This window comes from Misgurnus anguillicaudatus, chromosome 22 (assembly GCF_027580225.2).
Source record: "Misgurnus anguillicaudatus chromosome 22, ASM2758022v2, whole genome shotgun sequence".
In the NCBI taxonomy this organism is placed as follows: Eukaryota; Metazoa; Chordata; class Actinopteri; order Cypriniformes; family Cobitidae; genus Misgurnus; species Misgurnus anguillicaudatus.
In genome coordinates, this window is record NC_073358.2 from 46,040,085 (window position 1) to 46,162,574 (window position 122,490).

At 38.8% G+C, this 122,490-nt stretch overlaps 1 protein-coding gene across 2 annotated transcripts; it reads left to right on the top strand.

Annotated features, from left to right (window-relative positions):
- Positions 1-27,315: 27,315 nt before the first annotated feature.
- Positions 27,316-115,647, top strand: sema4c (sema domain, immunoglobulin domain (Ig), transmembrane domain (TM) and short cytoplasmic domain, (semaphorin) 4C). Of its 2 annotated transcripts, XR_008642908.2 has the most exons (16): positions 27,316-27,791; positions 74,525-74,709; positions 91,295-91,449; positions 91,707-91,769; positions 91,872-91,970; positions 92,271-92,367; positions 92,747-92,866; positions 94,955-95,106; positions 95,379-95,554; positions 95,799-95,943; positions 104,847-105,060; positions 109,682-109,797; positions 111,932-112,089; positions 112,342-112,433; positions 112,522-114,513; positions 114,636-115,647. XR_008642908.2 is itself a non-coding variant. In XM_055198535.2 (15 exons), the coding sequence occupies exons 2-15, from the start codon at positions 74,607-74,609 to the stop codon at positions 113,421-113,423; spliced, it is 2,592 nt and encodes an 863-aa protein (XP_055054510.2). In that variant the 5' UTR covers positions 27,316-27,791; positions 74,525-74,606; the 3' UTR covers positions 113,424-115,647. The 2 variants fall into 2 exon arrangements, 1 of the variants encoding a protein (XP_055054510.2); XM_055198535.2 differs by having other exon boundaries at positions 112,522-115,647.
- The last annotated feature ends 6,843 nt before the right edge of the window (positions 115,648-122,490 follow it).

Genomic DNA, 122,490 nt, shown 5'->3' on the forward strand with positions numbered 1-122,490 from the left:
CTAAACAGTAAAGTTACGGGATGCACTGCCTTCAAGTCCAAAAAATTTGCATATATCCTTCCCCAAAGAAATCCTCCCCAAAGAAATCCTTCAACGGCTTCAGGATGTTAAACAAAGGTCTTCTGAGGCTAATCCGCGTGGTGGTGTTGTAGAAATATTTAAAACTTTATAAACAAAAATAACTAGCTTCCGATAACGCCGCCATCTTAGACTCCTCTGTGTTCGACATACGAATTTTTACATATTTCTACTGAAAACAAGAAAGTATTTTTTTTGCAGTATATATGGCTCAGTGTTGTACAAAAATAACCACAGAGTGTATACGCACTTTTCTTAGTGTCGTATGACAAATGCGGAGGGCGGGGGCACAGAGCAGCAACAGAGAAACCTTCGTAAATTGCATACGCTCTCATCTTGAATGCGGACGCGACTAAGATGGCGGCGTTACCGGAAGCTAGTTATTTTCATTTATAAAGTTATGTACTAACTAACTCTTAGCTGTGGAACACAAAATGAAAATTGAGAAGTATCAATACACAACTTTTTTTCCACACAGCTTGGATATAAATAACATTAAAGGGGACAGAGAATGAAAAACCATTTTTACATTGTCTTTGTTGAGTAATGGTAGTCTACCCACATTCACAAACATACAAAAAGTGTTAAACATGCTAAACATCTCAGTCTCATAGAAATTCGTCTTTTAGAAATGTCAGCCAGAAAACAGCCCAATCTGAAAAACCGATGCTTATGACATCACAGGCATCTAACTGCCTCTCCACTATAAAATAATTGGCTACATTTTTTGAGTGGCAGCAAAGTCAGCCAATCAGTAATGAGATTGCAAGTTAAGCCAGTAGGGGGAGCCAAATAGGTGCAAAACCACTTGTTTAAAATCCCCCACCCTAATAGAGCTATCTGAGAGAGGTTTTTAGGAAGCTTCTAAGGCATTACAGACCCAAACAAAAAGTGTTTGTCTACATGTCACATCACAGAACAAGGATAAATACTCCGTTCAATCATTCTATGTCACCTTTAAACATTTCCATTGGTTCTTGTATGAGTTGTAACCAAACATCATGACATCAAACCTAGCTCAAATCTGTTTTGATGGCTGCAAAATTGCTTGCATGAATGATTTTATATTTGAGAGTGAATATGGTTTGTTTGTTAAAAACCAAGCTTCTTAAAATAGGTGTAATAAATAAATATGTGTGTTGTCCAAACATGAGATGACGGCAGAATCTAAGTGCAGATTAAAACTTTAATAAAACAAAACATAAATATAAATTCAGACATGAATCATGAAATCCTTGACAATGACAAAACCCTTGCAATAAGCTAAATAGGCTTTTCGTTGATGAATGGTTTGTTAGGATAGGGCGATATTTGGCCGAGATACAATTTGGAATCTGAGGGTGCATGCCTTTAAAGTTGTCCAAATAAAGTCCTTGCCAAAACATATTACATATTTTATATATACATTTATGGTTGGAAATGTACAAAATATTTTCCTAATAGATAGATAATTTTGACATGTAAAATGTATTGTCGGCTATTGCTAGAAATATATCTGTGCTACTTATGACTGGTTTTGTGGTCCAGGATCACATATGGATTAAACACAACTTTTATTAAGTTGCAGCAACTATTTAAGATCTATGTGTGTGGATCCTTTTTTCAAAATATGTGTTCTGCACGTCGAGTGATCCTATGTGCATCATGTGTCTTGTCAAAATAAGTGCCTACAGCAGATGATTTACATTGGAGACGATAACTCGCGTCATCGTTTACTTTGGGGTCTGTACCTTTTACATATCGTTAACATGTACTAATACTAGTGGCGGCCAGTAACTTCTTTTATCGAGGGCGCAAGATGCGAAGTTCATCACAACATGTATGTAGCCCGTCATGTGTGTGGTTCGTAATTTCAAAATATTGTTTTGCGCGTCGAGTGATCCTTTGTGCATCAAGTGTCTTGTCAAAATAAGTGCTTGCTGCAGACGCGTCTTAAGGGTTTATGATAAAAGAGACGCTCGCGTTTGTAAGATACTCTCATAATCTCATGTGTAATCAGAGTTTACTGTTAAGTGAGTGTCTTGTGTGTATTTTGTAAACGTGAGCGTCTCTTTTATCAGAAATGATTTTGACGCGTGTGCAGCAGGCACTTTTTTTGATAAAACACGTGATGCACATGGTTTATATGACGCAACAAACACATATTTTGAAAACGCAAGCAACACACATGACACTCCGAACACATATTTTGAATTTGCACCCCTCGGATGAGCAGTCACAAGCCGCCACTAAGGTTGAAATGCTGATTATACTTAAACATTTGGGTAAATTATTACACTTTACTCATTAATTTTACAGGTAATTTGTCAGTACACTGTAACAATGTAAAAAAATTGCAGCATTTTTATCAAATAAACATATATTTTTATGTTACTTTAACTTACAAAATTAAGTTAAACAACTTATCACAGGTCAAAACTTAAAATAGTACCAAAACCAAGATGTTTTAAATTCATTTTTTTTGCAGTGTATGTACTTTTTATGTTGTTATTTCACAATTTACAAACCTATAAATTTTTAAACAATACTTTTAGTAATTTTTGAACTTTTTGTAATACAAAGGTAAAGTTACAGTTATGTCGAGAAAGCATAGTGAAAAAAAGATGAAAGTTATATAGAAGTGAATTACAAGTGTGTAATACATTGTACGGTGTGGCGGAAGCATCTGGAAAGGAGTCGCCTGATTTGGAGTACATAACGGCCCCAGTGGACTCGACACACGAGTGACCGTACGATTTCAAACACATCTGGAGTGAAGCTGACTGTTTTCAACACAGTCCAGCTGCAGCGAACACAGCACCTTTAGTAGACAGGGCCCGGTTTAGTGCTGTAATTACTGCAGAGCTTTATTCAGACCCCCGGGGACCCGAGAGGGGTGTGTTGAAGAAGCCATGTTTTCTTTGTGTGGCGAAGGCTTGCTATCGCATTACTGCACACACATGCTGATGCAGCGGTGCCACATAACCCCGCCCTCGTTCTGCCATCCCCCATTTCTTTCCCTCAGGGCTCTGACTTTCAAACAGGCACAAAACGCCCGCTACCCGTTACGGTTCGGTTTCCAGAAGCGACTGTTTGTTCTAACCCGCTTTGACCTGTTATTCCTCCCCGTCTCTTTCTCTGACGGCAGAATTAGCTTTCGCATTTTCTTTCCATCCGGTGTGGATACAAATCATAACAGACTGAACTTGCCTTAGATCAAACGCTCTGGCTTCAATTCTTTTACACTGTGATGAATTTTTGATCAGTAGGCATAACCTGCACAAGGTCTTTGAAGTGGCCGAGGCGCGTTAAATAAGAAGTTAAAGACTAAAACTGATGAAAAGCTGAACAGATTTATATTGGGTCTTGTGGGCTTCTTCATTTACTCCCCTCTCGGTAGAGCGATGCTTATGAAAATGGCTCCTCGGAGGTACAAGAAATTGCGTTACAGTATTTCAGCAGAATCTCAAAAGAGGCCTGTAAAGTCAACACCCATTACAGTAATACACTATGATTTTTGTAATAATCCTGCTTTTATTATTGGGTGTACAGGGGGTGGGCCGCTCGTTCCAATGCATTAAATGCACAATTCATGTTCAAACAAAAGCTGAACTGTACCCTGATACTGTACCATCTGTTCCTGACTGCCAGACATACATGCTACTGGAAAAGTGGTTGTGGTGGTGCAATGTACACCGTGTATTCGCGTGTTTGTGTTTCTCAGCCAGCAGAACGGTGAATGTGAATATATGGGTGAGGGGTCTTTATGACCCGGTGGTGTTTGAATAACTTATTCACTCAGTATCTGCGTTATAACATAAACTGAAAGTCCCATTGAAAGCTCAGCGCGATTCGGCCAAGTAGGACTTGTTCCTGAATTAACATCCTTGGGTCAATATTTTTATTTTTAAATTGGATTTAGGTGCAATAACTTTCCCTCTAGTTTAATGAATAGGTTTTGGTTAGGGAGAGTGATGACTTTTGCTTACTTAAAAATCGTAAAAATTTAACATCCATGTTGTTCTGGGAACGCTCTTATCACAGTCAGATCTTAGGGTTAGGTTTAAAGGGAGACTTCACTTTTTGGAAAATATGCTCATTTTCCAGCTCCCCTAGAGTAAAAAATTTGATTTTTACCATTTTTTAATCCAGTCATCCGATCTCCGGGTCTGGCTGTACCACTTTTAGCATAGCTTAGCATAATCCATTGAATCTGACCATTAGCATTGCACAAAAAAGTGACCAATTAGTTTTGATATTTTTCCTATTTAAAACTTGACTCTTCTGTAGTTACATCGTGTACTAAAGCCCTATTCAGACAGGATTAGTGTTACAGGGGTAGATGGCGTAATGTAATTTTACCACAGGACGTCGGTAATATTAATGGTCAATTCGGACGGGATTAGAAATCTCTGTAAAACATTCAGAAGTGGGAGGGGTAACTCGTTTGGGCAGCGCGTCACCTCTCGTCTTCACGTGCACATTACCTTGCTTCTTGATATCAGATGTGCAAACAACATGACACAGACAAGGAAAACGCGAAACACTGATTAATTTCAGTTTGGGGAGAACGTCAGTTTCATAAACAGTTCCGTGCCTCTGAGAAGTAAATTTGACTTTTTTTTAAGTTTGTGTCGTGTTTTATTCAGAAACTGACTTGTAACTGACTTGTTTCTCCGTCTAGAATGCAAGTAAATGCTTCTTTAAGCGCTTTTATACTTAAAAGAAACCCGCAAATTAAAAGGAAATGACGCGATTTACGTGTATATTTACAGCTGGTCTATTCGCACTGGATTAGTATTACCTGAGGTAATTTCTCCGGACCTTTTTACAGAAGGTAAAAGTCGCCGTAATCTTTACTGACATTGTCCGTAATGATTACAGATATGGAGCATTCGGACTGGACTAAAATCACCGAGAAGCTCTGATAAAAACTTGCTTTAAATTAAAAGTTGCGGTTTTCTAGGCCGATGTGGCTAGGAAGTATACTCTCATTCTTATTCAGGTGCTGCGTAATATCCTACCCAGTCTCACAAAGTTTCGTGATATAGTCACAAACTTTTTGATTCGTTTTTTCGTGATTGTATAACAAATTCCTGTTTCGTGTGATTATTACGTTTTGGTTACTCAACTGTTTTGCCCTATTTTCTTACAATTGTCACTTCGGTTTAGGGTTAGATTTGATGCTTGCATTAGAATGTCACATTATATATTGGTTTATACTATTTTCGCCTGCTGTTAGGGTTAGAGTTGGGTTTGGTTAGGGATGTCATTTTATGTAAATCTAACCCTAAACCGAAGCGACAATGGTAAGAAAATAGGGCAAAACAGTTGAGTAACCAAAACATGATAATCACACGGAAACAGGAATTCGTTATACGATCACAAAAAAATGTGAAAATTTATGATAATAGCACGAAAAAAGAATAAAAAAAAAAAACGTGACTATATAACGAAATTTCGTGAGACTGGGCTGTAATATCATGGTGTCTCCTGCAGCCATGTTACGGCAGCAAAGTCCTTGATTATTACGCCAGGATGAGAGTTTAGTTCCTAGTCATATAGCCTAGAAAATAGTAACTTTTAATTTTCCGCCTATCTTAGTGCACAATGTAACTACAGAAGAGTCAAGTTTTAAATGGGAAAAATATGTAACCTCTTTGGGGTTTTTTGCGCTATGCTAATGGTCTAATCAGGTTCATTGGATAATGCTAAGCTATGCTAAAAGTGGTACCGCCAGACCCGGAGATCAGCTGAATGGATTCCAAAATGGTAAAAATCTGTTCCAAACTTTAAAATGATAGTAAATGGTGCTTCTGATTTGAAGCAAAAAAGTCCATCCATCTTTCAATCCACAGGGCTCCAGAGGGTTAATAAAGGCCTTTTGAGGACAATCGATTTGATTATGTAATAAAATATATCAATATTTAAGTTTTTACAAACTTAAATAACTAGCTTCCAGTAACAGCCAAGGCATGTTCACTAGAGCAGTGGTTCTCAAACTGGGGGCCGTGAGATGGTGCCAGGGGCGCCCCAGCTTTATGACATTTTATAAAATACATTAATTTATGATGAATTCTGTTTAATTAAACCTTAATAAAAAAGGCTACTAACCAACAGCACTACTTTTTATACTGTAATATGTTTTGTCTAATTACGTTTTAAAACAAAATTGTCATAAATTTTCTTTGTGGGGGCCGCGAAGGAATGCACTGTACACAAGGGGGGCCGCACGCTGGAAAAGTTTGAGAACCACTGCACTAGAGAGTGTGTTTCCAGTGTATGACGTAGGAAGTGGTGTACGAAACTTAGTGGCGTAGTGAAGAACGCGGAAGCTCAACTCTACAGCCTCTTGTCTAATATCAAATCCTCCAACATTTTCTTTTAAATCCCCTTTTGTTTTGCTTTCTGAGTTCATCACTACACCACTACATCTCATACACTGCATCCTACGTCATACTCTGGAAACACTCTCTAGTGAACGCATGTCGTTACCGGAATCTAGTTATTAGAAATTCCACATTAAACAAAAGATGTTGACCCAAAAATGTATCTTGCTTGACCAAATGACATCTCGCAAATTGCACAAAACACTCAAGTGCACATTAACCAATTAGTTTTTTTTTCAAACTCCAGTCTGATTGTTTCATCATCTTTAAAAATGGAGATCTGCACCACATGAATACCAATTACACTTTTAATTCCACCAGGTCAGCAGAGATCCTGTGGACCTGCTGAGGTGGATATTTAAAGGGCACACACATTTGAAGCTCAAAAGCAAAGGATTAATAAATGAAAATGAATCTTTAAGGAGAAAAAGCAAATAACGAATTAAAGTGATTGCGTCTCATCTCTTTCTATTAAAATTGCTTTCCAGAAACCATCAGTTCTCTGCAAAAATGACATCTGCAAAAATGTCTCTGAGGCCAGTGGGCATTAGTGGAAATAGAAGAATACCGGCTGAACATTCAACAGATGACTAAATTGCCCTTTAAGCCTGTGTGCATGCCTATGAATTTCAGCTGACTTCCAACTGCACAGCAAAACAGACTGTTATTGATATGAAAGCAATGGTGGGCATTGCTAGTCCTGCCTAAGGTAGGGTGGGGTTATCAAAAGGCCTATGCCAATAGAAAATGCTCTTTATAGGAGGGGCATGTATGTTAACAGTTGGTGTCATATGAAGGACTGGCATGTGCTGGCATCCTCGAAGCCCATTTGCTTGCATTCTGGGGGCACATGAGATCAGTTTCTTTAAAAAACAGGGGTGTAAAACAAAAGGATGCTTTCACTTGCATTCACTTTATAGGACACACTTTTTTTTAAAATATTTAAACATTTGATTCTTACCATTTTGGAATCTATTCAGCTGATCACCGGGTCTGGCGCTAACACATGGGGAGCTGTAAAATGAGCATATTTTCAAAATATTATTACTTGATTAAACTTGATTAAACTTAAAGGATTAGTCCATTTTCTTAAAAGAAAAATCCAGATAATTTACTCACCACCATGTCATCCAAAATGTTGATGTCTTTCTTTGTTCAGTCGAGAAGAAATTGTTTTTTGAGGAAAACATTGCAGGATTTTTCTGTTTTTAATGGACTTTAATAGAGCCCAACATTTAATACTTAACTCAACACTTAACAGTTTTTTTCAGCGGAGTTTCAAAGGACTATAAACAATCCCAAACGATGCATAACGGTCTTATCTAGCGAAACGATTGTCATTTTTGACAAGAAAAAGTAAAAAATATGTACTTTTAAACCACAACTTTTCGTCTAGGTCCGGTCCAGCGCGACCTAACGTAAATGTGTAGTGACGTAGGGAGGTCACGTGTTACATGTATAAAACGCACATTTGCGGACCATTTTAAACAATAAACTGACACAAAGCCATTAATTAGTATCAGTTGACATACAGCAATGTAGGAACGGTCCTCTTTATCAAAACTTGTAAACACTGGGGCGGAGTTTCGCGTTCGTCCTCTGTGACCTCTTGACGTCATGACGTATTGAGTGGGGTCAGCTGGCGCATCACGACCGGATCTACATGACGAGAAGTGGTGCTTTAAAGGTGTATATTTGTTGTTTTTGTTGTCAAGGGTGACAGTCGTTTTGCTGGATGGGACCCTTGTGCCTCGTTTGGGATCGTTTGTGGTCCTGTGAAACTCTTTTGAAACTGTTAAGTGTTGAGTTAAGTATTAAATGTTGGGCTCAAAGTGCACAGATTAATAATTTATTTAAAAAATAAAACTACAATATTACATAAAAAATAAGAATTGCCCATTCTGATTTTATGGTGACTATTATATATATTAAGGTGATTGTGCAAAACAAATCTCCAAAAACATCCAAGTACAATTATCTAGAACATCCCAAACTAAGAATAATATCAGCTGTTCTCAACTGGTGTATCGTGAATTGAAATTGGTCATGGGTCTTTTCTGTTAAGGTCACAGACAGCAGGGGAAATCAATACTAAATGCAAATTGAGACTCACAAGTTATAGTATGACCAATGATAGCAAAACAGACACTGTATACTTTCACAATAGAGAGGAGAATACTTATATCTTTTGTTGTCTGAGAATTGTCCAGATAACTTTACATAAACAAGGTTTACCTTTCATGTACATTTACATTTATGTATTTGAAAAATGCTTTTTATGCAAAGTGACATACAGTGCATTTATCAGAATGTGTGTTTAAACCAATCCACTGCTAACACAGTACTGTCTATCCTTATGAAAATTAACCAGAGTTTTACTACAGCTATGACCAAAAACATGGTTAAATTTCATAATTGGATTAACTTGTGTATAGATTAACCTGTTCTCACCATGAACATAGTCATAGATGCTGGAATGGCATTAAGAATAAATAAATACATTTTCGTAAGGGCCTTTATATTGAGCTACAAGAATACTGACATTAAACATGGTTTGCGCACATCATAATATGTGTTAAATACATTTATATGAATGTTGGGATATGAGAAGAACATCTTGTTTACTAAAAAAAATTGGGTCAGCACTTGATATCTAATGTAAAACCTGTCTCCTGATGCAAAACCATTTCATTGCCGCCAAAAATACTCATGTAGAATCTGCACATCTAAGCTGAAGAACAGCTATTTATAAAGCACATCTCTAAATCGCCACCTCTGTATCTGAAGATAAAGAGTGTTGTTATTTGTGGAAAAATGTCAGTTGCTTGGGACTTCGCACCTACAAAATATATGCATTTCTCAGATCTAACTTTAGAGCCGACTGTAATTTGTTCTTCTCAGCTCGGTAACCAAGCAATACTAAATGAAGCCAGACCTCTCGTACGCCGACCACAGGCGAAATGTGAGCTTCAGCAAAAAAACGGCCACCGTTTTGATCTGCGTAAGAAAAAACGTACATTAACATAACCACCCGAGCTTCACAGGTGAAATTTCATCTGCCCCAAACATCGGCGACCCACTCATGGAGAGCGAGTTATAAACTAAGAACGTTTTTTCTTTGAAGTCCTAACAGAACTTACGGGCTTTGCTGAATTCGAATGGAATTTGTTATCATCAGAGTGCCGTGTGATGTGACGAAGCTGTTCGTGTATGTGTGCGAGCTCATTAAAGCGAGCAGACAGCCAGAGACGGGCCGGCTTGGGAGGAACAGAGAGAGCTCCCGTATCCCCCCGAGTATACCCGACATGCCGCCCTCAGCACTTTTCACCGTGGTGCACAATGAGGGGATTCAACCCAGTAACTCTCCAACCAAATCTGCTCGCAACTTTTCAAGTTACATCCCGCAAGACGTTCCCATAAAAGTGTTGGCCTTGGTTGAATTATCGAGATTTGCTTTGAGGCGACTTTAATGAATAAATGACTGCGCCACTGTACAATATTTAATAGCATCCCTGCATATTCAAATCTAATTTAACACCATCAAATAGAATTAACATCCTCTAATCAATTTCATAATTGTACGAATGAATTTGAAACAGAGTCTTAGAGTTGTGTAATTGTAGGCCTTCTCACTGGAATCGGTCCAGCTACCCAGCTGTGTGTTTGTCGTTTTTTACAATCTTCCACGGTGAAAGTGGCTGTAAAGCGAGATGTCATGTTTTTTAACATCCAGCGAACGCACCACTCGCGTATAAACGTGTAGCGCCAACATGTAATTTCCTGCTCGGCCCGCGGTGAAGTGTCTAACTCATCTCCTTCCGACATCTTTTAATGCTTTTTTCAGATGTAATGAGTTTTGGTGCTTTCTGCCAATGTTGAATAATGTCACCCGCCTCTCGAATGCATCAGCCCCCTTTCCGCGTATCCGCATGAAAAAATCAGTTCACTTCAATTGGTTATATAACGTCAAGTGACAGCTTGTCATTTTAGGAGACCTGGTTTCCTGTCAGACAGCCAGTGTAGCGATAAAAACACACACACAAGTGGGGAGATACATCGGTGCACATTTTTATTTTTACTGCGCATACGGTAACATCCCATATGACTCACTGAGGTAACGTAAATCTGTTATTTGTAAAAATGTAGATGGAATATTTTATTAATTGCGTTGTTGAGCTGCGTAAATGAGTGATGATTTAATCCGAAATGACACTGCTGAGAAAACAGTGAGTAAATTGGACACCTGTGAAACATTACAGGGCCATTCATCAAGATGTCTCGCAGGTTAATGAGAAAGGAAGTAAATAAATAAATAAACGTTTTATTTGCCTCCTTGTTAAATCTCTTCAAAGAAATCTCCTCATGTGCTTGGTGTGGCAGCTGACCTATTCACAGGTGCTCTATGTCAAGATGACAGGAGAGAGTTGTGAGTCAGAGATCTATGGCGTATAACCATTACAAAGCCGGCTGGGGTTCAATAATTCCTGCAGGACTTATTCAATAGCACTAAAACCGGTACAAGAAACACATATGGCTCTTGACAGTTAAACAAAAGCACCACAGGCTTTCTGTTGAGCTGACGTTAGTTTTAAATTTCACCTCAGTAATGGTTGATGTTGAATTAAGTAGTAGAAACGTGATATTAGAGTCTTAGATGTTCTTAAGAATGCGTGCATTTTGTAGGACGCAACAAGCAATCTCTGATATTTCTGCTGTTTTGATGTTTTTTTTTTTTTACAAATTTTGGTAATTGCTGCAATTACTATGTAGTCACACTAGAGGCACAAAAGTGACTTTACTCAGTCCGAGATTCACTATATGCAAGAAAGTGCAGCAGGTATGACGTATTTTGTAGGCAAAACACGGAAGCAAGTTAGCATTTTAGCGCTTATGGTTCCATCTTTCCGAAGTCAATGTTTTTTAATGGGGTTTTGGTTTAACTCCTTAAAGGAAAACACATAGTTTTTCAATATTTTATTATGTTCTTACCTCAACTTTTTTCAATGTGTGCACTTCATCTTTGCACTCGTTGTGAACACTTCCATGTTTTCCCTTTTTAAAGACTGTTACATGAGTAGTTACACGAGTAAGTATGGTGCCAAAAAATCACCACGCTTTATTTTGTTGCACCATACTTGTGTAACTACTCATGTAACTCATTTCTAGTAAATGCATTTAGACGCATAGTAAACGCATTTAGACAAAATTCATAAAAGTTGTGTTTGGCTTGTGTTAACCACTGTGAATTGACTGGATATAGAAAAGTAGGCGTTTCATTCTAAATGGAACTTGCAGCAGACTAAAGGCGGTCGCACACCGGACGCGCAGCTCAGCGCTGCGGAGGTATCGTAAACCGGAGGTGCACATTAAATAGCGCGAGCTTAGTCAGATAGTGTCTACTTCAAAATGCGAAATATACGTTAGCAGCCAATGTTAATCATTAATGATTTGGGACAAATATTATGTTATTTAATGTTAAACTATGTGAGTGCGCTCTGTGGCGCGACAGGGATTTGAGTAACTTCCTGAGTCACAGCTGGGCACCGCGGACAGGCGCCACCTGTTGGCGCCGGTGTGCGTATACTCATAGAAAACAATGTGTGTGATTTTCTTCAAATGGTGAGGTGCTGCGCATTCAGTGTGCGACCCCCTTAACAGTTGGAGGGGCGGGGCTAACGGATGTTCTCGCCCAAGCTGTCAAGCTGATGTCATCAAAGAATGATCGCCAAAAGAGGACAGATGACATTTTCAAATTTTGATTTACGTTTATGAGGGCATGTGAATAAAAAAAATTACCCACATGGATAAATTGTTCATAATGAACAAAATAATAAAAAATATAATAAACGTTAGTTTTGATTTTATGGGGACTTTAACTACTAACTAGTTATGCATGGAAACTTCCAAAAACAAAAGTCATCACATAAATTAGATCAAACTGTGATTGAGAGAAGGGTCATAATATTTAGTATCACAGGTTGTTTACTGAAGGATTTGTAATCAGCTATTCTTCATAAAAAAAATATGTATTGCATAAAAACAGTACAAATACATTCAATTGAGTGACTAGAGTTTCAGACCTTAGCTGTGTCTGAAACCGTTCCCTCGTTCACTCATTCACTATTTCCTATATGGGGAATGACAATTGAGTCCACTATATGGGGAAGAAGCAAATGAAAATGAGTGAGCGATTTCAGACACTGACGTAAATATCATGCAGCAGAGATTCATCATGAACACCTCTGTGGCTTTATTGATTGTACTGTGAAGTTTACTTTCTTACTGTTTTTCACATTTGTCATGTTTATTGTATTAGTTAATAATAAAGAGAGCAAAACAACTGCTTATAATATTTATTTACTGTTTATTTATTGTTTAATAAAAATGTGTATTAAATTTTAAATAAAAGATAACGCAATTATTTTTCATTTGTTTATTTTCAAAAAGTAGAAAATAAATGACAACAAGAAGTAACAAAAGTGTATAAACCTAGATGTTTGTGTTTACTGTCAGTATCCTTCAGCTGATTCAAGTTACGCGTTCGTCTCCCGTTGCATCATGGGAAATATGAGTGAACGAGTGTACATCGAATGTACCCTCAAAATCAGAGTGCATTGTGGGTAAAAAGTAGTGAATGAATGTAGGGAATGAAGTTGTTCACTCAGGTTTCGGACACCAAAATGGCCGACACCCGATATAGTGCACTATATAGTGGATAGGGAGCGGTTTCAGACACAGCTCTTGTTTCGTTTATGAGTCACGTTTAAGTGTAGCAGTGGTTTTCCCCGTATTTAAATGATAGACCTTGAGTTGTCTAGTTTTGGTGTGATTAACTGCCATTGGCTGTCTTAACTGTGCACGTTTCTTTTTTGTACACACAAAACCTGTGGAAATAAATAAATAAGAATGACATTAACCAACTGGCCCTTAAAATAGGCTCCTGTGTCTTTTTAAGTGTTACTAAAAGTGTTATCTCAAATGAAAAGCTCTTGTTGTGAATGACAATTAATGTTAACTCTTTTATAACACCTTTCCCTTTTTGACTTTCTTTTAATAAAGCTGTTTGAGATTTTTAATGAACACTCCTGTCTGAATAGTACCACACTCAAAAACTTAAAAATAAGTAGTGATGCACCGAAATGAAAATTTTGGGCCGAAACCGAAAATGTAGGAATCACTTGGCCGAAAACAGAAGCCGAAAATTGCTTCTTTTAAAAACTTTAAAAATGTTAAACTTTTCTTTGTATATTTATATTGGAGATAGAAAATTGGACTGTTAAACATTAATTTTCAGCTTGCGTTTTCTGCGATTTTTTTATGTCGGCATGAAATTTCAGTACATCCCTTAAAATCAGGTTCTACAAACTTTTATTCATAAGTTTTTAAAATAACAGGCTGACAAAGAACATTTTAGTAACCTTTCTATTTAAGATGTATGTATGGGAATAACAGTAAGGGCCCTATTTTAACGATCTAAGCGCATTGTCTAAAGCGCACAGGGCAACGTGTAAATGGGCGTGTCCGAATCCACTTTTGCTAATTTAACGACGGGAAAAATGGTTTGTGCACCGAACGCATGGTCGAAAAGGGTTGGTCCTATTGTAATGGGAGTATTTTGGGCGTAACGTGCAATAAACCAATGAGAGTCTCAGCTCTCATCCCCTTTAAAAGCCTGTTGCGCTGGCACTATGTGTAATCCGTATTTAGATGACGGACTTTGTCAACTGAAAAACTAAGCGGAGAAAGAAGATCCCGAGTTTAAGTTTAATGTTATATAATTGTGTTGTTTTTCACTTGTATTGAAATTGTTATGTTTTTATTAAAACCTTTAAAAATCTTTTCTTTTAGTCATGGAAGTAAAATAACAGGCTTTTAGTTGCTCACCTCTCACATATACACAGTTACAGAGTCATCATATACAATAAATCTGTGAGGTAAAAAAACATTTAAAAACAGATGCATTTGTTTAAAGCAAAGCATTTATTTATTTACAGCTACAGGTGAACGCAGCTCTTTGCGCCTTCTAACGTCTCATAATTAGTCCTCATTTATGTCCAAGAGACTCAATGATAATCTTTTACATGCAATCCTTTAATCTTTCATATTTAAAAACGTTTTTGTGCTGCTGCCCATTCATGTACTATGTGATAAGCAAACCCACGTTGTCCTTCCGTTTATAGGCGCATATTACTAATGCGCTCTTTAAATAACAAAAAACATATTGCGCCATTGACTTTAGACTTTAGACCAGGTTTTTGTTGGTCAATGGCGTAGTCTATTTTAGTTGCCTCAAAATAGCAACGCGCCAACAATGTGCCTAAACACACCTCGTTTTCAGACCAGAACGCCCATGGGCGCAAAAGGGGGCGCAAATGCATTTGCTATTTAAACAACGTGGCGCTAAACGTGAAAATTATAAATGCGCAGGGTGGAAACTAGCGAAAGACACTTGCGACGCGCATTGCGCTGCATTGCGCCGGGTGTAAGATAGAGCCCGTAATTTACCATTCTGGATGACGTGCATCTGGTTTTGGTCTGTGTTGGGTTAAAAGATAACTTGTGTTAGTCTGTACTTTCTTGGAAGACTCTCCCAGCACCGTCCGTTCTGACATTCTGCATGACACTGTGCCAGCGCACTTTGTGCATGATTCCTCAAAAATTGGACAGGGCTCCACATGAACCGAATGATCTGAGCTGCTTTTTGGCGCAGCTCTCGGCAGAACATCTCAGGCAAAACCTTTCATATCTGAACTTACTCGAGCATTCAATGAATTCATCACCGCTCTGGCAGGAAGTTAGTAGCGAGCAGAAGGAATTACCACAGCTGTCCGAAGCCATCACGGTGTCCTGAAAAGTCTCCCAATTTCTAGACGAGGCATTAGCAACAGCCAAATTCCCTTTGCAAGATTCAACTTCCTATACTCGCGGAGAAAAAGGTGTTAAATACGCTCTTAAAAATAAAGGTTCTTCACGCGATGCCATAGAAGAACCATTTTTGGTTTCTCAAAGAACTATTCATGCAAAAGTTCTTTAAAAAAAGCCGTTTTAGACCTTTGACTGAATGTTTCATTGAGGAACCAAAAATGGTTTGTCTATGGCATTGCTGTGATAAGAATGTTGTGAAATTTATGTATTAGTCAATGATCTGTTTACCCAAACCAGATTACCTAAACCTGGTCCTCATCCACATTAATTTGCATTGAAAGTATTTCTGCATTGGTATGATCATCATTCTGCGGGTGCCATTAGGATTTAGCTCTTTTATATCCTTCAGCGATACACCGTCCCTGATCTTCTTGTGTTACCTCCAATTCTGCAGCCCTGAGCATTATTTCTGACCGGCTATATAATTCAAACTGCTTTTTCGCATTCTTTCGTTGTTTTCTTTTAATTGCTTCAGATTAGCTCGTAGCAACAATTGCAATAGCTTTCCTATCATCTTCCTGCTGTGTGCCTGTGCAAGTCAATTCCAGACCTGTCATCCAGAACTGAGCGTACTGGCTCTCTCCCTGAACTGTAGCTGAACCTGGCATCCGTCCTGTTTCAGCTGCAGGTAAATAGAGTTGGACGACAGGCTCGGCCAGACTATCCACATCGCTCCCGGGAGTCAGAGTGCTATGGAAATGCTCTAGTCACACTGGATTTATTTGGCTGCTGAGATAAAGTTACTTATGAAAGACTTAAGAAAGTTTAAAAATACCAAGGATATGTCATCCTAGCTATATTTTACTGCATGTCACTCAGTTTGGTGTTTTTAACCTTGTGTTATTTCTGACTCATATTTAAACTTATATGCAGTATACCATGACACGGGATGTTTTTACAGCTTATCTTAAAGGGACACATTTTTTCAGCTCCCCTAGTATTAAACATTTGATTTTTACTGTTTTGGAATCCATTCAGCCGATCTCCGGGTCTGGTGGTACCACTTTTAGCGTAGCTTAGCACAATCCATTGAATCTGATTAGACCATTAGCATCGGGCAAAAACATAACCAAAGAGTTTCAATATTTTTCCTCTTTAAAACTTGACTCTTCTGTAGTTACATCGTGTACTAAGACAGGCAGAAAAGTAAAGTTGTGATTTTCTAGCCAGATATGGCTAGGATCTATACTCTTATTTTGGCATAATAATCAAGGACTTTGCTTTGCTGCACCAGGCGTAGTGATATTACTCACTGCCCGAAAAAAGTCCCCTTGGTAACTTTCGATAGCAGGGGACTATTTTCGAGCACTGCTTAATATTCACTGCGCCTCCTGCAGCCATCGCAACTTTTAATTTTCAGACGGGCTTAGTACACGATGTAACTACAGAAGAATCAAGTTTTAAATAGGAAAAATTCGAAACTCTTTGGTTATTTTTTAGCGTGATGCTAATGGTCTAATCAGAATTAATGGATTATGCTAAGCTACGCTAAAGGTGGTCCCGCCAGACCCGAAGATCGGCTGAATGGATTTCAAAACGGAAAAAAAACAAATGTTTAACTTTAGGGGAGCTAAAAATTTGTATATTTTCTAAAAAAGTGCAGTGTCCCTTTAAAGTTCCCCTCTAGTCAAGATTTTTTTCATTTAAAACTTACATTTTTATCATCATAATAGCATATGTAAACGTTTTTCTTGTGACAGAAAGTTCTTCATGTTTTAAAAGAGCTTGAATGTAACTCTACACCCTTTCCTGATTTAGTATACATGAACCATGAATATGCAAATTAGTCCCCACCTCCACTCAATGCACCAGCTCAAGACCATAGACATATATGTACATAGATGCTACATTCACAGTAGTCACATTCACAGAAGTAGAGCTGTAGCAGCAGTGCTGTGATCTTTTAAGTGCAAAGTTTCTGCAGCATCCATACATATCTATGGCTCGAACTACTAAAAACACCTCACATTTTTTTTACTGTAGGGGGACTTTTACACTGTTAGATTTTTTATTTGTATATATGCAGTAAATCTCTGGCACCGTGTTGCCAGTGAGTTACTGTAACTGCCCCATTACACTACTACCATAACTGTACATGTTTTATACTGTATGATGCCTTTACCGCAGTTCCATTTTACAGTATAATACCCATACTGTAACCTAGTTTTAAAAAATATATTGCCTTAAGGGGGAATCAAACCCAGGTCCTGCATCATAGGTCTGTAACACTACCACAGTGCCACAGAGTCACTTGATAAAAGTTACTCGCTACACTCCCCAAGTACCCTCTTTTGTCACTCTCCCAACACTCCGAGGAGTGAAATCTTGGCGTCACTAGTGTTTTGATGTCTCGAGTCCAATTCAAATCTGATTGTCAAGCATTTATATATAATCCCTTTCTTGTTTCTATCTACAATTCTCAATAAATTATTTACACTGCTGAAAAACAATTCACATTTTGATATTTGCTTGCTAAAAGCATAACAAATAAAATGTATTTCATTTCGTAGATATATTTTATTTTTCCATTTTATATGCTTTTATAAAACACTGTTTTATTCAACTACAGTAGTACTACTGCTGTTGTTTTACAGCAGTCTACCGCAATTCAAAACATACAGTAAGTCACTGTAAATGAAATGTTAATACCCATAATGCAATGCATATTACAATGAACTGGAAAAGAAAATGATGGTATTTTACTGGGCGTTTTGTGGTAAGTAACTGTAGAAATTACAGTTAAGTCTAACAGTGTATGAAAAAACACTACCGGTACATAGAAACATCAGCAGTTTAACATTGAAAAACATTAATAAATCAGTCAATTAAATTCAGCTACCATTCAAATGAAAAATACAGAAACATTGAAACTGTCGGCCATCTTTGTGTGATCCTGTTGTATTTTTACATTAAAATGTTGTTTATTAAACAAGCTGTCATTCATACAAGTACTGTCATAACAACTGACTATTTTGAATTGCATATTATGTATGCTTCAGACTCATTATATACTGTTGAAAGATAATCAAGGCTTTACTGGATCCTTCAATACAAGGTTGAACAGCCACGGAGAGATGGTTAAATAATGAAAGACAAAACACAGCTGTGAAAAAATATTGGGCTCTTAATATTAAATGAGTTAACATTTCCTTCAGCATACTCAAGTTTTTCGGTTAAGCCAACAAGAACTGAGAGAAATGGTTTTGTTCAGTCCTGTCTGGGACATGAATAATAAATAGGATTATTGTTTGACCATTTGAGAGTTGTACTTGCATTGCTAATTGTTGAATGAGAGATCAGTATGAGTTCCTCTACCTTAAACGATATGCGATAAGAGGTTTAGGGCCAGATTTACTAACAGCTTGCACTAGTGCAAACCATCATTTTGATGGTAAATAGCGATGTTGGGATTTACTAAAGACGTGCAGTGGATAAGTAGTGCTGAAAAGGTGTGTCCTGGTTATTTTTGTGACTGACCTTAACATATCTATTTCTAGGAGTTTCCCTTTCAGACGCAACATTTTTGGGAGGAGAATATTTAAATTATTTACACAACGCAATTTACTAATGGCGTTTGTGCATGTGTTATGGCTGGTATTTGCGCCACTATTTAACAACGAAAAAAGCATGGGTTAAATTACTTTGCGCTTGAAATGTTTGCAATTATTGCTAAAAAAAGAGATTGCATCACACGGGCAGAGAAGAAGACGTGATACAATGCAAAGGATTGTTTTAGCATGTAATAACAGTTTATTTGGAATAGCCAGAGGAACTTATTGGATATTGATATGCTAAGCCATGTTATTTTTTATTTGCTGAAGTAAATAAAATAGAAGTCACTAGAAGTCACACAAAACCAAAAGTTTCAAACTTCTTGTAAATTGTTTTGTCCTCCATTTCTTTTCGGTGTACTATGGCTTCGTTAGCTGGGATTTTACATACCCCAAATTTTTCGCTGCGATATCCGTGGTGCTAAACTCAAGATCAGCTCTGCTTATTTGCGACCCTGAACTTATTTGCACTTTTCTTAATAGATTGCATTGGTCATTATGGAAATCAGCTGTTCCGTCTCCGTGTTATTTCATTTGTGCTTTTTTAGTAAATAACCCGCAGATATTACCACTCCAATCGGCGCTTTTTTTGGAACTGCACTCTCACATTAATTTGCCCCATTTAGTAAATCTGGCCCAAAGTTGTCACGGTGTGTAACACCGAAAAAAGGAAAAACTGAAGGAGAACCCAAACGCAAGAGATGTACAAAAATAAACTATGAATTTATTAACACGGAACAGAAAAAACCCACGTGGGGGTAAAACAGAGGATGAACTAAAGACTGTGATGGAACACAAACATAAACTCGGGAACAGGTCTCAGAACACACGGATAACATGAACACTGATTTTCAACACACTGAATATTAGACAACGAACGCGCACACGACAGAGAACGAGAGGGCATAATAAAGACACGACATCAATGGGGAACAGGTGAACATAATTAATTACATAGGACATGAGTACATAAGGGAGTAGGGTGAAAGTGACAAGACACTGAGAACACGTGACACAAATACATATTGTGAACACACGTGTTTCCACACAGACCACAATGCTGCCATGACCTTGCCCTCAGAACACAGACCTGAACCTATATTAAGGTCTGGCAAGATCACGACAGCGACAAGACACTGGGAACATGTGGAAGCCACACATACAATATGACTCCACATGTCCCCACACAGAACATAATACTGTCATGGTCCTGTCAGATGCACTCAGACCTTAATCTAGCACAGAAGTCTGACAAGACCATGACAATAGTCTCACAGATATTTTCACTAGGGGCCAGATTTACTAAACGGGGCAAATTAGCACGAGAGCGCAATTCCAAAAAATTGCAGATGGGAGTAGTAATATCTGCGGGTTATTTACTAAAAAGGTGCAAATTAAATAACAAGATTCCCATAATGACCAACGCAAACACACCAAAAGATAATCGGGCTGATTTTGAGCCGTTTTCCCCCGCTGCCAACAATCCTAGCTATGTCACGATTATCTTAATGGTTCTACAGATTATCTTATAAAAATTTTCCCTTGGTGTGAGGTGTGTTAAAGGGACACAAGGCAGCATTTTTATGTTAATAAATCATCTTCGTAAGTCGGTATATGGTTAAATGACTCATTACCGGACGAATGAAGTCTCTCTCGCCCGCCCCTACCGTCTGTAGGAACAATACCCCACTTGCAACTTCGCTGTATCTGACCCGGTGTCCTTCAGTCTCGCAAAGTCTCAGATATCGCGAGAAGCAGTATCACTTTACAGCAAACAACACAGAGGCAGGCGAGCTAAACACGGCTAGCAATTGTTGCAAATGGCAGAGCCGAAGAAGCATCGAAAACCCTTGACGGAAGGGAAACCTAACTGGATTGGAAATAAGCTGATAAACTTGGTTCCGAGGGGGAGGGACAACAGTTCGTTTTTACGACAGTGTGTTTGAAAGCATTTACTTTCAGACACTAGGGGGAGCTCGTAGAGAAATATTACGCAGACTTGCCTGGTTTCCTTTTAAGATGGTCCGAACCTGATCGGAAGAATGTCGGAGCCTCCCTGATCGTGAATCGTAAATATTAAACATGTTTAATATTTACAATAAGAAACCTTGATGTGTGTGGGGAACCCAGAGGACGAACGCGCGCACGCTCTTGAGATAATTAAGTGAAACAAAACTATATCCAATCAGAAAGCGAGATGATGGAAGACAGAAGCCGTCATGGGGCAGCGCAAATTGAACTTCTACAGACCATGTTCCCGCTGTCTCCTCGACTTCACCCAAACCCTTATGTTTTTTTCCCTTGAATTTTCTGTAAAAATCATTCCATACCAGGGCTCCAGACTGCCACCAAATGGTTGCATTTTGCCACCAACATTTGAGAGTGTGCAACTGAATTTTACATCCAGTCGCACATGTGCGACCAGTAAATATGACTTTTTTTTGTGATGTGACACTGAATTTGAAAACAGCACATTGTACTTTCTGCATCTATCATCAAAGTATTGATTAGTAATACAGTGAAAATTAGTAGAAATTTGAATATTTGGTTAGCATGCTGATTCACGGTGTGTGCCCCTAAATTTTCTGGTTGTGCCCCTAAAATTTTCAGTTGGGGGCTACTGTGCTCCTAGTGAAAAAAGTTAGTCTGGAGCCCTGCATACACTATCATTGAAATTTCTTCCTGCATATCGTCCGCCATGCTTATTCTGCGTCTGTCGGGCAACTTGCCCGTGTTTCTACAGAAGCCCTTAACGGACAAACTTTTTTTGCTAAGTTTTCTCCGTCAATTACATGTTTTTCCGGTGGCAGCTACCGTAGCTTTTCTACACTGAAAAAAAATTATTCATTGAATTTAATAAATTTTTTAAGGTAAGTGGTTGCAATCAATTTATTTAAGCTACATTTAACTCATTCACCGCAAGCCTTTTTGAGAAAAGTTGCCCACCTGCATTTTTGTGATTTTAACAAAAGTTTCACAAAATTCCTTGCAGGAAAAATTATCTTCTATAAATATATAAACATACAAATTATATCAAATTAAAGAACACACCCTTTGCTTTCAAACAAACAATAAACAAACAAACAAACAAACAAAATGGGGAAGAACTTTCATTATATATTTACTTTTTCCACTTAATTTAACCACTGAAATATGGATATTTCTCTTCAAAAATACAACATTTTGAGCAAAAAGCTTAAAAAATTGCGTTTTTGTAAACAAATTTATGTTAGATATCAGACTCAGAATGACTATCAAACAAAAAGGCAGTTAAAATAAATCTTGAAATCTTTTTAACTTCCGTTTTTGATAAATTCGGTTTCCAGTGGATAAAAGCGGTATTACACTTTCACTTTGAAATTCGTCCAGAAAGGCATATAATTAGTTAAATATGAACTCATAATTGACGAGATAACTCGTCAATGGCGGGGAATGAGTTAAACAAAAAAGATTAGTAACGTAAAATGAAATATAAAACTTGTTTAAATGTAGCTTAAATAAATTGATTGCAACCACTTACCTTAAAAAAATTGATTAAATTCAATGAATAATTTTTTTCAGTGTATGCGTTTCAAAAGCAAGGGGTGAGCAGTGGACTGAGCTGTTGATTGCAATTCAGAACCTCACCACTAAATGCAGCTAAAATTTACACACTGCACCTTTAAAGACAACAAATCCCATCATTCCACGCTGCTTCACAGCATCATTAATCTATGTCATTGTTATTGTTTTGATTGTGCGCCCTCTAGCGGCAGGGATTATACAAATTGCATCTTTAACGTTAGCCTGATAGGATCGAAGGCATACGATCTCACCCTCCTTGCCAATTGCCATTCAAAGCCACGCCTCCTTCACAACGCATAGATGGGTTGCTCGGCGACGTCATTATCTGGTTGCGCGCGCAGAAGAGACATGCATTGTGTTGTAGGCTAGTAGCGGTGTCTGTAGGTCAAAATGCCAAGGAGTTGTTGCGTGGATAATAGTACCAACAGAGCCAGTGCTGGGTGCCTGATGTTCACATACCAGTAGATGCGACTATTACATTATGATTCATACATGTTTCCCAGTAAGACTGCAAAAATAAAGACAGAAAAACAGATCCATCTAAAATCAAGTTTTATTTATTTTTCCAACAATAAAGAACGCTTCAATAATTAAGGTTGTTGTAGTAGCGGACCAGCTAACCAATCAGGCTTTCTGCCTCCTGGATGCGCCCGCACCCTGTAATGTTTGTAAACCGGCAACCCGTCTATAAAGCAGACCAGAAGCGGGCGAAGAAGAGAAAGAAAGTTAGATAGTTGCAGTTTGCACAGCATATGTGAACGCACATGTACCAAATGTTTGTGAATACATGTTTGTAACAACTTGAGGTTGATTAAATAATGACAGAATTTTCATTTTTGGGTGAACTATCCCTTTAAGTCAATCATTTCTATATTGACGACCACGCATGCTATTGCAGAACTAAATTGGAGCATGTAAGCACTGTTAACTGTTGGGATGGGACCTCTGAACCCCATCGTAATGAGTGTACACTGTACCTCTTTGTCCTGGCCTAGTTTCTACATTTGTCATCTTCCTGTGCTATATTCTGAACTGCTCCTGTTTCACATGACTAATACAACCTTGCTGAAGCATGCAGGAGCTGTGACCAGAAAGTTAGTTTTGCAGGGTGATTCTGCACTTCAGTAGACTGCTGAAAGGTGTTTTTTCAGCTCTCGTGTTGGTTCAGCTTGCATTAATAAAACTCTTGTGTCCTTACGCTGGTCTGAATATAGAATAATCCCTGTAATCTTTCTATCGAGGTCATATCCTGCACTTAAATACAAAACCTGGTAAGGGTCGCTCGCTACAGGCATACAAGCAACATACGCTGTGTTATTCATTACCAGTACAACACAAAGAAGATAATTGCAATCTACATTTAATACATTGCAGGCTCTCAAATGCAGGATCAGAATTGCTAACAGATAATCGTTTAAACGTCTCATTGAGAAGAAACACAAATCGAAACAAAATTAAAATTCATATTTCAACCTGTGACTCGCTGGCACGGATGAAGACCGTTTTCGTTATAATATGAAAGGTTTTATAGATTCTTTCGAGTCTGCTCTCCTGGGCCCTGCCATGGACGGTTGTCCATTATCCATTCCAGAGTAAATCCTCATCCAAACAGATTTTAAATGATATCTATGCCTCCTTCGCTCCCTGCCCCTCACTCTGGGCTTTTATGCTCGAAACTAAGGTGCCTCTGGGGCGGCTGGCTATTATTTAAGTAGCCTGTGCCACTCACAAACATAATGAAGATTTCCATTATGATTGCTCAGAGGAAGCAATGGCTATAATTGAGTGCGAGAACTACAGTTTTACATTGAAGCAATGTGAGAGGATGAGCTACTTAACCCTTCTATAGAGGAAGCTTCCACAAAGGGAACTCAAACAGATCACCTGTGTCCTTTTGAGGCCGTCATATTTACGATGAAGTTTAAATGATTATCAACTCTTACAGATGAATACATCATTAACAATTTGAAATACATATGATGTATATATATATATATATATATATATATATATATATATATATATATATATATATATATATATATATATATATATATATATATATATATTATATATATATATATATATATATATATAATATATATATATATATATATTATATATATATATATATATATATATATATATATATATATATATATATATATATGTATATATATATATATATATATATATATATATATATATATATATATATATATGTATATATATATATATATATATATATATATATATATATATATATATATATATATATATAAAATATATATAAAATATAAAAATTATAAATTATAAAATATAAATTAAGAAAGTAAACAGTCAGGATTTGCGTCTGTGAAGTAGGTTAATCTTATATGGAGATTAAGTGAATTATTTTGGAATTTGGCAGACATCGTTGTCTATAAGAGTATATTTTACAGACAGGATAAGACATACAGATTTATTGTAGTGTTTTAAATCAGAGACTGACCATAATCCATGTGAATCCACTAAAATGAAACTATACAGGATTATCCGAGACCTGCTCCCTGCTGTTTCGGAGTAATCTTTCAATCACATCCGCAGACATGCATGTCTAATATTCATAGCCATTGTTTTTTTTACCTAAATGTAATTCAAAATTATATCATTGTTATGTTTATTATTAAATCAATACTTTTTTACACTATTTGTCTGTATGTCTGTTTGTCTATCTGTCTGTCTCTTGTCTTCTTATACTGTTGCTCTCTTCACTGAAAAAAAATATTAATTCAATTTACTCATTTTTTTAAGGAAAGTGGTCGCAATCAATTTATCTAAGCTACATTTAAACAAACAAAAAAATAGAAAAACAAAACCAAACAAAAAACTTTTGTTTATATGTAGTTTAAATTGAGTAAATTGAATTAATAATTTTTTCAGTCTTCAGACGAATCGCTCCATTGTTTTTCCTTCCTTATGTATGTCACTTTGGATAAAAGCTTTTGCTGAATGTTTAAGTTTAAAGAAATGTCTGTTTGTCTATATGTATATTAATGAATGTTTTTATGAGCTATTCCACAAAATCAATTTTGGTTCTCGGGACATTATATGTATAAAAAGTTAAGAAAATAACTCTAAAATACATTTAATAATTAAGCAAAGTGTCCTGCATGTTAATCTAATACCAAATTAAAACTAGATCATTTAAAACATTAATAAAAACAACATAAAACACTGAAAAGCAGCATTTTCTATCCGCTCCTGCTCTCTATCTTTACTTTTCCTTTAAATATAAAGCATACAATTCTTCAGCTATATTAATTTTTTTGCATTTTTGTGTGGGTTTTAGTCATGTTCACAGGGTTTCACTCAGTCCTGTTACCCAGCACGTCCCCACCTCTGACAATCTAGGAATATCCCACAAGTCACATTGTAAAGAGGAAGTGACATCATCTGGATCTTCTGATGGCCATGTGAAGATCAAATGTTACTTTTTTCATTTTCTTTTCTGTATATTTTATGATATCGATGCTTTGATTGTGCATTTCAATAATGTTCAGTCCTGATAGTATTTTTATGTTATCGGTTTATTTTAAAGTGAAAAAGTAAATCACTAGAATTTTCTCAGTATCTTATGTTATTAGCACATATTTAATGAAACTATATTTTATGTATTTTCCAGTGGCGGCCGGTGACTTCTTTTTTCGAGGGCACACAGTGCGAAGTTCCTCACAACATGTATGTAGCCCGTCATGCGTGTGGTTCGTAATTTTAAAATATGTGTTCTGTGTGTCGAGTGATCCTATGTGTATGTATCACGTGTTTTGTCAAAATAAGTGCCTGCTGCAGATGCGTCTAAGTGGTTTATGATAAAAGAGACGCTAGCGTTTGCCAGATACTCACATAATCTCATGCGTCATCAAAGATGTCTTTTAAGTGAGTGTCTTGCGTGTATTTTGTGAACGTGAGCATCTCTTTTATCATAAACTGTTGTGACGCGTGTGCAGCAGGCACTTATTTTGACAAAACACGTGATGCACAAAGGATCTCTCGACGCACAGAACACATAACATTTTGAAAACACGAGCAACACCCATGACACTCCGAACACATATTTTGAATTTGCGCCCCTCGGATGAGTAGTCACAAGCCACAACTGGTATTTTCTAAATCTAAAAACTCAGTCCTGTTACTTTCATTCCTGTTACCAAAATGCCTCTATGCTCCATTAAGAAACCATGTTAAAAAATAAACTACCTGAGATTGACCAATACTCTGTTTGAAAAGTAAAATATGTGTGTTACTAGATTTAAAAAAATATTTAAAAAATGACAACATGCAAATGGCACCGATTCGGTGGAATGGCCTTAAACATTGTAAAAATTCCTTGTTGCAACTTAAATTTGTACGTTTAATTAACTTGAATTTAAAATTAATTTCAACTTTCTTTTCTTGTAATTTATAAAAATAAAGTTAAAAAATTACTGCAACAAGGAATTGCAACAAGGAATTTTTAACAGTGTATGTGTCTGTATGTCTGCATGACTGTCTGTCCAATTGTCTGTCAAAATAATAACAGAAATTTTGTGAAGTATAGTAAAAAAGCATCATCTGATAATGATTAAAAGGCCAATATTTTGTTTATAAATGCCTTCCAACATAATATAAGCACCATGTTGATTATTATAATAAATGTTTTTATTGTTTTATTTTATTGGATATCTTTCTATGTCTTAAGGAGCACGTGAAAATAGTAAATGTTCTACTTTATCTGTATGATGATATTCCGTTTCTGTTCCCTATACAGGACAGGGGAGATTGGGGCGGAGACCTGTTTGTACTGCTTTGTAAGGCACTGGTCCGCCTCATCGCTCACGGATACCCATCAGGAGGCAGTATATCCTGTAATGCAGTACACTGGAGCTGCGCTTCCCATTAGCCACGTTTCTTTCTGGTTGTTAAATCAAAGATCTTCACTTTAACGAGTGCGACGGGTTCGAGTTGGTAAAACGGAGGTGAACCTGCTCTTAAGAAGTGTATCTGGACGGGTTCGTACAGCCTCCCTCTCCATAACTACTACAAAGGGAGTGAACGGAGAGAGTTCCGCTGCGTAACCGACACCGAGCATCGCGCCGCACGCTCCTCCAGCCGTCAGAGACAGAAAGCATGAGGAAAAACAGAAGGAACTGAGCGCCTTTGTGGAAAAATGTGGGATTTTTGGACACGTTTTGAAATGGCGTTATAAGACGAAGCGCCGAGTGTGTTTCTGTGCGTTTTTGGACGCGCTGACAGCCTGTGTGTGTTACGCGCCTACTCGCCAAAGGTAAGTTTGCCACCTCCCGTACAAATACAGCTGGGTTATTGTGACATTCAGTTTAATATTTCTCGCTATAAAGTGACGTCCCAATGCAATGAAACGAATTGTCTGTAATTAAAATGTTATTGTGAGGCAGTTTATTGTGAACGCGATGGGGGAGGAAAAGACATTTGATACCGTTATTAAGTCAGTCGGCGGACCTCCAACTGTTGCCTTATTCTGTTTAGTTAAAGTTTATGGTTGAAATTGAACATGATTTTGATTAAAGTAGTTACACTGTCGATGGCAATTTGTGGCGGTGGATATAAGTTGGCAAACGCGCAGTGCGGGTTTATAAAACGGACACCCTGTGCCAAAACAACGTTACATTCAAATCTTTACGCACAAGGTTCGAGTGAGGCAACAAACGCTTTTATCACAAAGTATCGTTTCGTTAAGCAATAGTGTTAAAGCAAAACATCCACACTTTCTTCATAGTAGCCTGTGTCTTGCCACGTTCGCGGCACAATAAAGCGCTCTTCTCCGAGAGAGTATTTGAGGAGAAAATCAGTTTATCGTTATCTAAAGGCTTCGGGGAGTGATGCGCATTATTCAGTGAAACTTGAATGTAAAAATAACGTTCACAAAATCATGTGAACCCACCACCGTCAGATATTTTGACACAAACAGAGAGCGCGTGTTACTGTCTGTGACCGCTCGCCTGTAATAAAGAAAGTGCGCGCTGCGTACTCAAGATTACAATAATTACAGCGTGACCACCACCAAGCCTTCGTGAAGTGGACATTCGTGTTTTCATAAGCTTGGTGTTCATTCAGCTGGAAAAATTGTTAACATACGGGGTTTAAAGGTGAAGTGTACTGAATTTCTTACACTTGTGGGCCCAAATCGTTTCCAGAGAGACTGTAAAACCATTCTTGGAGGATCATAAATGCCACAATATGTCATAATTAAACTCGTACAATACCAAAAGGTGCATGGATGGGTAAGATATGGTGCTTATTATAATTAGCATATAGGCTATTAAAAACAAAGCATATGAATGCGCATTTAGGTATTTTACTTTAGAATATAAATGCAAAGTACATGCACTCATATGTCAAATATGATGCAATATGAAACAGCTGTACAAAGAAAGTTAAATAGTGAATGAAAATTAAAGCTACTCTTACTTTATGACGTCACAGAATACAATAATGAGGTAATCACTGTGTGTGTGACGTCACTGTCTATTACAATGCAGTGATTTAAACTCTAACAACCGCCTCTAACAATGCTCTCTATTTTGTGATGGGAGACCGTCATTACCTCTCGTCATCGTCTGCTAGTGAACGGTGGAGGGAGAGCAGAGCTCTTACTGTATAATTGAGCTTCATTCATGTTTGTTTTCCAGCCAGGTCTGCAAAGTGTTGCATTAAATGCAACCGGCAAAAAATAGCTTGTGTGGACTCTTAGCCCTTCTGTCCAGATGTTCCTCAAATCCATTGAGAGTCAAATTGAACTCCGGGAGGGAAGATCTTTGCATTGTTGTGTTACAATGGACTCACATCCTTCCTTAGTCAATAGTACCTAATTCTGACAAGCACAGAAACATTCCCATACAGGGTTTGCTAGATTGGCAGGATGAATTCAAAGGGACTGAGAACGACAATTGCTTTTCTGGCATTCAAACAAATGTTTAAACTAAAGTGTTAAAAGTAAACACTTTTATATTAGACCAGTATCTAGACTCTTAAAAAGAATTTATTCCAACTATTAAAGGGATAGTTTACCAAAAAGTTACAATATTGTCATCATTAACATCACTGGAGATCTGGGGCACCATTGACTTTCATAGTAGAAAAAATAAGAATACTATGGAAGTAAATGGTGCCCCAGATCTGTTTGGTTATTAACATTTCAAAACAATTTAATACAAAGAATTATATGCATGTAAATAAACTATCCCTTTAAAATCACTGCTGTAGATGCCTTCAAAATAAAATCTGATGCTACCTGAGCTTCAAACACACATCGTAATGTCAAAAGCATATAGATTTGCACAGTGCCTGTACAGATTTAACAAGCCTCTTCTAAGCTCTCTAAACCCTTAGAGCTCTCACTATCTGCCCCTGCAGGAGCTCCTATCATATGAATGAATTATTGGATTACAGCCTTGACATCACAAAACAAATGTTCTGTCTTGTTACGATCAGCATCGCGCAATTTTTGCCTGGCTGCGTTGCACACGAAAACACAATTAGCACCGACGCGACGGCGTCCACGAACCGCTTCTGTTCCGAAACAACGGAAATCGATCTGCAATTGCAAAACTTTCACCTTGCGTAAAGCCGTCCTCATCCCCTGGCTTATTGAAAGTGCTCCCTATTCAAGCCACACAAGGGTTATTTGTCCTCTCTCTGCTGGGAGTTGATGTGATGTAGCCGCGCATATTGACCTTTCGACTAGACCCCTTATTATTTTCCATCACCGCATGCTGCTGTGTATGCCGGTCCGTGCGTCTACCTGTATTTGTAATGCGGTGAATGGTGCTCCAGGTTTGAGGCGTGTAAGGTCGTGCAGTCAGGTCACGAGGCCGTGGTCCAGAGTGGACGCAGGCGGAGTAAAACCAGCAGGGTCTGGAGATGGACAGGGCTGATGTTTTGATAAGAGGATGAGAAGTGCAAATATAAGAGAGATTGTGTTGGTTTGAGACTCGAGAGCGTGTGTTTATAGAGGTGCAGCATGTGTTTTAAAGGAATAGGAGCAACTCTCATGCGGCTTTTTCAGTGCATAGTGACCACATCTGTTCGTCTTGATCATTGATTCGGTGAATCGAACTCAGGAACCACATTAGGGAATTCGAGATGGTTCTTTTCAATAGTCCTGCTGATGAGGTTCACAAATAGGACCGAATGATTTGTTCAGCTCAGTGACTCAATGATCTGGTCACAGCAGTAAACAGCTCACGGGAGGGCCAGATTTGCAGTCGTGTGGACTTCTAATGGTGCCTTTTTGGAAATAGATAGCTGGGAGTGCTTTGAACAGAAAGTGTATGGAAAAACCTGCATAGAGATACTAAAAAATGTGTGCAGTGAAGTTTTGAATGTCATTAGGGGTTAATTAACCCCCAATAATGCAAAATTTGCAATTTGTACATTACCGATTGCTTTAAAAAGGGTCAAAATGGTCCTTAGATGTCACTGGGGCAGTAACATTTTAAATAGGTCCTAGTATGTACCTTTAAAGTACTAATAATATGCACCTTTTAGTACCAATGCTCACCAACCTCTGATGCGGGTGATTCTCGCGAAATTAGACTTATGAGGTGTAAAAAAAGTAAATGCAATGTACCTGTAAGAGTATCAAAATAAGAAGCATACAGTTACAAACATCTCTTCATGTACTATTTTGCACATGATTTCAAATGACATCATACCAATTTTGTTGTTTTTTCCACATTTAAGGGGAACATTTTCATTACCGCAACGTGATGACTGGATTTGCGTTCTCTGACATGGAAATATTTATAATTAAAAAAATCTAAATAAAAAATAAAAAGCTTCAGTTACAGTAAAGAAACATGTGGTATTTGGTGATCATTGGTAAATGTAGAGACAATAATAAGGAATATAAATGCGTCCAAGAAAAAATTTCTCATCCTCCACAACAATTTTCAATCATTGTTTAAACGCTCAAGGAACTAACATTTAAAAAATTTACACTCAAGATCTCTCCAGGTAAAAGTTGAAATTTTGTTTGTCATATAGTACCTAGACAACTTTTTAGTTCTCATTACCGAAACATGAGTTTGTAAATGCATATAGTTAATGTAATATCATATTGCGGTAATGATCATTTTTGATCATCTAAAAAAAATTAAATAATTCTATAGGAAATATTTTGTAAATTCTCTAAAAATAATGGTTATAGTAAGTTCAGACCTTAATCTTATATGTGCAACAAATTTTTTTTTTTTTAATCTGATGCTGGACACTTTCTAAGTCTGGATTTCGTGACAATCATCCATTTAATAATACGAACTCTTTTGGTGTACTTTTTAAAAAGGGACCTTTTTTCTGACAGTGTAGTGTGTTTTTCCGCCATCCCCCATTATGTTTACACATGCCGAAATGATGTGATGCTGTGTGTCTGACTAGTGTGTGTTTGTCCATGTGTGTGCGCAGCTGTGGACCAGAGGTGGTGAAACACAACCACACCGAGCCGAGAAAGTGATACAGGCATGACTGTTTCCCAATCACACACGCATACAAATCAGGTTCCCATAGACAAAGACATTAAAAATACATTGCTCATCAACGCACGAATGCCATCTGAAGCAGTCTTGATAGCGGTTCATTCTGCTCCGCTTTGCGTTCTTCACCTCGGGGCTTGTTCTGCTACTCGCGATGCAACGGATCCATCAGGCCAATTCAAAATTTTTTATGAGCCACATATGGATGGCCACGAAAAGGGGAAAGGTGGAGAGCGTAGGCCCTCTCGTTTGCTAGCAAATGACCGATATCGACCATCTGCTATTTTAGTGTCCTTCGCTGCAGGCCGCCCTAGTGATTTTTTCAAGCTGTGCTGTTTTTTGTTTATGTATGAGAGCGTCACGTGACCGCACGTGTTTGGATGTCTTTTCATCCTGTTGGTCATCGTCTTGATTTAGGGTTAGATTATTGTGTTTCTCTATTGGAGGCCTGGCAGGCACAGGTAGGAGCTGGATTGCATTAAAAAGACGATAATTTTTTTTGTGTGTCAGCCGTTTTGAAAAGACCTTTTGGGAATGGTGTTTATAAAAATGTTGTTTAGAAGAGCAATCACGAGTCTTCTCTTCTCCCTTTTCGGTTTGTGCATTTTTGTCCTGACGTAACGTTAGTTATTGCATTTGGCTTCATATCCCACTTTACCTGGAATTCGTGCAAGAGAGTTTTTCATTACAAAATGCATTTTCATTAAAATTTCCATTTGCTTAAGTGCATTATCACTCACGGACAGTTTGGATGGTAATACTGTAGTTTCAGCTCGAGCCGTAATGTAAACGTGACAGTGTTTTAGATCCATCTGTGCAGATAAGCAGTTGGGGGCGTTCGTTTTTTTTCCAGTTTAGCTTTATGGTTTGTATTATTAGTGCTCAGCTGCTTGCTAAGGCGAGGATTTGAGGATTTGAACAAACGCCTAATCCTGTACTACGTAACTTATCCGGCACCGTCTGTGTTACGGACAAGAGTGATACCTCAAATGCGGTTTGTTTGACGTGATGTGAAGTATTATTTTTCTAAGCTGTAGGACTTAGGATTTCCACCTGGTGGACGATAACATGGACAGGATAAAATAACAGGCTTACTTTATAGATGGAACCTAAGTCATATTTACTGACCAGAATATCAGATTTTGGAGACAGTAACATACTTACAAAAATAAAGGTGCTATAACATGCCATATAGAAGATTACGTTTCGGCTGTATGGACCCAGAAAAAACCTCCAAAGAACTAAAGAAAAGGTTCTTTAGTGGACTGATTGTTTCTTTGAGAAACCAAAAATGGTTCTTCTATGATATTACTGTGAAGAACTGTCAGTAGCACCTTTATTTTTAATATTGTTGCTAGTGGTAGACCCATACGGGTTTTTGATGGCCGATATGAAGACGATATTAAAGGGGACATTTCACAAAATTTTTTAACATGTCAGATAAATCTTTGGTGTCCCCAGAGTGCGTCTGTGAAGTTCTAGCTCAAAATATTATATAGATTTATTATAGCATGTTCAAATTGCCACTTTGTAGGTGTGAGCAAAAATTTGGCGTTTTGGGTGTGTCCTTAAAATGCAAATGAGCTGATCTCTGCACTAAATGGCAGTATTATCCCCTTCTGACATCACAAGGGGAGCCAAATTTCAATTACCTATTTTTTCACATGCTTGTAGAAAATGGTTTACCAAAACTAAGTTATTGGGTTGATCTTTTTTACATTTTCTAGGTTGATACAAGCACTGGGGACCAAATTATAGCACTTAAACATGGAAAAAGTCTGATTTTCATGATATGTTCCCTTTAAAAAATATATCATTATATACTCTAAAAACAGATATGTTAAAACAACACATTCTGTGTTAGTTTAGGGACAACACATTAAACACAATCTGTGTTATTATTGGAACAACACATTTTGTGTTATTTTTAACACAACTTGGGTTGTCCCTTTTAGTTATTTTAACACGAAATAACACATAAATGTGTTAAAGGGAATGACACAAACTAGGTGTAAAAAATTAACACATCATTAACACTGAAAAACACAAACAATTAGTGAAACTAAATAAACATTAATTTTGCATATTTATGCAATAATCTCTTAATTTAAAAAAACTTTTAATGAGGTAAAAATTATAATGAGGTTAAAAAAATTACTGTTTATAGATTAAGATAACATGTATAATTGATGACAAAAACAGTATTCAATTCCTTAATATTATCAAATTAATTCCATTATGTTACTTTACTCAGTAAGAGGTTGTTTCAATTTCTTAAAGTTAAAGTTAAAAATATATTATTAGACCAAAAAAGATTTGTGTCTGTTCTTCAGTTTTGTCTTTGTAAAAACAATTTAAAAACATGACAATTGCACAGCCTAATGGGGCATACACACCAAACGCGAGTTAAAAGATTTGCGCGAGTAGACAAAGTCATGGCAAAGACTCGGACGCGTCCTCGCACAGGGCGTTGCGAATTCGCCTCAAACACACCTTCGCGCAAGTTTAAAATATTCATCTCAAGCAAAAAATTTGCATGACACAAAGTTAAATCCCGCGAGTAATCTAAAGCGAGCAACGCGATGCTACATGTTTGGTGTGTACGTAGCATTAGTTATATATTTGCTTAGATAGAGACATTTCCAGATAAATCAGCCTTGGCAATATATTGGTCGACCTCTAACTGTAGCAATGCCCCAGCAACCACCCCTACACTTGTCCATAGCAACAAGTTAAATATCACAGAGAACACCCTAGCAACCACATGGCAACAAGCGAGCATTTTAGGGCTTTTTTCAATTTCTAGCTCATTTTGTGTTATTTTCCCCTTGAACATAATGCCTTCCCGTGTGACTCGCACACCGGACCATTAGCACCAGGAAACAAGCAGAGGAATAAACATTCATGCACGCTAGCATTCACCAACACGCACTCGTTCTGGGAGTAAGAAACAGCACATCATAAAATTGCTTGTTTGTTGCCGCAGGGATAGAAACAGTCAGGGAATGAGCTCCACAGCTGGGTTCGGCCCCTTCCCTTACCCCCTTCCTCCCTCAGGAGATTTGGCTACAACCCCCCTCCACCCTTGCACTTCCCTTCTCAGTGCCCGGACCACCCCAAGACTGCTGCCTCCTGGTGTACAGCGGCTTCTCTGCCCATTTGTAGAGCTATCAGAGGGCTGCCAATGCAGATCCCCCAGATGTGCAAAACTCACAGGATGGTAACAATAGCGAGCCTGTTGGACCATTAGACTCTGGAGAGAGAGAGAGAAAGAGAGAGAGACCATCCCCCTTCTCTGCAGGACGACCTTTAACCTCGGATCGCTACATGCTGCACACCTCCTACTGCGTCCCTTATATACTGCAACACCAGCTCTGTCACTCAGAAAGAAAGAGAGAGGTAGGAAGTACATAGTGAGGTCCAGCAGTTCAAACTTTATATTTAGGACTCAAAATCTAGTACAAACATAGAAAGAGACAAGAACTTCTTAAATGTGTTTGATTTAAGTATCAGTGCACAGATGTTTGTCCTAAAATTGTTCAGGAGACGTAAACAAATGTGACGATTGTTAAAATGCATCACAGCTGTAAAATTAAGTAAAACAATGGATGTGATTTGGCAAATCTAAACCCCATTTGTGGCATTGTTAAAGGGACACTCCAGCCAAATATCAAAATTACCCCATGATTTACTCACCCTCATGCAATTCGAGATACACATGTCCATCATCTTTTAAGGGAAAACATTTTGAAATATTTTAGTAAACATCCTTCCAAGCTTATAATGGGTGAAAACAGGAATCAGTTAAAATCCCAAAAAGTGTATTCATCCTTCACAGAGGTAATTCACACGGCTCCAAGGAGTCCAAGATGGCATTGTTACCGGAAGATAGTTATTATAAGTTATAAAGTTTAAAATATGGATATTTTTCTTACAAAATCGCATATATTGCCCGCAAAAGACTTTTGTTAACCTTTTGGAGCCATGTGGATTACTTCTGTGAAGGATGAAGGATGAAGTTGTTGCCTGATCCCTGTTTTCTCCCATTATAAGCTTGGAAAAGCAAGACCATTTACTAAAATAACTCCAAATGTGTTTGTCTGAAAGATGATTGGCGGATGTATCTCAGATTGCTTGAGGGTGAGTAAATCATGGGGTAATTTTGATATTTGGCTGAAGTATCGCTTTAAGGTCTCTTCTAAAGCTCCAATGGAGACGTTTGTGAGATTTCAAGTTTTTTTTGCATTAAAGTGCACCTATTTCACTGCTAAAAAAACAACGTTATTTTGTGTATTTGGTATAATGCAATGTGTTTGCGTGGTTTATGGTTCGACTCATTGATTTGAAAAGCGCTGTGTCCCTGACCCAGATAGCAATGAGTCGGCGGACCACTGGCGGTGCTCTGGCGGCAGTAAGCATCATAAGGGCGTAATCGCAAACAGGTCTGACGGCGGACCGCCGTGGCAGCCGCTTTTGCATAAATTAAGCAGTCGGTCCGCCGGCTGCATGCTGGCGGCATCTCGCAACAAATGAGAGTGACGTATTCGGCGGCAAAAGTTTCATCCCCGCCAGCGGGACGCACCTATAGCTGACAGCTTGAGGCTGGCGGCATAAAGAAGCCATGCGGATATTTTTTGCTATCTGGGGATTGGCCAGCTTACTAGTACGTTGTGATTGGCCTGAATACCTCTGACATCAGCCAGAAATGTGACGCTTCTTACCATGTTTAAAGGATTTGGTCACAATGCAATGCTAACAGGAGTTAACTTACAGACTGTGAGTCCAAAGCTGGAGAAATTATGATAATGTCGGTCGTTTCTACATAACCAATCCCAGGAAGTAAACTGTTGTCTACAATCTTGTTGTAGTCCAAGAAAAGAGATTTACTGTACGTTGGAGACGATAACTCGCGTTATTGTTTACTTTGGGGTTTGTACCTTTTGCATATCGTTAACATGTACTAATATACACTTACACAAAAAATACACACTTACACAGCAAAGGAAATGTAAAATCGTGAATCGGACAATTGGTGCTCTTTAAAAATATCTGAGACGAAGGAGCCTAAGCACCTTAGTTCTCATCAATGTCAAGGTTATATACCTGTAATTGATGCATTTTCTTGATTCTTTCTTATGCACTGTACAAAATGATTTGTTCGTTCAACTTAAAAAAAGTAAGTTACCTGCTTGCCTTAAAAATGAGTTAATTCAACAAAAAATAATTAAATGAACATTGACACAATATTTTTATATTTTATAAGTCAAATCAACTCAAAATTTTAAGGTAACCAGGTAACTTTCTTTAAGTTAAACCAACAAATATTTTTCTACAGTGACTTATGGAGACAGAAGAGGAACAAAACAAAAATGCTCAACTTAATAAACAAATGATTGTGTTTCATTCTTTGATGCAACCAAATAACAAAACTGCATATTGGATCTTTTGAAGCATTTTTCGATCCTTGTACTCCACTGTAGCTAGAAATGAAGTAGGAACCAAATTTAAATTGAAAACTAAAATTGAAAATCAAACAGAGACTGGGAGAGCACGTCTGGCATAAAAAGAAACTGAGAAAAGAGGATATTTCGTCCAGAAGAGGCCAGAGAGAGCGAAAGTAAACCCGTAAACGCTGGACCTGAGAAACGGAGATAACGGCAAACCAGCAGACGGCAAATACAGCATCAATCTCCTCCGTCCCTCCTCCTCATAGGGTCTCTCCATCTCTTTCTTCCCCCAGTGACTCTTTTTTCCCCTCGCTCCTTGTGCCGAGTGCTCCTGTGTGTTTGTAATAGACTCTTTCCACGTGCTGCCTTCACTCCCTCTCTCTCTATGATTCGCTCCAGCTCTATTTCACCTCTCCAGCACACATGGAACAGTTTATCTAGAAGCTTATTTTTTGCGCCTATTAAGTTCCTGCAGTGAGCAAAAAGTCGGAGTGAGAAAAACTCTTTATTACGATTGCATGGCATCGCGGCGAAAAAAAAAAACGGTGAGAGAGAAACCCCCCGGTAAGCCACAGCTTTGCTGCGCGTGAGAAAATCAATAAAGCATCTTTTTAAAAGAGGTTGACGGTTAATGGAGAAAGACGTGTGGGAGAAACCAACCAGGTCCCACCGTTACCTTTCGGCCCTTTTTTATTTCCCCCCATACTTCAGTCAAGCACATGATCTTCACCGAGCACAACAAAACTGTATTGCAGGCCTGGCATTATTGTTATCGATGCGTGATTTCTGTGTTGACTGCTGTATTGATTATAATGGGATGAGTGCAGTTTTGTTGGATAAAATATTTGTGGCACTGGCTTGCATTGTAGATGCTTCACTGACTAATAGGAGTCATCGCAATGCAATACAATGGAAATGATCTTGGTTTGGTTTTGTTGTGCTGCATGATTAAACTAGTTTGCATCACTATTTTTCTTTGTTTATTATAATGGTAGAAATCTGGTTGCATCATTTTGTGAAGATTAAAAGCGAGTGATGCAGTTTTGCTTGCAGTGTAGATACAATAAAAGACTGTGATGCTCTTTCTTTCTCTCTCTCTCTCTCTAAGCTGTTATATGTGCACTGATTAAATTCGCACAATCCAAGCACCTCCCCCCTCCCATTGGGAGCTTTTATTTAATTAATAACACAGACTTACTATTAAAACACTTACTGCAGGTGTGTGTATAGGTGTTTGTCTGGCACTATGATTCCCACGGCTGGCACGTTTGTGATCACCGTGTGTGCACTCGTATTATGCGGTGGACGTCTCCTGCCAGCGCTAACAAAGCGGTATCGTGCGAGTGGCTATTGTCGCTGGTTAAGCTATGCTAAGGGCGGTCATGGGCGATCTGCAGTTCTTTACTCGTGCATTAGTCCATACCTGGAAGTAGAGATATCAGTTACATATTGGCGTGGGATAAGTGAAGCAGGCTGGAGTATCTTTATATATATTATGCAGTGAAAATCCATATCGCTCATATCATTTGACCATTACGAGTGTGAGGGGGTATATTTTTAAACCAGGTTGGAACACAAGAACAGGGGAAATAAATTAATAAGATAAAATTATTTTTGGATCTGTTAGGGCTGCAGAATGCTGAAAATGTGATAACTTGCTAAATAACTTCGCAAAATGAGAAAGGATAAAGCTTATTTAAAGTTTGTTAAATCAAACTTTGCAATACAATCTTTCTATAGCAGAATAAAAGTTTTTGTTTACATCATATATGTGTGTAAACTGTGAATAATTAATTATGTATATATAAATATGCACACATGCATGTATAATTTTGAGAAAAAATATATATTTATATATTAAGTATTTATATTTTATATATAATAAATTAAACATTAATATACAAATGTAAACACATGTAAACATTTCTTAAATATATACATGCAGTGTGTGCATTTATTTATACAAAGTTATTATACACAGTTCACACACATATATGATGTAAACAAAAACTTTTATTCTGCTATAGATTAATAATCGTTATGCATCCCTACAATACAAAATATACTTCAACTGAAAATTGTATAACCACTATACATGTTAAATATTTATCTGGGAAAAGAAACTATTGCTCTCTATGTCTCATCAGTCTCTTTGCTCTCTGCATCGACTTAAAACTTTGACTTAAAGGGCACCGCGTTGTTTTAATGTCTGTACCTTTAAATGTAAATGAGCTACAGCTCTTCACTTTTTTACAAACAAACAGTGAGCGCTTTTAGTTAAAATAAATTTAATTAAAGGCGGAGTCCACGATGTTTGAAAAACGCGTTGGAAAAGGAGACGGGCCGACTACCAAAACACACTTATAGCCAATCAAATCAAATCAAATGCCGGGTTGCGTATGTGTGGGGCGGGTCTATCAACAGAAGGTCCAGATTCTATTGGGGTAGGGGCGTGATTGTTTAGGTGATTTCAAATATCAACATTGGCTTTCAAACATCATGGACTCCGCCTTTAATACAGTCTGAGATAATAGTATCTAGTGGATAGAGTACAACTTGCTGAGCATGGAAACTATGATAATGCAGGACTGTAAGTGGGCGGGGCTTTATCAATGTGACGTCACATTGTTAAAAGAATAAAAAAATTTGAAAAATATCTATTATAAACAAGCATGCTGCCCAGGTGTCCTGCATTGTCTCCGGCGGGGACCTGAAGTGCTCTCCCCTCTGTTGGTTTTTGCTTTTTAGTTGGTTTTGTACTTCATGGCACTGACCCCAGGCCAGCCCACTGGCGTTCCTTTTCTGATTAATACAGTATGAGACAATAGTATCTAGTGGACAGAGTACAACTCGCTGAGCGTGGAAACTATGGTAATGCAGGACTGTTAGTGGGCGGGGCTTTATCAATGTGACCTCACATTGATAAGAGAATCAAAACGGCATGTCTAATGAGACTTCTTTGGTTTAACCAGGATTAAAAAACAATGAGTGGGTGGATTTTTTTTATCGTAGGGTGGTTGTGTTTACACAACGCCAACACGCATTATGTCCAAATGTGGATTTTGTATAATAGGTGCCCTTAAAATTCCAGCGTACCGTGGGAGGGACACTGCATTGTTTGACAGAAAACTTCATCAAATACAACAACTCAAAAACAAAAAGCTAAAGCTGAAATTTTTGTGATTTGAATGATGTAAACCGTTTTAAGATACAATGAACACACCAGGTACAATTTGTGCCCTTTTTAAGCATTTTCGGGAATGCTAAAATAATTTATTTGCAAATCAATACGATATGCTTATTGCAATATTTTTGCCATATGCCTAGTGCTGATGCATCTCTAGTCATTCCCTGCATTCCTGATCAAACATAAGATTTTCTGGAGAAATGTACATTTTGTGATTTCGCTCCAAAGCTTGTGTGTGTGTCCTATGTGTGTGTGTCTGGCTTTCCCTATTACTATTATAAACAAGGATGCTGCCCAGGTGTCCTGCGTTGTCTCCGGCAGGGACCTGAAGTGCTCTCCACCTTTGTTGGTTTTTGCTTTTTGTACTTCATGGCACTGACCCCAGGCCAGCCCACCTGCGTTCCTTTTCCCATCTTCTCCTTTCTCTCATCTCTATTCGTTTCTCATCCTGGCTCTCCGCCATCCTCTTTTTGTTTCACGGAAAATATATTCTCATTTAGAAAGGCCCGCTCGCCCATAACACAATCATCTCGCACCCCGAACGTATCAATTTAAAGATGCGTGTCGTGAAGTGCCCGCGCTGCGAGTTTCACAGTCATTGATTGGTGCTGGGTCCGTAGCGGATTTTAATAGTGCCTTTTACACTTAACACCATTTACCAGCAGTTTATTAGCAAGCCATTGACCGAAAGCAGCTCTAAATAAATTTCCAGCGAGGGTTTGAGAGGTCTGTAAGGGATCCGCAGAGCAAAACGGGGCCTCCGCTTCCTCTTTCTGAGCTCTTTACCTATTAGAGATCCATTACCAGTCTGGAGAAGTCTGGACTAGCAGTCCATAAAGGAACTGAGATAGAGTTTCAATCCTGTTTACTGAAAAGAGAGAGATACACAGCCTTTAGCTATAGGTAAGATTGGTTTTAAGGGATTGTTCGGCCAGAAAAATACATTTCTGCAATTATTTACTCACCCTCATGGTGTTAAAAAAAGCGGTATGACTTGCTTTCTTCTGTCAAACACAAAAGGAGAGTTTTGGCAAGATGCTGATGCTGCTTTTCAAACAATGAAAATAAATAAAGACCAGGGGCTGTCAAGCTCTAAAAACGTCTTAAAAGCCCCATAAAATAGTTGAATACAACTCGTGCGGTAAAAGTCTTCTGAAGTCATACGATAACTCTGGGGGAGGAACAGTCTGAAGTCTGTTCATTTACACCACGGCTCTCCAATTTCACTTTTGTCATTTGAAGATTATCATTGAGACTTAAATTTCAGTCTGTTCCCCACACAAAGCTTTCATGTGGCTTAGAAGTCTTGGAACACAAGTTGTTATGATAAATGTAAGGTGCTTTTTGTAATTTTTGAGTTGGGGCACCATTCACTTTCATTGAATAAAAAGTAAAGTAAACATTTATGTATGTGCTTCACGTATGCAGTTGGTTTGACGGTAAAGCAATAAAGCAGTGTCTCTCTCTCTCTGTCTCTCTCTCTCTGTCTCTCTCTCGTTTTTGACAGATGTGCCGTTAATCCATCCAAGCTTCCAACCACCACGTGGCCCTGTGTAACCTCTTTCTTTCTTTCTTTCTCTCTCTCTCTTTCTTTCTTTTCTCTATGCAGCTTTCTTTGTCATATCAGCCCTGCTGAGTTATATCAGGGTAAAGTTCTTCCACACGTAGACACGAAAGCTAGCTGCATTTTATAGTGCGTTTCAAAAGGTAGGCAGGTTGGGGGCAGAGTTCATCTATTCATCCAGTGATGTTTGTGTATGACTTTCTTTTATCTGTGGAAAATATGAAGAGATATTAGGGGCTGACAGCCTCAATTCCCATTTTTAACATTTATTGCACAGGGGGAAAGCCGCATCAACGATATTTAGGATTTCTCTTCGTGCGTTTAATGGAAGAAAATAATTCATACTGGACTGAAATGACGTTTGGCTGAGTAAATGATGGCATGTTTGGTTGAACTAACACTTTAATTATGCTGCCTTTTTTCCAAATTCTAGGCCACCATTGCCAATATACTTTGCAGAGTGGAATCCCATAATGCATTGAGGCGAGCTTAGTTGGAAAACAAAAAGACAAGTTGATAATAAAATAATTGTTTTAAACAAAAGTTTTTATGCAAAATGATATACGTTGAGTTTTTGCAGCATACCCGTCACATCATTGTATTGAGACATCTGCTGTCTACGTAGACCGTACTATATCAACTATGGTCTTGCTCGTACACACTGCTGCTAAATTCGGTTGTTTACTAACAAATTAACTTTGGAAAACACAGGTAGTGACAACCGCATTTCAGGGGTGGGCACACCAAAGCTTTTAAACGCCGACTGCCAGCTTTCTTCAGCTGACCGCTTTGGTTGCTGTGATACTTCTGCTTTGTTTATCAAACGTTGTACGATGCGCCGGTTGGCTGTTTTGATGTTTATCCCGCCCCTCCTGCAGTGTGATTGGACAGCCGTTTGAGAACTGACATTGACGAGCTGAGCTTTTCAGCCAAAGTTAAAAATGTTTCAACTCTTGGTGCTCAGCGCTAAGCATGGAAAAAACACTGTGCGTCGACTTTCAGCGCGAAAAAAGCGCAAGTTGTTGGCTTTTTTGAACGCTTCCATTGGAAACAATAAAAACATACACCGGCGTAAAAGCTTTGGTGTGCATGCCCCCTTACAGAAATTCTGCGTAGTATGTACAGAACCGAACTGAACAACTAGTTGTAGATATAGTATTTAAAGGTGCATTGTGGGAATTTTAATATACATACCTATATTATGGTGGTTTATAAGACCTTACATAATGAGCCGTATTGTTTTTATTACCTTAAAATGAGCCATTTTAATCTACATATACTGCGGGTCATATAAGTCGCCGGCATGATCTCACAAGTATTCGTACATATTTTACAAGTTGGCTAAATCTTATGAATTCATACGAAGTTAATTGTAAAAAGAGAATTCATGTCAGAGCCGATAGGGTAGTGGCCAGCGCTCCGACACATGCTGCTTTCGCACTTTCGACAAACCGAGTTTGATTCCCAGCTCATGGTCATTTGCCAATTCTATACCCCTCCCTGTACTTTTCTGTCTTCTCCTTACTCACTGTTAAAGGAACACTTCACTTTCTTTATAAATTGGCTAATTTTTCAGCTCCCCTAGAGTTAAACATTTGATTTTTACATTTTTTAAATCCATTTCGCCGATCTGACGGTACTACTTTTAGCATAGCTTAGCATAATCCATTGAATCTGATTAGACCATTAGCATCATGCATAAAAAATAACCAAAAAGTTTCGATATTTTTCTTATTTAAAACTTGACTCTTCTGTAGTTACATCGTGTACTAAAACCGACGGAAAATTAAAAGTTGCCATTTTCTAGGCAGATATGTCTAGGAACTATACTCTTATTCTGGCGTAATAATCAAGGACTTTGCTGCTGTAACATAGCTGCAGCAGGCGCAATGATATTACGCAGTGCCTAAAAATATTCCCCTGCTATTGAAAGTAACCAAGGGGACAATTTTTGGGTACTGCGTAATATCATTGCGCAGAAGAGTCAAGTTTTAAATAGGAAAAATATCAAAAAAACTCTTTTTTGAGCGTGATGCTAATGGTCTAATCAGATTCAATGGATTATGCTAAGCTATGCTAAAGGTGGTACCGTCAGACCCGGAGATCAGCTGAATAGATTCCACTCTAGGGAGCTGGAAAATGAGCCTATTTCAAAAAAAGTGGAGTGTCCCTTTAAATAAAGGCAAAAATGGCCCAAAAAATTACTTTAAAAAAAACGTAAAAAATAACACAGGGCCAAAGGCAAATCATACAAAAATGTTTGAATGTGGTCGTACGAGTTAATACTAATTACATATTAGGGATGTAACGATTCAACCGTGTGTCCCATTAAAAATGCCTGTCTGAAATGGATTCTGAATCGCAAGGCTGCGATTCTTTGTTTCATGCACAGCTTGTGCGTGTACTACGGCATTTGGTCAGTAAGAAGTCCTTATCAATCTAAAATCATTATGAGTCTGAGTCGTTTATAACGTGCATTTAAAAAAGTAACACTCCTTAAACAAAATCATTTAAAATATTCTTTATTATCATGAAAATACCTGAAACAATTTGAAGAACAGTGATATAAATATTCCTGTAGACATTTACTGGAATAGCATTCGTAATGATACTTCTTCTGTGGCACAAAGGGAGTTTCTGCACGAGAGCGCCCCCTGATGTTCGGATGTGCCTGGATTTCACCGTAATTCATTCAAATTCATTCATTGAGAAAATGCGCATTGGCACGGTTCATCGTTACACCCCTATTACATATAAATGCCTTGAAATAAGTATTCTTTATGCGCATTACCAAAACATTTTGGTATGAGCGTATACTTACCTGTGTTGCCAGATCTTCCAAATAGAAAACCACCAAACCATCAAAAAGTCCCATGAAAAACCGACATAAATCCAAATACTTTACCTCAAAGACAAATATTGAGACCGGCACTGTCTCGCTTTAACAAAACCAAAAGCTTCAAGAGCCAAAGCCATAAATGGTTAAGCGCCACAACAGTGTGTAAGCCCAGAAAAGACCTGGACATGGCATCTCTGCAAGACAGCACTCACAAATGTGTACAACGCCAAGAGGTTTATTAAAATTGCAGAACATAACACTGTAATATTATTTTGCTGAATGGTAACACGCGAGATGGCAGAACGTTGCCATGGTTACCTATGTGTCAATTTTTTCGTCTTTTTCTGTAAAGACGTGGAATGAACAAGGGATTCACTTCTGTATTTAAATGCGGTTGGGCGTGGTTGAACACGGAGGAAGACACATGAGCATATTGTCCCATTAAATCTGTCTATGCACCCACTGGTCTGCCCGTGTGTATTAGTAGTGATGTTATTAATAAAGATGACTTCATCTGCGTCCTATGAGAACTTCTCTCTCTCTGACTCGCCCTCTGTGGATTTCATTTGCTTTTCACTTCTTTCTTCGCACTATAAACCTACTCGTACTTTTTTCATAACTTGTCTTCTTCAGCCTCTCTTCTCCTCTGTGTTCTTGTTGTGTTATCTTTTCTGTGTGTCATCCATCTGCCCTCTTTGTGTTTGCCTTTATTCTCAGAGTCTGTCTCTTCCTTTCATCTGCCTCGCGTCACTCTCTGGCTGGCACATGCTCGGCTGTACTCTCGTATTCTGTCTGTGTGGGTCTCTACGAACACAAAGAAAGATCTCTAATGTACCCTGATGAATCTCACACATCGAGGTCAGATTTAAACAAGCTCAAAATTGCGTTCCTGTAGTTTGGAGATCAGCGACACCAAGATTATGGTTTTCGTAGGAAGTGAAATGTAGACCTTAAATGCCTTTGTATGTGAAACAATACACAATTATCGTACATTTATGCATTTGGCAGACACGTACAGTTCGTTTGATTATACAATTTACGTTCTCTGGGATTTGACGAACACACAACCCTTTGCGCAGGTAACGCAATGCCCTACGAATATCAAAACAGGCTTATTACCCAAATATGTTTTCATCCATTATTCTCTCAACGATAATTCTCACTAGAATCCTTTTTAATTATTAAAAGCAGCATTTAAAATGCAGTTCAAATAATATTCAGGCTCATCTATGAATCATTTAGCTTGTTTATGCCTTAATTCCTGCCGAGTATCGGTATGTTTGGGATAATCATAATTAACCTTACAATCACGTTTGCATCATTTATTTAAATGATAAACAACAGCTGCTTTACTTTGATTTAATATTGCTGAGTGTATAAGCTTACGCTGACAGACGTTTGACTGATGTTTGAACGTTGAAACCAGCCATATGTGAGAGTTATTGCTGTGGGCATCAGTACCCGGCGGCTTTATGGCATGATGCGGTTATAGAGATGTTTGCTTATGATGTCATATTTTATTAAAAGGGGTGTTAAGGTGCATTAGGGACTGTAGTGATCAGCTACCGTTGGATACCGTAGTATTTCCTCATTATTTTTTTACCTTTGGGATGGACACTGAGATAAACATATGAGCTCACCTCAACCTTACCTCACCCCTATGTGCGTGTGTGTTTGTGAAGATGTGCAATCGCATTTTTAACGCTCAATAAAACACGTTATGAGCTTATTTGAAATGGATATGTGCGTTTTCTATTATTCATGCTCATGAATAAAACTCCTGTAAAATGTTTAGTCCCTTCAGTCCCACCGCTGAGATGTTAGTAACCTTCACAAGGCAAGGGAAAACATCTAAACATTGTTAAGAGATGTTATTTATTCAACACTGACTGTCAGAAAACAATCAAAAAATGGTCTTGAGCTGTCACGGGGGCGGAGCCCCTAAAAAAGGTCCTTATACAAAATGTATTACAGAATGTACCATTTAGGTACATATATGTATACATTTGGTACCAATTTGAGGTTTAATATGCAGTCTTTAGCATAGGCGGTGCTTGCAGGGGGGGCTGGGGGGGACCTGGCCCCTCTGCCTTTACTAATGAACAACAGCATAAAAGTTAATATAGCTTGTCGATTACTATTTAACACCCCGTGCTACCACAATATTAGTGAGCTTTGATTAAACAAATTATCTGTGAAATCAGAGACTTATAAGACAGTACTTTGGCAGATGTTTGTATAGCAACCCAAGCACATCAGCGCATAACCTGCAGTCTGCGATTTTACCGTAAGATTGTATAAATTAATGACCTAGGGCAGTGGTTCTCAAACTTTTTCAGCGTGCGGCCCCCCTTTTGTATGGCACATTCCTTTGCGGCCCCCCCAAAGAAACTTTATGACAAGAAACTGTTTTAAAACTCAACTTTTGATTAAACAAAACATTAAATGATACGAAGTAGTGCTGTTGGTTATTAGTCTTATTTTTTTCGGTTTAATTGCACAGAATTCATGATAAATTAATTTATTTTATAAAATGTCATAAAACTGGGGCCCCCCTGGCACCATCTCGCGGCCCCCCTGGGGGCCCCGACCCCCAGTTTGAGAACCACTGACCTAGTGTACTGTTCACTGCATATTAATTTATCCTTGTGTTTTAGAAGTGAAGAAAATGGGATTTACTTTAATATAATTGTTGTTTATATTTACTGTCAAACTGTAATTCATGATGACTTGGGATGCTTCAATATTGATCACTGAATAAAAACGGTTACAGTTTAATTTCACAGTAATTTCAGAGTAATTTCACAGATTGTAGTATTAATATTATTAATAAAAATACAAATAATGGTCTTTAAACTTTTCACTGTGTTACAGTTACAAAAAATGAAATCCATTATCATATTTTATTCTTATCTAACATCCAGGCTATGCTATTTTAATGTAGTCAACGAACATGTTTTCATTTATTTTAATTGTCTAGTTTGCAGCAAAGTATCTGGTATAGATACTATGATAGACCAGTCTGCCCCCCCCCCCCCCCAAAAAAACCTCAAATGTCAAGCTACGCCTATGGTCTTTAGGTGCAAAGTTGTACTTTTAAAAGGGTACCGCCACAGTCACAAGTATGGACCATTTTTTGTCTATTTTTTCTAAAAATTAAAACGAGAAGGATAACAGATTGTTAAAAGCAAAGCTGGACGTGTGTGATAAGCAAGGCCAGATGATTTTGAAACAATAGAAAAGGAACCAGATTACTTAATGTTGTTTTTAATGCACCATACAAACTCACCATCTGCCGTTTTTTGCTCAGTGCCGTTTTTTCTCTTTAAAGAGGTTTAGAAAAAAATGCAACAAAATACAATACAATACAATTAAAGCCATTGTCAAAAAGGTCCCTGAGAACAATGTGCGTAATTCAGGGTGCTAAAGTTTAGCTATATGAAAACGTCAATTAACAAGGCAACAGATTTTACATTGTAATTTCTCCTGTCAAACAAATGATTTGCAACACGAGAGCTTTCACACAGAGGAAATGGACAATTTGTACAAAAAGCGTAATTTTTTTACCCAGAAGACATAATGTTTGTTCACTGGAGGCAGACCTGAATCCAGGGCTTGAATTTTATCTCTTGTTTTTATTTGTTTGGTTAGTACTTTATTATGAGGAAAATCGTCGGATAAATCTTGGCCCTGGGGTTTGTTGTGAAAAGACTTAAAATGGAGCCAGAGCGTTAGTTTGCGATCCTCCCACTACTATATAAAAGCAACAAACTGTACATGCATACCAGTAAAGACACCCAAAATCTCTACCCACTCTCATATGCCACAGATCATCCGACATGCTTTATAATACATCATGTCCTGTTTATAAACACCCTAAACACTCATTACTTCGTACAGTTTGATTAAAACAGATGCACATGCTTTAAAGGGCTTGAATTACAAACAGATGCACCAAACGCTATGTGCACCACTAGACTCGTGAAACATAAACACACTTTAACTCCAACTGGATGAACCCAAAAGCATTTCGGTGCACAAAAAATAACAGATGGACTATGAAAACATTTTCAGCAGCAAACCCGTGGAGTTATCGTTATGGCAACCAAATTGATCAAAAGCTGATTTGCTGAGAGATGCTTTAAAATGAATGTATCAGCAAATCGCAGTAGCGAAAATGACTTTTGCTTCCTGCAAATGTGTTTTGGGAACCACAAACGATTGAGAGCCAATGATGCTGTCTGGAAACACATTGAAGATAGTATGGATGAACTCACTGAGCCTAACAATTGAAACTATAGAATTAAAAAATTTCCAGAAAGTTTTCAAAAATGGTCTTTGTCGAGGTCTGTGGTTTCATAAGGACCCTTTAACATTTACTTTCTGTTGCACAAAACAGAAGTTTGTAGTGGAAAAAAGTTATGAAAAGTAAGAAACATATAGTTTTTGAAAAACTTTGAAGAATCAAACTTGGTTCTTTGATGGCATCGCTGTAAGAACCTTTCTAGAACCATAATTTTTAATCATGTCAGACAATTGTACATTTCTGGTATATTTTTAAGACATTTACATGGTGCTATGTAATACATGATTCTGATTGGCCGGTCACAACATTTCAAGATCAATAGAGTGCCGCAAGGATGATGTATTTTTGTTGGCCAACCCGGAAGTAAGTGGGACACTGGTTCTCCTACTAACCCAGGGGTGGGCAATTCTGGTCCTGGAGGGCCACAGTCCCACAGAGTTTTGCTCCAACCCTAATCAAGAAACACCTGAACTTCATTTGCTAGTGATCCTGGAAACTTTGATTAGATTTTTCAGGTGTGCTTGATTAGGGTTGGAGCTAAACTCTGCAGGACTGTGGCCATCCAGGACCAGAATTTTTCCACCCCTGTACTAACCCATTCATTTTTCCAATAGACTTTTGGATTATTGCAAAAAATAAGCTCTGTGTGTAACAAAAGTTTATGACACTTACACATTTTCTCCAATGAATTAACACAACTTTTGCGATTTTTGAAGTCTAAATGCGCTTACTAGAAAAAAACTTTAGCGACTTTAAAAGACTTTAGAATTCATAAAAATGATAATCTGTGAATATTATCTTGTTGGACAAAACGTGTAAGTGTCACAAACTTTAACCCTGGGTTAAACATAAGGATACATTTTTTTGCCATAATCCAAAAATCTTTGCGAAAAATTAATGGGCTTTTTAGCAAAGGAACCAGTGTCCCACTAACTTCCGGGGTTGCCCTACAGAAATATGTGATCCATGCGGCACTCTATTAAAAATGTTCGGAATCAGATTTTCCATAATTTATTAATTTCTCAAATTTGGCATTCTTTATAATTGAGTTAATAAAAGATATAAATATTTTGTGTCTATACATTAACTCATGTGGCAAGCAGTGGCGGCCGGTGTCTTTTCTTTCCAAGGATGTCAAAATATGTGTTCGATGTAGGGATCGACCGATATGGATTTTTTTTTTAGTGTCGATACCGATTCTTGTTTCATCAGCCTTAGCCGATGACCGATACAGGCTGTCGATTTTCTTGAGCCAATATTTGAAGCCGATACTGCTTTTGCTCACTCAATTTACATCATAAAAATGACACGATTATGCCAAATGTTACAAGTCTCAATTTAAAAAAGTAACATTTATTGAACTTAAAAAAACTATATTTAACAAATAGTAAAAACAGGTGAGGGTGCTATGGACTGCACTCTCCACAAAGACGAGGAACTATCAGCAAAGGATATTGATTTCTAGCACTTTACTACTACAAATATAGATGAGAAATAAAAACCCGCTATCCAGCTATGATCAGCTGTTAGGCCGAGCTTTCGATGTTGTCATGGAAAGGTTGGTTGTTTTTTAGTCACATGACCTGCAATCGCTTGCAGCTTCCAGCACTTTCTCTGTAAATAATGCCGGAAAAAATCGGCGAACACAGCAGCCACATATCGGCCGATGCCGATACAAATAAAACTCACAAAAATCGGGCCGATATATCGGTCTATCACTAGTTCGATGCGTCATGTCAAAATATTTGCCTGCTCCACACGAGTCGAAAGGGTTTTTGATAAAAGAGACGCTTACGTTTACAAAATACTATATATATATAATAAACAGCTTGCCAATATCTTATCACAGAATGATCAGGGCCTAGATGCAAAAGTTACATAAATCCTTCTGGTCACCCTATCATATACACATAGCAAACTTGATATGCTATTAAAATCACTCACATCAAACACAACATACACGTTCTGTTTGCTAGCAATCCACTTCAATCCCATTCATTTTATCCATCTCTGCACGGAAATGCCTGTTACCTCCAAGGGCACGACACTTATAAAAGGTGCAGTATGAGTAAAACTATTTCAGCACTGAAGACTACCCAAACTGAATTTCAACCGGCGTCTCCAAAAAAACTTCAGCCCACTCACTGTCTAGTCATAGTGTGCGTGTGTCTGTATAAGCGTCTCCGTGCCGGCCCTGTTGGCGGGTTGTTAATTTTATGCCAGGCCCAGCAGCAGGTGGAGGGTATTTCATGGTTCTTTCCCCACAACGTTGGCTCACTCGAAGAAATAATAAAAGCAACCCACGGCGTTTACACAGAAGAGCTCATATCACATCGCTCCACAGCCAAAACCAATATAATGAATGCAGCTCTGATTCGGACTGCACCAACTTAATATTCATTTAAGTTTCCTTCTATTTTTAAAGAGATGGCGAGGGTCAGCTGGACAGCGGGCTAATTTAAAGCGAAGGTCGCCCACCGTGACCTCATGAATAATTAGCTTCTAGAAGGTTTTGGAGGCCAAAGGTCGTTGCAAGAGTGCAGTTACTCAACAAAGCGGCACACACACGGCCTCGCTGATCCACAATGACCCTCTTATGTGCAACTGATTTTTATGGTCTTACGACTGACCTTGTGCAGATGGAGCCTGTAAAAACTGAAGGACATAATAACTAGTGGTCAATACTAGTGCTTATGTACATGCACAGATGTTATTTTTGTACTAAATAGAAGTAGATGATTGCACTCCAGGGACTGACGCAGTCCAAAACTCATGCAATTAGCAAATCGCATATAGCCCGGTGGTAAAAGTCTGAGGTTGTGGGTTCATAGCCTTCAAGGGGTGAACCATGAACCACCACCATTGTGTTTTCGACCAAGGCACTTAATCACAGATTGCCACCGCTAAACTGGTGAGCCAAGATCTCAGACCACTACCTCAACAAAACCCAAGTCGAAGCCGCAGCTGACCTCAGATAAGGAACTAATGCAGTCAGCACTATACCAAGACTCAGCACTGATCTGGGACCAGTTCCCCATCAAAACCCATGCCAGGACCATTGGCAGAAAACTGATCTCAGATAAGCATCAGAAGGCATATGACTCAGCAATGTCTCCCGCTGTACGGCTGTGATTAGCGCTAGCGTCGTCAGCTAATGAATCATCCGTATTGTGCCACTGTCACGCTCGATTTCAGGCCGTAATAAAAGGATGTTTTAATTTAGCCCTGACTGCTTTCTGTGTGTTTTACCGTAGGTGAAAAGGTGGTCAGATCGGAGTGAATTTATTCATGGCCGGGGCTTTTACGACGGCCCCAGTTTAGAAACTCATTCACAGAGGCCTATAGTCGATTTTCTATTAAACGAGTGATTTTAAACAGCATGCCGGGCTACACATGTCTGATTTGTGAGAGATGAGAGGAATCTGAGTGACAGAAAGTGCTTGTGTGTGCTTTACTTAGTTGTATTTTAGGATTATAACGTAGGAAAAATATCCCTAATTTAGCAAAATCTGATGAATAATGTCATTAAGGTGAAATTGGTTCGTGAATCAACAAAATCATTTCAAGTTTTTTAGTACATTCACACGGGGTGCCATCATTAACCTTACGTTTTGGATGTGTGTTTAAAAAAAACAACAGTGAAGCTGCAGTTTGTAACTAGGGGAGAGCAGGGGGAGAGTAAAATTTTTCATAAAAATGTAATTTTAAAAGAACATTTTTTAGACAGAGATATATTTTTGGTGTGGTCAATAACTCACAAGTGTGGTCTATCAATACCAGGTGGAATTTTGAACAAATGTAAAACGACTTCAGTAGCTATAATTTCACTTTGAACATAGGGACCCCACCTCCTGACATTTAAACCCGATTTACTTTTATTTTGAAAAACTCTGAGAAGTCAAACTTCAGGATGTGTTAGATCACTAAATAACCTGTAGATTGATCAGTACTGTAACACAAGAAACCAAAAACACAATGCGTTATAAGAAAAAACGACAGCTTTAGGAATTTACGTATCATGAAAGCAGCTTTCTGGACCTACACACGCAAAATGGTGAGGAAATGAAGAGTTTGGTTCCAAAACGCGATAAACGCCATTTTTGAAAAAAATGAGTTACTGCCAAAATCAGTATTATATCAGGTCAGTAGTTAAAAGTAAATTCTTAGTTTTACGCAAAATCCAATATCCGCCGTGTTATTGTGTCATCTTTTCTCCCTTTTTTCCCAAAATGTGACAAACGCCACGGCTCCTTTTTTACAGAACGCAATAAATCCATTTCTGATATTACAGCCCACCAGTCACGCAATGTAAACAAACAATGGCGGACGCGCTGAGTACACAGAGTCCTAGTTTTCCTCATCTACTTTGTACTTCGTGATCAACAAACAAAACAAAATAATACTTTAATTGCATCGCTAAACCTGTGATGGTTTTCTGTGATGGGAAAGAAACGTAAGCCATCAGCATCTAATATTTTCCCTGAGAGGCACTCGGGAGACGGGTGCTTGTTCTCCCGACAGCATCAAGCTTCTCATGCTAACACATTGACCCCAGAGGATCTTATGAAAAACTTTCCATAATTTTACTCAAAGTCAACGAAAATCGAGCAGGACCAAAAACATTTTACAGCTGATCTCTGTGAAAGACGTTAAGCGAGGACGTCAAGTAACCGCAATGACAGTGATCTTAATATGACAAAGTAAGTGTTTTGATTAATGACATTAATGTTTATATTTTTAATTAGTGTGTACAACTAGTCAACTAAATGAATATAACATGGCAAAGATGAATGCACATTTATATAGGCTATTGATTCAATAGATTTATAGCATTTTGAATAAAAACTTGTCATGGATTTATTGCATTTTGTGGAAAAAATTATCGTTTTTTATAATAAATCTTTGAAAATCAACTTATGGATTTGAATTTTTTATGTTTTTATAACCTAAAGATGCTATGTGAAAGTTTGTAACAGAAAATAGTTGTTTTCATCTTGTCACTTTCTTGGTATAGAAAACACGTTTTACCAAAATTTGTCAAAATGGATTTATTGCGTTTTGGAACCAAACTCTTCAAATAACGCAATATTTGTCAGCTCTGTCAGGGGTTGTGTGCTAAAGATGCTGTCGTAGTTTGAAATGCAAATGTTATCAGGGTTCGGAGAAAATCGCTTGGTTACTTTCATCCCGCATTACCCTACAGTCACATTAGCTACAAAAGTGAGCGACACCGAGCGACACGCACTCGCTTGATGGGCGTTCCTTGGCTAGTATCTAAAAGCGGTATCAAAAGTCACTTAAGAGGTATTGTTAAATTACAAGAACAGTGTTTTTGGATTTAAAAGTATTTATTTCTCGATAAAAGTAACAAAATATATGAGATAAAATGCCAAACTTATCAGATATATACAGAAATATGCATTTTCCGTCATCTTGAATTATTTTCTCCGACTCGGCCACAGACCTACATCATTCTGCCCCTTTACTCCGATTGGCAGTCGTTTTGTCGCATCGCTCAGCATTTGCATAAAAAAGCCTTCTTGTCTATTTTGGTCCCACCTTGCTCGCGCAGCTTGTCGCTTGCAAACGGCCACTCCTATTGAAAATTAATGGTAGCCTGTCGCTCTGTCTCTTGTAGCTAATGTGACTGGGGGGTTACTTTCGCCACGGTTCTCCCCTATTGCCTCACTATCGCCATCTCAGTTTGAAACATAAAATTGCATGGTACTTTACTTGAATTGGAAAACAACTGACATTTCCTGTGAAATCCAACCTGACAGCTCAACTTACAAATCTTTATTTTAAGCTTATTGTTGTGAATTGTGGTATTGTAAGGAAACATGTTTTCATGACTGATTATTTATGTACTTGGCTCAGTAACTGATATTTGTTTCATTTTAACCCTCCAAAAGGTTAAGTATTGCAGCTTTAAGTGCAATAGCAAACACATGTGTGTTTAAATTTGGTGTATTTTAGGGTTATAACGTAGGAAAAATATCCCTAAGTTAGCAAAATCTGATGAATAATGTCATTAAGGTGAAATTGGTTCGTAAATCAACAACATCGTTTCAAGTTTTATAGTACATTGAATACATTGAAGCTGCAGTTTGTAACTAGGGGAAAGCAGGGGCGAAGGTACCATTTTTCATAAAAATGTAATTTTAAAAGAAAATGTTATAGACAGAGATATATTTTTGCTGTGGTCAATAACTCAGAAGTGTGGTCTATCAATACCAGGTGAAAGTTTGAACAAATATAAAATGACTTCAGTATAATTCCGCTTTGAACATAAGTAGCGCATTATTACTTTTGACTCTGTCAGCAGGGACGAAAGTAAGACATACGTGGGTCAAAAATAAATAAAACAAGATCGATTTTTGTGTTATACTTGTTTTTAATAAATATACATGACTATGATCTTGCTAATAAGTAACTGCAAACATATTTTGTCATTTATCTTAGCAAAAAAAGTGAAATTACATTTTAACATTTTTATCAAATGTTTCAAAAGCAACCTGACAGTACAAACTTGAATTGTTGAAAAAAAATTAACAGTTTGAACCAGTGTTGTTTTTGGCAGCCCTTTTAGTTTTCGTTTTAGTCTTAGTCTTTTGGACGAAAATGCTTTTAGTTTTAGTCACATTTTAGTCACTTGTAAAATGTATAGTTTTAGTCAAGTTTTAGTCGACGAAAACGCAAAAAGGTTTTAGTCAAGTTTTAGTCGACGAAAACGCAAAAAGGTTTTAGTCAAGTTTTAGTCAATTTTAGTAAAAAAAAGTATTTTTTAACCAATGAATTTAGGTTAAAAAGTGTGGTGTATTTAATACAATTAAAATGTGCATTAAGGTCGTCCCTGAGGGCTTGCCGTTGTTTTAGTCGGTGTGCCTTCTGCGCATGTCAACGAAAACTCAAAAGCGTCTCGTCATGTTTTCGTCACCTTAGAGACATTTTTAGCTAGTCATCGTCGCGTTAGCGTCATAAAAAATATGTGCGTCAACGAAATAATTTCGTTATCGTCATTGTTGACAAAAACAACACTGGTTTGAACAGTATAAAATTAAATCAAATTAGCATAATATAAATTCTTAACATATTGCAACAGTATTAGCAGCGGGACAAAAGTAAGAAGTGTTACTTTCGTCCCGACAGGAACCCCTGACATTTAAACCCGATTTACTTTTATTTTGAAAAACTGTGTTGGAGCACTAAATAACCTGTAGATCGATCAGTATTGTAACACATAAAACGAGAAACACAACGCGTTAGGACCGCTTTTAACAAATTTACTTATCATGGTTGAAAACAGCTTTCTGGACCTAGACGCGCAAAACGGTAATAACGTGAAATAACGTGCAAAATGGTAAATACGCAATATGTGTCAGCTCTGTCAAAGGTTGTGTGCTAAAGATGCTGTCATAGTTTGAAATGCAAATGTTATCAGGACTCAAACACTTCGTTACTTTCGTCCCGCATTACTTTCGCCCCTGTTCTCCCCTATTGCCTCACTATCGCTATCTCAATTTGAAACATAAAATTGCATGGTACTTTATTGTTGTGAATTGTGGTACGGTAAGGAAATATGTTTTCATTACTGATTATTTATGTACTTGCTCAGCATCTGATATTTGTTTCATTTTAACCCCCAAAAAAGTTAAGGATTGCAGCTTTAAGTGCAATAGCAAACACCTAACACTTGATAGCTTGACATTGTGTTCATACGTAGGTCTGTGTGCGTATTTATTTTCCATACAGTTAACCACTAGCAGCGTGATGTTTCCTTTCCTCTAAGACGTGTGCCCTAGATTTTTTTCAAACAGATCGTAAAGCCATTGGGCTTTTTTTGATTAGTTTGGAAGGTTCAGCTTCAGGCGGAGACTCTCAGTTTGGGGTTAAATGTTTTAACAGACAGGCTAAAGCTAAAACACACACAGTAACTCTCCCAGATTGGCCGTGCTTCTAATTATGGCCTAAATTGAGTTCGCAGGTCATTTGATTAAAGTAATCTGATAGAAGTTAATTTTTTGTGTGGCTATACAAGCCTTATCGTATTTGAAGGGACAACGTCTTGTGATTCGGTGTGATTTGGCGTGTATTACTATATCTTATAATCGATCGTAAGGTTAAAGGTTTACTTAGTATTCAGAAACGTAATCTCTTTAAACTTCCTCTCATGTCGTATTCAATACCCATCTTACTTGAGCATCTCATCTTTCATGCGCCATGCTCTCATTATGATATGGATTCATGCATGTATTAAACGCGCCTTTGACATGCTGTGACAGCTTTGCTATGAGAGCATATCTCTAACTACGCTCGCTCTCTCTCTCTTCTTTCATGTGGATCTCAAAGAGAAAGAGAGAGATCAGACTCTAGAGAGAAACATTAACCTGATTGAAAGCGCCCACCCCTCACCCCCGGGCGAGCGTGACCTTCAGTCACTTGTCTGTGTGTGTATCTTACGCTCCCACAGGAACGTCTGTGTAAAAAGGTCCTCTGGTAGTTTCCGTAAAAAGCAGAGGGCCAAAGATTCAGAATTGAGACTGGTCGAAGAGCTGGTCGAACGCTTTGTTACGGTACACTGAAGAACAGAGAAAAAGAGTGATAAGAGAGTCATATATTTAACATGAAAGAGAAATTCAGCCTGGTATTAAAATGCATTAACTTTTGCATAATCACATAAATTTTTCAGCTCCGCACGAAATCTAGTGGGTTCCTTACTTACAGTTTTTTAAGACAGTACTGCATATAACATTTGCAGTGAAGGCAATCCCAGAATTCATTGCGATTAGCTTAAAGGGGTAGTTTATCCAAAAATTTTAATTTTGTCATAATTTTCTCATCCTCGTGTTGTTAAACCTGTATGAATTTCTTTTTTCGGATGAACACAACAGAAGATATTTTGAGAAATGATGATATAAAGCGCACAGCTGATTGTAACCATTCACTTCCATAATAGGAAAAACAAATATGATGGAATTCAGTGGATACCGTCTGGATTATCATCATTTATCAAAATATCTTCTTCATCATTTATCACAATACTTACATAATGTTTGTTTTCCTACTATGGAAGTCAATGGTTACAATCAGCTGTGTGCTTACCATCATTTATCAAAATATCTTCTTGTATTCGTCAGAAAAAAATTTATTCATACAGGTTTAGAACAACATGAGGATGAGAAAATGATGACAGAATTTTCACTTTTGGTTGAACTATCCCTTTAATAAAAAAAAGAGTCAAATATTAATTATACATAGATTTTACGCTATATCAAAAACTGTAACTATTAATAAAAGTACTTAAATTTTATAAACGTATGGGGTTTTATTTAAAGGTGCACTGTGTAACTTTTAGGAGGAAATGACAGAAATGCAAAATAATATACATAACTATTATTTTCAGTGGTGTATAAAGACTTTACAAAATGAACTGTCTTTTTATTACCTTATACGGAGCCCCAAAAGAGGACATGGAGCAAAAATTAAATAAAGTTTAGTTTCGCAAGCGCACATGAAGCTATCGAGTTTATTTTCACGTGCTCACGTGAAACTATCGCGTGCTCACGTGAAACTATCGCGTGCTCACGTGAAACTATCGCGTGCTCACCTGAAACTTTCACGTGCACAAGTTAAAGCGAAACCTTTAAGTGCGGAAGTTTCACCTGAGCACGCGAAACGTAACTTTAAAAAAAATTCTGCACATCAAGGTTTTGCGTGGGCACATGAAACTAGACTTTGGTTTTTTTTGCTCCAATGTCACCTTAGGGGCTCGGTAACCTTAGAATGATAAATAAAGTTTTTATTTTTATACAGCGTGGTTCCCCTTACATTTAAGTCGCCATTTTGCCCCACCATGTTTCTACGTAACCCTAAACGGACAAATGCGTTTCGTCACTACGTTGTCTCAGACAACGACATGTGGCAGCTACCGTAGCTTCTCTATGCGTTTTGAAAGTCAATTAAATCTTTGGTGTCTCCAGAGTACAAATGTGAAGTTCTAGCTCAAAATATGATATATATAATTTATAATATAATGTTAAAATTGCCACTTTGTAGGTGTGAGCAAAATGTGCCGTTTTCGGTGTGTCCTTTTTTATGCAAATAAGATGATCTTTGCACTAAATGGCAGTGCCGTGGTTGAATAGTGCAGATTAAAGAGTGGTATTATCCCCTTCTGACGTCACAGGGGGAGCCAAATTTCAATGACCTATTTTTTCACATGCTGTAGAGAATGGTTTACCAAAACTAAGTTACTGGGTTGATCTTTTTTTACATTTTCTTGGTTGATAGAAGCACTGGGGACCCAATTATAGCACTTAAACATGAAAAAAGTCACATTTTCCCCTTATGTCCCATTTAACTTAAAAGCAGTAAACAGCAAGCCAAAAGACTAGATTTTTTCCTGTCTTGGATAATAACCATTTCCACATCAAACTTTAATCAAACTAGTACAATTTCAAAGAAATAATTGGTTTTAGTAAACCACAACAGACATTTATGAAAAAAAATTTTTAGAACAGGTTTTACTTGACTACAAATGAAAGATCCGAAGAAAAATGTGCTAAAGTGTTCAGGAAGAAAAAGAGAGGAAGCACAAATGAGATGAAAATTACAGGTATAGAGAAGCTAGTCAAAGAGAAAAAGTGATTTATTTCAGAGATAGCTCTTTCTCTCTCTCCTGACTACCACGCAGAAATGAAACAAATAAGTCTGTGGGGTGAGAGGGGTAGAAATGAAGGGAAAGAGAGAAAGAAGGATGATTTGGGTAAAATTGGGGTAGTGGGGCGTGCGAGAGAAATCAGACAAAAATGATTGTTTTGCGAGGCAATTGTCGCGATAGAATAAGCATTCGGTTAAATTGAAGACCTCAGACTTTGCAAATTGCCGCAGATAACAGTGTCACGAAAACAAGGCGAGTCGCTTGCTTCAATTCGCATACAAAAGAGGGGCTCTCGCTCAATCAACAGAAAGAGTAAAAATAACCGGCAACAATCCTCTCTCTCCTTCTGCTTATCTCGCTTTATCTGGAAGGCTTTCATTTGGCTACAGGAAGAGAATGGATAGACATGTCGGGCTATTGGTTGCTGATCATAAATAGCTTTACGTTGTCTGAAGAAGGAGGAGACACGGGAAGAAAGACGATAAAAGGGGGATGTGGGGTTGGAAAGAAGAAAGGAAACTCTGAAGTGAAGTGGGAGAGATGAAGACAAGAAGCTAAAACTACAGAGGCACAGAAGTCATAGGGGGAGAAGATTACTGTGGCCGCATATCAATGACAGCAAAGACATGCATTTCAAACGCACGCAAGCATGCCAAGCCTAACGGAGGCGAAGATCGACTCAAAATAGATGCATTTTAAAACAGACCCCACTCTGCAGAGGAAAAACAAAACCAGCGGGGAAAAAACTAAAAAACTAATTTGTCCCAACATGAAACGCGACTACATTGCAAATCAGCATAAATGCATCCCAGCGTTCCCAGAGACAAACATGCTGGATGTTGATTAAACTCGATCCGGCCTCCTTCCGTCATTCAGATCCTTCCTGTTTACATAAGCCAAACCAACACCAGATCTTTCATTGATCTCGCTTGTCGTCTGCTTAAAATGCTCTCTCTCTCTCTTTATGTATTGAACAGTGGTATGGGTGTCGTGTAGATCGAAGGTGTCGGTTTCATATCGTACAGCATTAGCAGACAACTACTGAACATCACCGCACCATTCCCTATTAACTCTGCTAACAGGAAACACTAAAGGGGCGCAGAGGTGGATTGTGGGCCTCTTCGGCCTTTTTGTTTTACCTTCACTTCATTCTAACTAGATGAGATGGATGTCAATGAATGGAGGATACAAATAGCCTCTTCACCTCTGGCCCCAGGACCTCCGGCTGTCAGGAACTGCAGGGCAGAGAAAAGAGAGAGACAGGGATAAAGTATGCCGTGCAGGACTATTAACCCCCTGAGGGAACACAGCGGGTATCACGCACTTCCAGACTATTAGCATACAAAAGTACTGAACCTGAGTGAGACACAGCTACACACACAGACACAATAACAGAGTTAGTGTTGAATTTGAATTATGCCATCTCTGATTGGTTTGTCTATTTTCAGTATATCTGTCTGTCTGTCTGTCTGTGCATCCATTCTTACCTGCCTATCCATCCATCTTTACAACTGTCCATCCATCCATTCATATCTGCTTATCAATCCATCTGTCTGTCTGTCTGTCTGTCCATCTTTCTATCTGTCCGTTCATCCATCTCTCTGTCTGTGTGTCATGTCAATCCATTTGTCTGACCATCCATCCATTCTTATCTGCCTATGGATCCATCCCTCTAACTGTCTGTCTGTCTGCCTGTCTGTCTGTCCGTTCATGAGTCTGTCCATCCATTCTTATTTGGCTAACCATCTATCTATCCATCTATCGGTCTGTCTGTCTGTCTGTCCGTCCATGAGTCTGTCTATTCATTCTTATTTGCCTAACCATCTATCCATCCCTCTATCTGTCTATCTTTCCTTTCATCTGTACGTCTGTCCATCTATCCATTCTTATTTGCATATTCATTCATTACTACATCTGTCTACCTCTTCTTCCGTCCGTACGTCTTTCTGTCAATCCATTTTTCTAACCATCCATCCATTTTTATTTGCCTATATATCCTTCTCTATATCTTTCTGTCTGTCTCTGCTTCAATCTGTATGTCTGTCCGTTCATCCATTTTTATCTGTTTATCCATCTCTCCCTCTTTCTGTCTGTCTGTCTGTCTGTCTGTCTGTCATGAGTCTGTTCATTCATCCATTCTAATCTTTCCTCCATCCGACTATCTTATCTGTCTTGTCTTGTCTTGTCTTGTCTTGTCGTGTCTTGTCTTGTCTTGTCTTGTCTTGTCTTGTCTTGTCTTGTCTTGTCTTGTCTGTCTATCTGTTGATCTATCTCTCTGTCTTTCTGTCTGTCTGTCTGTCTGTCCGTCAATGAGTCTGTCCATTAATTCTTATTTGCCTGACCATATTTCTATCCCTCTTTCTGTCTATATTTCCTTCCATCCGTACATCTGTCCATCTATCCATTCTTATTTGCATATCCATTCATCCCTATATCTGTCTACCTCTCCTTCCATCTGTATGTCTTTCTATCCATCTATTTTTATCTGCGTATCCATCCATCTGACTGTCTGTTTGTCTATTCATCTTTCTGTCTGTCTGTCTGTCTGTCTGTCTGTCTGTCTGTCCATCTTTCTATCTGTCTGTGTGTACTGCCAATCCATTTGTCTCATCCATCCATTTTTATTTGCCTATCTATCCTTCTCTCTATCTTTCTGTCTGTCTCTGCTTCAATCTTTATGTCTGTCCGTCCATCCATTTTATCTGTCTATTCATCTGTCCCTCTTTCTGTCTTATCTATCAGTCTTTCTGTCTGTCCATGAGTCTGTCCATTCATTCATTCTTATCTTTCCTCCATCCGACTATCTATCTGTCTTGTCTGCCTATCTGTTGATCTATCTTTCTGTCTGTCAGTTCGTTCATCCATCCCTCTATCTGTTTATCTTTCCTTCCATCTGTACGTTTGTCCATCTATCCATTCTTATTTGCATATCCATTAATCCCTATATCTGTCTACCTCTTCTTCAGTCCGTACGTCTTTCTGTCAATCCATTTGTCTAACCATCCATCCATTTTTATTTGCCTATATATCCTTCTATATATCTTTCTGTCTGTCTCTGCCTCAATCTGTATGTCTGTCCGTTCATCCATTTTTATCTGTTTATCCATCTGTCCCTCTTTCTGTCTGTCTGTCTGTCTGTCATGAGTCTGTTCATTCATCCATTCTAATCTTTCCTCCATCCGACTATCTTATCTGTCTTGTCTGTCTATCTATCTGTTGGTTGATCTATCTGTCTGTCCGTCCATGAGTCTGTCCATTCATTCTTATTTGCCTGACCATATTTCTATCCCTCTATCTGTCTATCCTTCCTTCCATCCGTACGTCTGTCCATCTATCCATTCTTATTTGCATATCCATTCATCCCTATATCTGTCTACTTCTCCTTCCATCTGTATGTCTTTCTCTCCATCCATTTTTATCTGCATATCCATCCCTCTGACTGTCTGTTTGTCTATTCATCTGTCCATCTTTCTATTTGTCTGTGTGTCGTGTCAATCCATTTGTCTAACCTTTCATCCATTCTTATCTTCCTATCTCTTTATCTATCTGTTTGTCTGTCTGTCTGTCCATGATTCTGTCCGTTCATCCATTCTTATCTTTCCTCCATCCTCTATTTATCTTTCTTGTCTATGTGTTGGTCAATCGGTCTGTCTGTCCATGAGTCTGTACATCCATCCCTCTATCTGTCTGTCTGTCCATTTATCAGTCTATCCACCCGTCTGTCTGTACATCCATGGATACATTTTTATCTGCCTATCGATCTGTCTGTCTGTCCGTCCATTAGTCTGTCCATCTTATCTGCCTTTCCATCCCCTATCTATCTGTCTGTTTGTCTATGAGTCTGTCTGTCCATTCATCCATTCTTATATGCCTATCCATCTCTCTGTCTGTCTGACTGCCCGTCTATCTATCCATCTGTCTGTGTGTCCATCCATTCATACATCTGACCATTCATCCATTCTTATCTGCCTATCCATCCCTTTGTCGGTCTGTCTGTCTGTCTGACTGCTCATTTGTCTGTCTGTCTGTTTGTCTGTCTGTCTATCTTTCTGTCCTTCTAAACATCCATCTGTCCATATATCCATCCCTCTGTCTGTCTGTCTGTCTGTGTGTCCATCCATTCATCCATCTGACCATTCATCCATTTTTATCTGCCTATCCATCCCTTTGTCTGTCTGTCTTTCTGTCTGTCTGTCTGTCTGTCTGTCTGTGTGTTCGTCCATTCATCCATCTGACCATTCATCCATTCTTCTCTGCCTATTTATCCATCCCTTTGTCTGTCTGTCTGTCTATCTGTCTGTCCTTCTAAACATCCGTTTGTCCATCCATCCATTCTTATCTACCTATCCATCCATCCCTCTGTCTGTCTGTGTTTTTGTCCTTCTGTCTATTTATCCATCCATCAATATATTTGATTAATCTCTCGCTTCCCAAAATAATGTTATTGAACACACTATGCTTTTGAGGTAGTACTTGAAAAGGTTAAATAATTATACAAAAAATGACAAATTAACAGAACAGTAGCATTTAGCCTTTGTATTCCTTAATGCAGTAATCATTGCTTTAGCTTTTCATCGAATCATTTGAGTAAACAAAAATAGAAGCAGTGGTTGTTTTCGGTTATTCACAGTAACATTGGTGCTTAATTAATATTAGCAACATAATAGACAGTGGGAGGTCTGTGTTTACCGCACGGCCTTATTCATCTGTTAATTTGATTGATTTTATCTATCTGTCACATTTTGTGGGTTTGTATGATCACAGATACAGCGGTGTAGGATCTGTGCATGTCGATGTGTGTATAGAAATGTCTTGTAGCCGTCTCCCTGTAAAATATCACAGGCACAGCAAAATACAAACTATTCATCCTAGGCTCTGAGCCAGCTCCTCGAACATGCTACAGCTCTCTGCTAAAATGATTATGTGCTCCACCAGTCATTGGTAAAATCGTAAAAGCAAAACACGGCCGTAATCGTTATTGCATAATGTTAAATCCGATCCTTTCGCATATAGCTATTTACCGTGCTGATCTTTGTTGTCTTGAAAAGAATTGCAACGGCCAACACATCTCTCCTAAAAGCCTCTATGGGACCATATGCACAGAATGTGGTTACTGTCGCTTTGTCTGCTAATTGCTGTGTTGCTGTTGACATACTGCCGCATGAAATCAAACTAGCCGTCGCGCGGATGCACACACGTGAAACCGGCCGGGTTACAAAGGGAACGGGGTTGTTTTTAATCAGGCTGATTGAATTGGGAACGCATGCAGCATTAATGATGGGTCAAAGAGGGTATCCCAGCATCCTCGGCTCCTGGGGGCATAGGGCAGAGAAGGGCAACACGTGACTGTCGCCGATTTCCAACTCACGTACTTACCCGCACTCACTCTTCAGCTTCTACTTAAAACTGATCATTAAAACAGGAACAAGGTCAGAGATGGAGAGCATTCAAAAAGATCAAGGGTTGACAGAGCGAGGAGAAAAATGAGAGATTTTGAATACATGCTTTTGATTAGTCAGTCTCTCGTATCATTTTGTAGTTTTTTATGCTTACAAAATGTCACCACTAACCAACGTTTCATATGCATTTATTTACTTATTAGGTAATGAGACAAAAATCTACACTCAGGGGAGCATGACATCAAAATTAACCCTTTCAAATTTATACTAATCCCCCTGTTGGGGTTTAAAGTAGAAAATGAATAGTTTTGTTCCAAAACGCGATAAACGCTATTTAAAAATAATGAATTTCCGCCAAAATCAGAATTGTGTGAGGTCAGTATTTAAAAGTAAATTCTTAATTTTACGCAAAATACAATATCAGCTTTGTTATTCTGTCATCTTTTCTCCCTTTTTCCCAAAACGCAATAAACGCCAGTCCTCCTTTTCTGCAGAATCCGCTCAAACAATCACAGCGCACCATTTCACGCATTATAAACAACAATTTGGATCATCCAGTTACAGATTGGATAATGTTTTCGATCAGAAAAACAGGTGCTACTGTCGCTTTAAAGGTGCAGTGTGTAATTTTTAGAAGGATCTCTTGACAGAAATGCAAAATAATATACTATATGATCAGGGGTGTATAAATACCTTTTTATAATGAACTGTTATGTTTTTATTACCTTGGAATGAGACGTTTTTATCTACATACACAGAGGGTCCCCTTACGTGGAAGTTGACATTTTGTGCCGCCATGTTTCTACAGAAGCCCTTAACGGACAATTTTGTCTCCGTCAATTACATGTTTTTTCAGTGGCGGGTACCATAGCTTCTCTATGCGTTTTAAAACGAGTGAAAGTGAAAGTAAAACTCGAGCGCGCGCTCAAACGCAATTTAAATACCCAATGCCTGAATTTCATACACCACAGTTACCCATCTAAATCTGTGAGAGAATGCATAAGCATTTAAATATATTTTTTCCTCCCTATAAGTCAAGATAGCCCTAAGGGCAGGGCGGGGATGCATTTTGATAGCCCGACTGCAAAGCACAATAGCCCCGGGACGTCGGGCTAGCGATTTTGCGAGCCCTGCTACATTAATTTTCTAACGTTATGCTCGTACCGTATGTCAAAAAATTGCCATTTCAAAAGCGACATGTGAGATAAAGTTGATACCTAAATGAAATGTAACTGAACTGCTATTAAATGTGCTATTAAGTTATAAAAGGGCAACTCGTGAGCCATAACGTTTTCCTCTGGGCTAATGTTGTGATAATGCCAGACTGACTCTACGTGATCCTTTATATAGTATAATAAAACTAAAAGGTGAGATCTTGATAATTCTAACTAAAGTAACTAAAGAAAGACATGACCTCTCCTGTTTCTCTTTCTGTCCTTGGTTTGGCCATAAAGTGCTTTGAACTTGAATTGCAGATGTTTTCCCCAGACTCGCCGAATGTTGTGATGGGAGATGATAGAGGTTTACCCGGGGAACAGGAAGTGGGATGTGTCTGTAACCACCTACAGGCCTGCAGCTGATCAAACTCCTTTTGATTATCAGACTTTCATCTCATCTCATTCAGTAATGAAACAGCTCACGGCCTGTCGTTGTCCGACAACAGACACGCACACACGGAGAGAGAGAGAGAGAGAGAGAGTGAGCTCACACGAGCTGTCTCTGCCTCCCACTCTTTCACACAATCTCACTTTCAACATCATCACTCACACTTACAGCACGCATACAGTTTGACCAAAAACAACTTTCACACTTTCTTCCACCAAAAAACACTCACCAGATAACACATGCATGCCAACTTCAGGCGCTGCTGTCACAAACAAAAATGACCAGTCAGTTTTAAAGGAATAGTTCACCTAAATATCAAGATTTATTTATGATTTACTCCCATGCCATCCTAGACGTATATTACTTTCTACACAAACAAATCATTTTCAAATAAAATGGTGTCATGTTATCTATTTTATTGGTTCTCGGGTTTCATATGATTGTTTTGTCTTATCATACAAGATTGCTACATAATCTCAGAATATTAATAGTTGTTTTTTTCTCACAAATTTATTGTTTCACATTAGGATAAATATGAAGAGTTTGGTTCCAAAATGCAATAAATCCATTTTGACTAATTTGGGTAAAGACGTGTTTTCTATACCTAGAAAGTGACAAGATAAAAACCACTATTTTCTGTTACAAACTTTCACATAGCATCTTTAGGTTATGATAACATTAAAAATTTAAATCCATAATTTGATTTTCAAAGATTTATTATAAAAACTGATTATTTTTTTCCACAAAATGCAATAAATCCATGGCAAGTATTTTTTCAAAATGCTATAAATCTATGGAATCAATATATAAATGTGCATTCATCTTTGGCATGTTATATTCATTTAGTTGACTAGATAAAAAATCAAAACATTTATGGCATTAATCAAAACACTTACTTTGTCATATTAAGAACACTGTCATTGCTGCTGTCATCCTTGGGACGTCATCGTTGAACTTTTTTGACAGCGATCTGCTCGATTTTCGTTGACTTTGCGTAAATAATGAAAAGTTTTTTATAAGATCCTCTGGGGTCAATGTGTTAGCATGACAGAAGCTTGATGCTGTCCTGTGAGAACAAGCAACAGCCGGCATTTTTTGTCACCCGAGTGGCTTACGTTTCTTCCCCGCCACAGAAAACCATCACAGGTTTATCAATGCCATCAAAAGTATTATTTTGTTTTTGTTTGTTTTTTGATCATGGAATACTAAGTAGATGAGGAAAACTAGGATTCTGTGTGTATTCAACGCGCCGCCATTGTTGTTTACAATGCGTGGAATGGTGTGCTGATTGGTTGCAGAAAAGGAGGACTGGCGTTTATTGCATTTTGGGATAACACGGTGGATATTGCATTTTGCGTAAAATTAAGAATTTACTTTTTAATACTGACCTGATACAATACTGATTTTGGTGGCAACTAATTCATTTATTGCGTTTTTTGAAACCAAACTCTTCATATGTTGATTAATAAAGCAATAAGCCCCAAGAAGCAGTGGGTTACCAGTGCATTTTATAACGGCTAAGGGGCGTTGTTAGGCACGACGCGAAGCCGTTATAAAATGCACTGGTAACCCACTGCTTCGCGGGGCTTATTGCGTTTATAAAACGGTTGCTTCAAATTATGTATAGCAGGATTTCATATAATAAAACACAGCAAATAAGTTGTAATTATATTAGTACAGATATTACTCTTCCGCCAAACAAAGTAGTTCCTCAGACTCAAGTGTGTCTGCAACAGAGCGGTTCCCAAGCAAAACAGACGGAGCAAAGACACAATGAAAATATGATTCATTAAGACTGTGGTGTTTATTTTCATAAATCAACATTCATCTAATTTATACATTAACATTTATACCGTGCAACTGTTGACGTGTGGATCAAATATGCTTGGAAGCATGCTTAACACTTTCCCTGCCAGCGTTTTTAAAAGAGTTGCCACCCAGCTTTAGTTAAACATTAATGCCTTCCAGAAAAATGTTCTTCTTTAGATATATAAACATACAATATATCAAATGAAAGAACAGACCCTCTGCTTTCAAACAACAAAATAAAAACGTTTCACCCTACCTTCAATTGTTCTTTTATCCTCTCAAATTTTGAGCCAAATGTTGTGATAATTCCATTTCTGTGAATGACTTTTGTTAGAGATCCGATTCAGATCGCTGATCAAAAAATACACTTGAGTTTTAAAGTGTTGAGTGAAAGCATCAGTGTTTATGTTGTGTAAGATCGCCACCACTGATCAGTGATCGCCACCCAGTGGATAATATACGGTACAACTACTCCTCACGGAAGCATTAACAAGAAAACTCAACAATATTTATTGACACTTATCTGGATATCGCCATTAATTGTTCAATTGTTGAGGATTATAATTAATACAATATAATATAATTAGCCCACCCAATAAATCAAAATTGACAACAAAATCCGACATTTTGACAGTTATTTTCTACAGTACACAACAACAGTGGCGCAGTGATACAAGCTATGTAATACGGTTTGAGCCGTGGGTTTACCGGTGAGTTTTATCACAGCTGAGAACGCGTTTCAACCAATCAGAATGAAGAACCAGAACTGGCCGTTTTATAATTGCAATTTTAGCACGTGATTATAGAGATAGGTAAATTGGTTTAAATCGATATCAGCCCCCAAATATCATATTGTTGCATCCCTATTGGTTTGTTGGAACTGGAAGGCGGTTTTCCCATCGTCAGAGCGGCCATATTGAGCATTGGATTGTATTGATAGTAATAGGAGTGCTCGTTATATCCAATATCCAAAAAGTAATAGTTCACCCAAATGTGACCCTAGACCACAAAACCAGTGATAAGTATACATTTTTGAGATTAAAGCAACACTAAGGCTAAATTATTTACGACAGTGGTAATGGGCAATTCTGCTTCCAACCCGTAGGGGGAGCAAAGAGCAATTCTATTGCTTTAATAGAAAAAATATCTAATAAATCTGAATGCTGAATAAATAAACTTCCCATGGAGTTATGGTTGCGTGACTTTCCTAAAGGGACTTGGTATAAACGTCAAAGCTGAAATCCCAAAACTGTCTCTGGGACAAAATCCTGAGACTATTTGTGAAAGTATCTAAGCCAAAGATGCTTTCTGAAAGCCAAAGACCTTTTTTTAAAATATGACACTCTTTCCAAAAGCCTGAGATTCCTTTTGAAGACCTCATACCAGTGCAACCAGCAGGGTTTAGGGCAGAACTGAGACCTTGAGATGGTTTGTGGCGTCTCTTACCGCAGGCCAGTTGGTGAGGTACCTACTGCCCCACTTCTGTGGCTATAAAAGATCCCTGCCTGCTGCTCTAGGGGTTGAAAGCACGCTGCCATGTTTTGACTAGAGCCATCTGATCTTACACAAAAATAAACAGATCGTATGCCAAATGCAGTATTGGTTAGCAGTATGCACATCGCATATGACTTTCAGAGAGTTCGGCTTGGTGCAAATGTTTTCTCAGTATGCTGAGCTGTTAAGTGGTCGCTTTCTGGAATTGTCGTCACGGTACAGAGATAGCGGCAGCCGGCAGGATGTTGGGAAATTTCCTTCCTGTGACTCCACTGACATGCGATGGGATTTTGTTTAATTTTAATTAAAAGAGAAATCAAGAAAAAAGTGTGATTTTGGAAAGATATGTTTAGATGTGTTAAGGGGTGGAGACGTCCATCTTTTGTATCTTCACGCATTAACTTTACAGCCCGCGTTCAGCTGTCATGAACTCTCCATTGCCTTGACATTTGCTGTCTCCGGAGGGTCAACAGACCGTAGTTTACATGAGGAACACAGGGTTTAGACATTAGCCCCAGAGAAGACCTTATTATTGACAGGAAAACGAGAGGAAGTGTATGCGAGTGAGCAACAGATTGAAAGGACATGGGAAACGCTCTAGACTCACAAAGTCGGTCATCACTCAACCTTTGACCTTTTTCCGGACATCCATGAAACACACAGGAAAACACAGTCGTGTGTTTTCTTATGGGAGGAGTTCATTTCGAACACTCACTTATACGTCCATTTTTTTACACAGTTCGCTTTCTTTGGCAAATAAAGATAATTATTTCTTGATTGCACAATGAGCAATTTACGTGTTAACATTGTGTTAACTAAAAATATACAATATAGTTTATCAGCATTTATTCATCTTAGTTCACGGGTTATCATTAAAATGTAATCGTTAGGGAATAAGATATAGACGGTTTCATCGGACACACGTGCGCTGGTGCGATATACGTCTGGATCCGAACTTTATTTCTAAACTGATCTGCCTCATCGAAAATAACAAATGTTTTGGTTTCCTATGTAATCTATGTGTTGTTGTTTTTTTGCTTATTATATAAACAAACTACGTTTAAAGTACGTTTAAACTACGTTGTTATTTATTTTTAGCGGAGTTTACCGGAAGTTACGTGCTGACCACGACAGCCGCTTGTTTATGTTGTTACTGCTGAAACTGTCTATAGGGAAAGCATATTTTTGCATGCTATCCAAGGGGAGGGCTTCGAGCTCAGAACCCAGAGTTCCCCCCCCCCCCCCCCTTAACTGGGATAGATATACTTGCTGAGGATGGGGTGAAGGAGGGATGCTGCAAAAACTGTCACGGGACGGCTATTTATAAACATCTCTTCCCGCTGATTGGTTCCCATCATATGGCAAAAAATATATATTTTTACATATATAAAAAATGGCCAACAAATATATTTTGGAATATGTTTACATACATATATTTCATGTAATATATTATAAAATAAATTGAAATATATTTTAAGAAATAAATAAATAAATATATTTAACCCTCCAAATATTTTAATCCAGGGGATATATATTTACGATGCTTTGAAAGAAAAACTTTATTTTTGTTACAAACCTGTAAACATAACAGTTTATAAAAGGTCAAAAATAAATTTCAACTTCAAAAATATGCTTATACAATGAACTTGTATTTAGCATATATTTAAAATATTTTTTGTTAATAATACATTTTTGCATTAAGGAATGTAAAATTGAAGGCATTTTGTAAAAATCACAATAAATGCTGGCGGGCAACTTTTAAAAAAAAGGCTGGCATGGAATGAGTTAATATCAGACTTTACACGGACTTTAACAGTTAGAACTTTTTATTTTATAAATGCATTAGTAAATGCTAAAAATTCTCATGTATTAAGATAGCTCATCAGGGTTTTCTACAGAAAATTTGTTAGTTAAGGTGGTTTGGGTCCTGGGGCGTGGCAATCAAAGGGCGTACGTGTCATGATGAAATATTTTTATTAAAAACACTCAAATAAAACTTAATTTTGAAGAAACTATGACAGAAAAGGAACACATACTAGATTATCAATGAATTAAATGTTTTTAGCTCTAACGGGAATAGCTGCATGATGAAGTGAAACTAAAGGGTTAATGAACACAAACTAAAGCAGATATTGTAGAACGTCTGGCAAATGATGATAGATAACACAAAAATTGTAAAAACTGATTATTTTCCACTATTAATTTTATTATCTTAAAGGAGTGTAACTACTGTGGCATGTAAATAATCCACATAAATAACGTGAGCAAGAGCGCTCAACAATTATATCGAATCAACAGGCATGTGCAACCTAGCTAGCAGGTTCCTCAAACAACAAAATCACATGCTAACTTACTTTAGAACTATTGACTAATACAAGGCTTTAATAAACCCAAAACATAAGTCCACTTACAGTTTTTACGGACACGTGTTTTAACAACTGGCTATCCTACAGAAATGACGGACCACGTCTTTCTTCTCTCATTTCGGCCATGTGGCGTGCGTACACACTCGCGGCGTGAAATGCGTCCGCGCTATTCCAAGATGTTTTATCAACTGGCTAGTTATACTCCAGACATTGACGACTTAGTTAAGGCGGTAGGGTTTTCCAGCTTAGGCGGGCCGCCCGAACTGCAAAGTCCTGCGGGAAACCCTGCTCATGTTAGCTAATGCATTAACTAATGTTAACAAATGCCTCCTTATTGTAAAGTGTTCCCAAAATCTGATGTATGAATGTATACTTGCATGACCTCCAGTTTGTCTAAATAACAAAACTGTAAAAGCAATTCTTTTGATTGAATTGTAAAACGATCTGCTGATATCAATGTACAGGCTAGCTGAGCCTCACACATGATAAGTGAGTTTTATTCAGGGCTCTTGGTGACTTCAGGGTTGTTTTCCAGAGACTGAGCACGGGGTCTTTGAGTTCCCTTCTGCTCTGTTGCTGTTGGAGCTCTGCTCATAATCCCTCCGCAGTTCATGCGTGGACATATGAACCCTTCATAGCTAACAGCCAGAGCTCTCACAGTGACGGCTTTTTGGAGATAAAGGGAAGATTACAGTTATGGCTGCAATAACAAGATTATACGCAATAATAACAATAACGCACGTGCATAAACCAGATGGAAAGCAACATAAAGGGAGTGTGTTCATTATGTGCATTTCGCTAAAATATTGTTTTAATAAAAGCATTTTTATTGCTATATAGTACATTGCATTAGAAACTAATATGATTTCATATAAAAAAATATATTTTTAAATAAGCTTAATCACTTAATTGAACCAATAAATCTGGATTCTCAAGTCTTGTCCACTTGTCACAGCTGAGATAAAAGCAGCGCCACATCGATCCAATAAAAAACTGGCATGCGAGTCATCGAATTGCCATACTGCAGCCCCACTATTACGGACAAGTCATTTGGAGCAAATCGCCACAATCTCTCACGTCTGTTATCTGGCGCTTTTCTGTCTCTTTTTTCATGCTAATGAAAAAAGAAAAACAGAAATCAATGGCGGTGAGATTGCTCCCCATCTCCATTCAGTGATGGTAAGAGGTCGCCCCTCCAAACTTGCTTATCACCCCTAACATTTAAATTCGCACAACCTTTCGTGCTGAATGATAAAACGCAGCAGTGCCCAGAACGGTTTTATATTGTTATCTGCGGCGCTAAATAGCATTTGACATTTGACGCACATTTAAAAGTCAATGGGTTTGCTCTCAAATCAGCAAATACTATCAAGGCCCTAATTTCCCTTTTTTAATGGAAAGAAACAGGTGTGACTGAATGATTAGAGTAAATGTGTAAAAATGGCTAATGCTGAACATTTCCTTTGAAGCCTCATTTCAGGCATCATCACAATGTATCCTCGCAAACGCAACGTCCAATTATAATTACGAACGCATTTCTCATTGTCCTCGCCTGTCAGAAACAAGCCTTTCTCCATATGTGACATGTTTCTCATAACTGGCCGCGAGTTAGTTGATGCTGCCGCGTTTTGACAAGCATGCACGCTTAAGCTGGTGGTCTGCCAAAACGCATTACTTTTTAAAAACAGTGTACAGTCTGTCATTAAATTGTCGCCACCGTGTTTGTCTCTCCAGATCCGCTGGGATCGTGACGGAGAGGCTCTGGGGAGGTGCAGCCCATCTCGTAATCACTTTTGTTTATGTTTTGTTGTCTTCTTTATCTCTCTCGACAGGAGCCGAGTACATCTGGATCCTACGCACCTCGTCGACCAATCAGGATTCAACTGTGGTGTGAAATAAAAGAGGAGCGGAGAAATGGGCTGCGCCAAAGTCTTTCTCGTGATGTTCATGATCGGGTTTGAAAAGGGGATTTGCGTCAACTGGAACCCCCTCCCACGCAAGACGGTTAAATATAATGGTGAGTATCTAATGACCGTATTGAAATGTGACTTGTTCCTCCCAACGGTGATTGCAGAGCACATGAGCCCACTGTTTGTGTCCCTATTCCCACACTCTTTTTTCCTTTATTTCTCAGTCTCATTCTTCTTTTCTTCTCTCCGTCCCTCCCTTCATTCTCCATGCAGATTTAGGGATAAGAGGTGCGATTCCAGCTTTGAATTCACAGAGATATCACATTACTGCAGGGTTTTAGAAAAGTGTTATAGAAAAGTGCTTGCATCTCCATTCATTTACACTTGCTCCATTTGTTCCTGCCCTCCCTTTCTCACACTGTTTGCATTTCGCCGCTCTTCTTCTGGTTTCCTGTTTTAAACCAAATCGCTGATGATGATCAACCAAGTGGTTAAAGTAAACATTTACCAGTAGGCATAATTTTATATGTACACACACATTAACTGATAATATCCCCAGGAGTACAGTGAGTTGGGGTTGGAAACACACAGCTGTAAAAATCAAACAAAAGCTTTATGAAAACATTGGAAAATCAGAGTTTTGTGGCTTTTAGTCCATGCGTGTTAGCATTGAGAAACAAAATGTACTTTGAGCGGATACGCATCTTTAAAATGTACAAAATTACAATACTAAGAAAATAGTACCCCCCCATTTGGCCTTTATTTCATAGACAGTGCATAAGAGAAGTACAGGGTGGAGAGAGGGGTTCAGGATTGGCAAACCGAACTTGGGTTGCCAAAGGGTGTGTCTGGACCATACAGGGTTCCCGCGGGTCCTTGAAATCCTTAAAAGTTTGTGAATCTGGGAGGGATATTCAAGGCCCTGGGAAGTTTTTGAAAATATACATACATAGGATACAGGTCATTGAAAGTGCTTGAAACTATTTATGCAAGAAGTTTTCTGGGAAAAAAATCCATATTATTCCCTGTATAGTGTAGGATAATATCATAAAAGACTTTTTAAGCACACATGCTAAACTGTTCGCTTTATATGCTTATATCTTCTGTATGCGAATGTTGATTCATACAAAAATGCTTTTTTGCGTAGTTGTGTTTGACACATGAAAACTTCTCGGGTTACATATGTAACTGTTTTTCCCTGAGAAGGGAACGAGACGCTGCGTCTCCCTTGCCGTACTTCCTGCATCCCTGTAACGCCATATTTGGCAATATTTCAGTTAGCGATATACTTGGGTGATTCTCACGAAAACTTGGTTTTAAAAATGTCAAGCATGAAAATGTAAAAATTGCTTAAATTTACTTTTTTCCCACCATACATTGAAAAACAAAGTCTGGAGTAAATGGGAACATTAATTTAAAAACTTTTACTTGTCATTTAACACTTTTTGTAACATAATTTTAAAAATTAGTCCTAAAAAATCTCATTACCGCAACAGTCAGAAAACATCAACACTGACATATTTTCAAAATGACATGACAAACCTGAAAGAGCATAATTTGTAGATTCTGCACATGCATTTAAAAGTATTATGCTTCTATTAATTAAATTAACATTTAATAAGCATCTGTTGCGGTAATGATAATCAAAATGTCGTGTAAGCATTTTTGACAAGACAATATTTCAAATTAACTGTAAAAAAAATGATCTTACCTGGTAGCCGTCTTGAAGTAACTGGTCCATGTGCTTGGTCACTCAAAATCAAACTTTATTAAAATTTTGTATGTGTGCTTAAACTGTTCTCAAAAAGTGTTGCGGAGGATGAGAACATCAGGCATGGACACATCATTTTCCTAATTTTTCTTCATTATTATTATACATGAATATTCAGTAAATATTTTTTCTGTCATCTAAAGTAGTCTAGCAAAACATCCATTTATTTTTTTTCTTAATATTTTTGTGTTAATTTGATTAAATTACAACATAACGCATGTTCAAACACAGCCAGACACATTGCGGTAATGAGAATTTCAGCAGAAAATGAGATAAAATTTACAATTATAAATTCTTATGTTGAAATCACACATTGTGCAAGGTAGAACACAGTATTGTGTTAATTCTGATGCTTTTTAATGTTACTATATTACACATTTTAAAGCTAAAATCATTATGGCCGTGGTGTTTCAATGGTTTCGTGAGAATCACCCACTTCCTGGCTCCTGTGTCACCCTGTCTTTGTCATTAAGCCTCACCATTGGTTGAATTTGATATCAGGGGCGCAAACTTGTCACCTTTCGGCGAAATTTGCCGTTTTTTGATACGAAATAGGTCATTCTTGTGATTCGTCTAGATCCGATGAGTTTTTGAAAATGAGGGGTGAGGGGGGTCTGCGACATGGTAGCAGTAAATGAAATTATGAAAATCATGTCCAGCTATTGTGGTAACGATGTCAAATTACTAGACAGTTTGGCGGGTTATGTTTTACAATTTATAGCCACCTCATTTGCTGCCGAAGTTTAAGCAGTCTGCAGATTGAGTGCACATACTTAACTCGTAGTATTTTCTCATTTGAGGTTACGCGCCCACGTCACGTTGCTGTGCGCGTGGTCATAAAGCTTAACATTTGTTCACGCACCGCAGTTTTAAGTTAAGTGATTTTAAGCCGTTGACAACAGTGCTATATGCACTATATACCTGTTTCTGTTTAAGAGGAGCGTGCAAGCCGCGTATCCGCTTATATAAGAGCGCTTGTGTCTTGTCACCTTTTTCACCCCTGATGAGTTTGCACCCCTGGATATACACATTCAGACGCACTTACCCCTGGAGGCGTCCCCAAAGTGTCGCCACAGTAACGCTGCGCAAATTCCTTTGAAAGGGAACTGTAATAATGTATCTTAAAAGGTAACACTATGTAACTTTGCTCTCACTTGAAATTTTATCCCCACATTTAGTCCTTGAATTTGAGGGTATTGGACCTGGAAAGTCCTTGAAAGGTCCTTGAAGTTAACTAAGGTGTGGGAACCCTGACCATATGTCGGAGCACTGGGAACTACATCATTAGATCCGACCAAGTAGCAAATCATTTTCTTTTCCAACAAAACAGACATTTGATGCAGTTTTACTTACCGCCTGCGACTCATGGCCCAGGTTGGGATTGGCCAATTTCAACGAAATCTAGCATTAGACAAACACACTCGCACAACTCTGCTGCTTCCCCGGATAAACAAACTATATCCATTGTTCCCATGAGGCTGGCTTACTTGGAAAGCTGAACAAGCTTTCTTCTCCGTACATCCAAAAACACACATTTTCTTTCGTGCCCTTGTTGAGTCTTGATATAAAACAAAGCTGTCAAGGGAAGTGATGCCTGTGAATTTTACTCGAAGAAACAATGCTAATGAGCGTCCTCGTTCTCGCTTTCACTCTGATTGACATGTGGGCGTGCTTTTACAGGGGAAGTGCCCATAAAAGGAATAAAGGGTCAATGATAGATAACGGGTACCCATGTTTGAAAAAAACTTTCCGAAACTTGTAGTAGGTGTGAATTTGTCCCAGAAATAGTCCATCACAAGCTCAACTGGGTTTTTTTGACACTTTGCATTTGTTTAGCATGAGGATTACAACTCTTTAAAGATTCAATTTGTTTAATCCGCGCCACTAGAGGGCACCAGATCAAATCAATACTAATGACGTAGATTAATGGTGCTCTGAAGCAGCGTGGACTGATGGGATTTGTTGTCTTTAACTCAAACGCTGATGCCCATCGATCAGACAGGAACGAGAAATCATGTTACACATGAGGTAAAGTAATCAAGTTTTGTAATTTTTTTGTTTTTGATGACATCGGTTTTTTTTCATTATGTAAGGTTCAAAACGCAATTGTTAGTCATAGATGTTACAGTATAAGTTCAATACGATGGTTTGTTAACACAGCACAGAATTAAGTGTTCAGATGAACAAACTTACCATAAAAAAACGAGTGGCCCGACAGACGCTGTTTCTTCCGCATTTGTCCACGACACTGTTGTCATGTGGTTTTTACGTCAGTAAAGGCGGTAACAAAGAGTAACGTAGATATTAACGTCATTTACAGGCGACTGCACTGCCCCGTGTCACTGTTTAGGGCAGCAATTTTCTCATAATTTACAAGTAGTTGAAAACATTATAGATACTGTTAATAATCAGCTAGACAAAATATATAACATCGGACTAGTGGTTTTTGGATATTTTACTGCAAATATCTTACAAATTGTACCTTTAACTGTGTTTATAAGTCAGAATGCATGAAATAGCATTACCCCCTAACAGTGCAAAAGGTTGTGGGTTCGATCCCCAGGGACTTCCAGTAATGCACTGAAAGTCACTTTGGATAAAAGCGTCCGACAAATGCATGCATGCAAATGTAAGGTAACTGGAAAAACGTCAACACAGCAAAAAAAAAAAATACTGAGCACATTTAAATTCATATAAAATAGATACAGCAGTGGCCGTAAGTAATGTCCAACTTTAAACAATTGACATCTTTGCTCTTTATTTAAATAGTTTATTAAATATGCATTAAACATTTTCTGTGCATGTTGCATTGGTGTGTTTGGAGTATAAACTTTGAGAATTTAAAGAGGCTTTGCCAAAAATTATATTACTGTATGTGCAAAAGAGGATCAATAAATATTTTTCTATACATTTAATAAAAAACAGATTCCCTAACCCCTAATATGCTGTGCCAAGTCTTTTTGACAAATTATTTTGTCTAACAAATACCACATACATAGTGTTTTGTTCATTGTACCATGCATCTCATATTTTGATGGTTTAATCTAACCTGAAAGTGCATTAAAAGCAAACATTGTACAAATCCTCCTCCCAAACATCACTTTTGGCCATTACCGTAGATAGAGAGAGACTTGCGGTGCATTGCAACATATAGATTTATCAGTGTGTGTGCTCCCTGGGGTTCGAACCCAAAACCTTTTGCACCCCTAACACAATGTTCTACCGAAATAAGTGATGTGGAAAAAAGTGCAGTGGGTGTTAAACTACTGTTTCAGGTCATGTGTGGCTTCGTATGGGTCCTACTTACACAAACAGTATTACTGTGCACCACACATGCTTTTGGGCGAGGATGAAAGACGGAAAAACAGGCAAAGCGTTGGTGTGCGCTTTAATGTTGATGTGTGTGAGTACAGAGTGCTTAGACTGGCAGTCTGAGGGATTTAGAGCTCCAGTCGTGTTCAACTGTGTGTGTGTGTTGGAGGTGGGGAGTTGGATCGCAGCAGAGATAATATTTACCCACTACTTTCCACACCCCCGCCCCCCCAAGACTCCGCCTACGCAATTACCCCCGACTTAAAGGCGCTAGGGACTCACCAAACGCAAACACGTGTCTCTCTGTCTTCCTCGAAATTAAGTGTCTTTTTGTTTCCATTCTGTCTCTCCATATATCATCAAAGAGCCACGAGTTAAGTTGCGGCGACCGTTAAACCGTTGTTTTCACGCTTGTAGTGGGCCGCCCCACCGCTCTCCCTGTGGCCCACTAAAAACAGCTTTAAGAGTTCAAAGTTGTGTCAGTGGCCCCGCCCTTTCTGCGCCCCACCCCGTAACTTTCCACAGCCTGCAGAGGACTGAGTGCACTAGCAAAGCATCACAACGTGGCCAGAGAAAGAGAGACCGAAAGCAAATCTTACGGAAAATTAAAGGCAAATCAAACACCCGCTGACTTAGAGGAATAGCATGAACGCGCAACGTCCAGCACTGAGGATGGCAAAGCAACAGAGAGACGGAAAGAGAGAAAGACTGCCTGACCAGCAAATCTCTCTACCCTCCAATTACTATAATGATGGCCTCCATTGCAAAAGACGGGCCAAGTGAATGTGTGTGTATGTTTATGTAAGGTTTTCTATCGCCTATATCAGTGCAGAACCCCTCCCCAAACACAGATAACACACACTGGGATATAAACAGACTATCTGTCTGATTTATACCCAAAAGCAGACGTCCTCTCCTGTGTAGGTCTCGTCGTCCGTAAAACTGTGTTTCTTTCTCATTCAATAAATCTGTCTCCCGTACCCTTTGTAGACCTGTACGTTCCTTTTTTGTTAAAGGGGATGTGAAAAAAAGTCTTTCTATTTTTTGTGCGCCTGCTACCTTTGTGCAAAGGTCACGCTCGGTACAAGCTGTGAGCTCAATTCTCGACGCGGCCTCGACTGCATACGTTGTCCTAATTTCAACAATCTTTCACACATCTCTCCCTTCTATAGTCACTCTGTCTTTTCCACTTTTTCCTCTCGTTTTTCACCTCGCTCTTTTATGCCAATACCACTTCAGTCATTTTCACAGTAAGTTCACCTCGTGTGCTCTTTATGCAGGTCCCTCATTTACTCTCCATAGGAGCCCAGAGGCAGATAGATGTTGCTCTGTCATAGCTTAGGAGGCTTAAAGTCAGTCTGGAAATACATTTTTTCATATTTACATTCTAAAGGGACAGTTCAACTAAATCGTTTACTTGACATTCATTTTGCATTATGCATTTGGCAGATGCTTCTATCCACAGCAACGTACAGGGGCATGCAAGCTATATATTATCAGTATTTGTGTCAAACTTGTGACCTTTGCAGTGCTATATAGACACAGGAATAAAAGTTAACCTTACATTGTTGCAAACCCATTTAACTTTTAAGTGAGTTTCTCTTCTTTACAATGAAAGTGGTTTTAGGCCACTTGATCGCCTAAAACTAAAATGCAATACAATTGAAATACTGTAATGGCTTTTATTGACATTTGACAGCTTTGTCTGAAAACAGATTGAACTTTCATTATCCACTGATATGATTGACAGCCGTGGTCAGCAGGCCCAGCTCCACAGGGGGGCCAGGGTCGGCCTGGCCCACCCAATCAGAGGCTTGGCCCATCCTGGCCTCACACCACATAACAGCCAAAAATCTGTAATGTTATACTATATTAACAGACTTGAGAATAATTCTTAAGAAAAACAGAATTTTAGATAAAATGTTTAGTTTGTAAGAAGTTTGTTTTAGTTGATGTAAATAGTTATTTTAAAAGAATTGCCCCTTTTTATCAAATCTAAAGTTACTTAATTGATACAAGACATGTTAAGGGGTCAAAAAATATTACAAATGCAAAAAGAAAGAATGTAAAAATAAACATGTTAACCATTTTATATATATATATATATATATATATATATATATATATATATATATATATATATATATATATATATATATATATATATATATATATATATAAAACTTACAAAGATTAAAAGTGCATGCATTGAAAAATATAGGTATGTATTAATTCATCTACGTTGATGTAAAAACATAGTAAAATATTGAAAACTTTAAAAGACATGATGTTGAGTAAATGAATATAGACAGAGTTAATAATAATACATTAGTATGCATTATTTAAAAGAATGGCATGTTTGTTTTTGCAATATCACCAAATATAATAACTGTCATGGTTGAAAAAGTAGTACACAACACCCCAAACTGATTTCAATAATCGTTCGTCATCTTTAAAACATTGGATTGCGATGACATTTTGGTTATAGTTGTAGACAAAGTAGCCTCTTGCTTAATTTTTTTGGGCTGTATGTTATGATCCAGGTTATTGGGGTGTGCAAGAATGAAATGAAAGCGCTTGCTCGCCTTAGCTAAAGTTGAAACGCAACGTCACTGTCATTTCTACAAGCTGCTTTTTGAAGAATGACTTTCGTGCCGAATCTTGGCAAGAAGACATGACTGCCTTTCATGAACCTTTGTGAAATTAAGTTGTCAGCTTCCGAGAAGCATTTTCTTTTTAAGTTTTAACTTTTGTTCTGGTGTTTTTACTTCTTGATACTTTGTAGCTTGACACATTGTATTAAAACTTCCCACTACTCGTGACAAAAATAGGTGTGCATGCTTTTTAAGATAATTATGGTGATTTACAGGAAAGCAAAAAGGCTGCAGGCCCATAAAGTCTGTATGAAGTCACTTCAGAGGATTTCTAAATGTTAAAAATGTATTGCTAAAACACTACAAATAATGTTAACCATGTAGGACTAAATTGTGAGGTTAAGAAGTTTTGCACCATTTTTGAGTTTTTGGGGCATGCCTAGACACTTTAATAACTAGAGTGCATTAGCATCAGCAGTCATTACCGTTAGATACTACAGCCCACAGTTTGCTAGCTGTATATAACTGCATATTACCTAGTTGCGATAATTTACAAAACAGCTCTCTTTAGAAGGTGAAGTGGTGGATTAATTTTGTAAAGAGCTATCTTGATGGAAAGCTGATGGAGAGATTGAACATCCATTCAGGTTGTAAATTCATCCCTGTTTGGATCCTAAGGAATGAATGGGGCTAGGCTAAATTCTAACACATTCACCACGCGCTGTACAAAGATTAAGTGCACGCATTGAAAAAAGATAGGGATGTATTAATTTGTCTAAGTTGAGGTAAAAACATAGTAAACATTGAAAAACGGTGGTGTTTTCCTTTAATAACACATTTTACTATATGTGACAAACTCAGAACACATATTTAATACTGCATTACACTTGAAGAAAATGAATCGTGGTTTATTATTGCATATGTATAGTAACCAAGTTTTTTGCCGAATTGATTACTATTTGTATTAAAGGTGCAGTGTACATTTTTGCGGCATCTAGTGGTGAGGTTGCGAATTGCAACCAACGGCTCAGTCCACTGCTCACCCCTCGCTTTTGAAATGCAACGAGAAGCTATGGTAGCCGCCACCGGAAAAACATGTCATCAACGGAGACAACTTAATAAAAAAAGTTTGTCCGTTAAGGGCTTCTGTAGAAACATGGCGGCACAAAATGGCAACTTCCACGTAAGGGGACCCTCTGTGTATGTAGATAAAAACGTCTCATTCTAAGGTAACGGTTCATTATAAAAAGGTCTTTATACACCCCTGATAATATAGTTTTCTGTAGTATTTAGCATTTCTGTCAAGAGATCCTTTTAAAAAGTGCACACTACACCTTTAACATACAGATATTATAGTTATACTGTAGTAAAACCATGGTTCTTTACTGCCATACAGTGAGTCTAGTGAGTGCCTTATGTTTTGAATTCCTTGTATTTTTGTAACAGGGCTTGTAATATTGCATAAGACATTGCTGATAAAACACATACTCCACCACTGCTGACAAACTGTTCGAAAAAAGACTACTAAAGAGCGATGTAGAAGCTTTGGAGACAAATGTGCCCATGTAGCTTAACTGGCAGAGCATTGCGTTAGCTGCACAAAAAAAATCCCGGGTTTGGTTCCCAGGGAACACACACATACTGATAAAATGTGTAGCTTGAATGCACTTTATGTCGCTTTGGATAAAAGGGTCTGCCAAATACATAAATGTAAAATGTTAGACACATGTTTTGGTTTTCTTTTTTGTGGTCAGGAACTTGAACTTTTTTACATTTGCTATCCATTTAATCTCGTTGCTTTATAAGATAATTTAGATATTAAATTATTGCACCCCCCTCTCTCTCTCTCTCTCTCTCTCTATCTCTCTCTCTCTTTGACTTTTTCTCCTCTTGTTGAGGTAATCTACTCTTACCATTTCCTGGCTGAGCTGCGTTCTCCTCCCTTCCCAATGCATTGCTGCACCACTCCTTCATCTAAACTACTGCAATTACAGTACTTCCCTTCTCCCCCGTCACTCGCCCACTCTCTCACGCTCTGTGTGTGTCTCCCCAAACACAGCACCTGCTTGTTTCTTCATGTATTTTTCTCTTCTTCATCTTTAATTCTGCCTGTGCGTGTCATCTCCTCTCTGGATCTTTGTCCCAGCGATCATGGGTGTGTTTTTATACCCTGTATGTTCGTGCACGCACACGCTCACTCGCTCATCCATTCTCTTTGTAATTAGCGTGTGCATTCGTTCTCTGTGTTTCCAACTCATTTTTTTTATATCCATGTCGTTGCTTCAAAGGACTTAAAATAGGTTTTTAATAGCAGAGTGTGTGTTTGGAGTGCTGCGGTTATGAGCTATAAGCAGAGTAAGACTGTATTTATAGTAAAGCTGCTTTGTAAGGAACATCAGAGAGAAACACAACAGCCTTGAAACAAACCTGTTTCAGCTCTGTGGCTCGATTCTTTCAACCGGCGCTCACTCATCCATCCATCGCCTTCTCAGTCAACCCAGCGCAGCGCTTATACATAGAGTTCACCTTTGTTCCCATTAGATTGCTCACATCTGGAAGTGATATCTATTTTTAGCTGGTCTTTTTTCGACCACACGCTCCCTCTTCTCCCTTATTTTGGCGTGCTCCTTGTTGTACTTCAGCTCTGAATTGATTCTTAACTTGCGTTCGTTTTTAAAGTACTCGTGGTGTTCAGTACACTTTGGCAGTATATCGTTTACCCAGAACACTTTAGTAAAGTGGTGAATCGGTCTTTCTTTATTGTTGTGCTAAGATGTGGAACTTTATCCAAGAAAACTTAAAGCTCTTGATTCATTTATCATTGTTAAGAGGATCTCAAGGCACAGTTGTTTGCTAAGGGTTGCATTTTATATCTTTATTTCAATATTTTTATGTATTGCATTATTTGTTGGTTTCTTTCAGTACTGAGAACAGAATAGTTTAAAGGGGACATATCATGAAAATCTGAAGTGCTATAATTGGGTCCCCAGTGCTTGTATCAACCTAGAAATTGTGAAAAAGAGCAACCCGGTAACTTAGTTTTGGTAAATCATTCTCTGCAAGTATGTGAAAAAATAGGTCATTGAAATTTGGCTCCCCTTGTGATGTCAGAAGGGGATAATACCACCCCTTAATCTGTACTATCCAACCACGCACTGTCATTTAGTGCAGAGATCAATTCATTTGCATTTAAAAGGACACACCCAAAAACGGCACATTTTTGCTCACACCTACAACGTGGCATTTTCAACATGCTATAATAAATGATCTAAATGATATTTTAAGCTAGAACTTCACATACGTACTCTGGGGACACCAAAGAATTATTTGACATCTTAAAAAAATCTTGTGAAATGTCCCATTTAAGAACTATTTTGGCTGTATGGTTCCATAAAGAACATTTAAAAGAACCTTTCTTTTTTATAAAAGATACATTGTTGTGACAAAATGGATCTGTAGACAAGGGGTTTTCAAACTGAGGTCTAGGGAGCCTTAAGTTTGTAAACAATTCAGTGTCTTATTACAGGCTTTTTCAAACATTTTTATGGCATGGACCCCCACATATGATGAACCTTTTTTTAAGAGGCACTTTCCTAAATATATATCCATATTTTGTATAAAGAAACATTTAGACTGTGCTAGCTAAATAAGTTTTGTGATACTATAAAGACAGCAAATTGTTTACAGACTTACATAATTGGCTACACACCAGACCAGGGGTCTCCAGCCTTCTTGTGAGCTACCACAATGGATAAAACGATCTGGAAGGCTTGTTTTTATATAATCTTAAAGTCTTCAACTTTTTTTAGTCCAAGGACCCCTTATTTTAAAGAGAGGAGAACCATGGACATCATGTACAGGGGCATTATCAAATAATTGAGACTGGATTTACATACTTTATGATGGTTATGTAACAAATATATTAAAATTTGCATTTTTGTGTATAAACAGATACAAAATATTACATGACATTTTAAATTTACTGAATAGATTTTAATTGGGAAACCTTCTTTTTATTTAGTTTTATATTATTTTATATGGGAACCTTAATTTCATCATTTTATAATTTCTATTACAAGACTATTAATGCATTTTTGTTTAATACCTAATTACATTTTTCAAATAAATAAATAAATAAAATAAGAATATTTGGAGGACCCCCAGTCATACCACCATGGACCCCCCGTTGAAAATCCAAGTATTTTTTTACTTGTTGATTTTATTTGATTTTACTTGTTGATATGATTTATCATTGTTTAAAATGTCAATATGCATAATAGAAGCCAAGCTGATATAAAAAGTTATCTCGTCAATTAAGAGAAAACATTTGCATGAAAAAAATGTGTTCCTGAAAAGTTTTTATGGTTATCTGTAATACCGCAATGGCGGTATAGATGGCGCACTTACCCAGTTTATTAAAAAAAACTGAAAATTGTTTATTAATTTTACACTCCATGTATGTTTTGATAATCATTTTGAATCTGATCTCTAACAAAATTCCTTCAGAAAAAATGCTATTATTTCAGCTTTTTGCTAAAAAAATACCCATAAGAGTTTTTAAGCAGAAAAAAATAGAGAGAGGATGAAACTTTTTCCTGTTTTGTTTGTTTGAAAGCAGAGGGTCTGTTCTTTCATTTGATATATTTGTATGTTTATATATTTTTAGATGAAAAATTTTCTGGAAGGCATTTTGTGAAACTTTTGTGAAAATTAGAAAAAATGCTGGCGGGCAACTTTTCAAAAAAAATGGCGGGGATATAAGTTAAAATTGAGGCTATTAATAGAACGTGCTTTGCCCACGTGCACCACGTTGGAGACCCCTGCACTAGACTTCTACAGTTTTGTTTTGTTTGGGGTTTTTTTTACATTTTCTGGGGACCCCTTGTAAGCATTTGGGGGGTCCCTGGACCACAGTTTGAAACCCCTGTCTTATTATAATATCACAATTACTATTTATCTAACACAGTTTAAATGTTTCTTCATATAAAATTAAGGTTCATTGTATGTGGGGTCCCTGCCATCATAAAATGTATACACCTCTACTTTAGACTAAATCTTTAAGAAACCAAAAATAGTTTTTCTATGCCATTGCTGCAAATAACTTTTTGTAGCATCTTCATTTTTAAGATTGTAACACAACAACCTATGTATTTTGAATGCAATCCCTATACACTCTCAGAAAAGGTACATAAGCTGGGCAGAACCCTTTCAAAAAGTGTATACCAACACTCTAAAAACAAACGGTGCTAAATAGCACTGAAAGTGTTTCTTGGCTCGTAATCATAGAGGAACCATTTTTAGTGCTATATAGCAACTATGAAGAACCATAGATGCTGGTCTTCACTAGTTTAACCAGCAGAACATCTTTGGTCAACCAGCATCACCAGAAAACCATGCCGGTCAACCAGCTTTGCTGAAATGCAAACCAGCATAAACCAGCTCTGACCAGCATGAGACACTATCACTGCTAACTACACACCACATATAAGCAACAACCACCACAGGGTACCGTTTTCCCAACGCTGCCACCTTCTGGTCGGGTTTAGTCAATGCATCCCACTGTGCTCTCCAAATAATTATTTGACGTGACACTCTCAACTCAGCTCCACGCAAAGATCACCGAACTCTCTGAATGCAAAGAGGCATTTGAGTCATTATGCAGGTATTTAGAAGTGCGAGCATGTGTGTGCATCTGCGTGTTCCCTGTCACATCTCCCTGGCTGTTTGCAACCCAGCAGATGTTCTTCAACCCCCCTGCGGGGCATCTGTTTCCCCTCTCCTCTTTGCTCATCCAGCCATCTTAGACTCTAACAAGCTGGCATTCTCCAGCTAATAACCACACACTCTCTCGACTTCTCTATTGCCAGAACCCTTGCCACTCACAGCATCTCTTCAGGATGTATGCTCTCTCATCTTGTCTTGGAGGACTTGCTTGTAACCCTCTCTCTCCACTTTAAATCCATCTGCTACGGTTGCAATAAATCAGATGAGGGAAAAGTGTGTCCTTGTGTTTTCTGGGGTCTCCTCGAGGTGTAAAGCTTTGCATTACCAAAACAAAAGTCATGGATTTGATCCATATGCTTTGATGCTACTAATCATTAGATTATGAGACTTTAGCTTGGCTTTCGCAGACAGGGTCACATGCTTTTATTATTAGCACGACTGCTTTATGTAGCAAATGCTGGGTCGTTTTCTTTTTTTATACTTCATGCAATTCCAGCATCTATGGCAATGGCTATATTCATAGCAAGAACCGGTTAATCCATACACAAGTTGATCCACACAAGCTAATCCATACACCGGTTAGGGGAGGAGCAATTTGGTATCTCCAATTTGGTAACTTTGGTAACAAATTGGTTTTTGGCGTGTGGAAGAAAAACCTTCTCAGGTCCATAGAAATGTGCCTGACCCAAAATGAGCAGAATCATTTTTTGAAGCAATTTTTTTTAACCCGACTGGACCCAAATGTAAATGGAACAGACATGTGTGCAGTCTGCATTCCTGCACGCACCAGTCAGACAGAAAGCAACCCGGTGGCCTCGCATCCAATTAGGCCCGCTGCTTTTTTTCCATCTCTTTTACCTGATGATGACACCAAGGTAATCACTAAAATGTGCATTCAAAATTGCACATGATGTCGCAAGTGCTCGGACTCGATGCACACACGTGAGATAGTTCAGATCTTCTCGGATCCATTTGACAAAAACACCCGAGTTAAATTACCCGTGGACACTAATATAATACCTGACCCGTGTCCAAGGCACATGTGAAACTTTTAGACATGAAGACCTTTAAACCGGAGTACTCAGAGTAAACATACATGGAGAACATGCAAACTCTACACAGAAAGGACACCTGATCTCCAAATCCTCTAACTTGCATGTTTTTGGCCTGTGTGAGGAAACCAGAGTAGAGGTCTTCTCAGGTGGGTCTTTCTCAAGACCCGACACGACACAAACCCGAGAAAATTAGACTCAAGTCTGACCGAGTGGCAATTTTTTTACCCGACTGGACACAAATGTAAATGGCACTGACATGTGTGCAGTCTGCAGCCCCGCACGCACCAGTCAGACAGAAAGAAACCCCAGTGGCCTCGCATCCAATTTGGCCCGCTGCTCCATTTATTTTCCTTTTTTATCTGACAACGACACCAAGGTAACCGCTAAAATGTGCATTCAAAATTGCACATGATGTCGCAAGCACTCGGACTTGGTGCACACACATGAGAGAGTTCAGATCTTCTCGGATCCATTTGACAAAAACACATTCATTTTAAATTACCTGAAGCCACTAATATAATACCCGACCCGTGTCCAAGGCACATGTGAAACTTTTAGACATGAAGACCTCTAAACCGGAGTACTCAAAGTAAACCCATGCTGACACAGGGAGAACATGGAAACTCCATACAGAAAGGACACCTGATCTCCAAATCATCTAACTTGCATGTTTTTGGCTTGTGGGAGGAAACCAGAGTAGAGGTCTTCTCTGGTCCAAAGAAATGTACCTGACCCAAATGACCTGAATCACTATTTTATGAGAACATGACTTGCATAAATATTTTTTTTTGTTTAAAGAAAAACCCGGCCTGAGACAAACAAAGAAAATGAGACCTGAGTTTGACCGAGTGGCAATTTTTTTGTACCCGACTGCACCCAAATGTAAATGGCACTGACATGCCAGTGTCCTCGCATCCAATTTGTCCCACTGCTCGATTTATTTTCCTTTTTTATCTGACAACGACACCAAGGTAACCGCTAAAATGTGCATTCAAAATTGCACATGATGTCACAAGCGCTTGGACTCGATGCACACACGTGGGATAGTTCAGGTCCATTTGACAAAAACACATTCATTTTAAATTACCCAAGGTCACAAATATTATACCCAACCCGTGTCCAAGGCACACATAAAACTTTTAGACCCAAACCCACTCGGTTCTCGAAAACGAAGTGGACCCATAAAGACCTCAAAACCGGAATGCTGACAAGGACAGAAAGGACACCTGATCTCCAAATCATCTAACTTGCATGTTTTTGGCCTGTGTGAGGAAACCAAAGTACCTGGACTAAACCCACACTGACTCAGGGAGAACATGCAAACTCCACACAGAAAAGCCACCTGACCTAGCCAGGGCTCAAACCAGGGACCTTCTTGCTGTGAGGCAACAGTGCTACCCACTAAGACACTGTGCCGCCCCATTGGGTTGTTTTAACTCATGGTGTATGCACATTTTCTTGGTTAGTCCACATTTTACACAACCATTGGTTGAAAACATTCCTTTTTTTTAAAAGGGGCATTTCAAGACTTTTTTAATATTTCAAATAAAACTTTGGTGTCCTCAAAGTACATATGTGAAGTTGTAGCTCAGAATACCTTATAGACCATTTATTATAGCATGTTAAAATTGCCACTTTGTTGGTGTAAGCAAAAATGTGGCGTTTTTGGGTGTGTCCTTTAACATGCAAATGAGCTGATCTCTGTACTAAATGGCAGTGGCGTGGTTGGATAGGGCAGATTAAGGGGCGGTATTATCCCCTTCTGACATCACAAATTTCAATGAGCTATTTTTTCATATGCTTGCAAAGAACGGTTTCCCAAAGCTAAGTTACTGGGTTGATCTTTGTCACAATTTCTATGTTGATAGAAGCACTGGGGACTCAATTATAGCACTTAAGCATGGAAAAAATTGATTTTCATGATACGTCTACTTTAAAGTACGGTAAGCAGCTTGGATATTCTGGTCCACCAGCACCAATCCAGCATTATTTAGCGCAAGCCGGTCCGCATAGAAAATTCATATTTCCCCTAAATTCATATTTTTAGCACACCGCCAGCCAGTTTAAACAAAGGTTATGAGTTCGGTGGGAATTCATGCTTGTCTAAGTTGGCCTTTTCAGCTGGGATATTGGTCAAAATGATAAATGTGTGATTTTCAAGGCTCAGGATTCATATTGGATTATATCTAATAAATATCTGCATCACCTCTCTCTCTCTCTCTCTCTCTCTCTTCAGATGCGCACGACAGCATGGCGAGGTTTCGTGCCGTCGGGGTCTGGAACTACACCATGTTGACCCTGGCCGAACATGAGTCGGTCTTGTACGTTGGAGCCAGAGAGCACATCTTCGCCCTGGACCTCAATAACATCAGCCACCAACGCCGACCACAGGTACCGACTTCTTGTTGCACAATTTTTCACTTTGCAGCACCCAATAAACATTAATCCTCGAATCACCAACCAAAGATCGCATTAGCATTTATCATTCAAAAATATCAACGTTCACAAATGACTCACTCTTTCAAAGCCATTTGAAGCAAATTGCCGGTTGTGGCAGTCAATAGAGAGCACACATTTTCCATGCAAAGTGCTGTTTTCTCTCGAAAGTCACGTCTTTTTGTCTCTCTCTCTCTCTCTCTCTCTTTTAGATTGAGTGGTCCGCTCCTACAGAAAAGAAACGAGAGTGTGCGGCGAAGGGGAAGAATAACCAGGTATTGGTTGATGTCACATCCTTTATGTTTTAACAGCTTTGCTTTGCACGAAATGCATTCGCTCTCCCTCTCACATTTTCTCTTTGTGTCGCTCTATCGCAGACTGAGTGCTTCAACTACATTCGCTTCCTGCAGAGCTACAACCGAACTCACCTGTACACCTGCGGGACGTACGCCTTCCAACCCAAATGCACTTACATCGTGAGTGTCCAATCTGATCTCTGTATGATACCGTGATGAATCTGTCACGATAAAGTGATAAGACGTAGAAATGTTTGTTGTCTGTGTATCTCCTCTGGTGGCTTTTAATGTGAAATATAGCGAATGTAAATGAGGTTGTGTTATCACGCATTGAGGGCCATTGCGGTAAAGCAGCATGAGATGGTAAAAGATAACGTTTTTATGATGGTTTAGCTGAAACTTATGGCTGAAGGCTCTGTGTGGAGGTCAGGTCACGCCTGTGCATTCAAATCGGACTGCTTGTGTTTCATGTGTTGACAGAATGCAGATCACTTTACTCTTGATAGTGCCGCCCTGGAGGACGGAAAGGGAAAGTGCCCTTACGACCCTGCCAAAGGTCATACAGGCCTCATTGTAGGTAAGTGATATATGCGAACGTCTTTTTTGGAATATGCACCATATCTTTCAAAACCTCAACTATTATTGATGTTGTATGTGTATCTGTGCGAAAATCTTTAGCACTCCTGCTGTTTGGTGACCCTTATTTTCACCCTCCACTATCCAAAATCCCCCTGCATATAATCTTAGCACTATCCTAGTATGATTGCAGACAGTGCATAGTCATTTTTTGCGCCCGTGGGTGTCCTCTAGATGAGGATGTTCTGTCTGTAGACGCAGATATATTTCCTCTCTTCCCCTTCTCCTTGTGGGACACAACGAGTCCCTTTTTAATTTCTCATAAGCGAGGGGTCGTAGACAGGTGTTCCTGATCTAAACATACTTCTCCTCTGTTATAGACAAGGAGTTGTACTCCGCTACCCTCAATAACTTCCTGGGCACAGAGCCCGTAATCCTGAGGAACCTCGGACAACAGCATTACAGCATGAAAAGTGAATATCTTCCTGCTTGGCTCAACGGTAAGTCCACAAATATAGCTCTTACCTGCTAAATAACCAGCGTATGTTACGCAATAGAAAGCATGTGTCTCCACAAGAACTCTTAACTCTTTCTCCGCCAGCGTTTTTAAAAAAAGTTGCCAGCCAGTGGCAATATATCAAATGAAAGAACCGACCTTGCGAGAAAAAAAAAACATTTTATCCTATCTTTATATGTTCTCTTTTTATCACCTCTCAAATATGGGTAGTTTTTTTTAATTAAATACTACATTTTGAACAAAAAGAGATAATTGCATTTTTGTAAAGGACTTTTATTAGAGATCAGAATTAGTGCGATGATCAAAACATACACAACGTTTTCACTGTTTTTAAAACCATGAATGCTTGACTGTGCATTCTTACCAGAAGCGAATAAATCACACTATTCACAAGTATTTGGACGATTGAACAATTTTCTGTGAACTCAATTCATTTGCGCGTAAAATTTGCCGGCTTTAGCTAGCTTGTAGTCTCAATATGTATATACAGTATAAAGCTCAAATTGAGTAAAGGGCGTTTTTTTTTGAACGCACCATTAGTGTTTTACAAGTTAGGTAAGAGTTAAATGGCGGGGAAGAGTTAAAGGAACAGTACACCCAAATATGAAAATCCACTCATAATTTATTCAGCCTTGTGCCATCGTAGATGTATATGTTTGTTTTTTAAGCAAACAAATAATTGTATTTGGGCTGTCAAACGATTAATCTTGATTAATCGCATATAAAATAAAAGTTTGTGTTTGTATAAAATATTTGTGTGTGTACTATGTGTAATTATATATACATAATAATTACAAAAAAAGAATATATAAAAGAAATGTAAATATTATATAAAAGAAATTAAAATATTTTTAAAAAATAATAATTTTTCACGAGTTATTTAATCACGATTAATTGGTTGACAGCCCTAAATTTTATATAAAAATCGTATGTTATGTACTGTATGTTCTTATATGTGGCTTAACATGGCGAAGCTTCATGAATCACATTAATTTATCATTAAAGGATTAGTCCATTTTCTTTAAAAAAATCCAGATAACTTACTCACCACCATGTCATCCAAAATGTTGAAGTCTTTTTATGTTCAGTCGAGAAGAAATTATGTTTTTTGTGGAAAACATTTCAGGATTTTTCTAATTTTAATGGACACCAACACATCACAGTTTTAATGCAGTTTAAAATTGCAGTTTCAAAGGACTCTAAACGATCCCAACCGAGGCATAAGGGTCTTATCTAGCGAAACCATTGTCATTTTTGGCAAGAAAATATAAAAAATACCTCACGTAATACGTCATCACGTCAAGAGGTCACGGATGACGTATGCGAAACTACGTTCCAGTGTTTACAAGTGTGGAGATAAAAGTACCGCTTTAACGTTGTTATATGTTGAATGATACTAATGTCATGTGTAATGTTTGTGTCAGATTATTGTGTAAAATGGTCCGCAAATGTGCGTTTCATATATGTAACACGTGACCTTTCGACGTCATTATGCAATTACGTGAGGTCGCGCTGGCTCGTATCACAGCCGAAGGAAGAAGAGAAGTTGTGGTTTAAAAGTGCATATTTTTTATGTTTCTTGCAAAAAATGACAATGGTTTCGCTAGATAAGACTCTTAAGCCTCGTTTGAGATCGTTTAGAGTCCTTTGAAACTGCAATTTTAAACTGCATTAAAACTGTTAAGTGTTGGGGTCCATTAAAGTCCATTAAAATGAGAAAAATCCTGGAATGTTTTCCTCAAAAAACATAATTTCTTCTCGACTCAACAAAGAAAGACATCAACATTTTAGATGACATGGTGGTGAGTAAATTATCTGGATTTTTTTAAAGAAAATGGACTAATCCTTTAAAGTAATCCAAATGAGCTTCACCAGCACTAACACCTTATCAATCCGATTACACTGATGTTTTAGCAGGTTTTATCTGAAATGAGCTCAGTAAACATTCTTCAACAACCTGTTGATATTTAAAATGTTTCATTGTTACATCAAAAGCATGACTGATTTTTATCTGGTCTGATTCTGACTTGCTGTTTTCTCTTTACACCTTTCTTCTTGTTGTCTGTCACAGAGCCAAACTTTGTAGGTTCAGCGTTGGTCCGGGAGAGCCGTAACAGTAAAGATGGAGATGACGATAAGATCTATTTCTTCTTCAGCGAGAGAGCGGTGGAGCTTGATTGTGACAGCGATCTGACCGTGGCACGGGTGGCACGCGTGTGTAAGGTGAGAACGAAAAGCACCAAACCACTAATAAACCACACGATGATGTCAGACTGTTTAATTCTCATTAGTTGTTGTTTATTTAAAAATGGCCTGGATTTTCATCTCTGGTTGTTATGTGATTAAGTAAAGCTCGAGGCTGGTGATTACTTTTAATTTGCATAAGCTGTCACCATTGTGCCCTTAAGCTTGCTCGTATATTAATAAGTATTTTACAAACCGCTTCGGATTAAAAGATCTGTTTAATATGACAGCTTACTCTCTTTACTTTTCAGGGCGACCTGGGGGGCACGCGGACCCTGCAGAAAAAGTGGACCACCTTCCAGAAAGCCCGTTTGATTTGTTCTCTACCGGAGCGCCACATCACCTTCAACAACCTGCGGGCCGTCTTCACCCTTCCCGGGGCGGATTGGAGGAGCACGAGTTTCTACGGCATCTTCCACGCACAGTGGTGTGTTATATAAATATTATTTAGGTTTTCACCTCCTCTCTTTGACGTAGTTATGAAAGTCGTTCTGTCCTCTGCTTTTTATATAAAGCCTCTCAGTGCCAAACACCCAGCCGTGTTCCTCAACTTTAGAAAATGCTGCACTGTCATTATGTTGACAGTAAAGCTATTACAGTAATAAACCAGCCAATGTAGCGAAGTCATTTAGTTCAGACCGACTGACTCTTTCTTCTCCGCTTTCTCTCAGGGGAGATGTGGACGTGTCTGCTGTGTGTCAGTACCAGATCGGAGAGGTGAAAACGGTGTTCGACGGGCCGTATAAAGAATACAGGGAATCGTCTCAGCGTTGGGGCCGATACACTGGCACCGTGCCCAGTCCGCGACCTGGAGCGGTAAGGCGAGCAGCCGTCGAGATGGAAGGGCGAGAGGGCGCCCGTGACTAAGCAGTCTGATAAAAATAGCCCAAGTTCTTTATATAAATATATGCAGTAATTTTTCATCGCAAAAAAACTAACCTAATACTTGACCCGCTACTTTAGATCCACACAAGCGTGTGCTCATTTTACAAACATCGACATTTGAACCGGGGTCAAGGCATTGGGTGACAGTTCTTTATCCAGGAGTCAGATTTTGAGAGAAATTTTGATATGTCAAGCATTTTAAGATTATAATTTACCCAAAAATAAATAAATAATAAATGTCTTTGTCTGATGAACACCAAGGAAGATATTTGGAATGAAGCAGGAAACAGAAGCACCATTGACCTCCATAGTAGGAAAAAAAATACTTTGGAAGTCAATGGTGCCTTAAAAACGGTTCGGTTACAAAATATCTTCTTTTGTGTTCATTAGAACAAAGAAATGTATAAAGGTTTGAAACAACACGAGCGTGAGTAAATACATTTTGAGTGGACTATCCCTTAAAATAAGTGGATTTTGTAAGATGTTAAAGGAATATTCCATTTTCTTAAAAGAAAAATCCAGATAATTTACTCACCACCATGTCATCCAAAATGTTGATGTCTTACTTTGTTCAGTCGAGAAGAAATTATGTTTTTTGAGGAAAACATTGCAGGATTTTTCTCATTTTAATGGACTTTAATAGACACCAACAATTAATACTTAACACATAACAGTAGTTTCAAAGGACTATATACGATCCCAAACGAGGCATAAGGGTCTTATCTAGCGAAACGATTGTCATTTTTGACAAGACAAATAAAAAATATGCTCTTTTAAACCACAACTTTTCGTGTAGGTCCGGTCCAGCGCGACCTAACGTAAATAGTGATGTAGGGAGGTCACGTGTTACATATATAAAACGCACATTTGCGGACCATTGTAAACAATAAACTGACACAAAGACATTAATTAGTATCATTCCGCATACAACAATGTTGGAACGGTCCTCTTTCAACACACTTGTAAACACTGGGGCGGAGTTTCGCGTTCGTCTTCTGTGACCTCTTGACGTCATAACGTATTGCGTGGGGTCAGCTGGTGCATCACGACCAGATCTAGATGAGAAGTTGTGCTTTAAAAGTGTATATTTGTTATTTTTCTTGTCAAAAATGACAATCGTTTTGCTAGATAAGACCCTTATGCCTCGTTTGGGATTTTTTATAGTCCTTTGAAACTCCGTTGAAAAAAATGTTACGTGTTAAGTGTTAATTGTTGGTGTCTATTAAAGTCCATTAAAATGAGAAAAATTCTGCAAAGTTTTCCTCAAAAAACATAATTTCTTCTCGACTGAACAAAGAAAGACATCAATATTTTGGATGACATGGTGGTGAGTAAATTATCTGGATTTTTCTTTTAAGAAAATGGAATATTCCTTTAAGCTGTCATCCACTATGTGGTCTTCACTGGAAGGTTTTGGAGACATTACATTTGGTTCTCTGCACTCCTGAAATTGTGATTACAGCTCTGTCTCGCCTCTTCTGCCCTACTATGTCAAGTTGACCTGCTGTAACAGATCAAGAGTTAGTCGAGTTTAAAAAATGTCAAAATTCTATCTATACGTCTTCATGGTCTTTGCACCTGCAGTCGACATGTTAACAGATTTGGCTTTTGCAAAGAAAATGTTAATTTAAATCAAATATACTACACTGCTATGTGTGACTCTGGACCACAAAACCAGTTATGAGGATAAATTGTAATCTACAAAAAATCGGGTTACGAATGTAACCATTGTTCCCCGAGAAGGGAACGAGACGCTGCGTCGCCGAAGCTACGCTATGGGAACGCCCTCTGCGTGATTGCGTCTGAAGCACGTATGTCAAATCAGTCCAATGGTCAAGTGACACGTCATAGGCGGGTGACGTGGGAACCAGGAAGCTATAAAAAGAGCACCCAGCGAGCCAACTTCAGCTAAATTGTGCCGAAGCAAGACGAGACAGGGATGCAGGGAGTATGGCAGGGAGACGCAGCGTCTCGTTCCCTTCTCGGGGAACAATGGTTACATTCGTAACCCGAGACGTTCCCCTTCGAGGGAACTCGAGCTGCGTCGCCGAAGCTACGCTATGGGAACGATGTACCAAAACACCATACTACCAAATGCCTGTCTGTGTGTAAAAACGCGCACAGCTTAAGACATGAGCACCTGGGCTCCAGGCGTAGCACCAACATCTAACTCGTAAAACCGAACGAATGTGAGCGGAGAGGACCAGCCTGCCGCATCACAGACATCCTGCATTGAAGCCCCTAGCCACAAGGCCTTAGAGGCTGCCATACCCCGGGTAGAATGAGCCCTGACGGCGATAGGTGAAGGCCGTCCAGTGGTCTCATAAGCCAGAGAGATAGTCTCAACTATCCACTTACTGAGTGTCTGCTTGGTCGCCGGCAGGCCTTTCTTGGGCGAGCCAAAGCACACAAACAGTTGCTCAGACCTCCTCCACAAAGAAGATCTGTGAACATAGGCATCCAGTGCTCGCACTGGACACACCAAGTTAAGCTTTTCCTGATTCCTATCCCTAAATGGGGGAGGACAGAGGGCCTGAAGTACGACAGGTCGTGGCACATTAGTCGGTACCTTAGGCACATAGCTGGGCCTTGGGTACAAGAAAGCCTTAACCATCCCCGGTGCGAATTCAAGGCACGTAGGGGAAACCGACAGGGCCTGAAGGTCACCCACTCTCCTCAGAGAAGTGACTGCCAACAGAAGTACTGTCTTAAGTGCCACAAACTTGACTGGAACGGTCTCAATGGGCTCAAACGGAGCCATGGACAGACCTTCCAGCACAACGGCCAGGTCCCAAGCTGGGATCCTGGGTCGGACTACAGGCCTCAGCCTCCGAGTGCCACGAAGGAAGCGAACCACCAGCGGGTCTCTCCCAAGGGATTGCCCAACCAAAGGAACATGGTAAGCCGAGATGGCCGCCACATACACCTTCAGTGTAGAAGGAGATAACCCTGCGGTGAACTTTTCCTGCAGAAACTCCAAGACTGTACCAATTGGGCAGTTCACAGGGTCATACAGGTGTTTGCTGCACCAGGAAGTAAAAACTCTCCATTTAAAGGCATAAAGCTTCCTCGTGGAGGGAGCTCTGGAGTGAAGAATGGTCTCAGCAGCCTCAGCTGAGAGACCAGATTCTATGAGTCTGGCCCCCTCAGAGGCCAGACCCACAGTTTCCATAACTCTGGGCGGGGGTGAAGAATCGAGCCACCCGCCAGAGAGAGAAGATCCCTCCTGACGGGTATTTCCCAAGGTGAGCCGTCGAGGAGGGACACCAGGTCCGAGAACCATATTCGGTTCGGCCAGAATGGGGCTACCAACAACAAGCGGACGTTGTTGCGACGAACCCTCTCCAGAACTCCCGGGAGCAGAGCGATCGGGGGAAAAGCGTACAGCCGTAGCCTCGGCCATGGCTGAACCATGGCATCCAGTCCCAGCGGTGCTGGATGTGTGAGAGAAAACCATAGCGGACAGTGTGTCGTCTCTCTGGACGCAAACAGATCCACTTCCGCCTGGTAAAATCTCGTCCAGATGGACTCCACCACCTGAGGGTGGAGCCTCCACTCCCCGGGCCTCAGCCCCTGTCTCGACAGGACGTCTGCTCCCCGATTCAGACACCCGGGAATGTATACTGCTCTGAGGGACAGCAACTTCCCCTGTGTCCACAGAAGGATATGCCGCGCCAATTTGTACAAAGGGCGTGAACGCAAACCCCCCTGGTGGTTGATGTACGCGACTACCGACGTGTTGTCTGTCCGGACTAACACGTGATGGCCCCGCAGGTGAGGGATGAAACATCTCAGGGCATAAAACACTGCCATCATCTCTAGGCAATTTATATGCCAGCTGAGCTGTCTGGCCCCCCATAATCCATGAGCCAGATGGCTCCCCATAGTTGCTCCCCAGCCTGTGAGGGAAGCATCCGTTGTCAGTGTAACTCGACGGTACTGAGCCCCCAACATCAGACCTTGGGAGAGAAACCATGGTCTCTTCCAAAGATCTAAGGCACGAAGACATCTGCGCGTGACCTTGATCAGACGGAACGGGTTGCCCCTCGGGGAAAACCCTTTGGTTTTGAGCCACCACTGTAGCGGTCTCATGTGAAGCAGCCCAAGGGGTATCACATTGGACGCTGCTGCCATGAGCCCCAACAACCTCTGAAATTGTTTTACAGTGTGTGACTGGCCTAACTTCACTCTGCCTACAGCCAAAAGAATGGATTCCACACGAGCAGGGGACAAATGTGCCTGCATTGTCGTTGAATCCCATATAACGCCAAGAAAAGCTGTCCTCTGTACTGGAGAGAGCATGCTTTTCTTTGCATTTAGCCTTAACCCCAGTTCTCTCATGTGGGTCAGCACAGCATCTCGATGCTGCGCTGCCATACTCTCTGATTGGGCTAAAATTAGCCAATCGTCTATGTAGTTTAAGACACGGATGCCCCGGAGTCGTAATGGAGCCAGCGCTGCATCCATGCACTTTGTAAATGTACGGGGTGACAGAGATAGACCGAAAGGGAGAACCCGATATTGGTAAGCCACGCCCCCGAAGGCGAACCTCAGGAATCTCCTGTGTTGCGGGAGGATAGATATGTGAAAATACGCGTCTTTTAGATCTATCGTCACAAACCAGTCCTCGGATCTGATTTGTGTGACGATCTGCTTTATAGTTAACATCTTGAACTTTAGTTTTGCAACAGACCGGTTCAGATGACGTAGATCTAAAATCGGACGCAACCCCCCGTCTTTCTTTGGAACTATGAAATAGCGGCTGTAAAACCCTGACTCCCTGTTGTGAGGAGGAACACATTCTATGGCTTCCTTGCACAAGAGAGTTTCTACTTCTTGTTCCATTGTTAGAGTCTGCCCAGCACCCACTATGGTAGATAACACGCCGTTGAATTGGGGTGGCTGGTTGCAAAACTGAATTTTGTAGCCCTTTTCTATTATTTGCAGAACCCACTGAGACACGTTTGGCAGGAGTTTCCACGCTGCCAAATTTTCTATAAGGGGGACCAGCCTCTCGAGACTGGCTTTTTGTGTACTGCTTAAACTTTTCCCGGTGCCCTGAACCAGACTGGCAGGGTTCAACCTGGGTGATATTAATGCCTCCCTCCTCGGAGAGAGGTGTTGCGTGCCCCGCGCACGAGGCACACGAGAATATGAAGCCGCTGTGCCCCGAAACACACACTGCGGCGGGGTTAACACACTGGCATCCCGAGGGCATCGAGAAGAGACGGGCACCGTGTTGTGAGGTGACTGCCGGCTCTCCCCGATTGGGGGCTGCCCTCGGAAATATGACACTACGTCCCTCAGGACTTCTTTTTAGCCGACGCCTTCCTCGCCATAATAACAGCCCTCAGGTCTGTTTTCTGCTTGGATGATGTCTGAGTACGACCGCCCGAACCCCAGTTCTTTTGAGGGGGACCACGAGTGGCAACACTATGCTTTTGCGATGCTCTATATGATGTCGATGGCTGCTCCCGCCCAGCAGCCCTAGAATCAAGAGCACGGCGGGGGAGATAGCGTTCGAACGCCGCCGACTGCTTACGAGCCTCCGCAAATCTCTCGACGACAGTATTAACGGCATCGCCGAAAAGACCGGAGGGCGCAACAGGCGCGTCTAAGAGAAATGCCCTATCTGAGGTTTTAAGCTCGGACAGATTAAGCCATAAATGGCGTTCCGTGGCTACGAGAGCTCCCATAGATCTACCCACGGCTTTCGCAGTCTCTTTAATCGCCCTGAGTGACACATCAGTGACTCGACGAAGCTCTTTAAATATATCAGACGTACCCCCCGCCTCGGCATCTAAATCTTTAAGCAGTTCTGCTTGGTACGCCTGTAAGACAGCTAAGGTATGCAGTGAAGCCCCAGCCTGCCCTGCAGACTTATAAGCTTTACCCACTAACGATGAAGTTAACCTAACCGGTTTCGTGGGAAGCGAAGGTGATTTCAATGATGACGCCGCAGCGGGGGAGAGATAGCTCGCAAGCGTCTGCTCCACCCGGGGCATCGTTAAATATCCGTGTTCACCCATCCCCACAATGTTGGAATACATGGTGGCGTGAGGGGTATGAACACGGGCTGAATACGGAGCTTTCCATGATCTCGACAGCTCGCTGTGGAGATCAGGAAAGAAAGGCATGTTGCGCCGCGAAGGTTGAGGTTTCTGTTTTAAAAAGCGTTCGTCTAACATGCTCTGAGGACGCGCGCTCTGTGTCTCCGCCGGCCAGTCTAATTTTAAGCGAGCCACGGCATTAGTGACAACCTCCAATAAATCATCGAACGCGGGGGACGAATGAGAGGGCTCCTCAGCGTCCACCACGTCTACAGACATAATATCGACTTCCTCGGACGACGATAAATGCAAATCTGGGCTCCCGCCCTGGGCGGAAGAAACCGCAGCGCGGGCTTCCGAATCCAGAGACGGGGCACTAGATCCCGCGGGTGAAGGCTGAGAAAGGGGAAGACCCGTCTCAAGCTCGTCCGCGAGATCTAGTTGTGATCCCCACGATCGCAGCTTCCGCTCTGCCTCGGCAGCAGCGGGGCCAGAACCGTGGGGAACACGCGGCTCACCACCCTCCTCGAAGAGTGCGAGCCGCGAGCGCAACGTACGGAGCGGCATCCTATCACAATGTGCACAACCACCCCTCTCAAGAGACGATCGTGCGTGTTGTGCCCCGAGGCACATAACACAGAGATGATGCGAGTCCTCGCTCGTAATGAAACGAGGACACGGGGAAGCACACTCCTTAAAACTTTGTTTGGACTTAGACATGACACACACTCGCTTGCTGAGGCACAAAGAGCTGAAGTTGGCTTGCTGGGTGCTCTTTTTATAGCTTCCTGGTTCCCACGTCACCCGCCTATGACGTGTCACTTGACCATTGGACTGATTTGACATACGTGCTTCAGACGCAATCACGCAGAGGGCGTTCCCATAGCGTAGCTTCGGCGACGCAGCTCGAGTTCCCTCGAAGGGGAACTAAATATTGAGAAAATCGACTTTAAAGTTGTCCAAATGAAGTCTTTGCAACACATATTACTAATGATAAATACATTTTTGATATATTTGGGATAGGAAATGTACAAAATATCTTCATAGAACATGATCTTTATTTAAAGGGGACATATCATGAAAATCCGACTTTTTCCATGTTTAAAGGTGCAGTGTGTAATTTTTAAAAGGATCTCTTGACAGAAATGCAAAATAATATACAAAACTATATTAACAGGGGTGTATAAAGACCTTTTTACAATGACCCGTTATGTTTTTATTACCTTAGAATGAGACATTTTCATCTACATACACAGAGGGTCCCCTTACGTGGAAGTCGCCATTTTGTGCCGCCATGTTTCTACAGAAGCCCTTAACGGACAGCCTGTTTTTTGCTAAGTTGTCTCTGTCAATGACATGTTTTTCTGGTGGTGGCTACCGTAGCGGGGGTGAGCAGTGGACTGAGCCATTGGTTGCAATTCGCAACCGCACCACTAGATGCCGCTGAAATTTACACACTGCACCTTTAAGTGCTTTAATTGGGTCCCCAGTTCTATCAACCTAAAAGAAAAAATGAGAAAAAAAAACAACCCAGTTACTTCGTTTTGGTAAACCACTCTCTGCAAGCACATGAAAAAATAGATAATTCAGATGTGTTTGTGATGTCACAAAGGGATCTTATTATAATAAAACCGCCCCTTAATCTGCACTATCCAACCATGGCACTGCCATTTAGTGCAGAGAGAGAGAGAGAGAGAAAATAATTGACAGTGCAATTGAGATTAATTTTCATCAAACCACCATCATGGCGATCAGTGTTTGCATTTTATCAGCTAATTTGCATTTAAAAGGACACACCCAAAAATGGCAAATTTTTGCTCACACCCACAATATGGAAACTTTAACCTTTTATAATAAATTATCTACAGTATATGGTATTTTGAGCTAAAACTTCACATATTTACTCTGGATACACCAAAGATTTATTTAGCATATTTAAAAAAAGGCTCATAATATGTCCCATTTAATATTCTAATCATTTTTAGCATAAAAAAGACTTATGACTGGTTTTGTGGTCCAGGGTCACATATGGGCTTATATTGATGGCATATTAGGGATGATACTGAAAGAGAGTTCACGTTTTAGTCCGTTTACCAGGTAGTTGTAAATCTAAGAGTAGTTTAGATTTACAGACCATCCTTCGCACAGCAAAATTTGTTATCTGAGCATGTGCATTACCCGCGGGCAAAACTCAATGTTAAAACACCAGCTTTTATTTTAAGCTGCTATAGATTACATTTGACAGGAAAGGGTCATAAAAAAAAACATTTTCAGCCATTTAACATCAGTGGCGGCCGATGACTTATTTTTTCGAGGGCGCTCGATGCCAAGTTCATCACATGTATGTAGCCCGTCATGTGTGTGGTTCCTTTTTTCAGGGTGTGTGTTGTGCGCGTCGGGGGATCCTGTGTGCATCACGTGTCTTGTCAAAATAAGTTGCAGACGCGTCTAAAGGGTTTATGATAAAGAGACGCTCGCGTTTGCCAGACACATGCATAATCTCATGCGTAATCAGAGTTTACTGTTGAAGGAGTGTCTTGCGTGTATTTTGTGAACGTGAGTATCTCTTTTATCATAAAAGGTTTTGACGCGTGAACAAAACACGTGATGCACATGGTTCACATGACGCAACAAACACATATTTACAAAAAACGCAAGCAACACACATGACACTCTGAACACTTATTTTGAATTAGCGCCCCTCGGATAAGCAGTCACGAGCCGCCACTGGTAAACATATATCATGTAGGACACTTAAATAATTTGTTCCTTTTTTCTTGGTAGTGTATCACAAACTTTGATCGAGAAAACGGCTACAACAGTTCTCTACAGCTGCCCGACGCTACGCTGAACTTTGCCAAAAAGCATCCACTGATGGAGCTCAGGGCGGAAGCTCGCCCCCTTCTGCTCACTAAAGGAATTAACTTCACCCGGATAGCTGTGGACAGAGTGAGCTCGCTGGATCAAAGATCGTACAACATGCTCTTCATAGGCACAGGTATGTTTAAGTTGGTTAGACACAAATAGTAATGCAAAATCAGTGTCTGTCTGTATTTACATTTATGCATTTTTATTCAAGTCAACATTCTGCACTGCAAAAAATGATTTTCAAGAAAAAAATCTTAGTATTTTTGTCTTGTTTTCAGTAAAAATATCTAAAAATTCTTAAATAAAGTTGCTTGTTCTTGATGAGCAAAACAACCGAAGAAATTAAGTCTAATTTTTAGACCAAAAATATTAAATTTAAGTGATTTTGTGCATAAAACAAGAAGAATAATTCAAGAAAAATTTGCTTACCCCATTGGCAGATTTTTTTGCTTGTTTTATGCACGCAATCACTTAAAGGGGCCATGGCATGAAAATCTGACTTTTTCCATGTTTAAGTGCTATGATTTGGTCCCCAGTGCTTCTATCAACTATCAAGAAAATGTAAAAAAGATCAACCCAGTAACGAAGTTTTGGTAAAGCATTCTCTACCAGCACATGAAAAAATAGGTAGTTGAAATTTGGCTCTCCTTATGATGTCATAAGGAGCTCATATTATAATAATACCACCCCTTAATCTGCACTTTCCAACTACAGCACTGCCATTTAGTGCAGAGAAAAGCACAGTTGAGTTTTAATTGCAACAAACCACCATCATTGTGTTTGAATTTCATCAGCTCATTTGCATTTTAAAGGACCCAAAACGGCACATTTTTGCACACACCTACAAAGTGGCAATTTTAACAAACTATATTAAATTATTTATATGGTGTTTTGAGCTAAAGCTTCACATATGTGCTCTGGGGACACCAAAGATTTATTTGACACCTTAAAAAAGTATTGTGCCATGGCCATTTTAAATTTTATATTTTTGGTGTAAAAACTAGACTTATTTTCTTCATCAAGAAAAAGCTACTTAATTTAAACCCTTGACCTTTGGATTCTTCACGCAATGCATTACCGATTAAGCTACAGGAACATCTTGCTTGTTAATCGTATAATTTCACAACGCTGTCCATTGTCCTGTTTGTTCTTGAGTCCCGCTGTCCAAAAATATGAACAGCTTAGCCAAAAAAGCCATTTTAGGAGCTATAATGCTTTGCATCTAAGTAGAAATGTCACATCTGTCAATTGATTCCCGTCGCACAAGAAGGTCAGTTCTCAAAGTAAAAATTTAAATGATGTATTTGGCCTTGGCTCGCTCACATTTACACAGTCGACAGAACAGTGACGGCCATTAAAATGTTTGTGCGCGTACTTTGTGCCAGGTTGCATACAAACACAAAATACACACCTAGACAGGCCCTGCATCTGAAATCACATACTGATTGTGACAGTACGTACCGAATTAAATGAAGTGCTTACTGATTGAACTTTATAACAGTACGTTCTGTATATAGTGACCTGTATGTGTGTCAAACTATGATGTAATAACAACAACTGCAAAGATGATTTACTCATTCTTTATTAAGTAAAAAATAACTTTCTTAAGAAGTTTGGGAAATTTGAGAATACCAAAATATTCATAACATTTTCCTTAAAAGGGCCATGGCATGAAAATCTGACTTTTTCCATGTTTAAGTGCTATGATTGAATCCCCAGTGCTTCTATCAACTTAGAAACTGTGAAAAAGATCAACCCAGTAACTTGGTTTTGGTAAACCATTTTCTACAAGCACATGAAAAAATAGGTTGTTGAAATTTGTCTCTCCTTGTGATGTCATAAGGAGCTCTTATTATAATAATACCACCCCTTAATCTGCACTATCCAACCACAGCACTGACATTTAGTGCAGAGAAAAGCACAATTGAGTTTTAATTGCAACAAACCACCATCATTGTGATCAGTGTTTGAATTTCATCAGCTCATTTGCATGTTAACTCATTCACCGCCAGCCTTTTTGAGAAAAGTTGCCCACCTGCATTTTTGTGATTTTAACAAAAGTTTCACAAAATTCCTTGCAGGAAAAATTATCTTCTATAAATATATATACATACAAATTATATGAAATTAAAGAACACACTCTCTGCTTTCAAACAAACAACAAACAAACAAACAAACAAACAAAATGGGGAAAAAACGTTTCATTATATATTTACTTTTTCCACTTAATTTAACCACTAAAATATGGATATTTCTCTTCAAAAATACAACATTTTGAGCAAAAAGCTTAAAAAATTGCGTTTTTGTAAAGGAATTTATGTTAGAGATCAGACTCAGAATGACTATCAAACATAAAGGCAGTTAAAATAAATCATTAAATCTTTTTAACTTCCGTTTTTGATCAATTCGGTTTGGCGCCATCTAGTGGATAAAAGCGGTTTACACTTTGAAATTCGTCCAGAAAGGCATATTTATTAGTTAAATATTAACTCATAATTTACGAGATAACTCGTCAATGGCGGTGAATGAGTTAAAGGACACACCCAAAATGGCACATTTTTGCACACACCTACAAAGTGGCAATTTTAACATGCCATAATAAATTATTTATATGATATTTTGAGATAAAACTTCACGTATGTGCTCTGGGGACACCAAAGATTGATTTGACATCTTAAAAATGTCTTGTGCTATGGCCCCTTTAAACTTCCACTTTGTAGGTCTTTAGCGGCATCTAGTGGTAAGACTGTGAATTGCAACCAACGGCTCAGTTCACAGCTCACCCCTCCCTTTCAAAACGCATAGTGAAGCTACGGTAACTGCCACAGGACAAATGTGTCATCATCTGAGACAATGTAGTGACAAAGCGCGCTCTATAGAAACATGGCGGCAACTTCTATGTAAGGAGACCCGCGATGTATGTAGATAAAATGGCTTATTATAAGGTAATAATAAAACAATACAGTTAATTTTGTAGGGTCTTTATACACCACTGATAATATAGTTATGCATATTATATTGCATTTCTGTCAAGAGATCCTTCGGTATGTTCACACGGGGCGTTGACCCTTCCCATTCACTTTTAATGGGTGACGTCATACGTTGCCCAACTGAATTGTGGATCCATCAGCGCCACCTCACTGCCATTGCTCGTGGCAGAAGTTGAACATTTCTCAACTTTTCAAGCGGCAATGCGTGCCTCAGCCAATCAGATCGCCTTATGCAAAAAACCTAGATAGAGCAAGCCAATTACATTTATGGAAGACCGGAGCATGTGTTGCGGCCACTGTGGTTGACTGTTGGCCACGCTTCAGACAAGCTTTCCTTCAAGCGTTAACGCTTCTGTCCGTGTAAATGTAACGTAAAAGTTACACATTGCTCCTTTAATGTAAGAAAAATGCAGTTAGGAAAAATAATCATTAAGCATATTGATTTTTCCCGCTACTGTATAGTTTACACTTTACAGTATGGAAGTAGGCGATATTGGATGAAAATTTAAATTTGTGTGGTATTATTGCCTGGAGGTTTGTTTATCCGTTAAAGGAATAGTCTACTCATTTTCAATATTAAAATATGTTATTACCTTAACTAAGAATTGTTGATACATCCCTCTATCATCTGTGTGCGTGCACGTAAGCGCTGGAGCGCGCTGCGACACTTCGATAGCATTTAGCTTAGCCCCATTCATTCAATGGTACCATTTAGAGATAAAGTTAGAAGTGACCAAACACATCAACGTTTTTCCTATTTAAGACGAGTAGTTATACGAGCAAGTTTGGTGGTACAAAATAAAACGTAGCGCTTTTCTAAGCGCATTTAAAAGAGGAGCTACATTTTATGGCATTTCGACTCGGTGCAGTAACACCCTCCCTATCCCATTATGAGAGTGAGAAGGGGAGCGGACTTTTCAGGCGAGTCGAAGTACTCCCAAAAGTGCTATTACGCCATAAAATATAGTTCCTCTTTTAAATCCGCTTAGAAATTTATTTTGTACCACCAAACTTGCTCGTATAACTACTCGTCTTAAATAGGAAAAACGTTGATGTGTTTGGTCACTTCTAAGTTTATCTCTAAATGGTACCATTGAATGAATGGGGCTAAGCTAAATGCTATCGAAGCGTCGCAGCGCGCTCCAGCGCTTACGTGCACGCACACAGATGATAGAGGGATGTATCAACAATTCTTAGTTAAGGTAATAACATATTTTAATATTGAAAATGAGTAGACTATTCCTTTAAGAGTAAAGGCAGCACATGAAGGACTGCAGGTGTGTGCGTGAGAGAGACTTCCAGAGTCCTGGATCGGGGATTAAGAAAGGAACACAGACACTCTGACATGAAGGAAAGTGGCAGGGTGGATTTGTAAAGGACCTCCTGTAGTTCTCTCCTCCGTGATCCCTTTTCCACACTCTCCTTTTTTCCCCTTAGACTGAAAAGTGTCTGTGGCACATTATCTGTAACAAGCTCCGTGTGACAGGACAAAATACAGTAGACGCATACACATAGAGTTATGCCGGGTCACGGCACCAGCTGGGGCTTATTCAATTTTCCTGCTTATAATTCGTGTAACCTTGTTCCTAAATGCAATGACAGAAAAATATGGCATGTACTGATGATGTATTAATAGACTATTTGTCTCTCCTCTCTCGCCTTTTTTTCTGCCTTCTCTCTCTCTCTCATCCCATTACTTCTTCCCCACTGAATGTAATCTATCCCCCATCTCTCTTCCCCTCCTCTTTGTTCGCTGTTCAGCGGATGGATGGCTCCAGCGTGTCGTGATTTTGGGTTCAGAGGCCCATGTGATTGAAGAAATCCAGCTGTTTGAAAGACAGCAACCGGTGGACAGCCTCACCATCTCTCACAGCAAAGTAATTTCTGTTCTCTCCTCTCTTGATAAGCCATTCAGCTATACTGTCTTACTGCCAAGGTGTGAAATACAGAGAAAAGTGAAAGTATGGGTGCAGTGTCAAGATCATATTTAGTTAAAAAATAAACAAAATATTCTGCCAAAAACACATTTGCACTTAATGATTTAATTTGTTTTTTAAAATGTATTTTAAATAGTGCTGGGCGAAGATTAATCGCGATTAATCGCATACAAAATAAAAGTGATTATTGGTATAATATATAAGTGTGTGCTGTGTCTAATTATTATGTATAAATATATACACACACATTCATGTATGTATTTAAGAAACATTTACATGTTTATATATATTTATTTATAATTTTATATAATCTATATTAAATATAAATTTAAAAAAATGATATATAAATAAAACAATTCTGAAATGAATATATGAATGTGTGTGTGGTTAAATATACATAATAATTAGACACAGTACACGCACATATATTATGCAAAAAAATCACTTTTATTTTGGATGCGATTAATCGCGATTAATCTTTGCCCAGCACTAATATAAATGCATTTGTGTCAAGCAACTCGTTTTTTTCTTAAAGTTATCATTCTTTTTATAGTTTTGTTAAAGGCTCAAGGAAACATTAAATATTAAATGTAACATTTATACATTTGTCTGGCGCTTTTATCCAATGTGACTAACAGTATTGGACAGTGGCAGCCAGTGACTTCTTTTTCGAGGGCGCACGGATGCGAAGCTCGTCAAAATATGTATGTAGCCCATCAAGTGTGTGGTTCGTCACGTCAAAATATGTGTTTGGCGCGTCGTGTGTTGCTTGCGTTTTCAAAATATGTGCTTGTTGCGCCACGCGAACCATGTGCATCACGTGTCCTGCCAAAACAAGTGCCCGCCGCACACACGCCAAAACTGTTTATGATAAAATAGACGCACACGTTCACAAAATACACGCAAGACACTCCCTTAACAATAAACTTTGATTACGCATGAGATTATGCGAGTATCTGGCAACCACGAGCGTCTCTTTTATCATAAACCCTTTAGACGCGCCTGCAGCAGGCACTTATTTTGACAAGACACGTGATGCACATAGGATCACTCGACACGCTGAATACATATTTTGAAATTACGAACCACACACATGACGGGCTACATACATGTTGTGACGAACTTTGCATTGTGCGCATTGATGTATGGTTTGTTAGGATAGGGAAGTATTTGGCTGAGATACAACTATTTGAAAATCTGGAATCTGAGGGTGTAAAAAATCTAAATATTGAGAAAATCACATTTAAAGTGATGATGTCATTAGCCAATAATTTTTTTTTTTCTAATGATAAATAAATTTTTTATATATTTATGGTAGAAAATGTACAAAATATCTTCATGGAACATTATCTTTACTTAATTTTCTAATGATTTGCTACTAGTGGTATACAAGTATACCAGTGCTACTAATGACTTGCTTTGTGGTCCAGGGTCACGTATGTTATATAATTATTATTAATGGCTTTAGGTCCAACACTGTGTTGTGGTAACTATAGAGATGTCTTTTATATAAGAATAAATTACCATTACATTATACAATGAAGATAAAGTTCTAGTAGGCTTGTTTAAATAAAAGCAATATTCAGTCATGTTTACCAGTGAATTATGTAGTTTATAAAATAATTAAAATCTAAATTTGTCAAAATTAAGGAGTAAAATGTAATAAAGTAAAATTAAATATAGTGACACATTTTTTAAGTAGAGTAATGAAGTTCAATTAGTCAAGTAGTTACGAAGCCTCACGAAAATTAACCATGTTTATTTTTTTAGTAAAAGTGTAGCAACCATGTTTTTTGGTGTATTGATAACTATTAGAAAAACATGGTTTTACTACAGTAACCATGGTTTACCTATGTTTTTTGATATTTACCATTGTAACTATGTTTTTTTGTACTGTAGTAAAACCATGGTAAATTTTCATAAGAGCATCCCCGTCTTTTTGCATTAATTACTTTTGGTAAAACCATAATATAGTTAGCAAACAGAATGGAGTTATATGCAATTGCAATTCTACTTGTGGTCTTTTATATGTATGAACAGCTTCCCATATCTTGTTTGCTTTGTGTTTCTTCAGAAGTATTTGTACATTGGCTCGCGCTCTGAGGTTCTTCAGCTGCCCTTGGCCAACTGCAGCCGGTATCACTCTCAGCCAGACTGCCTGCTGTCCAGAGACCCGTACTGTGCCTGGGACAGAGAGGGACGCGCCTGCGTCCGCATCGACCTCCACCGCGGGTAAAGCCATCTATTTCTTTGTTGTCCTCCCTGAGTGTTCACTTTATCCCTCTCCGGATGAGTCTGCTAACATTCTTATGCTGGCATCCATGCACTTTTTTCTCCATATTTCCTTTCTCTTGTTATGTACCACTGTTCTTTCCTTACTACTCACTCCTATCAGTTTCTCCACAGCCCATCCTTTGTACTTTTAAGCTACATCCCTATAGCAGCCTTCTGACATATCGTCAATATTTGTGCTCCCCCCCACAGCTCCACATCCACGCTCTTCCAGGACCTCATGCTGGAGAGTTTCAACCGAGGAAAACCCAAGCTTGATAAGACTGCACCCATTCCCAGCCCCGGTACGTCTGACATACACTGCCCCCTGCAGGCAGATAAAAATGTTTAATAAATGAAAAATGTTTTACAAGTTGTGTTTTTTTGTTTCAGATCATTCTAGGGTAAGAAATGTGACGGTGGTCGTCGGATCGGACCTTGTACTGCCTTGCCAGCTGGTTTCTAATCTGGCCCAGCCATTCTGGGAAATCAACGAGCGTGAGCTCGCCCTAGTCGAGGGTGAAGCCGTGGGACCTCGATTCGACCGAGCCCTTCGCTCCCTGGTTATCCCTCAAGCCGGTTCCCTTCAATCAGGCCGCTACATTTGCTACTCTGAGGAGCAAGGAGTGAAGTTTCAGACCGAAAGATACCAGGTCACCGTGGTGGCCAGCGCTCCTGTCTTCATGGAGGCCCGCGCTCCTGACGGCAGCATGGGTTTATTCTGGGTGCTGGTGATTACGTTGGGAGCTGCTTGCTTGATGTTGCTCGTTGCTTCCCTGTACCTTCGCAGAAGACTGAAGCTGGCACTGGGCAAAGGGGCGGAAATGAAGCCGCTGGAGAGCACCTTAGTGTACCCCATTACGTTACCGAAAGAGCCGAGCAGCCGCCCGCCGTTTGTGCCCAGCAAGATGGCCAACGATGAAGATCGATTTTGGGAGACCGGGGCTAATTACTATTACTCGGATGGGTCCCTTAAAATCGTGCCTGGGCACGCCATGTGCTCCACCAGCACTTCGGCCTCTCCGAGCACCATTCCAGGTCAGCCCATTCACTCGCCGAGCAGGTTAAGCCTCACCAACATCCGAAACTCGGGCACCAACGGGTACATCCGGCTAAATTTGAGCACGGCCGGGGAGGAGAGAGCGAACGGAGGAACGGGAATAGGCGTGGGAAGCGGACTTGGGCTGGGCGGCCGAGACAACGACTACTCCAGTCCGTTTAAAGAGGAGCTCCGGAGAACCCTGCAGCAGAGGAGCGTCCTGCCTGACGCCAACCCAGAGGAGTCTTCTGTGTAAAATCCACAGACGACCTCACCTACCTACCTCCTGCTTGGGGAACTCTCTCTCCATCTTACTTTACTCGCGACCTACTCATTCTCTGCCAACACTCGTTCTGTCTGAACTTTTGAGGTGGCAAACATCTTCCACGCCGCAACGTGCTTCACGACATTCCCTCTCGGATCGTTCTGGTTCTCACACTTACTAAACGAGACTGAACACATCTAGCATAACTTTTGTAAATGTCTGTATTTAAAGGACCAGATGACACGGCCACGTGTTGAGCATGGCTAACAGGCAAACACAGTTACGTTTCTGAGAGGAACCCGACCGGCCAAATGTAGCTGTCAGTCAGATCTGTGTAAAGCAGAGTTCTGGCTACAGATCAAAACCATTTGGCAAGCTGGAGGACAGCAAGCTTTTGACGCCCAAGTTGCTTGCCTCACTCAAGGCAGGTGTTTGGACAGGAGCCTTGTGCTTTTTTGTGACAAGGAGGACAAGTCTCTAGATGACAATCACGCTCTTTTCTTAGGATGAAAACTGGAGTTATTTCAAAGAGAAGAGAGAGAACAATTGAATGAGCTGTTGAAGCAAAGAAACTAAACACGAACAATGGATGAATGCTTTGCCTTTCTTTCCTTACAGCTCAATACGTTTTTTAATCTAGTCTTTTTCTGAAAAAAAAATGTGTTCTGGGAATTCCAGCACTGATACATTGTTCGATTTATTGCAACCGTTGGATGAATAGCTTTTCTTTCTTACTGGTTTCATCTGAAATGTGAAAGGGGACTTGTTGTTATCCACCTGGAAGTCCTTGATGGTAGCATGAGGAAGGTGTGAATGTCGTACTAGAACTGTATCGGATGCGACAGCAAGTGCATTATTGTAGATATTTGGCGCGAACTGCCAAATAAAATACAACTTCAGTGTTTGCCTACATGAAAATAGCCACACGGTGGAATGAACTTTGGGTTCGGACGGTTTACAAGACTTTGTTCGCTTTTTAAAGCCGAATTACGCTCGGGGTAACTGGATTTTTCAATGAGCTGAGCTTGTTAATAAGTCCAGGATAAGCGACTAATGAGAAGCTACGGCTGAACAAACCCAAGTAAGACTACGCCAAATAAACGCTCAGTTTCTTTATTTTACTTGGATTGGCGTTCGGTGTCTCTATTTGAATAACATGTTAAACTACTCACTAACAGGCTGTATCCCTCTTGTCTCTTTCAGTGTGGGCTTAGCAACTTTTAAAAATACAAACAGGGTGAAACGCAGAGGACAATTAATTCCATTGACCTTGATTGTGAAGACAAATGAAGGAGATATGCATATTCATGACCTTGCGGGTGGAGAGGCACTACGATTGGTCACCGATGGTCCATACTCTGTTGCATGATGTTTTGCAAAATGTAAAGTTTAACAAGAGTCTTGTATATTTAAAAAGATGACAAAATGTGTCATACATGTGCCTCTTCACCTTGGGTGACGCCAAAGCAGACTGCACACGTTTCTTCTATTTCTGATTTCGTTTTTTACTTCTCTTTCTTACGTTATGGAGTTTGTTCATTGCACAGAACTTAAGTGTCGTCTGAAATCTTTGTTTTAAAGGAATGCTATTTTATGGCATGAAAGCTTTACAATCCTCTTGAGCAGTTTTCTATGTCATTTGCTCTGTTGTCTGTAATCAATGCTGTGCTACACAGTATAAGAGGGAAGTTGAAAAGGTCTTTGTACGATGAGAACTTGTACATTGTTTAACAAGGACGGACTCCTTTCTGCCAGGACTTCTCAGGTTGGGCTTCTGACTCGAAATCTTACAGCACTAACTGCTTTGTTAAAACTGTCTTAAAGTCGTTGATTTAAGACCAATGTAATTTCACAGCGAACAGAAGTGTTACGTATGTTTGTTTGCATCATGCATGGCTTTTTTATACTGACCAGTATTTCCTGCCTGATGAAAAATACGGTCATCTCAAATCATTTCTTCTTACGTGGCTTTAAACTTTTAACTTCTTTATGGTTGCCGTTTTAATTTGTGTATTATGAATTTTCAGTTTTCTCGCATTTTACGTTTTCTTCAAATTTTTTGTTGCCATTTTTTTCTTTGGATGGATATGTTAATTAACTTATTTTGCTTGTACAAAAAGTTGATATTTATTACCATTGTACATATGCCCTTATTTTTAATATATATGTATATATCTACAGAAAATAAAAGTAGAGATCAGTTCACAATCTGCAAGTTTTGCATACTATGCGTGTCTGTGTTCACGTTACTTGATATAATGATATACTACGGAGCCCCTAAGGGGACATGGAGAAATTAAATAAAGTTTAGTTTCGCGTGCGCATGTGAAACTATCGCGTGCGCACGTGAAACTATCACGTAAAGGCGAAAGTTTCATGTGCGCACGCGATAGTTTCACGCGAAACTAAACTTTTTTTTTTAAATTTTGCACATAAAGGTTTCGCGTGAGCACGCGAAAGTTTCACGTGAGCACGCGAAAGTTTCACGTGAGCATGCGAAAGTTTCACGTGAGCATGCGAAACTAAACTTTTAACAAAAAATTCTGCACATGAAGGTTTCGTGTGAGCACATGAAAGTTTCACGTGAGCACGCGAAAGTTTCACGTGAGCACGCAAAAGTTTCACGTAAGCACATGAAACTAAACATTAGATTTTTTTACTCCAATGTCACCTTAGGGGCTTAATATACAATATAAAAATGCTGGTTTATTTTTTTAATGCGCTAGGTTGCAATTTAACCTATGCTGGGTTGTTTTAACCCATTGTTGGGTCAAATATAAAAATTTTCTGGGTATTTTAACCTAACCTCTCTTTTTGACCAAACTCTGGGTTGCTTTTTTCAGAAAGATATTTGTTTTTAAAGTGTAATACTCCTATAGTTTTCATTTTGCCTTTGATAAAATGTTTTTTCACCTTAAAGGAGGAATAACAGTTGCATTTCACTCATGAATGCTTTCAGGTTACACGAAATTGGATTTAACGTTCTGTGCTTGACAGGTACGGCTGTCCCATCAGTTTTTTTAATGCTCAAATGTGAAGATAACTCGATTGCAGTCCTATCAGATATAAAAACATCTGCATTTGTCATCATGCTGCGATTTCTGCAGGTATGCCTCTGTTACAAAACGCCCAATTTCCGCCATTCAATCTGTTTCCTGTGGATACTCCCAGCCTATGTTTTTCTTGTTCAGTATCCTGACTCGTTTGTTAATATGTCACGGTGCATAATTGAAAAAGCAATTTCAGGTTTAAAACTGTTACATTAAATCATTTGGAAGATCTCCAAGATGTGGTACAGAAAGTTCAGCCAAACAGATCTGGGCCAAACAGACTGACCTGACACTAAACCGGTTTGCCAAGTTCTCTGCAGACATCCACAGCTCTGTAGGGAGTCTAGCTCTGAAATTTCCATTAGACTTTTATGACTGATCTCCCACTAAAGTCCTGTTTTTCTTATTAGCTGTCATGTGACCTGCTACTGTCTATGACATCATTGTATACTGTAAGCCTTAGATGCAACAGGTGCTCTTTCTTACACAGCTTGCAATTTTGCATTTAAAACACGTCCAAACACAGCCCAGACGTCTAGGCTAAAACAAGCCAAAATTTGGACTGTAAGTGAAAATTTAATTGCCATAGCTCAAAAATAAATAAATACATGAAACCACACACCTTGCAATCACCTTTATGATGAAATATCACACATGTCACCAGCCAAAAACGACATTCTGGCCAGAAGTGGGTTACTCTGGACTATACTGGGTCTATTTAATCTATAGATGGTGAAATGAAAGTTATTGCTTGCTGGGTCATGATGAAGATAACGATCATAAAGGTTAACTCATTCCAAGGCACTGTTGTGACTTCCAATGCCATTCATTGAGGAGATGCATCAGTTTAAGCAATGTACACAAACATAACCAGTAAGTTAAGACTGTGTCTTAAGAACTAGTCTGACCAACTACTAATTACACTGAAAAAAAATATTCATTCAATTTATTCAATTTTTTGTGTGGTCACAATCAATTTATTTAAGCTACATTTAAACACTTTTTTTTTTTGAAAAACAAAACAAAACAAAAAACTTTTGTTTAAATGGATTGCGACCACTTACCTTAAAAAATTTTAGTAAATTGAATTAATCATTCTTTCAGTGTAGGGCTAATCCTTACTTTTTAGGAAAGTAAGGAAATGAGATCAGTCTACATTTTAATGTAACTGTTATGATCAGTTTTGAAGAAAAAAAAATGTATGACTAATTTGTAAGACTATATAGTTTATGCAACCGGCCACTTGTCTCAAGCAAACTTTTTTCTTGTAATGAATCTTATGTAACTCAACAACATACAAAAAGTCACAAAGGCGTCTTTTTGAAAAGAGGGAGCAACATCTCTTCAAGTCTTTATGGTTTTATCTTTGTAGCAACAGTAAAATCGTTCATGTACCCAGTCAAAGGAAAAATGAAAGTATGGATGGAATTTGAGGTATTATCCGTTGATGCATTTTTTTCTTTTGGAAACATTGCCCGAACATATTCACACTTTTGATCTTCAAGGCTTTTTAGATCTCAGGACTTTGTTTCTGAATGTCCTTCAGTTAGTGAAAAGAGTATTTACTTAAAAGATCGTTTTTTTTTATTTAAATGAACATTTATTTAGTTGGCACAGACTTCACTGTTCCAAGCGCTGCTCTTAGTTTAAAAAATTGGTTAAAAAAGAAATAACTTTTTTTAAATTCATCATGTAATTTTATTGGAATATGCAATCTTTGGGACACAAACCTGTGACCTTGGCTTTGCTAGTGCAAAGCTTTTTTATTAAGTATGAATGTTGCTGCTTCCACATATTCATTCCTGATGCATACCAACCAACTCTCCTACAACTTGAAGGACAGCTTTTGTTGAAGTACCTCCTGGAAATGAAAGGAGACGGATGCGCAGCAAACCCTGAATTGTGAATTCAGATGCCATGACCAACACCCACCACAATCACAAGGCATGGCTTGCAAAAACTACATCAACTAGTTACCTACTGTAGCTCAGGAAATTTAAAAATTGTAGGCAAAAATTGTAAAGAAGACACCAAACAATAAATTCTGACATCCACGCAGAGCCGCTTGCAAAGAGAGACACCTCGAGTCAAAACAGAACTAGATATTTCTTGATCAAACTATTTATTATCTTTGAGATCGAGGCTTTTTTACATAGCCTGCTTAAATCTACTCAAAAAACATAAAGAATAAATTATCTAAAATATTTTTTTTTTAAAGGAGCTTTTGATCCTGTAACTCTCCCATATGGCAAAAAAAATAATTTCTCTGGCCAAAAATATGTTTTAAATAGATTTTGCAGAAAGTAAAGCTTAAATATATTTTTTATTTAAAAATATATCTTGTTTTAACCTTTATATATTATATATTTCAAAATGTATTTCAGTGGCAACAAATACATTTCTAATTTTACAACCCATATGGCAAAAATATATATATATTTTCCTGACCAAAATATAAAAGTTTGTATTAATGTATAAGTTTAAGATGTATAAGCTTGTATTACATATAAAATTATAGGCCAAGTACATTTTCGCAGTGGAAAATACATTTAATTTAACCTTTTCAAACCTGTTGTTTATTTTTTTTTTAATATTTCAAAATACACAAACAATTCGTGAAAAATACATTTTTGTAAACATTTTTCAAAATATATATTTTTGGCCATTTTTTGTATATTTTGAAATATATTTAAAACTATATTTAATTTTTTTTTTTTTGCCATATGGGTGTCATTCTGTTTCATACATAAACACATACACTAACCAAAAAGATTATTAGGAACGCCATACTAATACTGTGTTTGACCCCCTTTCATCTTCAGAACTGCCTTAATTCTACGTGGCATTGATTCAACAAGGTGCTGAAAGCATTATTTAGAAATGTTGGCCCATATTGATGGAGATTTGTGGGATGCACATACAGGGCATTAAGCTCCTGTTCCACCAGATCCCAAAGATGCTCTATTGGGTTGAGATCTGGTGACTGTGGGGGCCATTTTAGTACAGTGAACTCATTGTCATGTTCAAGAAACCAATTTGAAATGATTTAAGCTTTGTGACATGGTGCATTATCCTGCTGGAAGTAGCCATCAGAGGATGGGTACATGGTGGTCATAAAGGGATGGAAACAATGCTCAGGTAGGCCAATTGGCACTAAGGGGTCTAAAGTGTGCCAAGAAAACATCCAACACAACATTACACCACCATCACCAGCCTGCACAGTGGTAACAAGGCATGATGGATCCATGTTCTCATTCTGTTTACGCCAAATTCTGACTCTACTATCTAAATGTCTCAACAGAAATCAAGACTCATCAGACCAGGCAACATTTTTCCAGTCTTCAACTGTCCATTTTTGGTGAGCTCGTGCAAATTGTAGCCTCTTTTTCCTATTTGTAGTGAAGATGAGTGGTACCTGGTGGGGTCTTCTGCTGTTGTAGCCCACCCGCCTCAAGGTTGTGCGTGTTGTGGCTTCACAAATGCTTTGCTGCATACCACGGTTGTAACGAATGGTTATTTCAGTCAAACTTGCTTTTCTATCAGCTTGAATCAGTCGGCTCATTGTCCTCTGACTTCTAGCATCAACAAAACATTTTTGCCCACTGGACTGCTACATACTGGGTGTTTTTCCCTTTTCACACCATTCATTGTAAACCCTAGAAATGGTTGTGCGTGAAAATCCCAGTAACTGAGCAGTTTGTGAAATATTCTGCCCGGCCCGTCTGTCACCAACAACCATGCCACGCTCAAAATTGCTTAAATCACCTTTCTTTCCCATTCTGACATTCAGTTTGGAGTTCAGGAGATTGTCTTGACCAGGACCACACACCTAAATGCATTGAAGCAGCTGCCATGTGATTGGTTGATTAGATTGCATTAATGAGAAATTGAACAGGTGTTCCAAATAATCCTTTAGGTGAGTGTATATAATGCAGATATTACATTACATTAATGCATTTGGCTATAGCTTTTTCCAAAGCAACTTACAGTGCATTTAAAGCTATGCATAGCGAAATCTATAATTACAAACTGTCTCTAAATAACAGATCAGGGATATAATGTGATTATCAGCTCAACTTTAAAACCCTGCTAACAAGACGTACTTAAATGTGTGTGCGTGTGTCAAACTATAAGAAAAATACCGCAGCTTAATGCTACCAGAGGCATTAAAGAATTAATGAGAAAAAAACACAACGATATTTGACAGAAATAGGCCGCACAGTGAGTGCATGTCAAAGAGCCAGTGACTCAGCCGAAACTGTCACTGAATTCAAATTAGAGGATATCAGCAGTGCTTATGGTAAAACTGATGCTAAACCAACACTCTAGGTTTGCATGATTTATGTCAAGGCTAGCAGTAACTCTTATCCACTTAATGTCAATCAGATTTGGCACTTTAAACCATCATAATATGAGCTGTAAGATATTCTTGGTGATTTTAATACTCAATAACGTTAATATTGATGTACCATAAATCTGAAAGACATCTGACAGAACACTACTGTAGTAGGCTACTGTACATGTCAAACAGTAGGCTATTGCCCTGGTAACTAGTTACTTGTGGCAAAGAAGATATTTTACACAAAATTCGTCACTGCTATTGCTTTGAATTGGAGAAATATGACTAAGTCCCGCCTTCCATCAAAACTAGCCCAATGATCCTAGCCCGAACAGCAAAACATCTTACCTTAGGATTCACATATGCAAATACACAGATTGACAGGCAAGTAGGACAACCATCATTGCATTCGGTCCAAATGCAAAGATTGGATGAACTTTTTGTGGTCCTGTATAACTTCCAGAAAAGAAATATATTCATATATCACTTTACTTAGTGAATGCTATAAGGATGTGAAGAGAAAAAGTGTTTCTGGAAAAAAACGCCTACCCTGCCTAATTAATTCTGTAGTTTAAAACGGCACTATTGATTTTGCTTGTGAAGGTTTTGTCTTTGCTATCTGTGCTATCTAATTACATCTTTGCAAATATTACACGTTTTTGTCTCAGTGACCTTTGCTGGCATTTGTTTAGACACTGTAGAGTTTATTCCAGTTATTTTCCCGCCAGAAATAGGTTTTGTGGCACAAAGATAAGGGTGCTGGGAAGGGATAACAAGCAATGCTAATCTGTTCAAGTTTAAAAAGTCAAAAAAATATGAAGTGTATTCATTATTATTTTTCACTTCAAGAAACACATCTGTGAGAAATGCCAGTTTATAAGAAAGCCAGTGATCCAGCCTGGACTCGTCCATGTCCAACACCTGGGCTCTCCTGGCACATACCACGTCAGAATCCTGTTTGCATTTCAGTTCTTCATTTAACACAGTGGGATTCAACACAATCTTCATGCCAGCCTGGCACAGCTCAACATCCCATGCATCTGCCAGAGGAGGAGCCTTTCAAATAAACAGGACAAAGCTTTAATGATGCATCTGTCAAACTTTATATCTGTGAGCACTGACGGACTTCTATTCTCTTCACTAAGTACAGCACATCTGTTAACCCCTCTGGCAACCCCTAAAATGCAGAAAATCTGTAACCTGGCTGTGAGCTACCTGCACAAAAATAACCAAGCAAAGTGATATTTACCAGTGGGGAGTCCTTGATACAGCAGGTGTGAAAGATGACAGCATTTCAGATAGCAACCCTGCAGTATAACTTATGATATACTGCATAGTAAGTTTATAGATTATAGTTAACGTCTGTTATGTAAAGAATTTACCCTTTATGCATTTCTTACGCAAATGTATTTTTTAGTTCAATGCTACGCATGCAACCAAACCATGTAGGTTGTGTAAAGTAATGCGGCGATTCACCAAAGAAACCTTACAGGTGCATGAACTCAAAGGTATTTTTAAATGGTTAGAAATGGCATTTTCAAATTGGTGCAACTTTTAAAAGAGGTTTAAATGTGTTTTCCACATTTTCCCAAAAATGTTTTGACTGGCACAGTAAGAAGGCACAAATTGCTGTCTAGTGGCCAACTTTGGCTTTAAATAAGCGGCCATC

Excerpts from the sequence above, each read along its gene's own strand:
- sema4c (XM_055198535.2), top strand. The coding sequence starts at position 74,607 with ATGGGCTGCGCCAAAGTCTTTCTCGTGATGTTCATGATCGGGTTTGAA. Across the intron at positions 91,770-91,871 it reads CGAAGGGGAAGAATAACCAG|ACTGAGTGCTTCAACTACAT; the intron begins GTATTGGTTGAT and ends GCTCTATCGCAG. Across the intron at positions 95,944-104,846 it reads CCAGTCCGCGACCTGGAGCG|TGTATCACAAACTTTGATCG; the intron begins GTAAGGCGAGCA and ends TTTTCTTGGTAG.